Source organism: Symphodus melops (genome assembly GCF_947650265.1).
Source record: "Symphodus melops genome assembly, chromosome: 16".
Taxonomy (NCBI): Eukaryota; Metazoa; Chordata; class Actinopteri; order Labriformes; family Labridae; genus Symphodus; species Symphodus melops.
The window spans coordinates 3,523,445-3,667,623 of NC_136706.1; the positions used below are offsets into that span (position 1 = coordinate 3,523,445).

Consider the following 144,179-nt stretch of genomic DNA (forward strand, 5'->3'; position numbering starts at 1 on the left):
TATCGAGCGCACAGCCAGTGCTTTTTTTTTCTGCCTGGGGAAACACAAGGTGGATTCAGGGCCTCACTTTTTCTTTTCGTACTATTGACAGCTAAATCCCTCCCAAAAAAATCTGACGAGGGTTTCTGAACCAGAATACATGACCAAGTTGTGTTCCAAGGAAAACTTACCTGCACCTTAACAAAATAGCAACCGCACAGCAGAAGCAAAACTACAGAACTTGAAATGTGAGCACACATTTTGAAATTACAAATTTAAGACTGCCCAGAAGGAGCCGGGCCTTCTAAGCAACCTGCGTTAACCTGAAGAAGAAAAAATGGTCAGAGGCAAAGTTTCAGCTGCTATGCATTATAAACTTGTTATCACATTGAGAATACATCCATAGATATAATTCACTGAGGTTCTTTAATACAGCACAGAAGTGGAATTGTGTCTCCCTGGTGTCTAGTATCAGAGGAATCAGTGGGATATACCAAGATTAAATTTAAATCTTTATATAATGACCGGAGGAGGATAGGTTCCTCCTGATAGATACCCAAAAGCAATATCAGAATGTTTTTTGTTGCACTCATAAAATATTTGCTCAAATAAAATTAAACAAAAAAAATAATAATAATAACAACACCAAGAATTCGAGACAGCGATAAAAACTGAACCCTCATATTTTGGAATCTGAAGGTTAATTCTCACATTGCTATGTTGTCATGGCTTTTAAAACTGGTGAAATGTTCATAATTAGCACCAACACAGTATGTGGGCTATGAATTAAACATCACTTTAAAGCCAAGACACCAATTAAACTCCTACATGAACTGAAACGAGCAATGTTTTATAAATGTTCTGTTTGTTTTGATATCTATGGATTTAAGTCATCAAACTACCTTTGAGGGAAAAATATGCTTTATTATATGGGCTGATTGTAAGCTGACAACCTTGAGTAAAGTGGAGTTGAAATGACAGAGCTTTAAGTGAGTAGAATATCTTAAAGCAACATATGGACAATGAGTGTTGTAATTCATTCCCCATAGTTTTTCATTATTAAATGACATTATAGACAGGAAAACAATTCTGTTTCATTTCCTTGTATTGCTTGCTATGACATATTTATCACGAAATGACACACAATTCCTGTTTTTTAATAAAGCCTTCAGTCCAAAAGCATGGACTTAAAAAAAACATCTATACACAGCAGAATCTCACCAAGATGTACGGGGCAGAATAAAACTCTACATACCAGAATTGCAGTGATTGCCTAGCGTTTAGGTTGCACCACACATACTGTACTAAGGCTGTAGTTCTCCGGCGGCTGCTTTCCCGCATGCCAGTCCCAACTCTCTTTGCTAATTTCCTACTACTCTGTCCTCTGAGTTGTTATCAAAGAAAAGCAAAATCCTGAAAATAAATCTTTTACAAGATAACCTAAACTCCCCCATTTAGAGACCTACTCATTGGTTAAAATGTTTACAAACATACCCAATCCTCTTTAGTTCATATTAAGCACCATGGAGAGCAGCCAAAAGATTTGTACTACATGCTTGAGAGCCCAATATTTCTCTAGATGGATTGAGCACCATGGACAGCCACTTTTGAAACTCCACTTGTAACATTTCAGCACCATGGACAGCAACATGCAGGACCGACTTAGAATTGTACTTTTTCTGAACTTTACCCCTTTCAGCATCATGACTATAACTTAAGATGTTAAGACCATAGAAAGGATCATATTACAACGCTAACTGTTCTGCTTCAGCACCATGGAAGTCACAAACAGTATTTAATGTTAGGCAGAGTTCAACAGACTTTACGGAAGCTGGTCAGTGTTCTTTTTTATGCACGAGCTTCACTGCCAGTTTTCTTTTTTTCCCCTCAGCTTTACATTAGAAAAAGTCACGTTGTGCTTTATGCAAAGTAGGCAGCCTACACGTGGAACAGCGGGGCACCTTCTGTGCAACTCAACGCCTTCTCACTTTTTTGTAGTTGTTTTCTTGTCATGTCTCATACTTTAGAGTAATACGCCTCATATGCTCCTATGTAGAGATCGTATCCCCCTTTGGCACACAGGTCAAGCTTTCCATGACAATTACTCGATAGCCTTGGTGTAAATGTGAGGCTATCGGCAAAGAAAAGTCACGACACGGCTTCTTATCCTCATCCACCCTCACTTCCCTTTGCCTTCCGCCTCATCCAGTCCAGACCCACCCCTTTACTGTCTGCCATGACCGTCCTCTACAATATGAGACTGTATTCTTTGTACCTCCCCTTTCTCGCCCTCAGTCTGTGCATCCCTGCCTCCCCTTCCTAGAGATCCATCCCACACCTCTCCACCCGCGAACAGCTCGGTGAGAGGGAAAAAAAACCCGAGAGAACAGAACAGTTTCAAACACGTCGGCATAAAATCTCACATCCTGAGCTCCCTGATTTTTTTCTCCCCTCCTTCTCGCTCCTTGCCTGCAGACGGACTTCATGACTTTATTCCTTCTCTGCGCGCTAATGCCCGAGACCACACCGAAACGGAGGATTTGTTTCCCTTGAGCATGAAAAGGATTGCCAAATCATCCGCAATCCAAAATCACCGACTGAGCCACCAGCAGCATGAGCACTGGATACATATGCTCCAGCAGAAGTTGTTGGCTAGAGAACTAACAAACCTTGGAGCACAGATACAGCGAAGAGGAGAGAGTCAGTTTTAGGTGAGTATGGTTATCCCGGGTAGGACCTCTTAAACATCTTTACCTATATATTGTTTCTGTCTATCTCTGACCACGAGGCATTCATCGGGGTAGGCACGGGTATATTGAGGCTCGATTATGGCGATGTTGCGTGGTCAGCATGTTAGTGGGGTGGCCGGTGGTGTCCTTTTTCAGGATGGAGGCAATCTACCTTTTAGAAATAATCTACGTACAAGTGCGTAAAAGCTCCTCATGCTCCTATTTTTTTAACAGGGCGTCTTGTGGCTTTATAACTCATGATTAGTCTTTTAATCTCAATAACCCATGCACCTTAAACAAAACATTATGCAAATCATTTGTCTGGTCGATTATGTGCACTTGGCTTTATTCTCGTTGTGAGACAGCATCTTTCCCGGAGTGATACTGCAGAAGTGCGGTTGTAAAGGAAGAGAAAACACTTGGAGAAACACTCATTTTCAGAATTTGGACTTCTTATTTTACACACGAACCCTATTGCTGCTGCAGCAAATGTCAAAAGTGAAGGTGTATTTGCAGGCCTACAGATAGATCACTGTGCAGTCGACATCAATATTTGCATTCAAGCTAATTGCGTTTGCAGCCACGTTGATCAATTTATCCCGGAAACTGCATGATCCAATAACTGAAAGTGAGGCTCATGCCAGCTTGGATATTGGATGTGGAATGAGTTTCGGTCATGCTTCCTGTTGTTATTTCTCTAGATGCAATGGATGAATTTCTTCCTGTAATAAATTCTGTGAAAGCAGCCGGGTCTGTGTTTGTGCGCGCGTGCTCTATCATCTTCTTCAGCGTGTCTTTGTGCGCGCGTGGCAGCAATCACGTACATGCTTTTTTTTTTTTTTGGTGTATGCGTGCGTGCGTGCCTGTATCCGCGCGCGCGCGCGCGTGTGTGTGTGTCACACCAGTGAGGCAAAGTTGCCGTTCCGTGCCCCCCTCAAGTTGCTTTGATTGCTGTTCCTCTGTCTAACTGCGAGGGGAGCTCATGCTCTTTTACACTCGAGGTGTCATCACTGTGGCTAAAGGCGAGACAACTGTGTGTGATACTGATACCAACTCTATGAAATTAGAGGAGCAGCTTCTGTTTTGAAAATTAGTCAGGGAGCATTTATCTGCACTTCCATTACTGCCACTGCAATTCCTGTTTTGTTTGTCATTGTGTCTCGTCGGAAAGTTTGCCTTATCAGTCACATTCAAGCAGTTTTTAGACAAATAATTGGAAATAAATGCACTGTATGGAGACATGAATGTCAGCGTAGTGTGCAAAAAATCTAAAAAATATTGCTAGTAAGCTAACACTGTACCAGCTGTAGTGTTGCACCATACTGGTCCCACTATATAAAAAAAACATGAAATAAATATAAATAAATATAAAGTGCAGGATCCCAATATAGCTGAGGAAAGACATCATTCAAAGCGCGATTTGAGCAACGAGCTATGAATCACCAAGATGTAAACAATCCTGCATCTTGAACTAGATCTTCAAACTTAAATGTTTAGAAATATCATTGCACTGACAGCACATCAATACATCCTGCAGTACTGTTTCTGTCTTCTTCACCATATGTGCTGCACAGAAAATTGCACTGGCAGCGGAAATTGCAGAAAGAAAAGCCACCTCATTCAGTATGCCTCGTTCAATCTGGTGGCCTTTTCAATGGGCAAAAAAGAAAAACGCTGGCAACATGTAATCATTTTCAGAGAGGGGGGGGGGGGCGCATTCTACATCACGTTGCCAAAATGAAAATGCCAGCCGTAGCTTTAAGCCACATTTGTGTCATGGCTTTAGATGACCCCGCTGTTGATGATGATGTTTTCAAGGACCTGGAAAGCGAACATTCAGCAGCAGAAGGTCCCTGGCAGTGAGACACACTGAGAAATTGTCTGCAAACGCGCGTGGGTGTGATTCGTAAAAGGCGAGGAAATAAACACGCATAAACATAATTATGAGGAGAAGGGTGATAGGATTCATGCATTCACCTTTTGCATGCAGAGATGCTTAATGTGTAGCCTCGTGCTTCAAGATAAGGACATTATTTGCAAAGTGTCTTTGTGCTGCACAGAGAGAACACTGTTGTATTTATTGGCAGCACTCGCTTCCCCTCTCGCTCCCTCTCTTTTTTGTATTATTCACGCATTGGCACGCCATTGTTTTTTATGTGGGTGCTGGCTGCAGCTGTAGCGGCCAGAAGGCTGCCTCCCAAGAGGATTTTAGAAAAAAAGGAATCCGTTTTATTTATTGCAAACAAACAACAGGGTCATGTAATGACATGTGACAAAAATCTCACACTGATGCTCGGGAGCTAAGAATGTTTTTCAGAGAGGCAGCTGAATCATTTGACCTCCACTGGGGGCCGTCTGACCTGTGCACCGCTGCTATCAGTCACATGGAAACACATGCATGTAGCTGTGCTTGTACAATAACATGTTTAAAAAGAAAACTCACCCCTGTAGGCGCCTCATTAAAGGGTTAGTATAGCAGATTCCAAGTGCTAAATGACACCCATGACAGCCATTAAATTAAACCATGTTATACGCCTTAATTAATAACTACAGAACTGAGTTTGCTGTATATTTCTTTAACTATGGCCTTCACCAATTCTGTCAAAAAATAAACCACTGCCCCCACTTTCACAGCAGGAAAACTCTAGAAACATGTTGGGAACTCTTCTGAGAAAGTCAAAGGAAGATTTTGAAATTCATAGCTGGGTCTGCACCTCTTTTTTTCGTCCTTTCAGCCAAAGGAGGCACAAAATTCAGTCTGTGAAGCCTCAGGGGAGCTGAAAGCAGACTCAGGAAACCCTCATAACAGTCACAACTTCATTCTTTAAAAAATAAGAAAACAACTATTTAGACATTCAGTACACACAGTTCTTCTGAAAGCTGGGGCCTCGCTCTGATCTCGGTATCTCCCTCTTTCTCTTCGCAGCAGGAAACCTGAATGTTTTGGCCCAATTTTTGGACATAGTTCAGGAATAAATAGCACATCAAAAGTCAACAATCTATTATGTATTAGACAAATTAAAGCTCTTTGACTTCCTGAAAGTGGAGCCGGTGGTGGCCTGCTTTCTGACTGCTGATGGACCTGAATGTGACGTGTAAAAATCATTAAATATTCAGTTTATTTGCAGAAGCAGCTGCAGAGTTTTATCCTGGGATTACAAACATTGTGCACTATTTTTTTTTTGTGTCTTCACTGTGTTTTGGCCAAGTGGTAAAACAATATTAGCAGACTCTCTTGGTGATTTAGTATAATGAGTCTGTACTGACTGGTTGTTAGCATAATTCGATATCGTATCAGCAGGGGTTGCACATTTCTTTGAGGGCAGGACCATGCAAAAACAAAAAAAATCCTCTTTCAGTATTTTTTTGAAGATTTTTGCTCACAAATGTACAAAATAAAAGCCTTTAATTTAGGCTAGACTACTTTAGCTGTGATTGTTGAATTGTCCTGACTAGTAACAATTGAAAAAAATACTCAACTGGTGACTTCCTTTAAGGGTTTCTACTAATTGAAGTACATTTAAAGATCTTGTTGACTAGTGTGTCAGTGTTGTTTTGAATTGAAACAGTTCTCCTTCAATTCCTTATCTTAAGATTTCTGCGCTGTAACATTTAAAGTCAAAGAAGGCATACTAGTCATAATTTGACTTGTGAAGCCAGCACAGTGCATGTTTTGGTTCCAAAATGCATGAACCAGTTATTCATGTTGTGAATATTTATGCTTTCTAATTGTAAAATCAACCCCTGCACATTTGTTAATCCTAAAACTGGAATTTTTCAGTTTAAGCTGCTGAATATTTCAGAGTAAATCCATCTGAAGAAAGTCTCCAAAGGTCACATTTCTTAAGACTTTTGATTCGCAATTTTAAAATTCTGACCTTGCATATTTGGTATACTTTGACTGGCATCCTTGTATAATTGTTGTAAGGAATTCTGCTTTCAAATGTGCAAAAGCAGACGTTGCATATTTGGCTTCACACACACACACAATCCTCTGCAGACTTTGCATCTTGACCTTCTATTCGCTGGTTGCCAGGTCGGAGACACTACGCATAAAAAGTGATGCTAAATGTAGCTTCGGCAAACCTGACCCCCTGAGTCATTAAGCACCGCCAAGGAGCTCAGTTATTACTCCTTAAAAATACGATAACTGACAACACAGTAATAAAAGTGCTCATTTATCTTCCTTGACACTGCCTTGGTCTTGGGCTGGCGTGGGGATTTGTTACTGGGATGAGAGAGTTATTTTGATTCTCCATGGAGGTGGTCTCTCACATAACCAAACAGTAGACGCTTGCACTGGTTGGCGATTACGAATAGAACTCTTAATGTAATTTGTGTCAGTGTTGCCTCCCATGTTTCCTCCAGTAGTATAATTCGATCTGCTCCTGACTAGAAGTTGTGTCTGTGGATTTTAAAACACAATTTAGTCCTTTCACTTGTCAAATATAATAAAATCCCCATTTTTATAAAGACAAACTGAGGCTGTATCAGGAGTTTGGAAATGTTCAATTTAAACTGATTTTCTTTTTCGCTTTCATCTGTTGCGTTGGGTTTTTTTATATAGTCAAAGTAAAAGTACATTTCAGGGTCAATGTTAAAATGTGTGTATTGTTTTTTCTTTTGTTGTGTTATAGAGCCCAACAGTGTAGTTCCATCATTCTCCCCACAGCTGATTTAATTATTATCCATGATGTCTTAATCATCCAGTCTAGACTCATCACGAGCTTCTGCACTGTGAAACGATCGTTAATGCTCCTGTGGAAGACTCAAGTTTATGTGATATCAACCTTGTTTGCTAAACATAAACATGTTTGCTTATATCACTCTTACAGTATATGTCCCAATGGATAAACCATTAGTACGTTTTACATGAGTTTAACCTCCAGAGCTCCGCATCCTGTCATTGATTGGCTACAGATCCATGCACATTAGTGATCAATTGGACTTTGACATCAATATAAAATATACAATAAAGGTGAAAGTAGAAAGACGGTCTGTGTATGTTTTCAAAGAAGAACACTAAAGTAAACATTTGTTGCATTTCATTGGAATCACAACGGATTGTGGGATGCGTAGTTCCTTCACTTCTTGAATAAAATTACAGTACACTGCTGTACTTTTGCCTTTTTCTCCATTTCCAATCGCGCCAAATGATGTGTTTTCTAGTAACGATTTAAGTATTCAGATTAGCTGGTTGGCTCGGTTTTTAGATTAAACAATATTGATATAACGATTTTCATTGTCAATGGAAGATTTTAATTGGAAAATGTTCGGAACCAGAGCTGCTAAAAATGTGGGTGGCAACATTACCAAAATGCTCCCCCATTTGTTGGTACACACTACAACCTAAATGTTCCTCTGTGTAAAAGCCACAAAAGAAAAAATCTTGCCCAGCTCATACTGTAAAGTCCTGTCCATTCGGTAATAACTTCTACCTTCTTTCTACTTTCTAACTCATGATCAGACTTGTTCAACATTTAAACACCTTCTCTAATCACAATGAATCCACTTTAGGTCTGTGTGCAGATGATTTCCTCTCAGCCTCGTGCCTTCTGGCTCAGTTTTTTTTCTCGTGGTTTTCACAGCTTTCAAAGCTCTACAGTGTGGTTGCCACTTCAACAACCGTGTTTTCCTGGCTACACACTGATGTCTCTCGCAGAGCCATCAAAGATTTTTTTTTGGGGGGATAGTGACTCTCTACTCTAATAAAAAACAACAAAAAAAACCCTGCTGTATTCCAGAGGTGGATCAGTGGCATGTGCCATCTTCTTCTTCCTAGAATGTCTGAAAATAACTGAGAGAAGACAATCGCTTCGGTGAAGTTTGATCAAGTCAGAGGTGTTTTGTTTTGTATGTGACTGATGATTAGATGACAGATTTAGTCCAAACAAACCAATGAAAAGTGAAAGTAAGCGCTTAAGTTATTAGAACAAAAATAGGACCCCCTGCTGAGTGCAGCCTTTGGAGCAGAAAAAAAACAAAAAAACATAAAACTGAAAGCAACTAAAGAATGACACACTTTATCTGTACTGTCTTATAATTAGTTTGGGTCATTATTGTGGGACAAGACGGAGCTGGGGATTTCACATCTTAGGCAAATTAAGCCTGTCTTAGAAAGTACTTAGTTTGGGTTTGCAGTCAAATTTGTAGAAACGACTTTAGGTTGAGATCTTTAAGGAGAAAACAGGTTCAGACTTGAACGTGTATAACAAATAAAAGTACACATATTTTTAGCAATAACGCCTGAGGTGGAAATCTAACAAAAGGGCCACTGAGGGACCTTGAAGTCATTTCCAACTTTGTGGGAGATGTTCATGTTTTTATTAACAGTAAGTCATCTTAGAACGCCTACAAGAAGCCAGCTGTATACTGCGTTAAGTAAAAACAATCTTGCATATAAGACAAACATAACGCTTCACACAACAGGACCGGATGAAAAACTGTGTGGTTTCCTCTGACTCCTGATTCCCCGTCTGCATTCATCTGACTCCCTTTCCTCGCTGCTTGTGTCTGTTATTACAGCCTATGTCCAGGAGAGCAGGTGACCGGTGTTAGCATAAAATGTTGTATTCATTTCCATTTTGAAAGCAGTACTGTTATCAGTGCAGTATTCAGTTGTTCTCACATCCAAATGTAATCGTTTCGAAAAAATTAGTCACAACCCAAATGTTCAAGGTGAATTCTCATAGAAAGGGATAAAAAGAAAAAACCTTTCAAACTTCTTGTTAAAGTTTAGAACCAAAACTAAAATGTTAATTATTTCTGTGAGTCAGCTAATTGTCATCCATTGTTGTAAAAAAAAAAAGCTTCATTTTGAGTTGTGAACAATCATTGGATGTTAATCTCCCTCAATTAGGCCTCTTACAGAGCCTGTTTCTAATCTATCCCAATCTTCCTTGTGCTGACTTGCAAGCGTGGAAGCACTCCCTCCTACTGTTGAGAATTTTAAGGTACTCCTAATGTTTCCTCAAGAATAGAGACACATCTGCTGAAACATTTTCATACAATCTGGGATTTATCAAATAGAGCCTTGGAGGCAATACAAAGCCTCTATTTTCAGAACATCTCCATTTTTTAGACATTTGGGAGAGAGGAGGAGATTCATACACTGACCCATGAGCAATGTGATGCTGGTGAGTCAATGCACTCATGCCCGTGGCTCACAGCATCAGTGACCTATTTTGCAGCTCAGGGCAGCAGTGGCCTACAAAGCAGCCAAAGTCTGATCATATCTGAACATTCAAACTGAAGACGAATAAAATCACAAGGTGCAGTGAAAAAAAAAGCCTCTGCATGTTCTAACAACAAGATCCATGAACTCAACAATTTCAACTTTCTTACATAATCTCATAATAACCACAATTTGTGGCCTCACTTGTTATCTAATTGTACGAGTGTGCCAGTATGCTAATGAGTAGGTACCCTGACACTCTGATAACAAGCTACGGTCACAAATTATGTAAATGTTCTTCACTTCTGCCCAAGCTGGAAAAATTGCGACTGCTGTGAATACAGTTATTTAGATAAGTGTATAGAATCCCACAGACATACACTTGTTATGTCAGAGCAGTTTTATTTCACAGCTTCAGTTGTTTTCAAATGTCCTGAAATACCTAATGTTTACATTAAAGCAACGTTAAGTTGACTTCAAGATAGATAGATAAAATATCCACAGTGGTACAGTCTCTAAATATGGGATATAGCACACATAACGTTGGCTAAGGTACAGTGCATAAAGTTTCTCTAAATAGGTAATATTTAAACCCATTTTCTTTTGTTAAGTTATTTTTGCCAGAAACGTACAAATCCTTACTTTTGCAATTTCACATCATAATACAGATTTATTATTTATTTAAGAGTGACTCTGCAGTTTTTGAAGGTACAAACTTGTGTAGTTGTCAGTTGGAGAATCAAAAAGCTATCTATAAGAAAGATACTTCAAGTCTTCTGAGTCTTACGTCTGAGAAAAAGACCCAAAAACTACATTATGTTGATGTTTGTGTCTATGTTCTACGACTTGCCAGAAAAAAATGCTTGCTTTTACTATCTAAGAACGTATCAGATCCCAGAGGCAGAAAAAAAAAAAAAAACCTAAAGAAAAACTCAACACTTAGTTCTTGACCTCTCAAAATTCTCGAGTTGTATGACAGTACCAATCTGCGAAAATAGTATATATATTACAAACGTACAACGTCCTACTTAGTATTTTCTCTGATACCGGGGAAGAAAACATCATTCCAGCAGCAGCTCTTTCTCTTCAAATGTTCCTGCTGAAGCAAAACGGACATCATTTGTAGGAGATGCAGATGATTAGCACAGCATCCATTTTTTTTTTCCTGCAACAACTTCAGAGCTGTAAAAGACAAAGTGCTACCGAGTCCAGAAGTAGCCCATGAATGACCTGACACAGCACTTTCACAGAAGTACCAGCCTATACATTTTATGTACCTGACCTTGCCTGTGCCTGTATATACGTCTGTGTGTGTGTGTGTGTGTGTGTGAGGAAGTGCTCCCTGCACATCTTTTCAGTGGCGGTAGCTGAAAATGTGCTACGACAGCAGGCATGTATATTAATTAGGATGCTAAACATAGAGCCTTCATGTTCGCTTATGTCACTCCTGTATGTCCCAATAGATGAACCATTAGTACATTTGCATTCATAGTATGTGAGTTTTATGTGCCTGAGCTCTGCATCCTGTCACGCCACCCCAGGGACATTGACAGACAACAGAACCATGCACATTAGTGCTAGTGATTTACTTTGCCTTCAATGCTCTTTCTGTGTGAACTCTTGTAACCTTGTTTCACTTCTTCAACTGTGTTGTTTTTTTCTTTCCTTGGCTTGCTTAGAGCTTCCGTGAGAAAACTTTCAGTTTGTGTTGGTTTTGGCTCCCCCTGTGGACAAAGATTTTTTTGCGATGAGCTATTTATGTATTTTTAACAAGTGTTATTTTAATCAGTAGCATATAAATACACACCATATGACTGAAAGGCAAGCGGCTACCTCCGCTGTAAAAAAAAGATAAATTCTATGGAAGGTCTAAAAGAAGCGTCAGTTTTCATTTCATTCTGTTTTATAATCAGTTAAAAACTCCTCAGAGCATCTTCAGTGCCTTCTTAAAATTCAAACAACCATTATTTTATTCACTCAGTAGATGAATGATGAGAATAAAACTAATGTTTTTTTTTTATTATAATGAGCTGTGATTTCATCTGAGATGGATTTTTAGATGTTCTTGGTTTTTCATGTGTTTTGAAATCAAATTCAAGCCTGAAGGCTATACGATTGATCTGGACATTATTAAAAACACATTAAATTTACCTGAGAAAGGAGAATATAATTAAAGGTAATAAATAACATATAATATTATATTGCAAACTGGGGATGCATCGGTTCAACATCGGCACTAGCCGCATCTGCAAATGCTGTGGCATAAAGTCAGCAGCCAGTGTTAAGCTTGTATCTAGTATAGATCGGGAAGGAATGATACAGCATAGTATTGACTGGATTCCAAAAGTTAAATCCCAATATTAATATGGTTTGGTAATTACACACGCAGGTTTTTTTTCTAGTAAGTTTTGGAATATGTTAAAATAGGCTAGTGTTAGGGCCTTCCCCACCCAGAGTAATTGAAACAAAGATGGGTTGCTGTGGCCTGTGGTACGCGTGTCTGCGATTGTGTTTCCAGATCACTTGAGCTCATATTTAACCTGTTTCTCAGCTGTCAAGCAGTGACCTGGGATTAAAAGTCTAAAAATGAAAGCGAGAACTAAAGTCAACCCTGCCAAATCCCACATGTAATGTCCACTGAAGATGAAACAAGCAAGCAGATGTTTCTGAAAGGCATAAACAGATGGAGCTATGCATCATATCTAATGAAGAAATCTACTGAAAAGCTACAGTTTACAAAAATGAAGGCTTTGCTGAAAAACGCATGAATGCTTCTATTGCTTTGAGTAAAATATGATTCCTACTAAATATGTACAAACTTCAGAGAACCCACTTTATAAGAAAGAAAAATCCAATTGGCATTTTAGGGCATTTGACAGCACAGATATTATTGTCACTGATAAAGAAGGCCAGCTGTGTTATTATTATTTTAAAATTCTGGATGGAAAAGGTCAGTCTTCAAAAGCGCTCAGTATGCTGGAAGGAGGTCAGGTCAACTGTCATCATGCACTGCTTATTTTGAAATAGAAAGGGAGCTGTGGCCAGCAATTGAGTAAAAATAGACAAAATGCTGGATTTGATAAGTTTGAAACTTAGCAGGGCAAATTTATGAGACAGAAGGGAGACTTTTGCAAAAGACTGCAGTTACTCAAGTATTTTCTGAAGCTTTAATGACCCTTCATAACAGTTTATCTCTTCTGCCGACCATGAAAGTCTGCCATGATGATGGTCAAAGTGTTTATTGTGGAAATATAACATTTACGAGTGTTTCAAAGTTACCTTGTTATGCCTGCATTCTAAACTTAGAAGTCAATAAAACACAGCAAATATCTCTGAACGACACTTTTGTCTTGGATTAGTTCAACAATACTTAACTATATTTTTTGATCTTGTGGTTCGATCTCTACATAAATGGCAGTAGCATAGCTAGCAAAGCTTGCTAACCAGCTTCCTGATGTAGACTGATTGTAGAAGAGCGATTAATTAACTTCGAATGCAACTATACGAGTGGTTTAGCAAACAAAAAACCATTCCCCTTCCCCGAACTGACAATGGACTGATGTCAACACGCAGTCAAGCAACATGATCTAACAATTCAGCCAGACTAATAGACTAGACATACACGTTGGGGCTTCATTTAGATCATCCAAGATTAGGCTTTAGGCACAAATGTTTAACACTACACTAGCCTCAGTATTTCACAGAGTGACTGCTTGTGATTGCAGAGCCTCACTGCCATCTGGTTGCTTGCCGAGTCAACTGAACGTTTAAATTCTCTCATACTACTGGATGGAAAAGAAATGGTCTCCCTGCAGCAGAGGCTTTTATGTACTGTTGGAGTCCATTCACTTCTTTGGTTTCCATCAAGGCTGTTGGGATTACTAATAAACAATGGCAGTGGGTTGCCACCTGGCAACCTATAGCAATGGCCTGGCTAAGGGAGGAGACCCAACCAGCTGGCCGTTCATTTTTCCACATGTCCCAGATGCTATCCCTGACACTGCACATGTGATGTGGAGAGGGATGTTTGCTTTGATCTGCATTCATTTTTCTCCTTTGATTGTAACCATAGACTGTAGAAATAATGGAAAAATCCAGCATGATGGCGCTATATTGGTGTTTCCACACTTGTGTATGCCTCAAGTTGAGCATCCACGCCACCATGTTGGTTTTCAAAAGCCAGATTATGACCATATTTGGTGAAGAGAGTAGCTCTGGATTCTTGAAAAAGGTTGTCAAAAACTAAGTTACTACAGTTTATGTCCATGTTCTTAAGGAGGTGAATACGCTGGCTTAGCATAGTATTTCTCACTTAGTTTAATTCTAAACATGTTGGTAGATGACATACATTGGTATTGATTCTTCCAAAGAAGTTAAAAGAGCTTGTAGGATGTACTGGACTTGCACATTTTTCTCATCTGAATCGTGGTTAGGAGAGAGGAGCAGTTGAACAACATTATACCATGTAACTTAAATTAACCAGTATCTCTGAGTCCTCAGTGAACACACAATAAATGAATGAAAGGGAAACACTAATATGGTTAACAACCCAGATATGATGCGTTCAGGATACTAGCTAAATGGTGCAGACATATAAAGACATACTGTAGTGCTACACACCACACAGCAATCCATCATTTTTGTAATATTTGCATGAAAAGAAAATCTCCCAAAAGGCACCAACAACATAATAGCTGCCTGGAATGAATTGAGTGACTGAATTAGCAGAAGTTCACTTCACGAAAAGCGAGCAGCATCCACACAACTAGGTGGAGTTTGTAGTCTTTATACTTACTGCAAATTTTTATGAAACTTCAACCCCTCTACAGTTACAATGAATGGAAAATTAAGTGAAAGGTTGTGGAATAAGAAACCTCATTTGTGCTGTAAATTTGGGAATTTAAATGTGGTGGCTTTTTGGAGCCAGCCTCAAGTGGCAACTTGAAGAAGTGCAGTTTTGGTACTTCCAAGTTAGCTTTCAGACCAGAAGTTGTTGCCCATTTACAATATAACACTATGACTCAAAGCATGACTTGTACTGTATATTTATGAAAGCAGCTAAAGCTACAGAGTGTAGGGTGTATGGTTTACCTCGGTGCAGTGTAAGCTGGTGCCATTGTGCTCTGGCTGCAGCTGCTCTATGTAAACCTTGTACATTGAGTCCCACTTGAAAGAGGAGACGATTGGAGGGCAAATAAAAGCACCAAGTCAGTCAATTGGCCCTGAATTCCCCGAACTTAAATGCAATATCAGCAGAGAGAAAAAAAAGTGGCTGGCGTGGTCAACTTTTTTTTTTTTTTTTTTCATCGGCTTTCCTTGCTCAGCCCCTCACATTGACATCAGGGCCAGGTGGACGGGGAGGAAAGTGGAAGGAGAGGAGGCAGTGTGCTCGATTTATCAGTAATTATGGAGTGCTATTTTCTCCGTCTCCTATCTGTGTCTGCCCTGGGAAGCGGTAGCCATTCTTTAATCTTGACACCCGGTGATCATGTAACACGGGGAAGAAGTGCCTATTAGAGGTGGAGAGGAATTGGAGGGGGGGCTTCTCTCCTGATCCTCTTTAAGGAAGGGGTTGGGGTGACAGAGATGGTAAGTTCGGGGATACATGAGGGAGAAAAGGGTTGACAGGAGATGGAGGGTGAGGATGTGAGGACAATTATGGAACCGGTTTCCAAACCTCGAGAGGTTTTTTTTGATGGAGAGCGAGGTGAAAGGGAAAACCTAGGGTCTCTTCAGAAGAATTTTCTTCTGTTATATAAAAAAGAAAGACTTGCCAAAGGAAATTTAAATTAATTTGATTTTTGATGAACTAAAACAACTGTAATCATGGGAGATTTAGCTGTAAAGCAGAACGAGTTTTCAGACATGCTCCCCCTAGGCCTTTCTTTGCACTGTGTCAAACACAGTGGAAAAAATGTTGGCGTTAATTATTTCATGTTTCAAGCTGATTGTAGATCAGAAACTTAAATCAGCCAGATGCAAACAAGGCTAAAGGTTACTTTTCATGACTGTTCAAGATTATATCTGAAAGAAAAACATCTCCGTAAAAAAGATGAAAAAAGCCCCAGAAGGTGCCCCAGCTCTACCATGGAAACTCATTTAGAAGAAGCGTGTTGTTTAGCCTGTTGATCCATGACATTGGAATTACTTTTCATGGCGGAGGACATATAGACCCAACTCATTGCTATATTCTTGTCTCGAGCAGGACAGAAAGCAACCGCCTCACAGTGCCTCTGTGCTGGCGTTAGGCTAACCTCACTCGACAATAAGCCTTCAAAAAACTCAATGTCACGCAAAGTAAGTTCTTTTAAATCTTTCAAATGTCTGTTTTGAAAAGTAAGTAGATACACAATTACAATAGTAGTAGTGGTAATCCGTTACTAACAAACATGCTTATCCACAAAATCACTAAATTATACAATTAACCAAACACTAATTAATATGTAAAATGATCACCTTTTTGAACAACAAAAACGAATGTTATATAGTACAATCTTTCCATTGACCTGCTGCACCTTGACCCAAAGATCTGAACAGGCATAAGTCATTTTGCAATCATCAGTCTATCTGAATTGATAAAAAAAAGTGCATATTTGCGTCAAGTTCATATGCTCATGTGGTTAACATCAACATACTCCCAGTTTGATTCATTCTGAAGCACCACAGTAGATGACTCACTTGTTGCCTTCTATCAAAACAGAAGCATCATTTGAAATACACAATGATTGAGTCCCTTAACATGAATAATTTGCTTTTTCAGCTGAGTGAAGTGCCGCCAGCACGACGCCAACCTGGCACCTCACTCCATTAGCAGTACTCTTCTAAATTTGGAATAACAGGAAATCACAAGGTGCCAAGATTATCAGTCTTATATGTTGTTCTTTAAAGACAGACACAGACAGATCCTAAGCGCTTGAAGTACGAAGAAAGAATCACAAATCAGCCCCTCACTGGGTCTGTTTGCTACGCCGAAATGCTGTTGTAGCAGGAAAATACCCCCACGAAATCTGAAAAGCATGTCTGAGCCAGACAGGGAAGAGATTTGTGTTTCAGTCAGATTTGTGTTCGGATCAAACTGCTGACAGTGTGCTGACTGGAAGAGGATGCACAGTGTGTGTACTGTAAATTCACGAGCAGCTCATATATGATTGAATCTTTCGTATACTGTGATTAACTCTGAACTTATTCTGCTGTTTTGAATTCCCGTCAGATGAATAATGGATGCATTGTCTCAATAATGTGGATATTCCGCATTCTCTTGTGTTAGAGCTTTATCCTTGTTTATTAGGACGCTTGCTGGAGGTTTCTTGGGTGGTAAAAATATGTGTTGTTCTCTGATGGTTGTCTTTTTTGTGAAAAGCCCTAGTTTTAAATCTTAGACCTACTTCTATATTTGGAGTCATCCAAAAAAAAAAGAAGAAAAAAAAAGAGTCCAAGTATCCTCCAATTTCTATTAAATATGAGAGCAGTTTAAAATGTCCTTATCCAAGGAGCCACCTTAAAAGTGCATTGTACCTGAGTGTCCTAATAGTTGAACTAAATGTACGAGAGGATCTCTTTTCTACCGTGGCTACAGAAGTCATGCCATTGAAGACATATGGCATGTTTAGTCATGTGAAAAATATGAAACATTAGCCATGTGTATCTCATTGATTCATTCATTGATCCTATATTGTTGCTCTTTCAACCATACAATATATATACAGTAAAAACATCTATAGTACTGTATGTGCAATGTTTGCAAACAATATTGATTGAGTCTTATAGGACAAGGGCAGACACGCTGTTTCACATGCACACAGGACGCAAATGTCCAGAAAGCCCTCGCACACAGACATGCACCGTCCCCAAAGACCTCCGTGCTGCTGTGATGTTGGAGCTGGCGTTGTTAGTTTTAATGATGGAAAGGCCAGTCCAGGTGAGCAGTATCTTTTGCTGTGTTTTTGCAGACTCAGCACATCGACATGACACCGATGTAGGGCAGAGAAGAGGCAACATGGCAAGTCACAGTGGTAAGCAGAAATAAAAGTGCAATGGCAGTATTAGCCTTTGGCTGGGTAACAGTCTGGCTACATTCAAGGAACAGCAGTTCAGAAAACAGATCATGACACTGATAGTAACATCAAATTTTATTCTGCGAGTTCAGGAGGAATTCCACAAAAAGTGCTTCTACGTTTGTGAACTTATTCTCAGAACAGGAAACTGTAATGTAATCTAATCTGAAAACTAGAGTGTAGGCCTATCTCTTGATTGCTATTATTCTATTTTCTTTATTAACAAGCTTTTAAAAAGACCATAAATAGTGAAAACATGCCAATATTTCATGTTAAAGCAACATACAAAACTTACTGTTAGCATAAAACTGCTTCCTAGCTTACATTACACTGGTTGAAAAAAACCCATAATATTGCAACGTAATACTAGCTTCTAATTCTTTTCTAACATCTTTTCTATTGTCATTGCTTAGCTAATTTTGATATTGTCAGATCAGATTATTAGAGGAAAATAGATGCCGGATCACTAAACTTTGCTCATTGTTACCAGGCTTAAGGAGTGTTCAATAAGACTGCTTCATTTAAATTCTTTTACCCCTAGGCTACTTTTTCATAAGCCACACCTCTTGGCTCTGATCCCATCAGTCCTACCTCTCTCCATTGTTTTATCACTTTAAAATTCAAGTGGAACATCCTCTTAGTTCATCACCCACTCAAGTGTAAGCCTAAAAAAAATCACTCTTTCTCTCAAACCCTCATGGGAGCTAATCGCTTATCAGTGCGCTCTTTATTAACACATTCAGCTGGTGCTTTGGCCTTTACAAAAACAATCTTGCCACTTCCTGAACAAAAGTGTACTCGATGCACGTGTAAAAGCAATGATACCACCAAGTCATGGCCTTGTCTCGAAAGATGAGAAAAATCACCCAAGTTAATTTCCAGACCAAACAAAAAAAGGTCTTCCCAGTGGGAGTGTCACTTAGGCATAATTTCTCCAAAACATTAAAGTGTACCGATCCACATTTTTCTGCTCTCTTTAAAAGCCAAGCAGTCCTTCTTTGAACTGTGATGAGCCAACTCAAGAGAGATAAACTGCTGCTGAATATTTCCACATAAATGGAAGAAAAAGGGGGTGAACTCATACAGTGTGGACAAGACATGGCAAAGAAAGTCTTTACATCAGTAATGACTTTGTAAACAAGCAAAGCCGGATAAAACATGTAATCGCATTCATATATACAGCAAAAATTGTGAAACAAGATGGGAGATTTTCCACTAAGACTCTACATATTGGCAGAGGCCTGTTTCTATTATTCTAATGCAGTTAAATGATTTACATGTTTTCCTCTGAGCCTGGTAAATAAGCCTTTGAGGCATCTTGTTTGTCTTCTGTCTTCGTTGGGAACAGAATATGTCACAATGGAGGCATCATGTAACAACAAAACTATGTTTATTTCTGTATGTGTTATGACACAGGCTTGGCTAGGCTCACTTTAGAGTTATTTATTCTAAAAAAAGCTTGACCCTTCCAACTGGAGGACATTTAATCCTCAGCTCATCCTTGGTAGATCTGAAGTACAGGGACACATACGATGTTTGTGTATTTTTTTGGTTGACCTACGGTAAGCCAGTTGTGTCAAATCCTGCTTTACGCCATCCTCCCTTCTCATCCAAATAAATCTTTTTGTTTTTTTATTTTTTAGATTCACCATGCTTTTTCATGCTTTAATCATTTTAAAACTTTTTTTCTGGTAAAAGTACTTTGTAAACCTACTACCTGTATAAAGACTTGTGCATGAGTAAAATGTCCAAAAATTGTCTGGACGATTTTGTGTGTGAATGCAAAAAGCCACATTTCACAACCTGACTTTACGGAGATGTTTTTCATGCCAACCCACTAGTACTTAGACTTCCTCACTTGGGGCAAGCTAAGGATAGTGACAAAAGAACAAAGATCCCGGATGCAAGCAGCAAAAATAAGTTTCTTCCGATAAGCAGATGAAAATGGACGGATGGATGGATTGACCCCACTAGTAAAATATCTATGTGAAGCTCAGTTGAGAGCTCTGTGTGTTAATGCAGCAGGTAATATTCAGGAAGTACGTGGGAAGGAGAGATGACTTTTAAGTAATAAATCCACAAATTCACTGATACCATGTATATGCCAATTACGCAAAGCATTGATTGATATACTGTTTGCCATTTCCACGCAGCCTTTTCAATATCAGCAGATAAGTCCATCCGTAAGTGTAAGTGTCCCACTGTAAGCTGTAAGCGTGAGACCGGGCAAGTCAAGGAGATTTCATGGCCACCTGTCATGAAATTTGTACGCATGCATATGTGAACACAACAGAAGCGATTATGTTTTTATGTGCAGCCTCCGACTCTTTTACAGTACCATTCAGGGGCACCAAAGTGAGACATTGTCTGCTTCTACAGTAAATAACAGTGACTCTAATTTAATTTACGTTTGATGTACAGTAAGTGCTTTAAACCCCAGAGAAAAAGGAAGGATTACCTAGATTAACCAATTTAAATGTAAATTGTAAAGAGGCATTTATTGAGGCTTTATTGGAGCATAAACATTTCAAGAAGACCTAAGAAAATCACCCCTTTTCTTCTTTGGCCCACAGCACACATTTGGAAAAATTAGACTTTGAATTATTAAGCAGCTATAGGCTTTGTAAATGGTCTGCACTTACACAACAGCGTTCCAGTCTTGTGACCCCTTGGAGCGCATTACAATACATGCACTTCACCCCATTTACACACATTAATATACTGATGGCGAAGGCTCACACACACACACACACACACACACACACACACACACACACACACACACACACACACACACACACACACACACACACACACACTCATAGTTAGCAGAGCCTTTGGGGATAATTTGGGGTCCAGTAAGGATGCTTCAACGTTGGACAGGAGGATTGTTATTGGCTTCCTTGCACTGAGGTTTTCCTTGGTGCTTATAAGCACTGATATCTTGAAATGTCATGCGTTTTAGCTGGCTTATGACTCAGTTTACTTCCGTTTGAGCAGGGAAAGAAGCCAAAGAAATGGGAGAGCATGGGAAATGAAACTGCCAGCCTCATGGCAAAAGGCTCTGAGCTACAGTTTGGCATGAAAAGAGGACAGCTCGGGGGAGGAATAGAGCGACGGCGGAGGAATTTCAAAGGCGAGGGGGGGTCAAGAGCACTCTATTTTATATCCTGAGGTTGGGAATGGGTACAAGTTGGCTGCTTTAACCCCATATCTAGAGCATATTTTTGCAAATGATAACTTACCAAGAAGAGATGACACGAAATGTGCTGCAGAAAATAGAAGAAGAAGAAGAGAAAAAAAAAAGGCTTTTCTCAGCAAAAATTCACAATCCTTTTAGTCATATCAGGCATGAAAACGTCTGCTCAGGATGCCTTTGCACATGAGAATCTATGTACCTGTGTGTATTAAACAGCATCACCCCAAAGCAGTACCATTTTTCACTTCATTGCTCCACTTGAATACAAGGAAGCACTTTCATTTGGAAGAAAAAATCCACTAAAAGCTAAATATGACACATTTCCCTCATTAAACTTCTATGACCTCCATTTTCTTTCTACCACAATTGTACAGACATGTATCCTTCAGATGTAATGACTAATTGCATCTCCAATAAGACAGCCAGATCCTCTCACAAAACATCCACACGAGCTGTTTCCGACCGTTTCGTGACTTAATTGTCATTGTCCTTGGCACTGCAGGGTAATCACTAAAAATGCTCCCAGGGCTGAACAGCAGATGCATCCAATTCATCTCGAGACAAACAGCGAATAAAAGCAGCCAACCTTGACAGACTTCCTCTACCATATACGCTATAGGCTGCAACAATGTAGAGTGTGGTTTTGAATACAGAAAAAGCCAAATGTTGTTTTACGTTCCAAATGGTGTTCAATGCGTGTCACTGTGGGATGGAAGCTGAGATGTACATTAAGTGAATTGCACATGACAAACTGTAGGTTAATGCATGATACAGTATTGCGGTTGACACACAGTAAATTCATTGGAGCTATGAGGTAGATTGAGTCTGGCAGCGAACAAAACACCATTAGAATTTTGATATTCATGCACAGCACGGACACCAGGCATTACATAATACACACTAGAGTTTAGATTTGCGATGCTTAATCTGCAAAGAATTGAGACAAGAGCACTTTTTGTTTTTAACCATCTGCTGTGTGTCTCTGTAGATGCTGCTGATTTACAGCACCCACTGCTCCTAAATGTCTCTGAATTAGGAACAATAGAGGACAGGTGACCGTTGCCTTGAAACAGCCATTCCGAGAGCCCTTCATTTTGTCAGAGAGAAGGAAAGTCTTGCCGAAGTTTCAGATAAGCAATTGGCCAAATTGTGAAGGGGGGTGGGGGGCGAATGAGGTCAGTAAATTCAGAGAGTGTACAAGCAATTGGGGGTAGCAGTGTGAACAAAAATAACCCACTGCAGCTGGAGAAAAAGCTCTCTCCACATAATGCCAGTGGTCCGCTCTCCTGAGAGGGCAGCAGCTGTTATGTGTTTCTGTCAGAGAACCACCCCCCATGAAAGGGAAAAAAAAAAGTGTAAAAGTGGAAGGTTGTGTTGAAAAGGTTAGGTGAAACAGCATTAACACTCAGAAATGAACTGGCACAACATTTCCCCTATTTTTTTTTTTTTTTTTTTTTTTTTTGTCAGAGACTTTCAACTGTGATGTATAATCATCTCGGTGCAAAAAAATTGCTCAAGTATGACGGTCATTAGGCGTCCGAGTGTGAGAGCGAAACTCATTTTTCTGGCTCAGGCGTCATCGTGCACACATGCTGATAAAATCCAGGATGAGGAAAAACAAGAAAATATTCTTTCTCTGTACCTCAGATCCTGAACTGTTTTTTTTTTGTTTTTTTTTCAAATCACGCCCTCACCCTGATGAAATGATACTTTCCTCACATATGCCTCGAAAATAAAATGCAGCTCTGCAATCCAATTGCAGTCTCACAGTTGCCTCGCAACAACACTTCTTCACACCCAAGCCTGTAGCACCGATAGTGAGATTTGAATAAAATGTTTCAGACGTGAGAAATTATGACAGATCAGTCACAGAAGGGCGAAAAAGAGGAAGGAGGATCTGCTGCTTAATTCAGCTGGTAATTACACTGGGGAAAAAAAACATAATAATAATGTGGCCTGAGGTGAACTTTGCGGCAGCTTTGCTTTAATGCCAGTTACGGTTTGTTTGTTTGTTTGCTGACACACGTTGCATAGCTGCAAATGCATCAAAGAAAATAAAAGTGCATGCATTTGCACACAAGGTGCAGAGCACACCTGCTTTCTGCAAGATAAATGTGTCTTCTCCTTTTTTTCTTTGGTCTAGACGGTCATTGGAAACCAGATAACATCACCTGACATTTACATGCATGAGCAGGGAAGAGCTGCCGAGCGAAGAGTGTCGTTAACATCCTCCCGGCGAGTCTTTTCCACGCTCTTCTTTTTTTAATCTCTGGAGCTCTTCAGGGTGCGTTTTCAGTCTGACCAGCCAAAGGAGCAACATTCGCTCTGGCATTTTATTTTCTGCTTTTAATCTCGCATTGCTTTCAGTGGAACGTGAGAACAAGAGGTATGAGGCGAGCTGGATCTGTTATGGTTGGAGCAATTTGAAACCCATTTCAGTCCGAGAAAGGTGAAAGACATATTATAAACAACAACAAAAAAACGTGCCTGCGAGGTAAATCGAAGAAAAGCAGTCAGTGGTTTCTCATCAATAAAACCGCAGACTAATTGGAGAAAGCACTTGAAAGCCAATTTGCGAGTTGACGAATGATCAATCTTCATCTGTAACACATGTGACCACAGTAGCATAAAGCAGCAGTGGTGATATGAGGACAAATGACGGGCTCGTGCTAGCCATGTAGCTTCTCATTCTCCTTGGTTAGAGGTGGAATCCTTCCGTTTTCTTCCCACCCAATCAGCTTAAAACGCCAGGACCTTGAATGAGACAAATATAGCAGGGAATCAAAACTGCTATGCATTTTTTTTTTTTTACATTAAACATATTCCAGAGACACAGGAATTGTACTCTTACATCCAAACTGGCAATGGAAAGGTGAGCTCTGCTTATAAAAAAACACGTAAGGAAAATAAAATTCTAGTGCCAGTGTTTTTATTTCCCTTGCAGCAGGAGCCCTCGTGGAGCAAATTGATTGAATTGTTTTATTTCACACTTAATTTAATTGCCCTTTGGTAATCCATAGTGCTGGAATTATCTTAATCCCATGCCCAGAATGAGCCTTATACCTTTACCTTGCTCTGTGTTGACTCTGAGATCTTATTAATTAGTTTGCTTTATGACAGAGGCAGACCTTGTTTAGAACCAGCACATAAACCGCCCCCACATTGCTCGCTGTTCAACTGGGCAGCTATCAAATAAAAACCCTGCTGCACACTACTCCTCCTTGCACCGCTTCACATGACAGATGAGGCCGGCTCCCCTTCTCCGGCTCGCATTGATCCCCCTCTGAATAGATTTGGACACAATAATTCAGCAGCCAGGTAAATTGGAATAACTCCGACCATTAGTGAATTAGTTTGCTCTTTAAAATCAGCCATTGATCCCTGAGCTCTGAGCTGATTGGTTGCTGACCAACCAGAGAATTTAATTATCAAACAGAGTGTTTGCTTGCTCAGCCATGTATTCCTCTGAAGGTCACGGTGCCAATGCGGCCCTTTTTTCTTTTTTTCTTTTTAACAACACGACAGGAACAAGGAGGCGTGAGCTTCAGAGTAAGGGGGAGAAAGAACAAAAAAAAGAAAAAAAAGAAGAAGAATCCAGTACAAACAAAGTTATCCACGGACGGTTTTCCCATTCCTCTGTCGCTTCCCAGCAATTGCAAGTGGCAGACCATTACCACGCCTTTCCAGACATGGCTGTGAGCTGTGCAATAATGATTCCCTTACTGCACATGACACTGGTTTGGCATATTTAGAAGCAACCGTGCTCTCTGTCTCCTCATTCTGTCACTCCCTCCCATCACATAGCCTTTTAGTCCCATTGAGGTCATATTAATATGAAATGTCAACTTAAAATAACCCAGAGGAGTACAAAAATTCAGACAGCCATTAGTTTTAGTCAAAGGTTTTGCTTCTATTTGTGCATTTTGCCCATATCAGGGAAATGAATCACTCTGAGGGTTTGTGCAGATAACACTGCAGAGGAATCCATCTGTTTCCACCGACAAATTATTCAGGAAATAAATATTGCATGTCAGTGACCATGTGTCATTTGTAGTGCTGAAACACAGAATATCTGCTCTTATTCCCTTGAGTCTACCTGTCCCCCCCCCCCCCCTCGCAGAAGCCTTCATTCCGCCCTCATCTCTCTCCTCCTCGGGATTTAGAATCCAAATAGGGAGAACAAGCCTCCCCATTCTTATGAACTTTATAGAATAAAGAGGGACACTTAGGGCTCCACACAGGGGAGAGAGGGGGAGGAGGAGAAATTGATTGGAGAAGCCAGCGACGGGACCAGAATGGAGATTGAATCCCCTTGAATGAACCAGAATGGAGGGGGGTGGGGAGTCGCTCTATGAATAAGGCTGTTTAAAAGGAGGATGGAGAAAACAAGCCTCCCTTGTCCTGTCTTGTGATTTCCTGAAGCAGACATCCTCCCCCCCCCCACCCCACCACACTTTTTTTCTCCACCCTGCTTATTCAAGGGTAGCATGATCCACTCTGTCTATTCCTTCCTCAGTTTCACTAATCCACTCTGCAAATATCCATAATCTGCAAATATCTGAAGATAAAGGATGTTTTTTTTTTACATACCGCCGATGAAATCTGTGAAAGATAAGGCATCTCTTTCTGTTATGAAATCATGTTGTATCTGGATGCAACTAGCATGGAATATGAGTCTGAATGAATTGGTGTGTCTGTTAGGTTGACAGGATCGATTAGGGTTATTTATTTGCTGATATTTTTGAGTGCCGTAATCAAACAGTACACCTGAAATTTTGCACTTTGTTTTTGTTTGTTAGCACTATTGAATTTCAAGGGATTGATTAGCTCAGCCATGCTCATGGACACCCTTCATATCAGAAAAGTGTTTATTCAATACATTTTAATTAGTGCATATGGTTTCTGAGAGGTTGAGATGGTTTTATGATGAATTGTGCCGTTTTTATAATGTGAAGCTATATTAAAGTTACTTGGCAGAGATGGTGATATAGATTCCCCAGGAGTTGCTAATGGTTTATTCTGTAACCTCTATCTTAAAGCCTTTTCTTACAAGGCACTGTGTAATCAGTGTTATTATAGTGTTACTATAGTAACACTGAAGTAAGGATGACCTTAAAGTCCAACTGATATCATGCTAATACCTTTAGCCAAAAGGTTACAATGTACATAGCATATCATATTTTATTCAAAAGGAGACATTAGCACTTAGCTGTGGTCCACCTGAGACAATGACATTAACAGGAAGTATGTTGTTAGTGCTACTCATTATTAAGGACCACACCAGCAACTAACCCGACCTAACGTTTTCAGGTACGTTGACATGCTGTTTGAAGTGCTGCAGATGATCAGCTAATTAGCTGTCTTTCTGTCATTAGCATTGCATTTGGAAGTTAGGTAAGAGGGAGGCTGTAGCTAGTGTGCATGCGTTTACACAGACATGATAGTCAGTCAATAAACCAAACATGTCAGAGTGCTAAATATCATTGAGATAATAAGCTAGACATGTTGTAATATGGTAATGGCGAAAAATGCAATTCTTCTTTAAATGTTCAATCATTTTGCTAATAGTCACCGAACTTCAACGTTTGCTCTCAGCTATGTGCTCCCATTTAACCTCATTCACACACTGTATCTATCTATCTATCTATCTATCTATCTATCTATCTATCTATCTATCTATCTATCTATCTATCTATCTATCTATCTATCTATCTATCTATCTATCTATCTATCTATCTATCTATCTATCTATCTATCTATCTAATATTGCAATTTAATTTCACTTGGACTTAGAGCATTCCTCTCAAGAAACCCATTTACTCTTTGAGTACATTACATCCACTTCAATGGGGATCAGGGAGGAGCAGGACGCCTTTGTTCTTTTAACGCTGCACTGCTTTTCTCTCTCCAACTCACTCTGACCTTGATGTAGGTGTGACACCACCTACAGTTCTTCTTCTGCTGGAAAAAGAATGGGCGTATTGTTAACAAAACTTGAAAACAATGGAGTTCTTTATCATCTTTCTATTCAACAGTCTTTTCTTTGAAAAGCTTACAACATGAACAGATGCCAACATTTGCAGTTGAATGTGCGGCTCAGTACAACAACATATTACCATCAAAATCCAGTATCGACTGTCATTAACTTGTGTGCAGATTTTCACAAGGAAAAAAAAGACAAATTATTCACCCTTAGGCCCCTGGATTCCTCAAATTATCAACATCAAGGCTGATTAGAGATTTGTTGGAGCTATCAGTGTTTTTTAAATGCCAACCTTTTTACCCTTTAACAGGTTGAGCTTGCTTTGCAGACACAGTCACACCCTCAGCACCAGTGAGGACTTGGCTTTATTGGGTGGCACCCATCCAGTTTTTTATAACTGTCCCTGAGGTTCTTAGCCAAATGATTTGGGTGTCCCTGTGATGGCATTGAACTGTTTCCGACATCGGACAACAGTCCTCACAGGACCAGAGCAGCAATTATGAACCACATGTGTTATCTCCTCCCATGCTAATTCAACAGCACCCTGCCTCAGTGGCTTATTTACAGCGCTGCATACTCGCTCCTGATGAGTCAGCACTTCTTGCACGTCGAATTAAATTCTTAAAGGAAACTTTTCTGTGTGGTTTATGCTCCAGTCTGTTCTCTGTAGTCTCCATATTTAAACTGAAAGAGCAGCATGAAGTCTAGTTTGCAGCCGTTAGAGGGAAGAATGAAAGTGTATCTGATTCTTAATCTCGACTCATTTCCAGCTGTGCAACTGCTACACTGCACCACATGGCTTCAACCCCAAAAAAATCCCAAACTCTATTATCTCCGCCCATGTGGACAATGATTTATCTCCATGTTTCTTGATCATAGCCATGAAAAAATGGTTAGATTTTCAGTCAATACTCAGTAAAGTCATCCATTGGTTTTTCAGGCCAAATGGTGGCGTTCACCAAATTGAGAATACTTTCTCAACTTAACTTTTTTTTTTTTTTTAGATTTATTTTTGGCCTTTTTTTTTGCCTTTATTGTAGAGGGAGGACAGTGGATAGAGTCGGAAAGGGGGAGAGAGAGTGGGGAGAGACATGCGGGAAATGGCCACAGGCCGGACGCGAACCCGGGCCGCCCGCGCGCGAGGACTAAGCCTCAATACATGGGGTCGCGCGCACTGCAGCTGCGCCACCGGCGACCCCCTCAACTTAACTTTTGATCAATTCGGCAACATGCAAAGAGATTAAGCTTTTTAGGCCTCCCGGCAAAACAGCCACACATATATGTACAAGTGTGATTAACTCAATAATAGAATAACAATAGAATCAAGATGAATTTCAATGAAGAAATGAGCTATTGATACCAAATTTGTTTCCGAGCCAGGTTGTAACCATGTTGATTTCTCTTGTTAAAATGGGTGTGTCAAAAAGTGGGACCTTTTTGGGATTCCTTGACTTTTAGAAGAATCAGTCTGTTGGCCTTAGCAACAAAGATCAGTAAAAAGGAAGTGTGCTTGTGTACCACCATGCCTTCACCCACTGGTTAGTAAACCCCCCTCGTGCCTGTCACCGATTGATTGTTAGATGGAGGTAGCATTTCCAGTATCCATTGATAGGCTTCAAAGTTTCATGTTTACAAATCAGCAGTTGCTGTCTCCATAATTATTAGGTCAGTATTCAGTCCATACATACATCTATTTCAAAGCCAGTGGAGTCTCCCCCTGCTGGCCATTGGAAATAACACAGTTTTAAGGCACTTGCACATCAGCTACGCTTTATACCAGCACAGGTTTTCTTGCCAATCATCCTTTTCTCACTTAAATATTTAGTCCTCAGTAGATGTTATTTCAGTGTTAGACCTATTTTTATCCCCAAGAAAACAGGACCTTTAATTATTGAGAAAGTAATGGAGTAATGAAAAGGATGACATCATTCATAGCATCATAAAGGCTTAGTGGCCTCGATGAGTCATTCCTTTCAGTAATCCTCTGTATCACCAGGTGCTGTTTATTAACCAAGAGTCCTTTCAATCAGACAGTGCTTTTTGTTTTTTTGTTTTTGTAAGGTAAGACATTGTTTAGTTGCAAAACTCACAAAGCCAACAAGCAGAAAATCCAGCAAGAGATGAATATAATGTCACAGCAGTTAGAGATGGTGAATTTTCTCTCATGATGTGGCCGTGTGGATGTAAATGTACTCACTGCAGGGGGTGTAGGGATTCAGAAAATCTCGACTCCCCAGGAGGGGGAAATGAGTCAGCCTCTGGGTCCACTGCAGAAGTGCTTTTCATGAAGAGCAGACAGGAACTAACTTCGGGGTTAATGCTCATTTTCAAATTGTAAAAGTGAAGGCTCTGGTGTTTAGTAATGGGTTTATTAAGTGTGACATTTTCAAAAGCATGTAAAGGTAAGCTGTGTATTTGTTTGAATTAATAAAGTACAAATTGAGTCAGTAAGTTAAATGTACATTCGTGTTAGGATTCAGACATCCAGTTTTCTGCTCGCCTTATCCAAATTATTTAGCAATGTTATTTCATCATTGAACTTTCTGATCCTCAGATCAGGCTTGTCAATTTCACTTCCCCCTCACAGACTAATCAAAGTCAAGTTGGGGGGAGATTTCTGATATCAGCTTTGTCATAAACATTCGTGGTAGTGAAGCTAATCTTGACGTCTTTTTAAGGTTACAATTTCTAGATCTGGAGTTGCTGCCAAAGCCATGACACGATACTTTTACAAATGTGCAGTCATTCGCTAAACAATTGGAGCAGGTGAAAGATAGAAAACATTGACTTTTCTCATAATCGGGCCCATTGTAGACAAGCTAGGGACACTTAGTGTCAGAAAAACATGGTAAAGTGTATCTTGTAGTTCATATGTGACATTTAAAATAAAATGCAGAATCCTCTGACAATAGTTGAAATGTCAATACAAGAAGTTTTAGGGATGGTATCGCGAGATAATTAAACAAGCTTCACAAGCAGGATGCCATTATTCTCATAATCTCAGACTGTCCCTATACCTTTGTTAAGTAGTTCAAGCTGTGTTTAAACAAGAAAGTAACCCAAAAAAAAAAAAAATCAGAAGCTGTCACTTAATTGAACCTAATGTGACAAAAAAAAAATCCTTTAAGTATCCCACTGTGATATCTTTAACGTCTGCAATCAAGCAGCTCATCATCTATTAAACACAAAGAGATTAGACCCATTAAATTTCCCCTGCTCTTTATGATATTTTATTGTCTAATAAACCATGAAAGAGGGGAGGAATATTTTGCATACAGTAGCAGATGATAGCACACTGTTGGGTGCTCCACGGCCAGGGGCCAAAGTTCTTTAACGCAATTACTGATGGAAATCGTTTCCTTATCAGTAACTAGGAGACATAATTCCACCGCCAAGTGGATGATAATGTTCTCAGTCGATGCACAGTGAGGATATGTGTCATATTAAGGGTCGTCTGGAATGGTTAAATGTTTCCAATACTTTATTTGAAACACTTCTCCATTAAGCTGTGTAAAGATGTCAAACGTGCTGTTTTTGCAGACTAATGCAGCTTTTTTTTCTTGAAGATTATTGCGGCTTTAATGTGTTAATACATAGAAACATCAGGAATACACCATAATCCTTGCTGATCTGTGTTTCCAGTCGTATTTAAAAGCAGTGTCTCCAAACTACTTATTGAATTCCAGCTCTGATTTACGATTAAAGCGGCACCGTAGGAATTTAAGGGCAAGAGTATAATAGTAATACCCACCTCAAGCAGCTCATATTAGCTTTTCATTTAGTATTTGATGAAAGAGGTAACATTTTGCACCACATTATTTTTAACAATTCATGAACTCCAAAGTCAATAGTTGAAAGTTTCCTTCAGCAATAATTGACACCACTGCGTAAAGGGAGATGGTGTTCCTCCACATTAGCGGCTGGGTGTCATAACATATCATAAAACCAGTCCTCTAACCTTGTCAGAATTTATCATGACACCAATTAGCTTTATAAAAAAAAAGAAAGCGGGGAGACAGCCACGCAGCTGTAAGTGTTCTTCATGCTCATCTCCAAAAAGGGTATCAGTCCTCGTGCGGAGAGACCCGGTCTGTGTGGCTTTCTAAAAAAAACAAACTCCAGGGAGGCATGAAGGGTGAACGATCTTAGCAAGAGCAGCGAATGAATACACATCATGTCATAGTAAAGCGACGATGACAAGGGCACTAGCTTATTTGTGCGGTACAACACAATTAACCTAACTGTATGACATCTTCTTGTACAGCTAAAATAGACTTTGTCATGTAACAGCTCTCTTCTTCTTCTTGTGTCCCCCCCCCCCCCCCCCCCTTCTTCCTCTTCTCTCTCCCATCAGGTCTCCACATAATGGAGCGAGAATGAACAGAGAGCGGCTTAAGAAAAAGCATGAACTGGAGGTTTATTGAGGTCATCTGCTTCCTGTTTATATGGGACCATATAACAGTTCAGTCTTCCCGCCAGGACCCGTTGGCTACTGAGCAACATGTCACCAAGCAGTATGACTGGCTCATCTCTGACCGAGGACCTTTCCACCACTCTCGGAGTTATCTGTCCTTTGTGGAAAGATTCCGCCAAGGATTTACGACCAGATATAAAATTTATAGGTGAGTTCACTTTCCGCCTGTGTACTGATGCCACGCAGGCTTTTTAAGAGTCCTTTCCATTTTAATGTTTTTTCTATTTTGAGTTTTCTTCTTGCAAAAAGCTGCACTCTGTACATTTTTAACCTATTAAGAGTGTACTTTTTATGTTCACTAGCAGCTGCTCTCAGCACTGTGAACTTTCTACTTTGCAAGGACTTTTTCTCTCTCTTGCAAAGTTCCAAGTCTGCCAGGGACTAACTTATTTCCCACATACATATTTCTATCTTTGAAAAAAGGCAAAAACAAGCAAATCTATCAGGTGAAGGTTCTTTAAATGAAAAGCACTGCTCTAATGATGACAACTGAAAATAGAACAATTAAAGGTGAGCTTAGTTGTGGATGTAAATTACATATTATATAAACAATGGGAATTGTCTCAGTGACTTCACCCATGTGTTTCTTCATAATCATTTTGACTCCATGTGATGTCAGTAGCCATGATGGAAATCAATTTATTTAGATACAGGCAGAGAGCTGGAACTTAGACCGGCCTTAAACCTCCTGGTGTAGAGCTACAACACGTCCTCAGTCAGGTAACGCAGACACAGCCAAATTCATATATTTCTGCTCCTGTCCTTCATAGAATCAAAATAGATAAGCTATACATTTGTTTAACCTGATAGGAATAAACAAATGAGCCAATGAGAGCAAAATCATTTTTCCACCATGATTATTTCTCCTGTTAAAATGGGCATTTTCATTTGGGACCTAGCTGTAGTTCCATGGCTTTTACAGCTGAAGCCTCAAGTGGACACTAAAGAAATTACAGTATTTTAAACATTTGTGTTGGCTTCATTTTTCTTACAATTAAGGTTGCTGCTTGATTAAAGCCACAAATGAAGGAGTCTTCACTTCATTTAATGCTATGAAAGTATGTTTGTCACACAGAGTCTAAATCTCCAAGCCTAAGCAAAGGAACCCTGATGAAACCAGCAGGGTTAGCCATTCTGCCTTTGTAGAAACACAATCTGAAGAGATAAAAAACAACAGGAGCTACTGGTGGTAAGACAGTTAAGACAACACTTAATTCACCAGTTATATAAAACCCATTTTAATTGGTGCTTTAAGGTCAAACAGCAGTATTCTCATTGCCACATTATAAACCCCTGACAACTTTACCAGTCTATTAAAGAACCAAGGATCTTGCACATTTTTTGGCATAACACAATGTGTGTATTAATCACTACCAAAGAATAATAAGGTTTGTATGACCCTTAAGGTGTTTATCTTCTCACACTTACATTCAAGAGGTGATTTCATAAATTCAAATACCTGGTTTTCAATTCTTTACATATAACTAGAAGTAAATATCAACATCATATACTGGGAGTTTTTAATGCTTTATGTTACCCAAGCGCCCTGTATTTGCATTAGGGTAGTTATAAATAATTTTGTCTTTCAACACTTTTAGTCACGTTTCATGTCACTTGTCACCTTCCCTCTACACCTGTGCTCCAGTAATACAGTTTGACATTAAATAAATTCAACGGCATAATATTTATTACTCTATTCTTGCTTTGTGTCTAGCACATTTCCTTATACTGTATGTCACTCGGGTAGATGAGGATAGAGAGATTTGATTGCCTCTTTCTCACAATGGAGTGCTTTGATTTCTTTGCATCCCTCTGCAGTCTACTAACTCAGAAACCACAGAGCGACTGTGTTGGAGAGTCATTTGGCACGTTCCTTTGGCAGTTATTTCACAGAGTTTGTTCTTCATCCCTTTCCTCCGTCTCTCTTGGTACCTTGCCACAGCCCCCATGGTCCCCACTGGCTTTCATGCCTTGATATTGTCACATGAACAGTAAACAATGTATTTGCATAATGTGTAACTTGACAGAGCGGGATGTTGCACAGAGACATGAATCTCAGCGGCAGAACTTCTGAAGCCACTTTTTACACACACTCACACAATGTGCAGCCGTCGAGCGCTGTCTGTGATGCCGCAGTGATTTATTAAAACAGAGTGTGTGTTTGCATGTCGGGATGCTGCTGAGAACGATAGCGGGCCCAGGTGGCTTTTGTTGTTTCTCCCTCTTAACAAACCATTAGTGGCATCAAATTCTGCCAGCAGTGCTAGATATCCCTTTCCTCACAACAGGGAAATTAAGTCTTGTAATGAGAGTCTTCCTTTTTTGGGTTAAACCTTTATTGACGTGCATCGTCACCCACATCTCACACAGATCTGCAGACCAGAGGAGGATTAAACAGATTCCATTTACTATAGTTCCTATTTTTGAAAGGATTTTCCTTGTATGTTGACATCAAATCATATAATATCACATATGTCATCCAAACTACCAAGAGCCCCCTTTTTTTTGACAATTTGAAGACGCTGATTAAAAGTTCACACCAGAAAAAAAACAATGCTATGAGTTGATATCTGCTTGCTTGACAAAATTCGTCTTGCTGAAGATGCACTGATCCAACTTTTCGCGTTCCAATAACAATCTGTGAGATGGCTTTGAGTACCTGCCAATACAGAGTTTCGATCCAATACCAGTGTTAATTTAATAGCCTGTATTTCCCAACTGTGATGATGACACTGAAAAAAGTGTTTGTGTAAAGAAGCATGAATTTTTGTTCAACTTTTTAAATCATTTTTTTTACTAAACAAACATTTAGGATTTCCTCAATAGTTACAATCTGCCGCACAATGTGTGCACAGTACCACTTGCAATGGCATCACTCACCTACTGCTGTCACAGTGAAGACTCATTGAGCGGGCATTGTATGTGCACCTCTTTGTTTTCCATTGCTTTTTCATAGCTCCAGGTAACCCAGGTGAAGTCTTTACATCCATTAACTCTGCTGAAAAGGGTTCCATAGAGTTCTTGTCAGGGCAGGCAGGGCTCTCTCCCAACTTTTTTTTAACTTGATGACACTCTGGTTTTTCAAAGTGTTTAGTCGCTCGGCTCCACCTTGCAAAATGCAAACCTTACCAGTGCACTGATGACAGGCATGTAGTACAACATGCGTGTGTTTGCCATAATCAGATCACAGATTAACATAAACCTCAAGTAAGTTGATGGGCCTGCTGGATTGGTCCCTTGGATTGGCCCATCACTGATACTTGATCTAGCTGTTTGAGTGACCAGCATCATACCGGTGCATCCTTAATCCTAACACATTGAAAACGCATAGAATTGTCACATTACAGCTCACTGCATACAACCCCCACATTTCTTCAAAATGAGCAACAACATCAACAGCTAGCAGAGACTTACGTCTACAGTGCCAATAATTATAATATGTTAATAAATATGTGTAGAATTAGTAGTAATGGCAAAGTAATGATAATAGACTGTTTATCATATTTGAACAGTAGAAGTCAACAGCTCTGATATTAGCATTTACCATTATGATGATGACAAAAACAGGGAAGGGCTAATCACATCACATCATAATGGCAGATGGAGTTGAGCAGCTCTTAGATTAACATGAATAATAATGATAATAGACATCAGACTGATATGAATAGTTGTGCCTCTTGGAGTTAGTCAGATCCACAGCAGCAGGCCATCAATCCAGAGAAACCCACGACACCAGGAAGCTCAACAACTTACTGGGAAATCTATGGTTATTAAAATTGATGGGGCATGTCCAGGTCTGTGTTTATGGAGATTTTCCCAAGCCTGACTGAATAGTTTTTTTGCTGAAACTGAATGGGTTTGTTTTAGTAACTAGATATTTCCAGACTACAGTGGTGTCACTTGTGTTTCTTGTAAACTTCCTTCTACTTTTGTTGCATTTAAAAAACGGATAAAATGTTAATTATTTATAACTTGCTTTAATTTAGTCGCTCCAGACACTTTTAGCTGATTTATTATGCTCATTTAATTTTGATGCCTTACACATGCAAACTGAGACGAGAACACCATTTTTAGACTTGGCCACTGACCATGGATGCTTTTATTGGACGAGCTGGGAGTAACAACCTTCAGCATTAGCAGGCTAAATGAGCAATTCTTAGGACGTGCATTTCACATCTAGTGAATAATCATATGCATTATTTGAAGCAAGGGTTTGAAAGATTCCCCGCGAGGTCACAAGTGTTTTCCAAGAACTCATCCCAACATGGACCACCAGTTAATTCCAGTGATTAGCACATCCTCCAGCAGGGATGGGGGGGAGGAAATCAGTGACATCAGCTGGTGTAGTGTTTGCTTGGAGTGAAATCATACATGCCCTCGGCCCTCTTCGGCACATGATTGCCCAGCCGTGCTCTGCTCTAACCAGCAATGAGAACTGAATCGCTTTGTAAATTTCCCCGGGGGCTTTCTCTGCCTCTGCGATTTAGTGGTGGAAAGTGTTTGAATCAGATTTGCGGCAGGACAAAGCATCCATTCCTTTCTGGGGTGCTCTTATCAAGGGAGATTAGGCTGCATGGACAATGCCAACCTGATCAGCAACAAACAAATCTGCCCCATCTTTAATAACATGGGCTGTGCGCCTAATTTGAAGGATAAACACAGATTTAAGGGAGCGCCAGCCTCTTGTCTAGTGCTCAGAACAGGTCACAATCGCTTGAAGGGGAATGATAGAGCATGAGGAAGCAATTATCCCCTTCCTTTAGATGTATGTCTTTTAAGGAAATGACTGCAGTATGTTTAGTGGATGTACTCGTCTCAACTGTGTCATCTCTGATTGCAATCTCCGAACTGAAATCCCCTTTCTCCCTCCTGTAATTGTATGTGCAGGTGTACATTTCCTATAACGTGTTCATCAGTCACAAGAGGGACCTTTCACTGCTCTTATATCCGACCGGCGGCTGAATAATGAATATCACTGTGTGCTCCAGTCAGTGCTGAAATCCAATGGCCTGTTTTGCTCACACAAGCATCACTCGTTCAGTTGCTTGTACTCTATTATGGGGTCCAATGTGTTTCAGATGATGCGCATGCTCTTCCTTTGGTCTTTTTCGTCACGGAGCTCTATCTCAGGTTCTCCTGTCCCCGTGTGAAAAACCAATATAAATGCAAATCTGGTCGCCATTAATGCATTTTAAAGGCCCCAAATCAGCATTGCGCTGTAATCAAAGCAGGGAGATGTGGGTTGTTATTTAGAATAAAAAAATATTTATGAAAATGAATAGCTCAAATGAATAGCTCTGATTGATCTCTCTTTGAAAAGCCATGCTGACGGGAATGAATGGCGAGACTTTGAAGAGCCGCTCGTGTCGCTCGACCGGAGCTCATCAAGACCTCAAAATGTTTCCAATGTTTGCAACAAAACCCTGAAATGGCCTGTGGAAAATCTAATACTTGGAAATGAAGTTCAGATGAATATGTTGTCCAAGTTCATAACTAAAAGCAGATCTGATTTTAGACGTAAATAAAAAAAAAAAAAAAGAAAGAAAGAAAGAAAAAACGATGAATGAAATACGCTGTTGTTGGAGGTGCCGGTGGCCATGGGGTTCGTGAGCAAGCTCCATGTACAGAGGCTTTAGTCCTCTAAGCGCACAGCCCGGGTTAGATTCTGACCTGTGACTTCATTTTTCACCTTGTCCCTGGCTTTACCACCACAAAACACATATTTCTGTCAAAGCCAATATCTGCCTATATTAAATATATATGCAATGTATTTACAAAAGTTACCTATGTCCTTTGGCTTGCTTCAGACCTACATCAAAGCAGAGTTTAATACACTGTTAAAAGGCTTTAACAAGTTCCAACTTATTGTAAGCTCTTTATGCATTTCTTCAACCGAACATTTCCTTCATGATGTTAATTATTCCCTAACTATAATCACTTCACAGGCAACCACTCGATCAGCATTAAACCTTGAATGCATAATCTGCAGCTTTAATTTGCATTTGCAAACAACTTCTTTCATTCAGCCTCTAAATTAAAGTGTTCATCAAACAGATAGGCCCGCACCCCGGGACTCATTTCAACTTTTATTTTTGCATTTTTATCCAAAATTGGTCTTTTAATTTGTGATGAGCTTAACATCGTTTGCTTCAGTGATTCTTTAACGAACAACTGGCATCAGCATAAACACACTGAGTCCCCTCATGTGTTCGGTGTGGATGTGACTGTCAGTGCTGATCAAGCCTCCATTTGTTTTTAACAGAAACAAGGTGTAACATTTGTCCGACTCAGGTCCCGAATTAGTTTGGATGAGCCATCTGTAATTGGATAGAGTGAGAGAAGGCGGATTTGATGTGGTCGGCAGATCTGCTGCGAGAGGCTTCAGAGATGTTTAATTCAGCAGCTTGTAGCCAAAGGAAGTGAAGGAGAGAGGGGAGCAGGAAGTCAGGAGGGATAAAACAGACTGTAGAAAGAGGACGGAGACATGAAGGGGGGCGGAGATGCCATTAGGCGGTGCCACAGGAAGGTGCCACAGGAAGGTGCTTAAAGAGTGCAATCAAGGAAATGTATATAAGTTCTCAAGGCTCAGAAGTGGGTCCGAGGAGTTCAGCATCAAAACAAGGACAAGGGGAGCAGACGGGTACGCCGGCACTGAAGGCAGAGACAAGGTTAGGAAGAGCTGCCTCATGGAGGAATTGGAGTGGCTCGGATGACTCACGAAAATCATGTACTCAGGTGCAGCTCCGTCTCATAAACAAAAAAAATAAAATAGCAAAGGCCATCTATTATTAAAGTCTGCTCTGCATCTCATCATCGCAGTGCTCAGAAGCCACATGTTTATCATCCATCAGAGGGATTTTACAAATATACCGTGCTTTGGAAAGCATTCTGGGCACCACAGGACATTTGTATGTTTTACTGTTTTTGTCCTCTATGTTCTTGTTCCAGTAGTCATTGGCAGGCTCAAAACCATTTCATTTATTTATAACATTTTCTGCAGGAGGTTGACAGAGAGAGACCCTCCAGGACAAATGTTGTGGTGTAACCAGGATACATAGTGGCAATGTTGACAGAGCAGTAACAATTACACTTCAATGATCAATCTATTTATTTATTATGACATGTTGGAGGGGGCTACCTGAATAAACAACGTTACAAAACATTAATGCTATTTCATTCTTTTTAAATCTATCATTTCAATACTCTAAGTTGCTAAAGGTTTATTTTTAACTTCAGGCGTTTTCAGACAACAGGAACTTATAGTTCTCGGAACTGTTGGAACCATCCCAATTTTTTTTATTGATGCTTCACCACAGGATCAATGAACTATTTTAAACCTTTTAAGTTCCTGTGTCAGAGTAGGTACCATGGTGGTGCGACTGCAGACAAAAGTCTCAGTGTTGGTGTATAGTTCTCAGGGAACTCTCTAGTCGATGGTTCCTCTTAAAAAAGGCCCCAGAACCATTTGGTCCAAAAATTCCTATTTTTGTCAAGCAAAATGTTCCATCTGTCATCTGTTTGTCTTCAGTTCTATTGTTTTCTTATTTGATTAGGTGTCACTCAACACAAAGAGTTCAACTAGAGGAAAGAGCACAACGACGGCCAAAAGGTTTAATCCTGTTTAATAATGCGAATAACGCTGATGAGGTCTTTCAGTCAGAATATACAAGCAGGTTACGTCATATGTTTTGCACTTTTTAGCCTTCAACTTGGAGTCTTGGAGACTTGAAGAGTTTTCCAGTTGTGACGTTTTGAATGCAACCCTTATAGTTACAAAACCCACCAAAACAAACCTTCCTCCGCTTTCTCTAAAAAATAAATCGTCCTATTTTCATTTTCTAGATGATAATCTTATGGAGGTAATTATGAACATTTAGTTTCGATGACTCATGAGCATTCTGTCACCAAAGAGGGTGTTGGCTGTCGTCTCGTTCTCTGGCATCGGACCTGACTCCCCATTTGCTGACTGAAGCAGGAACCACTTCCAAAGGTTGGAATTTGAGCACTCCCTTTAGCCAATCAGGCAGGCTGAAATAACTGTGCAGCCTGTCTCTTCTTGTGCTCCAATTGTTTTCTTCTTTTGAAATATATTTCACACTTTAGGTATTTAAACGAGGCACTACAGACATGATGAACCGTACACATATAAACAAAAACAAAACAAACTTTACTAATTGAGTGAACATTTTCCATTGCAGCCAATATACTCAGCAGTGAGTTGGAATTTGAGTTCTACATCTTTGTCTTTGATACACATGGACACACACAAAACATGTTGTTATCCAGGGTCTACACTGCAATTACAATCACTGAAGCAGTGCCGATACTAGGTGTTGATCTGCATTTCTCGCCTGTCTAAGTTCGGGTGGAATCAACAGGGGCTGATCTTGGGAGGGAGTCCATGCCACTTGCTTTTGCTTCCTGTTGGTAAAAAGCCCCCGCTGTGGGACGACTTAATTACTGGCAAGGAAGAGATGGTAATTAGAGGAGGAACAGGAGGCTAGAAGAAACTGTCAGGGTTAAGTACTGACTAATTCAATGCGTGGGACGTCTGTGCCACTCTCCCTCGAGACTGGATATACAACACCACCACAGAACAGGAAGCTGTGAGGAGGAGATGATGGAGAAGCCATCTCTAATTTATATCAAGCAGCTAAATAACACCAAATATTCCACGAAAGTCAGCCCTCTATAGGAAATAAATCAGACTGTAAAACGAATGCTTTTAGACAGCAGGCTGTTGGTCATAAAATTGATGGCGAACGGGGACTTTTGATTGACTTGACTTTGGCTTAATTTTAGTCAACCACCTGATTAGACCTTCAGGTTACAGTGAAACAGACTAAAGGTCCCCAGACCTCATATATTCAACAAAATCAAAGCTGTTACTTGTGTTTTCCTAAAAGGTACAACACAGTCAACATAGAGGGTCAGGGAGATGTCAGTCAAGCATGAAGTGTACAAACACTTCAAAGGTCTGTTCAGGTACACTGAAAATACCTGTTTGGGATTTCAGTGCTTGAGGCTTTTAGAGAGAAAAACTCTTAGAAACAGCAGTATAATAGCTCCAGAATAGCAACAAATAATAATATCAATTAGCCTTCATATTTTCAAAGTCTCTGGATATGTGGCTTGAAAAAGCTTTAAAAAAAAGATTTTATAATTTAATTTGTGTGATGATGGAAAAAAAAAAAAACGAAGAAAATGTGATTTTTTAAAAATAATAACCCTTACTAACCTTCCACGAGTCAAACCCTTAATAGTATATTGGAATACAGTATGAAGGGAATTCATGGTAAATGGACTTCGATGGCTCTTTTATGCTGTTCCCCGCAAAGCTGCTCTTACATGTCATTAATCCCATTCATACACGTTCACATGATGCTGCTGGTGTCGCAAAGGGAGCAACTTGAGGTTCAGTGACACTTAAATCTCTAACCTACCGGTCGAGAGACAACTGACTCAACCACTGAGCCACAAAACACCCATTTCAACATCAGTAATATGTATTTTTTGATATAATATTTCAAGTTTCCGCAGCAACATGACATGAAACACAAAGACACAGTTACTGTGTGTACTGAGTTACATCTTCATAGGTTGAGACCTTGACCGATACGACCGTCACTCAACATACTCCAGTTTTATATGTCAAGGTCAGTCAAGTTGACCCCGTGGAGCTATCATGTTTAACACACGTTTAACAGGTGCAGCTGCATATGCGCTCAAAACAAATGAATTGCTCTCTGTGTGTGTGTGTGTATGTGTGTGTGTGTGTGTGTGTGTGTGTTTTTATTAAGGATAGAGAGAATTAAATTTGATCTAAGTTGAAACCAACCTCCCACACTGCTGTGTGCATGAAGAGTCTTTTCAGGAGGAAACCGTGGAGTAGGGTGCAGAGCAGAAGGTGGAACTGCACATGGGCAAAAAAGCAACGGTGAACGTTGCTCGGTTGCGGAAACAATAGTCGGAAAAATAGCCACTTATGATTTCAAAGTATGTTTGTGTCTGCCCGCTATTCAGTTCAAAGCCCCGATCTATTATCTGCTGATGAGGAGGAGGAGGAGGAGGAGACGAGCAGCACAGAAGGAGAGGGTGTGTGTGTTCCGTAAATCTTCAGGGCACGACCGTACTTGAGGACGCATCGGCTCATCCAGGAGCTGCAGCTCTATAACGAGTGCTTCATAAGCACGCCGAGCAACACATAGACAGCGTATGTGTCTGAAAGGCCCTTTAAGAAGCCTGATTTCCAGGTTGGTTCTCCTGAACTCTTGACACTCACACAGCAAAGGCCTGATAACTGATAAGTGGGTTTTACAAGTAATACGTTTCTCGTTTGAAGCAGTGGAGCAGCAGAACTAGACATTACCACTGACGTGTCCAGACGTTCTTCAACTGAAGTAGGATTTCAGAGAAATAAAAAAAAAAAATGCTGTATACACACTGACAAGTTACGAATCTAAAGCATCTGTTCCAGGCTAAAAACAAAAACTACAATACTTTGAGAATATTTACCACTAATAATAATAATTGTACAAATTAATTTTCTTGAATTCACAAAAAAAGCTATAGAATCGTTTTCATCCTGCTGAAGTTTTGGTGTGTTAGAATTCACAAGCAGGACCCTTGCATCCATTTTTTTTTAGAAGGGATGCTTTTAAAGAAACTTCCCCTGAATTAAATTACCTTTTTTTTTTTTCACTTGCAGGCAAAGGTTTCTTATCGCTGTCCAAGGTGCTGAAATCTATTCAAAACATTCTCTTTAACCTCAGCTCTTTCAAATTGCGAAATCAGTTTTCCTTGAATGGCATTGTGATCACAAGAAAATAAAAAAGAAGAAGTTGCACACAATTGCTCTGTGGCTGAGATGAAATGATAACAAAAAAAGATCAGAAATTGCCATGCTCTGGATGGCTACGGTTAGACATACAGCAATTTTGTGGACAGGATATGCAATCTTTTTTTTGTTTACAAAGTGATGCTTTCCAAAGCTTGTAAAGAATGCCCCCCAACCCCCCCCCCCCCCCCAAAAAAAAAAAAAAAGAAAAGAAAAGAAAATACAAAAAAACAACAAAAAAACCAAACACTTTTTATCTTTCCTGAATCGGACTTACACAAAGTTTTCCTATTGTGAGGAAGCTGTCGCTGTCCAAGGTGAAATGTTTTATTTCTTTTTTTACCTCTGTACTGTTTTTTTTTTCTTCTTTTTTTTCTTTTGCTGAAATCCTTGTCTAAATGACAGGTTTCAGAAGCCAATTCTTACCAATTCATGTGACTGCCAGAAAACATTACAAGGTTTCCGCTGTCAAATTTGATCTCGCGGGTGTAAAGTGTGCAAGAGAAAACAGCTCTCTCTTCAGCAGGTAAATGATGAAAAGATTCCTGAAGTTTTTATCTCTCTCTGTGTACCAGTATCACGCACAGCGAGTAGAACATCGTCAACATAATGCTGTTTTATTTGGCTGATGACTGACAGTTACTGTGGAGCAAATTGAGTTCAGCAGAGAATGGATGGGTCACAATAAGCCGCATCGGAGACGCAGACAATAGCAGTCGTTTCTTTTTACTGCATGGATGCCTTGACCTTGGTCGGGTTTTTCTTTTGTTATATGTGCGCCAGGAGAGCTTTGTTCTGGATTTCATTACAGGACACAGAAGGTGATGAGGTGTTTCATCAGCTGTAAACAGAAAACTGCATACAGGAAGACTTATCATGAGAGATTGGAACCATACGGAGAAAAGATGAAATAATCTTCGTGCTTTCGTGGATGTAATATAAACAACAATATTTTCAAGGTGATCACTCAGCCATATGTTTGTCGGTCTGATGAAAAAAAAAAAAAAAGGTAGTGAGAGTTTTACTTGAATGCAACTCCAGTCTTCCCCATCCTATTATTTGTTGTGATGGCTCCTAATGATTTCCATGCAGCCTTTTTGCCCACACAGTCAAGACTAGTTCATCAGCACAACTTCTCACATTACACAGTTAATTAGATCCAAACACACGCTCGTGACGCTCACCCATGCATTCGCTTCCGGCACCATGTCCCATCAAATTCTTGAGATTAAAGTGAATTAAGAGATTGTTTTTGATTAGATCCATTTTCGTTTCATTGCCTCATGACAATTACAGAGTGCACTAACAAAGCCATTATGCCGGCAATCATATTCCATTTAGGCAATTGTGTCCCCCGTTTAGTGATGTGCTTCGATTAATGGTTAAAAGCTGAGATGCTTACGTTTAACTCTGGAGGTTTTTCTAATCATTTTAGGTTTTGTGTTGCAGAAATCTAATTACGTTTGAGGATAAAGTTGAGAAATAATGGGGCGCCGGTAGCAGAGTGCGCCCCATGGTCAGAGGCCTCCAGGCAGGCGGCCCAGTTTGGAATCCGACCTGGAGCTCCTTTCCCGCATGTCATTCCTCACTTTCTCTCTCTGCCTGATTCCCGACTCTGTCCGCTGTCCTATTAAGGCCCAAAAAGAAATTAGTTGAGAACTTATGAATACCCAAAAAATAGAAACTTTGATATTTTGTGCTATGTAAATGCCGACCAGACTTTATTGCATCAGCTGCATCATGATGGTAGTTAGCTAATTGGTTTAATGCTGTTTATTTTCTCTCCGCCCTCACTTGAGCCTATTTATAAATTAGCTTGGGGTTAGTTCATTTTCTGCAGATGCAAAATTAAAGATATTGATGATCCAACCAAAAGATCCACCCAATGATCAGGGTAGGCACTGATAAAGGCCAGTAAGGCTGTAACATGTTGCTATGTTTTATTTATATGCAGACCTAATGGATTTAAGGCTTTTTGTGCATACCTCTCTGAGTTCCTCAGACCTCTTCAGTAGCTTCTTGTTGGATCCCCACACTGAGGAGCATCAGAGGGACACATTCTGTTCAACCATTTTCAAAACATTTGTCAACACTCCATGCATTCGCTTTTTCACTCATAGAGTAATGTCTGAACTTGGGACGGACTCTGTACTCCATTCTCTCCACCTTTTACGTCTGTTTCAAACTTAAACTGGAGTTAACAAGAGTGAACACAGCAGCATGCACAAAAGCTGATCTTCTACTTAAACTGTGACCCCCGGCAAAATTGTTCCAACTCAACAGATTTTCTCCTTCCTGTCTCTCTGTCTATCCGTCCTTCCCTTCCGATGGCCCTGACAACAGAACGGTCATTATCGGCCCAATGCCACCATTTTCCACAGATGGACTCTGCAGGCATCGGGGCATGTTGCATGATGTCACGACTTGAAAAGATGTTGTCGAAAATTTGCGGAACAAAAAAACAAAAAAGGTTAAGATACCAATCAGCATTTGTTCTTTCATGGTTCGGGAAAACAACTGTGCAACATAAAAATAACCATCATCCCGCTAGAATTGGCGACAATATAATAACAAACAGTCGAGTCCATCAAACACAAACGGTGCATACATTAATCTACACGATGATACTTATCTTACCTGTCATAGAAGATGTCATCTTAAGACCTTAATGTCTGCAAGAAAAGTGCGTATGACACTTTTGGAGTGCCAGTTGTCACTAAATAAAACATTCAAAACCCTCCCCCGCCTTGAACAGTGCGTACAGTATCATCATTAATTTGACAGACGTGAGAACATTGACAGTGAGTCGATGGCGATTTACTGTTAACGCGCATCTAATTTTATCTAAACCCATTAGCTTGGAATAGTCACTTGGATATTTTTACATGGCCTCGCCACTGCACGTATCTCCTTCTTTTCCTTTTTAGCAGCACTTTAACAGAATTTCAAAACAGCCTCTTCCAATTTCCTGCACTATTTACTCTGCTGTGTTTCCGAAAATCTCACCCAGACCAGGATTGAAGTGAGAATAAATAAAACAAGGACAAGCAAACAGTTTCAAGCCAACCACAATCACATCCATCCTCCCTAGCCGTGCACTGACGCATGGGATTAAGATTCCTTCTTTCATATTTTTCAGTGGTATTTGGTGGTTGAGCTTTCTACTTGACTTCAATTGTATCTCTGTCTTTTTGATTTATTACTGGGCTTTGCCTCCTTATTACCATGAAAGGCCGGAATTTTTCCCTTTTTTTGTTCAATCTGGCGGCTGCATTATAACATGGAAAAACACGAACAGGGTTTTTTTAGGACTACAATTATGGGGGCCTCCCCCTACGGCATACTGTAACTGTTGATACTGCAACCATGCAAGGGATAACAAGATGCTAATCCACTGTATGTTATGCATTAAAGAACATTAGAGTACCGTGTTGCATCTGTTGTTTCAACAAATTCAAATCAGAGTTAAGGAACAATTTGTCAACCGTGGTTCTTGTTAAGTACATTTATGGTATTGCTTCCTTTTTTTTCCCATATTGGCTCAGAACAGTCTCCTGGCTGAGCACTGCCCTGTGACCTGTAACATATGCTGGGGTGGAAAATGCTAGCCTAGCTCCAGAGGTATGAGTCATGGCCAACATCTCGTATTTAACAAAAAAATCATACCATTTCCTTTGCCCCCCGTCTACATGTACGCTCACAATGCCAGACTGAATGAATAACATCAAAGGTTAGGAAAAAAAGAATATCAATTTAAACATGTAACAAATGCCCCAGTCTCTTCTATTTACTACTTTCCACTATTTGTTAATGATACAAGCAGTATTTTCTATACAGTATCAGGAGTACAGTAGGCCAGGATAAATAGTTAAATTAGGTCTGACTCACCAGTTGTTTGTCCTCAAGGCCTCAGTCTTACCTGGTTAGTCATAAAATGGACAAATGTGAAAGCGACTTGAGATAGGAATCCTGGAAGCCCCGCGTTGATTGCTTTGACAAGCTGTTCCTAGCAGGAGACAGCCTCCGAAACCAAGACGCATATGAATGTACATAATCCCTGCTGGGCCAAATGGTGGCTTTAATGTAATAACATTTATCCTACATCCCTGGAAATGTATCATACCCAATAGATGAGATGATGCGGCACTGCTTCTGTGTGGGAACACCATGTACAGAATGAAAGAGAATAAGTCAATACTGTGTGGGAAGACAAAATCGCTTCACAAAGTCATTCATGGGGGAATTACCATTATTGGATCAAAGTCTCCCCCATTCCTTGCTGCCTGCCAGCATTTTCTGTGGAGGCCCTCACGGTGCATCGCTATCAGTCAGCTGAGCCTGGCTCCATAAAGAACTGTGTGGCAAAGATTCAATCAGGGATGTCTATGAAATATATAATAGTCTTTTGTAAATAATTCAGGGTGCTGTAATGTAAAATCTCCATTAGTTGGATCATTTGCTAATTATTTTTAATAGGAAAGTATTACAGCCAAAGTGAAATGATATCATGATGAGGGAGATGATTCCCCTGTTCCCCCCACACTCCTATTTGGTCCATATGTGCCATGCTGTTATTAAGTTGTTCCAATCATCACTTTAGATTTATTTTTAGTGAATTGTTTCAGGCTGAGACAACACAAGCATCTCCAGCATGCCACACGTCTTCACCTCTCTTTCACCATATAATGGTGAATGGACTATAGCGCCTTTTCTAATCTTTTGAATACTCAAAATTCTTTTACAGCAGCTCTGGATCAAACCTCCAACTTTTCAGTTTAGAGACAACCAACTCTAGCAACTGAACCACAACCATCCCCAAAGTGATGTATCGGAGACCCACCATGTAAATACAACACAGAGGGCGATACGATTCATCTGCTCCCCTGTAAACTAATCCCATGCTTTTATTTAGCATCGAATGACCCTTGTCCAAGTTTGCTTTAACTGAGAGCAGATCTAAGAGTCCAGGGCTTTTGTCATTGTTGTTCGTTTTATATGCTATTTTTAAAGGGTCATCATGTGTAGGCTAATCAGAACAGACAATCATTAGCATTCAGTATGTGTTGTCTCCGTGTCACAATGTGTTGTGTATGTTTGAACTGTTTCATAAATGGAACGATTGTAAACATTGAGTTGTGAGCAAGCATGTGCCTGATTGTTGTTGGATTTTTTTCAATCCTTTCCAAGCAATATTTTTACAGCGTCAAATCACAGTAAGACTTTTATTTCACTTGTACATAAAAGGCATGTCTTGACAATGGCAACTTGGCAGCAAAAATAAACTTCCTTTTTACAGACACAGCGGTTCTAGAGTCTTGTGAGGCGCCAGGCAAAAATCCTTTGGGGGCCCTCAAACCAGCATTCGTCACTATTATGTCTGCCAGTGCCTCACTCTTCTTCCTCTTTGTTCCTGTTTCTTTTTCCTATAGACGTATAATTCCTACTTTACTTTTATTGACAAACGTTGCTTGTCCTTGCAATAATACAACGCTTCGAAAGGCAATGAGTCTGAGTGCGGTCAGAAGGGGCCCCTTAAGGGAGGTTTCCTGCTGTCATTGCATAAGTTACATGTTTTAAGCCACTGGTTTGATTAAGGTTTGTGAGCCCTCAGGAGCCCCCATACTGGTCTGGGACCCCAACCAGTTGCCTCACCATGCGTGTTGCATAGAAGTGCCTCTGTACGGACAGAAACCTCACGTAGAACAAGACTCATTGATGGACCGCCATCTGCCCTTAACCCCTCTGGACAAGAAAGTGAAATGAGGGAGAGACAAAAAGAGGGAAAATGGATGCATGTAAATGGGCAGACAAACAGGGAGTTATACGGACTGAACTGAAAATAACAACAAAAAGAGGCTGACGCTGTCAATGACAATAGGGCACATAAATCCATGGCCTGTTAGCATGAAGCCGCCATGCAAACACATTTGGGCTCAGCTGGAGCTGATTTAAACTTTTAGAGCAAGGATCAAATAGACAGCCATTCCTGTCGCAGCTCCTTTGATTTGTTGTAGGAAATGGCCCGTTACCCTCGGGAGTATTTTGTTATGTGACAATAAATTTGTCTAAAGTAGATAGTTCAAAACGCTGTTGTTGTGTTGTATCCTTTTCAACCAGCAATTGACGTATTAGTCAAGTCATCCCCGACAAACAAGTAGTGGAACAAATGACTAAAAATGAAAGGTTCATCGTTCATCAGAGCATGAAAGAGGATGCTGTCTTTTCCCTTCTCACATAAGGAGGAGCAGACAAATCACCAAAACCACATCAGTGGCACCAGGACACACACGGAGCTTTTTTCCGTGAAGTGTTGCGTTCACAGGCACTTTGAAAACAAGTTCAATCTTGTCGGAGGAAACGAAATATTCTTCCTAGATTTTTAAGTGATATTTTTGGACCTCTTTACCTTTGCGGGATAGAGCTGCTTTAGAGAGACAGGAAGTGATGGGAGTAAAGAGCGGAGGATGACATGCAGCGAAGGGTTGAGGGCAGATTTGAACCTACAGACGCTGCGATGAGGACTATGTACATGCAACATGTAACATAAACACTCGATCAAATGCTGCTGCTTTTTCTTAGATTTTAACAACATTTGGTGCCATTAATGGCTTTGTATTAGCAGACACAATCCCTTCCATGATACTTTATAGTAAGGTTTAGAGCCCGACTGATATTAGCTTCAGTGACTATCGGTATCGCATATATACACAGATATTACTATATTTTTCCAACAATTTTTTTATCCTTTACACAAGTGTTTGATAATTGCGCTCAACACATTACATGTGTATGTCTGTATTAGTCTATCTCTACAGATTGAACATATATCTAAGACATATTTGGCTGATATATTGGTGTGGGATATTTTTTTTTCCTCCTAAATCTCAATATCGGTATCGGCCCCAAAAACGGTAATATCAATTTGGCCCTAGCAAAGGTTTCATGTTCATGCATCCCATCTAATCCTGTGCAAATTCAAATATGCCTCATGGGAATATGAGCAAGAATAGCAAAACCGACTGACTCACCAGGTATGAAACATGTATGGTGTGAAAGGTGATATGAAGAATCTGGACGCCTGCGGAATGAATTTGAAGGAACTGCTGTGTCTGGTTTGCCCCATGGCTGTGGAGGCTTACAAAATAATGTAGCTCTGAATTAAACATTTGGTGTGACTTCAGCAGGATGAATATTGTATCCTTGTATACAGTGAGACTCTCAGCTCGATGAATATTGCATCTTTATCTATAAATTAAAACCTTGGGGCTAAAAATAAAGGACGGTTCATTCGGGGTATTTCTTTTGCACAACAATTTTTTTTTAAATGTTTTAAAATTGTATGCCTTTAACACGTGTAGCTTCTATGAGTCACACTCATCTATAAATAATCAAATGGGAATGCGACTTGTTTTCTAACACCTCTTGATTTACATTTTATTTGGTCAGCTTCGCTATTGATTACAGCTCTGATAATTAAATGTCACACCCAGATAATCAATCAGTGATGTTTGTTGAACGAGCTCCAAACAGATGCTGAAATTCTTCCTCTATTTTTGGAAATGTCAGTGAACAGATGTGACTCCTTCGAACTAACAAGTGAGCTGAGATCTCTCTTCTCAGTATGAAACCTGTATTGCTGTTTAATTACAGCATCAACGCTGTCCAAATATTACATATTCATTATTGCCAGCATTTTTAATTTCCAATACGTACTTATTTCATTTGTGTGTGATAGACAGGCTTACTATATAAAAAAACCCTCCTGCTCCTGCTGGGGAGTGATGTAACTCAGCACAACATAAACTGCAGCTGCAGGAATTACAACAGTGTTGAATCATCGACTCTCTGACAGCGTCTCTGTAAAAGAAGAAATGATTATGAGCAGAATGTATACAGAACACGAGTGGTGAATTCCCCTTCTCCTTGTTCTTTTATATGTCATACAAGTGAGCTTAACATGCACTGTACTCTTCAGAAGTACTGTAGATGAAGGTTCATTCTGAATTAGTTGTCAGCAATTTACGATTTGGCAATATTGCATGATTTCAGTAACTTAATTTACACAAGTCATAACTACCAACTTGGCCTTAAAGTCCTTAAAGGAAGAATGTGCTTTTTCATCCAGTAGATGTCGCCCTTTAGCACCAGCATTAAACCAAAATAAATTGCTGTTTGGCAACACCCTTTGATCTCCTCCAGCGGCAGACCTCCAACCCCTCTCCACTCATGTTCACAAGTTGAGTTATAAATTACAACACTTCATGATAAACTATCATTAAGCACAAACAATGGGCATCATTTTCCTCTGCTTGAGCTGCAATTGCCTGTGGCCTGCATTGTTGTGTTAGCAGGCTAATTTTAGTTACAAAGTTAATTAATTATAGTAATAATACATTTTGTTTCAAGGTCACCATACAAAGCAAAGATAAAAACAACAATGTGACAATGCATTGATAAAGTTAACATTAAAAAGAAACATTTACAGAATGTAGAGGATTTATGAGACAAGATATAGAATGAGCAGTGTCTGTTTCATCTTGTTTTAGTTTTCATTCTTTCCTTAGTGTTCTGTTTATGTTTCCTAGTCTTGATTGTTTCTCTTGTGTGTTTAAATGTTTCCTCGTCTTCTGTTTACTTTAGTCTTCAGCGTGTTTCCCTGTGTCCTCCTATGTTGCCTGTAAGTTCATTTCCTGTGTTGTGTTTTAAGGTTCCTAATTTAGTGTTTTAAGTCTTGTCTTTAGTGTTTCCTGTTTTATTTTGTAATATCTTGTTTAGGTTTTCAGTGTCTGGTTTTACTTTGTACTTGTCCTCAGTGTTCTGGTCTTGTGTTCTGTGTTCCTTGTGTTTCCCACCTTGTTGATTACCCTAATTAGTCTCACCTGTGTCTGATTACCCCATATCTATTAAGTCGCTTTCTTTGTTACCCTCAGTGTCAGTTCATTGTAGCTTGTTGCTTGTCATGAGTGTCAGTCTGAGACCGTCATTTGTTCCCTCTGCTCCCTGGATTTACTTCGTTTTTTCATTTTGGATTTCCGGACTTATTTGAGTAAGTTTTTGTTTTTCCTTTTTGTTCAAATAAACCTTTGATTTGTACCTGCAGTTGGGTCCTACTCCCCTGTTTTCTGCCCGTAAACCCGTGAGGGGTTTCGAGTGATTCAAAAGAGTCAGTATTAGGGATGTATGGTGAGAGGGAGTTCTAGAGGGGCTTCATATTGTATGTAAATGGACACAGAGTGACAGTGATCTCAACACAATTTTGTAACGTTCAAATAAGCAATGAGTATTTATCTATTTGTTGACTAAAACAGCTTTTATACAGCAGGGGAGGAGCCGGCTGTCCCCGCCCATTTAAACATGATGTAAACACAGCTCCGACAACAATACAGCTGGCGGGACTCAAGCTTCTCACACACTGTGGACAGTCATGACTAAGAGAGACATTTACAGATGACGGGTGACAAGCTGCTTTAGTTATAGTGTCCTGATGTATTGTTAAACACTATGTGCTAAGTGTCTGCTCTGCATCCACTCAAAGAAATGAACAGAAAAAAAAAAGACAAAGAAATATCTGATTAATTTTGGCCCGCTTTGTTGCTGCTTTGTGTGTTTCTAAGAAGAAGCCTCCTTTAAATCTTCTTGTGATTCACAGCGTGCCACACTGCTGCCCTTTGTGACAACGCCTCGTCTGCTTCAAATGAAGCCGGCTGTTTTGAGAGCACTCATGTTTTATAGCTAGGTGTTACGTTTTTGTCTGCTTTGTTTCATCATAAATGGTTGAAGGCTTTTTTTTCTTTTCTTTTTTTTGTTTTCAGATATTCATGTTTGTTTGTTTTTTGTAACCACAGATTGACAAAAGGTCAAGACGTACCTGTTGTATTTGACTGTTCAGACATTTGAGGAGGAAAGAGGAAAACACAAAGCCTAGTATGACAAGTTCTGTGGACCGTCACTCCTGCTTTTATTGTCTCTCGATGTCATCTGTGAGGCGCCCACCAACATGTTTTCCCACTCAATTAATCAGACATTGTCTTCCAACATGCTGTGCCTCCCTTCCCTCTTTGCGGCCACACTTCCTCTCTGAATGTCTGTCATGCTCGCTCAAGGTTTTTTTTTAAACCTCCGCTCCAATGCCAGGATCAACAGTGTGCCTGTGGTGACACACTGTATGATGGTCGTTTCCTGCCCCTGTCAGATCTTAGGGGAATATTCGCTGAATGTCAATACAGAGCCTGGCTCTAATTGAAGCAGACTACATGCTGGCTGGGAGGCGTTGTGACGTGCCATAGCTATACATGAAAAAAAAATTATGGCACCTTTCAAACTTTGCAAAATGAGAAGTTATGGCTGTCAAAGTAATGAAAAAATTAGATTAACTCACCATTATGACAATGTCTGTCGACACATTCAAACATATTTTCTATAATATCTGTATCAATTGAAAGATTTAAAAGCAGTGTTTCCTGCAGTGCTGTAAAAATTAGTTAAGATGGCCACCTTCACAACACGCCCTCCGCCTTAACGACTGCAGAAAACGCATCGATTGAAATCCTCCTGCCTCTCACGTGAGATCCTTGATTCGTATGGATCAGACTCACACATGTAACCACCATTTTTGAAATGGATCTTCAGTAATGTACAGTAACAGTCTGCTTTAGTCTGGAGCTGCAAACTTAAACTCTGTTTCAGAGCCATGTGTGGTTAAAAACAACAGCTCCCAGAATTCTTAGAGGCAGAAAACCCTCCTTTGGCAGCTGCCCTGTCATCACAGTTTCCATGTAGTTAGCATTAACACAGGTAACAATAAGAGGCTTTTACTGTGTCACTCTCACTTTATTTCACAATAAGAGCCTGCTTGTAATTCCCAGTTGAATGCTTTTAATGTGAAACAGTGTCAGTGGGAATTAACAGTTACATAAACATAATGCAGCTGGTTACATCATTAGGTGGGTAAAGATAGAGGCTGATATCAGCGAGATGAAATAGTAGCACTGGATTACAGCCATACCATGAGTCATGATGCCACATCATGTCAATGAGTACATCATGTGAACTGAAGAATTTCAGCATGAAAACCACCGAGATGTTATTCAGTGAATCTGAACACGCTGATTGGATACTACAGGGGAGAAAACAACTAATCACATTCACACACAAGTTTATGTCCTCTAACCTGAAGGTGAGCTTGCAGGTATACGACCCTGCCAGGCCCCGACTCAGTGTGTGGGTGGCCAAACAGAGTCCCATTTCTGCAGATTAAATAATCCAACCTCGCACACGTTCATCTCAATGATTTCTTCCACATTTTTGATTGTTGGAGGATTCATCTCACTCACTTTTAGGGTCTGCTCGGGCCCTGGGCATTTATTGGGTGCCCCTCCAACCAGCGTCAACTTATTATTTTCACAGCAATAATTCACCAGTAGCGTGGTGTGCATGGAGGCTGTCGTCCTCCAGCCGGCGACCCAGGCTCGACTCTGACCTGTGACTCTTTCCTGCTTGTCATTCCCCACTCTCTCTCTCTCTCCCTGATTCCCAACTAGTTTCACTAGCTTATCTCCACAATGAAGGCACAGAAAGCCCCAAAAATAAATCTTACCAAAAAAGAAAAAAAAAAAAAAGATTGAGCCAGTTGAATTGGGATGATTTACAGTGGATGCGCTGGTGCGGTGAATGAATCGTCACGCCCCTTGTAAACATCAATTAATCCAAGAATCATAAAATCCTGACATGGGCAGAAATGTGTGAATGCAGTCTGTTAAATTTTTAATTTGTTTTCGTTCTGCCATCTAACTTTCATGTCGCATTTTTGCATCCTCAAAAGATGACTTTCAAGTGTGTTCATAGGCGTTCTCTGCAATTTGTGTCGAACTGGGACAGAGCGTATCACAGACACTGTACTCGCTTCATGTCAGCCTTTCCGAAGCGAATGAAAGCAGCGCTGGCTTTCTTTGTTACTCGGGTGTTGACTTTGACAGACTTACCTTGAGTTTCTCAGAGCTGTCTTTTTGTAGACATTTTGATATTGATTTTACATTTCCTCTGAAACGAGCTACTCGGAAAGCTAAATGTGGAAAAGGAATATTTCATCATCCATGTCCTCAAACATCATTTTTAAAATACAGTGTTGGATAGACGAGCTCGTGCTTTAGCCAAAGGTACATTCATTAGTTCAAATTATCTGTGATGAAAAACTGTCTCGTTCTAATTTATATTCAACATGGATGCTGGCTGTTTGACTGGAACAATAAATTTCTTAGCAACGACTGCCTATAGTAGTTTGTATGTACTGTATGTCAGACATCAATCAGAACCCAATCTTCGATCAGGTAACTTGCGCATGAATTGACTTAAAAGGATAATTGAAACATGAATTCATGTTTTAGAGACAAATGAGTGCACATGTTCCCTGCACAAGCACTCATTCTGTCATATAAGCGGTTCAAGGCTCCATCTTTGGCAGGGGAAGTGCAGGTGCTGCAGAGTCCCCTTCAATCAGATATCACCTTTATGTATGATCCCTTTATTTATTTTGTCTCTTGTTTGTTTCCTGCTGAGTGATACAGCAGTGCATGTTGCAACAGGGCAGACTTTCCATCAGTGCACACACACTGTGGCGTTTTGGAGGTTTAAGTAATCAAAGACATCTCATCATCCTGTCAGAACGAGCGGCATAGCTAAATATTACCCGAGAATTTTGAGTTTTAGGTAATCGAGAAAAAGAGAGAGAGAGAGAGAGCTCATACAGTTGGCTCTATTTTTAAGAAAAGTATTCATAAGCCTTAATTAACTAATCTGTAACCTCTATATCATGTGTCATGTATTGTCTATTGGTCACAGACACACTTTCCACAAAGGCAGTTTTAATGCACCGGCCCTCCCACACCAGTTACTTGAACACCATAAAGCAATAATCACCTACGCTCCCATTTCCCTCCTTTGCTGCTGCAATGCCATTTATCTCCTCTTAACTTCTTCTGATAGGTCATTAAACTGGTCTTGGAGCTACAGAGTATAGCACTGAATCATGTCGCAGGTTCCATCTGCTGGCATGCTTAATCTGGGGCACGAGGGCCCGAGTACATATGGCCGCCATATAAAGTTTTATACAATAATTGGCAGTGACGGAGCCAAGGGGAGAATTCAGTGGAAGTGATTTGATTTCGAAGAGAGGGGCTTTTTTTTCTTCTTTTTGCTGGGAAAAGCATGAAAAGGGAGATGTTTTCTGGTACATGGCTGCAAATCTAAAAGCCCCTTGCAAGCTCTCCTGGCTTGAATGTTTGCTCTAGATTTCAGAAATAACAGCAAAGTGTTCCACCTTGTATGGGAGCTGAATCATCATGTTCTAGATCAGGCAGCAAGCCCCGACCCACGAGATAAGTACCTGTGTCTTTGCAGAATTTAGAAATTGCAAAGTTCACAAAAGAAAGAGTCTGCAAATCTGACATGAAACATTTATTGGAAATCTGTCTGGAAAGAAAAAGATGCTGTTTGTGATCAGATAGGGAATCGAAAAAGATGGCCCTCCCAGTCAGTTGTAAAATCCTATACAGCTATTATATAAGCACTCTGAAACGACATGTTCACTTCTCGCTGCTCTTTGATTGTGCTCGATAACCTCTTCTTTGAGTCGTCAAGACATTACCTCTGAGATGTTGCCGATTACGCGAGTGTGCTCCGGCAGAAAGAAAATTCAACTTTAAATGTTAATTTAGAGCGCTGAATGGAGCATTAAAAAGTGCTGCCGTCAAGCAGCGCTCAGGCAGACTGACACATCACTGACTACGTGTCAGAGAATTCAAAAGAAGTAACCGGGGATCAATTTGAGGGGACCCACCTATTCATGACTAAATCATTATGAGGAGCCCTGGAGGGCTGTAGAGGGAAAGACTTAAGTGGATGAAGCTGTTATAAAGGCACTAAGCTGCTGCAGCTTTTATCTGCATTGCTTACTTTTTCAATGAAATAACCACTTCACAAAGTTGTGATAAAACAATCTCTTAAACAAACCTCTACAAAGTTAAGTGTTATCTAGTGCACTTTCAATGAACTCAAGAAAAAAAACAATTGCATGTAGCTATTTGTGGGTGAACCAGTTCCTTTATAAATGCTTTAAACATACTGTATTTATAACGTTTCATGGTATGAAGCAGAGATCAAAGTACAAAAAAGTGTCCGCGATGACGGAGAAAAGTACAGAATTGAAGATGGCATTTATAACAAAATCATGGGGAGGGATATGACGGTGATGAAAGAAAGACGAACGGAAGAAAATACAAACAGACTTTGACAGACATGGGGCAGATAAAAAAAAAAAGCCGTAAAACTACAGGGAATATCATTCATTTGGAAAAGAGCGGCAGTGACGTCAGCAGCGCCTTCTTGGAAAGTTGAAAGATTTTCAACTTGAGGGACAAGAAAGGGCTGTGAGAGGGAAAAAAAAAAGATGCTGGGCTCTGCACCTCTTCTCCAGGTGGCTCCTGGCTGCTGTGAATGCTCTCTGCTCATTGAAAACAAGCTTAAAAAGACGCTGGCGCTCAGAGAAATAAAAAACCTGCTTGGTGGACACGGCGCCTGATATAACTGCATTTTTATTTTGCATTTGTTCATCGGCTTCAGTTTTTTAGCAGCTCTGGCAGCTGCTTGGTTAATTGCAGGCTAAACGTACTCGTTCATTTAACTCTGTCAATCGTTTTATCAGACAGGAAGAAGTAAAACTGCTACACTGTGTTCGTTTTCTTTCTGTTACTTTTTGCTCACGACTGCTTCAAGATGCACGTCAAAGCCACATCCAAGAAACTGAAGACGCATCTTAAAGGAAGCAAGAGAATGGCTCATTTGATTTCCCGAGTATGTGTGTGGTTGATATTTACTTTTGAATTTCAGCGAGTCTATCCAAGAGAAAAAAAAAATCCTATTTCAATTACAACAGGCTTTAGAATATCGAGCCTTTTGTTTCCTGCTTCATCAATGGAGCTTTTGTTTCTCTAAAAGTCGAACACTTACTATAATTGGTCTCATCATTTATATATCCCAAAGTCTGCATCAATCATATATCTTAATTCAATCTAAATCCAATTCTGAGTGAATGCTTTACGACCATCAGTCAGCAATTAGGAAATAACATCATCCCCCCCCCCCCCACCACACACACACACACACACACACAAACGCACGTCTATAGACGGAACAGTCGGAGCTCTTCTCAGCAGTGAATATCTGTCAGCATTTGCACCATCTGTATGTACGTACGTATGTATGCAAACTCACAGTAGCACATCCAGTTCTGAGGGGGGATCAACAAACACCTATATACACAAATGTGATATGTGTGTTTGAGAATGTGCTCAATCAATATGGATAGAAGCACGTCTATCGGACAGAGAGAACAGATGACGACGGGAGCGTTTCTTTCTCAGAAAAACACAAATACGCTGAATTTTCTTTCTACTTTGAATACAATCAATGGACTGAATTTACAACATTTTATTAGCATGCATCTCCGTACAGAAGACGCCCCAGTATATGCTAGTTGGATTCCAGACGTCTGTTTTTAGCCTCGGGCAGGGTTACTTGTTTTTTGTTTTTTTGTTTTTTTTTATCCTGCAGCCTTCAGAGTAGCAGAACAGCAGCAGTAATGTCTGTCTGTAGAAATATACTCTGAATATGTGCCTCAGCAGGTGCTAAAGCAAACATCATGAACGCCTAACACATTTTTTTGCTGCATGTTTTAAACATTAAGGTATCAGGTGTATATATATTTTTTTTACTGCAAACCAAATGAAACAGAGTGATGTGGGGGCAGTTATGAAATGTGTTTGCACAATCCCTATGTTGGGTTTTTGTACTTATTGTGTCTTTGTAGGAGCAATTGGGACTTGGTTAATTAAATTTGAAACACACTCACATAATCAAAGATGCTCAATGCAAGACAGGAAAGTGAAATCTGTTTGTTAGATGGATAAATAGGCACAATAGAAAACTTTTGATGCACATCTGAATCCTCAGACTGCATGAATTTGCTTTGCTGAAAACTTAACATCAATTTTCAAATCTGGGAGCATCATTAATTATTCTAATCTTCCAGTCTTAATTATTTGACATATAAGACCATATACTGCATGACTACATGTGCACTGATTCTCTGCACAAGCATGAAGTTGGGCTAATAAAAATGGAACCAAACATGAATTTGTTCTTGTTTTACTTTAGTCAGTGAAAGTTTTTGCCTGCTTGATCTTTCAGGGAATTTGCACGTTGGAAGGTGAGGAACACGGCGATCGAGAGAAGGGACCTGATCCGAAACCCGGTCCCGCTCATGCCAGAGTTCCAGCGCAGCGTCCGCTTGCTTGGCCGAAGACCGACGACTCAGCAGTTCATCGACACCATCATCAAGAAATATGGAACCCACATTCTCATCTCCGCCACCCTGGGAGGTAGGGACTGGTTTCATTTGACTAATTTCCATGACTGAGTTTTAGGGGCTAGTTGAAATGTTTCCAACACAGATTGTAGTTTCCATTTATGCTACAGTGAACGAGTACTACATTTTTATAAGTTAGTGTGCTGCAATATGCCTTTATCAGAGAGATGGGTAAGGGGATTGAATCAGACACCAGGGAATGACATGCAGGAAAAGACCCTCTGCTCGGAATTGAACCCATACCACCAACATCTAGCACTGTAGCCACAAACCGACCATAACCACGAGGCAACTGGCGCCCCCGAAGTGTTTATTTCTTTCATTAAGCTCTGGTCCTATCCACTTCTAATTGTCAAATGTCAAACTCATTAAGAATCTTTTTCATGGGAAAAAAGGCTGTTTGGCAGTTAATCACTTTGTCTGACACCTACCCCACCGCAGTGATTGCAGGCATTAAAAATGACAATATAGAATTTTTTTGTTGTTCTCGCTAATTATCTTGTTTTCTTTTGTTTGTCATAAAGACACAACAGTATTAATTTCAGTCTTTTTCATAACCATTTGAAAACACCCTACAGGAGCTTTAAAATCCCCCAGAAATGAAACTTTGAGAGTATCTGACAGCCGTGCCGTGATGTATTTCCTACTGAAGCAAAATACAAACAATCACAAGAGAGAAGGTGGGACATAATGTTGGGATCCATTTATTCTTAGCTTCCACAAATCTTTTAAATTGGTAAAAATGCCCCAGAGTGCAAGATAAGTTATCAGACATTTGAAATGTTTTACAGGAATACTCACATAATACTTAATTAAAATATACAAGACCTGATACATGCAGATGCTGGAATAAACCCAAAAATGATCATCCCAGAAAATCTATGCAACAAAGCAGACACCAAAAAAAACACACAAAAAAAACAACTAAATTCATGCAATATGCCCCTGACTGTTAAACAGATAAATGTCACTTTCAATGACTCTCCCTATGATATACTTTGAAACTGCAACACCATCGTGTCTGGGATTATTCATCCCTCTGTTTGCAACAATGTCAAAACAGCTCAGTGAAGCAGTTTGGGGTCAAGTTGTTCTCCAGGGTGTTGAAAAAAAAAAAAAAATCCTCCCGACAGCAAAAGGCTGCAGCTACTGTACAAGAGGGCAGAACAAAGCAGACAGGAGAACTGTTCACAAACCAAATGACTTTCCTCTGAAGCAAGATTATGCTGACTTAAAATGACCACGTTGAAAGACAAGTAGACGTAATAAACCATTTTAATGAGACATATTAGCGCCAGATAAACACTTGTGTCCTCAGACAAAGCGGCCGTAGTACAGCCTGAAAGCATGAGCAGCGTGCTAATGTTTGGCCTTTGGTTACACAGCCCATAGATTTACTTTAGAAGTCCAAAGCTCCTTCATAAACTAGATTGTAATTGGATAATTACTTTGGTTAGGGTGTTATATGAGGAGTTAATGTAAAGCAAACGTTTAAATTTACTGCAAAAGCTTTTTACAGGTTTGTGAAGTCATCAGTTTTTTGTGAATTAAAAAGGTCGAGTCCAAACTGACCAAACAGAAGTACCACTCGATACTAAAAAGAGGTTTTACATCCCCTCTATCCAAGTGCACTTGGAGTTAACCTAAGTGTAAATCAGATTTAGCACGTCTGCTCTTGATGCTGGTCAAATGTTAAGCTCAAACTGGCGTGTTCAGAGGGGTAGCGAGGCACTATCTTAACTACTCTAAAGTCACCAAGCATTACTGCCAATGAACATAATTATGCATGATTATAATTATGGCACAATAATGTTTTTTAAAGGAGTGTCAGCGGTGAACTGAGCCTACGTTAATTTGCATATGATTTAGTAAAGTCATTCAGTATGAGTCATTTCTGTTAAAAAAATAAGTAATGCTTTCGATTTATCACAACAGTGAGTATCTTTTCCTGTTCTAAATGTGTAGGTAGATAGATAGATAGATAGATAGATAGATAGATAGATAGATAGATTTTTTTTAGATGTGAAACAACTGAGAAACAACATTCAGTTTTTACTAGTGTTATAAGTCATCTTTATCATCTTATAAGTCACTTCCTCGACATTTCAATTCATAGTCAAATAAATTACAGCCATACGACCTCCACATACATAACCCGAACCCTAACCCAAGTGAAGACAGTAGCAAACATAGATTGTGTCATTAGGAGTTTTATTATTCAGATTCCAATGTTCTTTTTCAATTGGTAAATGTGTTGTAGTCGTGACCAAACTAACTGAGACCAATACTTAACCGAGACCAGAGCACTCCGAGGCAAGACCAAGTCTTTTAGGGGTCAATACTGAGTCAAGGACGAGACCCAGAAAAGACCAAAACCATAAATATCAATGACAATTCATCAATCTTATGTGAACTTAGACCGCAACCCTGGGAAGGTTGCATCCGTAACCAGGGGTTAAAAAAGTTTACATGAATAGAAGTTAATTGTTCTTTTAGAAAGAAGCCTTTTCCTTCTAATCACATTAACGATGTGAAAAAATAGCCGGTCAATGGTACTCTTGTCACTAGGACTGACTTTGAATACAACAACACAAGGTAAATAACACAAATTAGACTGCAACATGCAGGTTGCAGCAAACCTGGAAACAAATTCATCTTCGGAATCAGCCACCTACATGCAAAAACACTTCTTCAACTTCATTCACACAACACCCCAGAACCATTACAGTCATACATATGGTAATTGCACTTTAACGTACATGCTGAATATAACCTGAAGATAATGTTCTTCATAAGTACTTGCACTCGTGGACCTTTCAGGGAAACATGGGGGAGGAGGATTATCATATGTATTGCTCAGATTCATCAACAGGCACTGAGTTATTACAGAACACAGAATAGAACACTTAGCATGTCGAGCGCTTGTAGAAAATAGTGGCCACACAAATGCTATTTCCATCATCCATCATCAACATGTTTTTTTTCACGAAGCATTTTTTAAGTTTGCCCAAACACAACAATTTAACAATCCTGCAATTGTAGGCAAAGGCTTTTCTGAATCACATTTAGTTTCCATTTCCCAAAAGGTCTCCAAATGAAGAGGAATAAACTGAGGGATTTTGAATGTTCTTCCCAAAATAAAAGTTAAGCATCCCGGATGTCCGTGTCTAAATATAAATGGCTTCTCCCTCGATTCACTTATCTTATCTCAAACTCTGAGGGACGCATGTAGGCAGCTAGCAATGATTACTTTTCCAATTGCATTTCAAATATAATTGCTAAGATAATCCCAAACCCTGTATTATACAACTGTCTAAATGAAACACTTCTAGTAGTTGCTCTAGTTGTGACGGTTATCCCTTTGTAATCTCAAAATCAAATTGCTTTAGATAATTAGTCACGCTACTGTGCTCATGTTTTTCCTCTCATTAATATAACACTGCACAGACATACTTGGATCATGTAACTTCACACATGCTAATCGGTATAAAAGCTCCTGCAGACATCAATTAGTTTTTGTTTTTTTTCTGATCTTGTTCTGTATATTCACTGGGTCATCCCAGCAGGTTATGCATCGACATGCATATGTTAAATATGGTAACACATTGCAATGACAGCCTGCACTCATTTTTAAACTTAAATTACTGCCTTACTGAATTTTGGCAGCCTGCATTGTATTGCATAGTTTGCTTTAGTAGATTACAATGAGGCATTATTATTAATTTCAGTTTGGTTAATAAACAGTTTTAAAACTTCTAATGAGAGCTTTAATAGAGACATATTGTTTGAATGCTCAGTCTTCTGAAATGAGTTGAACCTGTATTGTGACCTTTTGTCTTCAGGAAAGAGGAAGAGCAGAGAAAGTCTGCTAAGTCCAGTCCTTATTTCTTTTTCAGACTTTCAACTCAAACCACAAAGAGTTTGCAGAAAAAGAAAAAAAAAGATCAGGCGAGAGACACTTTTTTCTCCAGAATATTGCAGTCCACTTAATGTCAAACACCAAGCTTTAATAATTTAGCCAAACTGTGCAAAAGGGATATCAGGTGTGAAGGGTTAGTGGTGCAATATCGCACACTCCATTCTGCAAGACGGTTCATGCTGAGACTCTCATTTTGGAAATTGGAAATACAATATTGGGCTGAAATGTAATATAAAGGGTGAATGTAATTAAGTGTGGCTAAGCTAGGAAGACCGCCACTGCCACAGATGCACCATGTGGCTCAAATTGGAGAACAGATCACAGTATCATTTTCAACCACGGCATCCTTCCTAATATCATCGTATTACACCAACGTTTAATTTTCCCTTTTTATTTTTTTAATTTCTTACCTCTCTCTGGCTGCTCTTCTCCATGTCTGAGTTATCACCTTATTATCTTTAACCTTGAGGCCATTTTGTTTGAAGTTATGGGTCAGTGCCTTCTTATTTCAATCTTGGGATTGCCCATTACAGACACTGTGATATGAACCAATAAATGTGCACGATGGACTAGTGATAAAGTGCAAAGGAGAGGCTAATTCTCTCTTTAGCTACCTACATTTTCTGGTTAGGAGAGTCATGATCATCCTGAGAGAGTAAATCCTGCTTCTTACCACCATATAGAGATGAGGTGTCAAGTGGAAAAAGCCCCATTAGGGACCCCCTCATCTTAACTAAATAGAATTGGTTACAAAGGAAGACCCGCCTCAGCTCTAACTCTTTGCCTGTTACTAGATTAAGTCAAAATTGGATGGAGATAGCATTGTCAGTGAATTTGTTATTGCATTTCCACAGATGTATAAGAAGCTGAATATATTTGTATATCATTAATTTATATTATGACTTTCAGTATTGGAACATGCTAATTGAAGTTCTTGGAGTAAGTAAATGTGTGGAAATGCTGTATTGTAGTAATGCCAGGGTTGGCTTCATTCTGAAATGATTGAACAGAGGAAGATTGTCAGTTACTTTCTCTGTTAACACAAACTGACTGACAGCATCTGCAAAAGATGTTTTGGGACACAAGCCTCAATTACATGCTGCCTCTCTGCTGTCAGAACATTTTAACTACCGCATACAACCTGGAGCCGACTTTATGTGGATGCTTTAAACAGGAATCCAGCATGTGTATTTTTGAAGTGCAAGCATATGACCCGACTGCTTCCTGGGTGCACACAGCGCATGGGAGACTTGAAGTTAAAAGAGAACAAACACATCTCAGACTTCCCCAACAAAAGACACCGCAGCTGTGAGTCGACACTCCAGACTTTAACTCGAGTTCTAAAGCCGATGCTGGAAAACACATCAAAATGAGTTGACACAGATGCTTAACATCTTTTGTTTGCCTGCAGCCAGGGAGAACAATACTGTAGGTGTGGTGTGTTTATTTACAGTACAATCAAAACCTCTCTTTGTGTCCGGGGCTACAGAATGAGGACTGAGAACAGCACAGGCAAGGTTGGTATGTAAATGCAAGGGAGAGGGAAAGAGAGAGAGAGAGGGATGTTGCAATCAATCAGAAAGAGTGTGAAGGACAGATTTGCATTCTGCTAAAGCTGTGAGGGACATACTTTACCACATCTGTCATTGCCGCCAATATCTCATATGTTTGAATCCTGGTGTTTGTACAGAGGGGTACACAGCATTTAAATTAACAGCTACAAATGAAGAATATGCTCAAAAAAGTGTGAGCTGCAAATATGCAATTGGTTGCACTTTATCTGTTATTGTTTTAATTGTTAAGGATGCCATTGTCCCACAAATTGTTATCTAAGACTATAGCTCTAGTTTAACAGTAAAGTTGTTTTATAGTACTTACCCACAGAGCGATGTCTTGGTTTTTTTTTTTTTTTTTTACATGAGCTATGGAATAAGACTTTCATTTGGGAGCGACTGTATCTCAGCCCTGAAGATTTTCCCTCCTACTCTCAAGTGAATACTCAACCTATATGATGGGATTAGAGGCCTTTGCAGTGCAACAGTCTTATGCACTCAGCTCCAGAGAGGAAGAAGTACTTTATCGAATTGACTCGTGGTCACTGAAGCCTGAGGCTAGAGTTCATATGCAGAGCGCCGGCTGTGCTCTGGGCCGTGAGCAGAAGACTACTCACATAAAAACCTCACAGAATAACCTTTGCCTCATCATACTTGAAACTTTTTGTTGAGTTAGGCGCAGTTGTTCTGCTTCCAACATGTGAAGTTCAAGGCATAATTGAGACATAATAAATTGAGCTTGTCAGAGTCTCAGCCACACTTTCATAATATCTTTTGCATTAAGCAGGAATCAAGTAATAGTTGTGCACAATTGAGTTTGATTTATTCATGTTGTTTTTTGAATATTTATTGTATGTGCAGGGTTTTTTTCTTATCTTATGAGGTCTCTTGTGCTGGGATCTTCTTGTGTAAATATAAGATAAAATCATCTGCATAACACACTATTTTATTCTTCATCCTATTCAAAAGGGGGTATTCTGCTGTCACATGGTTTACATCTTAATGATAAATATGTTCTTGACATATTGATACAATGTTAAATATTCTTTATCAGAATATTCTTTACCCATTTTAAAATGAGTAGTTGAATATTGCTGTACATCCCTCTGTCTTCAAAGCTCAGTCTGCAGGCTGCTCAGGTTTCAGACTGTTTCAGATAGTTTTTTTCTACTCTGGAGATTTTATGACATCTCCAAGTCTCACATAACTTTTTATATGGCCCACATATCCCAGACACAGCAGACTAAGGACACATGCAATTTTTCAGGGTTCCAGAGAACTAGCCAGTCAGACAAAGTTAGGCTCGTAGTGAAGGGAGAGCGAGTACCTGAAATCGCCTGTGTCAGACAGAGGCTGAACAGAGGGTTTTGACCAACTACAAAATCGAAGTCAATGTGGAAGTGCAAAAACCTACAAACATTTGAGTGTCCACCTGAGGCTTGCCCCAAAATCCAAGGAATCCCAAATGAAATGATGAAAAGGCAGTTTATCTTTGACACTGTTACTTTGCTAAATGTTGATATTTTGCCATGTGTCTTTAAATATCATCTGCTGTCATCTGCCAGTAAAGATTGATTTATTGATTTGCAAGTTTTGGCTTTTCATCTCTTTTCTTTTCTTGTTTTTTTTTTCTTTTTTTTCTTTTTCTGTTGGAGGAATATGTTGCATAGTAGTTCAGAAAAATCTCATTATTACATTTGTTAGAATAAAAAATGTTTTTATGACACAGCAATTGATTATTGATGATGTAAAGCACTTTGTGATGCATTTTTGTATGAAAAGTGTTATACAAATAAAGTTTTCTTCATTATTTTCTCAAATGTTCCTTAAAAACACATAGAATGCTTGAAAGTAAGGCATAATAAACTGTGCTATGTATTGGGGTTCATCTGTTTGCATACTTGCATTCTGCATACTGGTTTATGAAAATCATTTGAAAAACAGAAAACTCAACAATTACATCCATTTTCTTCTTTCCTCTGTTCAGTACAAAGCAATAGTGCTTAATGTTCTCCATAAAATGACCCACATTTGTGCCATAACCACCAAATGGAGCACTCCCAGCCATTCCATTACTTTAAAACCCTCCTCGCACTCCTAACCCTCATTGACATCCATATACATGCACACACACATGCACAAAGGGAAAAAAAAATGCATATGCAGTGGAAGCCTTTGCACACTTGCACGCACACCCTTGATTTTGTGATTTTGAGGTGAAACAGTACATAGTTTTTAAATACCTCTCAGCTGTAAACACATAAGCTCTGCATGAGCTGATTAATTCTGGCAGCGTGCCAGTGTGGTGCCTTGTAATAATGTTACACAATGTATTACTTACAGGAAGGTGCACACAGATGAATTTTTTAAAGCCTCCGGGTAATGATTTTGCCTGACCAGCAGCAATAACCACAAAATATTTATGCGCAGACGACCTCCTTTATGCCACACTAAGTTGCAATAGGAATAAAAAAAAAAAGGCCAGATCAGGGGCTTAATGTGGGACCATTATTCTTGTGCAGTAGTGTAAGTCAAGTGTGTGTAAGTAACTTTGCTAACCCCCGAGGGTGCGAGAGCATGGCAGCGTCGGAGAATGGAGGCCCTCACCCGTTCAGTGCCTGTACTCTAACCAGGCATGAGACATTGGCCCTGACTGTTACCCACCCCTGGTCACGGTCACCACAAGTTAAGTGACCAACTCGCTATCCATCACTCGGGGCCAAATAAACATTCACATCACTGGAAACCTGAACATATGTGACATGCTCTTGAACCAGTTCCAGGCATATGGCGTGCCTTTTGAGCAATAATCTTCGAAAGGCATGTTCTGAGCTCGTGGAATATGAATTGCTGTTTGCTTGTTTGCTGTATGTGCGTCTGTTTCTGCTCGTAGGAACGAGGGATGGGGAAATATGATGCATATCGCAGAAGAAGCAGCTCAGCCCTTTTATTGTGTGTCAACAAACAAACATATGAGATGCAAATCAGAGAGATTGTCTGGTGTTCTGTAAATATTTGGCCTGGTTTCTGCTTTGGAGCGCTCACATTCTTCCCCTTTGTCATGTTCTCATGCTGCCTTAAAGGTCAGTGGTGTCGTTTAAATACGAATCCCCCGCATTTTTCCTGTGGACATATAAACTTGACGTGCAGAACATACATTACTGGACACACATCCGGAGAGGGTGAAGGCTTTTTCTGATATTTTTTATTCATAGGGCAGACTTTATGGAGAGGGATGAGAGACATGCTGTTTTTGTGTGCATAATAAGATATATATTCAAAGCAGTTTTGACCTCATACCAGAAAAAGTGATTTTAAAATTCACATCACACTTAAGGTCTTAAATGTAATCAGCTTATGAGAAGTATTATGGATGCACATTAGAACCTAAGACAAAGCCAACATCAACTAGTAATCACCCTTCAGAATGATTTGGCTTAGTTCTTACAAACAGACATCACCAACTGGACTGCAACCAGTTTGATTAAGTTAAGTTAACCGGTTTGTTAAGAAGGGGTGCTGGAGCGCCGTCATTCAGAGAAGAGAGTATACTAAATATGTTAAACTTTAATTAGTTAATGCAAACTATGCAGTTGGTAGTCGTTTAACTCCTGTCAGCTTTCATAGAAAGAATGGAAGTTCGAAGGTTGATCCCCAGCTCCTGCAGCCACATGTCCAATGTGTCCTTGGGCAAGACACTCAAACCCAAGTTGGGTTTTTGTCTGTGGTGTGTGAATGGATGAGTTAATACTGATGGACACTTTACAAACCTGTAACCTCTGCCATCAATGTGTGAATGTGTAGGTGTGACCTGGAGTATAAAAGCGCTTTGAGTAGTTAGAAGACGACAAAAGGGCTGTCCAAGGTTTTTCTCACATTTACAGGGCTCAGCTTTCTGCGCCCTCGACACTTTGTTTTTCATCTAAAGCAAATAAGAGTCCCAATTGCAGTGACTGACATAGACTTGCCATAGCTATTGGCTTATTATGAAAGCAGATCCACTCGAGTTTAAAATGGAAAAGCAAGAAAGGCATAGCTTTGTCTCTCTCCAGGCGGTGTGAGTATCACTACACAGAGTCATACGATGGATCGAAACGTAAAGATGAGTAAATTTATTAAGACGTCCAGATTGAAAAAGAAATAAAGTGTTGGAACTGTGGTTATCGAGTAACATGTCAGGCAATGCCACAGTAAAGATAAACAGGTACAATACTCCTCAGGAGGATCTGCATGGTTATAAAAGCAGCTGCAGCGGCTCCTGTTCTCAACCCCATTTTTTCAAATTATCTTGGCACTAATTAAATCTCTGCAATCTGAATTGTTCTTCCATATCTGCATGTTTGTATTTAATTTTACTCTCCCCTTCCTGAGGTAGCGGGAGAGAAGAAAGATACCGGATGTGATATATTTGTTCTCTACAGGATAAAACTATTGTGGTTTTTTTTTTTTTGGGGGGGGGGGGGAATATCATATCACTAGACCTCTCATGGAAATAATTCTATCCCAATAGGGGTAAAACCGGGGACAATTCTGGGGATGGTGCCAGGTGGGGATAAAGCAGGAAATATTGAGTCTGTTCCTGGAAAACTGGGGCATCCGGTTTCTCAAACTGAAGCTGCTGGCATGGTATTTAGACCTCTGACTTATCTCTACTTTTAGGAGCTCAATTTGCAGTGGAGATAATCCTGGATGGGACAGTTCTCACAAACTAGATCCAAACTTCAACCATGCTATTTATGAAATTCATAGAAATGTTGGTAATTATTGAAATGTAACCCTAAGTACTTGTCTTGCTCTTGTGCATCAACCCCTCTAAGTTCACCCCAGGACTTCCAGGGCATGAAGTTAGTATTATCCTGACCATTTTCCATTCCCTTGTGCTTCCTGTAGGAGAGGAGGCGCTGACGATGTATCTGGCCAAGAACAAGCTGGACAGGAAGCTTGTCAACGCTTCTCAGAACGTGGAAGCCCTTCATCAGCTGGCCTCGTCGTACTTCATTGACCGTGATGGAACGATGAGGAAGCTGCATGAGATCCAAATCTCCACCAATGCCATCAAGGTTGGTGCATACACCTGAAAACTTACAAAAATGTGCATATATTTATTGAGACGTTTCAATTTCTGGGGACAGTGGATAGAGTTAGGAACAATGGAGGGAGAGAGTTGTTAACATTGGAAACATGGGGTTGTCCCCAGTCTATGTGCAAGTAGCGTGCACTGTAACCTCTAGGCTACCAACGCCCCGGGTTCAGTGTTTTGCCAAAAGATACTTCATCTTGACGACTGAAGGAAGTTAAAGCTCAAAAAGTGTTACCGGTTTTTTTTTGTTTTTTGAAAATACAAATGCAAAAAAAAACCATAAAAGCAGAAAAATATTTAAAAAAAAATATTCCTCAAGCACAACAAAACAACAAATATTACAACATATTTTCAAAGTGATGATGTGAGGCTGTTTTGCAGTGGGAAACATAGACCAGGCTGACAGGGCAACTTTCTCACAGCTTTTCTCCCTCCCGAGGTCATTATCATGCATTTGAAGAAAACACACACACATGCTGTTAGGTAAATGAACTTTGAGTGCTGGTTTGATTAAACAGATTCTTTAATTAAAGACAAAAAGTGACCAGTGGAGAGGGGTAGCGTGACATGTGGGCTGTAAATAAGTACACGAGATGATCTGATGCATACAGTAAAAAAAAACATTTAATAAGTACTGCATTCAGTTTTTGGCAGAATGCTGATCTCTGATTAGATTTCATACATTTTAGCCAAATCAGTGCACACTACGAGGCGGTTTCTGAAAGAAAAGAAAATCAGATTGAACACATGCTAATTCCATCAGCGGGACTAAGGAGAGGAGGCTAGGGAAAGCAGTTGTAAAATATAAATAACATCACATTAAATCAAAGTGGCTTGAGTTTTGGGATAGCCATCCCGTATGACCATGTCCCAGAAATTAGGCCAAATGCTCATCGCCGTCTCAGAAGATGGTGCCTGTATCAACACAAATACACAGAAAAGATACAGTTACAGCTGTTGAGAGATTACAAATCATACTGAATAACTCCTCCTCTTAATTATGCAATGTGTATGTTATCGCAAGCTGAAAACATTTGCGTCTACTATTGAGCTCCAGTCACTTCACCTGCCCCTAACCATTCCCATCTCTGATAGTCTTGTTTGCTATGATTGGTCATAAAGATGCATCATTATTCATTTCAGTCTTTTTTTAGAAGCACAAACTTCTCACACAAGCTTGAACCAACTAATTTCGAGAAAAACCATTTAAAGCACAAACTTTAACAGCCTCAGATCCTGCAAAGAGCGTTTGTTTGTTAAGGACTCAGAGTGAGAGCACACCAACAAAGCTGCAGGTAGATTTGTGTCACCTGTCACAGTCAAATTTAATCGACACAGAGTGAGTTAGCTGGTGTTAATTTCAAGCCCAGGTGATCATAATTATTTCGACCTGTCTGCTTTTCCCGGCTGCAAGCAGCCAATTTTTAGCAGAAAGCAGATTGCAGATCTGAAAATAGTCTACACCCGAGAGAAATTGGAATGTCAGCCGTTGGTATAGACTTTTATCCTGAAACGCTGCATCCCTTCCTGCAAATATCAATGAGAATCTACTTCAGAGCTCCAGTCTAACTTCAGACTTAGAGATACTGTAATTAGGGCTTAGGAGCCATTTTTTCAATAACAAATGTTGGTAAAGGAGTCGTGGGCAACATTGTAGAAAATAGCAAGACTGAGCCAGATATGGAAATTAGTTGACTGAAAAAAACATCAAATACATCTCCAATATATATAAAAAAAAACACTCTTAGACAGACTAACTAAATGCTATAGACAGCCACCAATTAACATGATTTTTTTCTGTCACATCATTTCATTTCTTGATTTATCAGAATGTTCTGTAATTGCCTACAGAGTTCTTTCTTTTAAGAAAGGTTCATTATTGAGCTGTCATACCTTCAGATAGGACAGGGGCAAGAGTCAGAAATTGAAGCAAGGGACATTGGGGAAAGAAGTGTGAAAGGAGCCATAGGTCGGAGTTGAACCCGGGCCGCTTGGAGGACTATAGACTTCGTATATGGGTTGTGCACTAACGACACCCTGTGAAACTGATTTATTTAAGAGATGAATCCCACAGCTGGAAGCAAAAAGTAGGGATTGATATTTTTGCAAGAGTAAAGTTAAAGATACCATTATGCAGTAGCTCATTGGTTCGGGTGTGCCCCATGGGGATAGTCCTCCAAGATGGCAGAATATGATCCAGTCCAGCCTGTGGCTTCTTTCCCGCCAGTCATTACCCACTCTATCCCTGATTTCCTTCTCTATCCACAGTACTATCAAATAAAGGCAAACATTTTTTTGTGAAACTATCAATTCACCTAAAGGTCACATGCTGTACGAAATGCACTTCACATTGTTTTTCTAACAGTAATATCTGGCCCTACAAATCTCTGTCTACAAATCCCCAAATTACGAGAAAAGTTCCTCCTGTCTGGCTTTTGCCTGATCCACCTTTCAGAAAGTGCGACGCAGAAACAACCTGTTTTGAAAAGTGCTGAAATAGAGGGGTTTACAGGCATGATCAAATACAGGATCAGAGTGGATTTAGAACAGGCAACTTCACGGACGTGTTGGGGAGCTCTGAGACTTCTTTACAGTTGTTGAATTCGGAGGATTATATGTGACCTTTTGAGTTCCTTTTGTTAAAATGCTTCAATTGATGCTAATTCTGTGTGCAATTTGCATTACGTTCTAGCATCAAGCACACAAACTAAAATATATATCCCCGTTCATCTGTGCGCAGATGAACGACTGTCAAATATCCCTAAAACATTAAACTGCTTGGTTATCATAGCTGATGTAACCAACCTTTTAGTTTGGCAATGCAGAAGGACTGCAGGCTTTCTTAAGGCACGTTGGCCAGACAAACTACACAGATCCATTCATTGGTTGATATAAACACAAAAAGTTGCCTTACAGTTAAGATTTTATGACATTTTGTTTTTCTCAGCAAAGTCCCTGAATAGTATGAAACTTTTCTATAAGTCTGAAAGTCCCACAGCTGCTGCCACGCACCTGTGCCTGCATACCTGCACACAAAAAAACCCCAACAACCTCCAATCCATCTCTCCTTATACACCCACCCATGCTCCACCTCCCTGTCTCCATTCAAGGAGCACCTTCCCTCGCTTTTTGTTTTCATGAGTGACAAGTGGATTAAGGGGCTCTGGCAGATGAGACTCTAGGTAGCAGGAAGTCAAGCATGACAAAATTAAGCGGACCTGACAGAGGCTGCTGAGTCAGGAGGGCAGGATGTGTGGAGAGTGTCCACACACACACACACACACACACACACACACACACACACACACACACACACACACACACACACACACATAGACACAGACACATTAAAGTTGTTGTAAAGCTGAGTGGACTTCATGTCTGCTCTGCTGATCAAGGCTGATGGAGCTGTAGCGTATGTCAAGAGGTGAGGCTCTGTCTAAATGTGGAAAATGGCAAGGAATGGATTGTTGATTGAGCGAGTTTGTTTGTGAGTTAATGGGAAATGTTGACATGCCAGATAGCTCGTCGTTGACCTATCAGGTAATGCTTCCTCTGAAAGTTAGTAATGACTTGTTAGAAACTCAATGGATGCTTCTTGAACCTTGAAAGATCAAATAGACTTCACTGTGCTCACTCCGGGTGCAGAGTTAGTTATTTTTGGTTTTTTTTGTTACAATTTCCCTTTAGACCAAATGATACTGGTAGAAATTAATCTCCCATTTCATCATATTTCTTCTTTAAATTTATAAAAAGAGTATTTTCACATCAGGCATGAATGTTTCATACCGTGCACGACCATGATTCCTCCCCCGCTTTTCCTCTCCTCTGCCCGTCCGTGTTCACATCTTCCTCGCTTGAACACGGTTGCCTCTAATCTCCCACTGACCGCACTCGAGTACTCATTAAACGTGCCTGAGAACACCTCTTCGAGGGGACTCAGGCACGGTGCCCGGGACTGTACGAGTATGTTATGCGTGTGTTCACACTGATCAAATGAACCAGACTTTGGGGTCAAGGGTATTCAGATCTGAGCCTATAGGTCACTAGTGTGAAACATATAAGGCTGAATTTCTTTCTAATTTCTTACAAATTGATCTGACAGAACACACCGTATGCTCTTTAATAAATAAATATTGAAATCATTTAAGCCCAGTCAGTTATTTTAATTTAAAATAACAAACTCTGAATACCTGCTTAAACACAGCATGCAAAGCGATAAGTATCTGTTTGGATTTGCACAAAAGACGATGGAGGTATTCTGCACAGGCTGGTACCTTCAAATTTTTTGTTATTTTAAATACTTGAAAATGTCGTAGAAAGCATAATCAAAACTCGCGTGAAAGCTGAACTTGCATTCTGGTATCTCGGGACTATAAATAAGTGGAGTCCAAATTGCAGTTCTCCGGTCACGTCGCCAGCAGACAGACTGTGATCAGAATGTGCAGAGGAAGCAAAGTCCAGCAGAAGGCACGGATCTATAAACAGAGAGAACAAGGGCTTTGCTCCTCCAATATTGATTCAGCACGGCTGCGAGGACCTGCTTTGGAGTGCAAACTTACAATCAGGATGAAAAACATGTGTCAATACTGCAGAAATGTTCGAGACATTTCCTGGCTGCAAGTAAGCAGGTTCAAAGGCAAGTTCACTATGTTGGAACCGCATTTTTCTTTTTGGACGACACTTGTCTTTGGCCTCCGAAGGATTCGACATCACATTTCAACTTGCTCATCATTTGTTCCTATTAAGCTCCTTTATTTGCAGTATTTTGCATAAATAGAACCACCAGTTTCGATTCTGCTCATCATTTTGTTTTAAGAATAACATGCTTGTTTTATTCATAATAACTATGATAAATGCATGCACAGTGATCAAATAATAATACCAAGAATTCTTTATTATACAGTCGATCTGTAATTCCAGGACTTGTTAAGCAAATGTATGCACATGGCATAATGTTAAACTGCAGATGCAATGAATAAAACTGCTGATTATCTGATCTATTCCCTCTTTGACACTAAATACGTTGAAATATGTATGTTCTCTTTTATGAGATATCATTTTCCTGCAGTGATAATTATGAGCCTGAAGCGAACATCAGGGTATAGATGATAGAGATGGCAGGGGTGTAAGAAGCAACCAGATCTTCACTCCAACAAACTGCGAGGTTTTAACTGAAAACTCGTCATGACCTGCTGATGCTAAACAAACCACCAGCTCGCTGTTTTTTTTCTTTTTTTAATGCCCGTTACAACTACCAGGCTTCCCTCTGATGTTGTCTTATTCTGCATGCAGACTGCAAGAGCTTCCATTTACACTGTCTGCTGCAAACATTCACAGGGAGTGGTGCATGAATAAAAAAAAAAGGATGAGATTTACCCTCAGAGAGTTCTTTATACGTGCATGTGCAGGACAGGTCAAGCAAAAAAGGCAACACTTTGTCCCCCAGGGCCACAAAACTGACCCAAAACGTGATGTCACGTAGGCGTTCTTAGATCACGGTCATTCCATTTCAATTTATATGCAAAGTGAAGCTACAAGCTAACTAACTAAAGTGTGCTAACATTATCCTGCTAACACAACAATGCAGCCCAAGCACAAGTTTGTCCGCCACTTGCGCTAAACTCCTTTGTGCGAATTGGAGTAGAGGCGGTGTTGGAGGTGCGTTGCTGGAGGAGAGCGGAGTTTTGGTCGTTGTTTTGGTTTCATGCTTGTGCTCAAGAGCGACATCTACTGCGTCTAAAACTTGCACATTGCTCCTTTCATTTTAGTACGTTTTTTGAGAGTCTTTTAAATACACTTTTTTACAAGAATGAACTTGTGAAATCTTGAATGTTTTACAGTCCAACAATGTTTTCAGTGAGGTGAACGCAAAGATTGAAGTTGTCATGTGAAAAAAAAAGAGGTCCTTTCAATGTGTCAAGTGAGAAAATATGTTCTTTTTTTATCAGCAACGAATGCAGCATAGAGCTTTTTATTAATGTAAGACTGAGCCGATTTAATATTCTTTTTCATAACACGGTGTAAATAAGTTCTATATGGCTATTAAGATCACAAACCAGTAATGTAACACTGAAACAACCCACACAGCTTCAAATCAAAACCTATATCTATATATATCTGCTAATGAAGATCATTAACATTGGGCGCACACCTTTGTTAATCAAGAGACTTTTCATTTTCTCACATTAAGTGCCTGTCTGTTGGGTTGTGTTGCTATTAGGAAGTCTCCTTTGAAGCCTCCTTCATGAAGAAAAACGAAAGCCCTTTGTGAAGTACTGTTAAATTAGAGAGTGAGGAGGTAATATTCTCTCATTTGGAAACGGCTACATATTGTGCAGATGTCAGGGACAAGCTGCTGGAAGGCTGATCGCTTCAACAAAATGTCCCAAATGGCTCGCTGCCAACTTGTGTCTGGCTCTTCGCCCTGGTATCACGGAAGTGTTTTCCCGTGATGGATGGAAGTTATCTTTGTAACAAGAAGTTATTATTCTCCTCGAAGGAATTCTTACCTGAAAGTGTGTATTTAAAAATCCATTGTGTAAATACAACTGAAATCGACGTGTTGTATTTTCAATGAATGGTTTAAGTTACTCTAAAGCAGAGACATTTGAGTGAGCTTCTGGGTGGGTGGGTCCTTGAAAGAGCTGCACATTTGCCTCATGCTTTGCTCTGATTGGTCAGCAGAACTTAAAATCAGGCTCTGGCCAAGCCTCAAGAAGTTCTCGTAACGTCTCGTTCAAAGCAGCAAAAAACCACGCCCAAGGATTAAGCCGAAAACTGTACTGACGTTATATTTAAACATCAGCATAATAGATCTCCTTTGAATAAATGCAAAGATAGGTGATACCACCGTGAACCATTTAGTTGCAGAATAAATGAAAAGCTAATAATTGCGTTTTTGTAATATATCCAAACAAAATCCATGCGGTGCAATTTTTGCTCCTCTATTTGATTAACAGTGTCATTATCAGACTACTAATGAGATGGCAGAACAGCACGCAAACATCAGGGCAGCCAGCAGGACGTGTACGCATCAATCATTGATGACATCAGACATCTGTGCCGGCACCAATGCAAGGCTTCCTCATTAGAGACTCCCTTTATCAGTGAGAAATGCAAACAACTGTTTGATTGTTATTGGACTCCTACAGGATATACACACTGTGCAAGCTGCAGTTGTTGGAACACTGAACAGACATTATAAAATGATATTAGGGTAAAATGTGTCCATAAGGAGCACTCGTTTTATTGTTATGATGATAAAGAATATAACGTTTTTATGCTTTAAACAGCCAGGAACATCTCTCTGAAAGGCTGCGTGTCCTTTGTGTTGCCTGAACCCAATTCCTTGCTGCTAAATGTGTGGACTGATAGACTACGTGCATAGTGGCTGGCTGAATTTATCAACCCTTTTCATCCCTGATACCCTGCTCCATCTCGCTGAGCCTTTGCACTGCTTAAGAGGTCTTGGCTACACGTGAGCGTTAATCAAAAACCAACACATATCCCCACTGTGCTGCTGGCGCCTGTAGAAGCAAAAATCTTTGCCTTGTTATTTACCTATGACTCACATATCTAGAAATACATCAGCTGAAACTAATGCTCTCTGTCCGCTTTTCATCCCTTACGCATTAAAAAGTAAACAGCAACCACTGCTGTGTAATGAATAACACATAGAAGTTTAAGTGAGAGGAAAGAAGCCTTAAAAACTTTTCTTTGGATCAAATATGCAAACTAAGGAAGCAAAATGTCAACATATAAGGACCCAATCCCAATCTCTAAAGTACAGATAAAGAGAGAGCACTGTTTAAATTCCACACACGTTTTTAGCATGGTTTTCTCACAAAAGAATTCATTTTAGGCTTTTAACCTTTTTTTGACAGCACAGTGAACAGAGCAGGAAATTGGGAGAGAGAGAGGAATGTAATGCGGGACAGTAGTCATGGGTTGGACTCAAACCTCGGCCGCCTGCTTGGAGGACTACACTATACCTCCTGTTTGATCCCTAGCTCCTGCAGCTACATGTCCGATGTGTCCTTGGGCAAGACGCTTGAATGTGTTGAGTTGCCATCAGCGTGTGGATGGACGTGAATGTGTTGGTGTGACATGTGGTGTAAAAATGCTTTGACTCGTCAAAAGACTAGAACAGGTATAGAAGCTCAATATAACGCTTTACAAGCTGAACTCTATTTATCATTTACCAAATGAGGATGTAATATGATCACACAGCATTGAGACTCCTCCCAAACATAATTTATCTCCACTGATATTTTTTAAACGGAGATGCATTTCCAAGGACTCATCATTCATCATGTGTCCATCTAATATTGTGCTCAGATCTTTGTGAATTGTCGTTTTACTTCCTTCTAAGCTGCACTGAGCTGCACAGATTTCATATCATTCCACTCTTGTACAAATTCTTCAGCACACTCTCATTTAGTAACTCTGAAAAAAATTAAAATATATAACTCATTTAATTCCATGCATGTGAAATATTGTCTTTTAATTTAGTAAACCAGCAGGGTTTTTGAGTGCAAAAACAAAGTCAATACAAACAGTGTCCTCCTCCCACTGTTAACAGTATCATACCTTGCTGATCGAAGTAAGTGACATGTGGTTTTTTTGTCTTTGTTTGGATAGACCTGATTTGCTGCAAGCGTAGACACCAGTGGGGAGGGAGGGTCATTTCGAATTGAAAATAAGACACCCAGTGGAGTGGTTTAATGGAAAGAAAATGTCAGTTTTATGAGTTCGCATTGACTGTGTGTAAACGTGCCTGCATGCTAACAGAGTGTGTTTGTGGTCTAGCGTCTGACTGTGGCGTGTGTGCTGCATCTGAATGCCTGCATGTATATACTCCTGCAGGGGAGTGTGCATACTTCACCCCTCACAAGGTCACATATCCATACAGTCACTCTGGTCTGATTTACACCAGCGTTACATCTGCATAAGTCCACATGATTCTGCAGTGCTTTTAGCAGAAAGTGTAGCAACACCAGCCGCACCATACGTTATCCTCAGATCACATTCCATTCATGTGAGCCTTCTGGCAGGTGAGGGAAACGCGTATACATAATGACCTAGATTGTTTTTTGCTGAGGCCAAGTACATCTAATTTGCATTCGCCACGAGCAAGCATGACAGATTTATATGCAGTGTTGCTTGAGTTAAGCACGTGAGGGTGCCATGGCTATAATTGGAAATGCTCCAAAGTTGATCATTCCAAACAAAATAGTTACTTCATAAACTGCTTTCTATAATTACATGACAAAGAATGCCTCATAAAAAACACAATAACTATTTATCAACACTATAGAGCACTTCAGGAAGTGGCAAAATGTCTGAAGGACGTCAAGAAAAAGCCGTAAACGTTATTCTTGTTGGATTCATATTATAAGTTTGGCTGTATTCAAACTAACCTACTACTCATGATACATTTCACCACACTGTGAATTCATCAATTCTGTAGTGCCGTCTGTTTTTGTTTTACAGGTACAATATGTAAATTCCACTGCAAGGCGGCTCTCAATGAATGAAATAACTAAAGAGGTCGTTGAGGCTGGCGGGGAATCATGGGAATTCTCTCTGCTACTCCATCACGAGCATCGACGAGAACAAACTCAGAGTATAACTTAAAGGACTTTGCACAGCAACAATAGAGCAGCTTTCAGCGGCAGTTACCGCGTCCTTATGAAGCAGATTTTGACGTAACATCTGGTGTTTCCACGGCAACAATAAACATGTAATGGCGGCAACCACGACAAGACATGAACTCTTACGACTATAAAAATACGAATTTCTTTGGCTTTGATAACTGTTGGAAATATTTGACGTGATTACTTTGTACTGAACAACAAAAAATATATAACATAGGTTTAGTCTTTTTTTTTTATTAATTGAAACATTTTAGTGTGAAAATGTAAATAAATTCTACATTGAAAGCACCATGTTTTAACTGGTTTTAAAACTACTTCATGAAATGTGTTGAAAGCTCAGCTTGTGTTAAAAGTGCTGCAAAAGAAAATGATCAGATTTTCTCATGGACGTTCGTGGGTTAAATACAGAAGAAAAATGTCGAGGATATCTTTAGAAATGTGCTTTAACGTGCTGTCCCTTTAATGTGACATACAGTAACTCTGTCGCCACTTGTAAAATGATTTCAACAAGGCAAAAAAAAAGAAAAAAGTCCTCTGAGATCTTCAACAGCCAGGCAGGGAGAATTACTGAGGAGCTTGTCTCTTCATTTCTATGTTTCCAGAAATAGCAAGTCATTAAGAGAATAGCAGGTGATGGGCATATTAGAAAGGCTCAGCAGAGGCGACGCGTAATGAATACAGTTCAACCTTACAGTGTTCTTCCCCCTTGTGCGACTCACCCATCTTTTTAACTTCAAAACCTTGTTTTCCTTGTCTCAGAAAGCTTCAAAACCAGCGTTGTTATTCTCCCCGGGTCTTTCAAGTTGAAAAGGATCTTGGGGACACAGTATAATGTGAGGTTTGCTCTCTGAGAAATGAACTCCTCTCAGTGTGGTTTCGGAGTGAGAAGTGAGAAGAACACACCGCTCCCATGACAAGTTAAAGGAATTAGAGGAATAATGAGAGCTCCGTGTGCTGTGATAATTTTAATGAACTTGCTGAAAATGGGCTTTTATTGCACAAGTGAAGCTGTCAATACATATCCAAGGGTGGTATCCGATTTATGTGATTTCTCCTCCGACACACACAGGATTGTTGCTGCTGCTGAATGTACAGCTGTCATTCATCAAGTTTATAACGATGTGAAGTTTACTTTGCTTTCTTTCATTATAGCTCAAAATGAATTAAAAATGAGCTAAGTGTGAATGTTTACTGTAAAATGAATATTCATATCAGTATATTTATTTTATTGTGTCTCGTCTTCTATGCTGTGAGCTCAACGCCACTGCAAATGAGGGTCTCTCGAGTTGAAATAAAGGCTTTCAAGTGATAATACCATTCAGATGATGTTAAGACGTATTGATTGGACAATATTTGTTAAATAAATTGATCATCATTGACCTCATTTGCAGTTACTGTAATTAGGCATGAGTCTTGGGACATTAATCCGACAATTGTTATTGTTAGAGGCCCTCAGCTGTCTCAGTTCTCAATACCCCATCACAAAGCAGTGGGAGCAATTTGGGGTGAAATGTCTTGCCGAAGGACACAACGGAAATGTTGCCACAGGAGCTGGGTATCGACAACTGACTCCCAACTGACCCATGGCCGCCCCAAAAATACATGTTGCATTTTGCAATTACCCTTTAAGAACATTTGCATGTGTACAAATATTGGCATGCATTTTTTTGTCCTTTCCCTCTCACGTTGAGTCTTCAATATTTCAACCTTTGTATTAAAGAAACAATCCGAGAGACATTTTCAAACTCCGAGCTCCTAATGAGGTTTTTAATTGGTGCTTTGTTAAAGGCAAGGTGCATTAGAAAGGTCAGCTAGTGAAGTGAGTTAGCCTTTGTTTGCTAAATGCATGTGGCTATTCCTGACACGAGTTGTGAGATTAATATGCTAAACAGATTTAATGCCGGTGCCTAATTAGAGTGGCTTAACTACAGTATGTCACCTCAAATCTCAAATATGTGGCATGTGACGGGGTATGTAGCATGTGCGTGGTCACAATCTAGTTAGCTCACATAGACAGAGCCTGGGCGTGTTTATGTGAGACAGAGTGTTGGTTGTGTTGGCAACAAAAGGCCGTGTGGTAGGTTATGCAACTTCTCAGTCAGGCATAAGACGGATAATTGGGATGAGGGGCTTCGTCTCTGAGCGCTTATCCTCTCCTTAAGGCACAAATATCTTGTGTTTATTTCAAATTCAAATGTCAGAAGACTTTTGTGTATTTCATTCTCCAGCTGCTTTAAGGGTTAAGCTAATATGCTCGAGGTCAAATGTTTGGTTGGTTCTTTGGCAGCTGATTGTGCATGTAGCAGACAGTCAGAGGGCCCATATGAGAATCATTATAACAGGGAAACAAAGAAGCAGTATTGAGGAAGACACAGATAGAAGTACTTCCACACGCATGCACACACACACACACACCTAGAATATTACACTTATTCGCCTACACACACCTGATGTACCTCCGCTGCACCGCTTCCATCCCACTAGGAGGAATTTTGCACTTTGAAAAACAATGAAGTTTGCACAGACGAGAGAAAACTTTGCTTTCCAACATTTGGAGCTTTGGGAATAGTATGTTTGGTCGCCAACAGAGTAAGAAAACAGGAACAGAGGAAACTTAGGATCTCAAGTGCATCATCTCTTATTTACTTGGTTAGATGCTTTTCTTGATGACAGATGACAATTAGAGAGGATGTTCCAGACTTGTGGTTTCTGACTGTGGGCTGTGATATAGTCTTTGCCCAGTGGGATTCCACTGTTGTGTTCTGCTTAATAATCCAAATCCTCTAAGTCCCCCTCGGCCCACTTCAGCCTTTTGATTGCTCCTTGTATTTTTATTACGTTATACTCCATTTTCATAATCTGGTGCGCAGCGCTGTGTGCACGAGAGAAAAGAAAAGAGAGAGAGAGGAACAAGTGCTGCGTACTACTTTCCTAAAGTCATTCAGATTACAAGGGTCAGTCTCTAATCCAGAAAGCTGCATATGTCTGCTTCTAGTCCAACTTCTAATAATTCTTGGAGGAATATGACTATATGCTTAACTGGATGATACAAGCTGCGCTCCTGTTTATGCACAGGCCCCTGGAAAGTGTATGTGTGCGCTAGCTGCTCTGCCACCAGGGAACATGTCCGTTGGAGACAGAGGACAGATTTTCACTTTGCTCAGTCTCCATGGATCATGCAACACAACCTTTTTGAGGGAAGTAATTCATTTGGCGACAACAAAACAGGAAGAATAGAGCTGCGTCAGCAGCCATCAGGATGGTAGAGTGTGATAGGCGAGTGCAGCCCTGTAATCAATCTGTGTGTGCAGGGCCATGAGGTGCATATTCAAAGAATATTGCAGCCAAAGTGAATGAAAATAGAAATATGCGAGTCAGATGAAAATGCAGTGATATGATCATTGGTCAACAGTTTCAGCATTTCAACACGTCATGACTGTTTGACCATTTTACTACAAATGGGAAAACACATAATTATATTTTGTTTTGGGGTTATGCTGTTTTGACTTGGGCTTCTAGTCTTAAATGGAAAAGTAAGGCTGGTGGAGTAAGGCCTGCCCGAAGAGATGGCTGGGTCCCTGAAAGGTCCAGTGACATTTAACAATATCAGCATGTGCACATTGGACCTTGTAAGCCTTATCGATAGCCTTCTGGCGAACGCCCCCTTCCTTGGCCAGGCTCCGATCAGCTGTTGGAGCTGACTGAAATAAAGTTTGTTGAAGGTCCTGGCATGGCGAAGCACAGTTTGACATTATTGGACTGAGAATTGCAGTTCAGTGGGCCCACCCACAACACATTAACATTTAAGAGAAAAGGCGTTTTCCACTTTAAGAAGAAGGGTTTTACATTTTAGGACATGCTACAAACAATTAAATGTGTCTGTTTGTTGCTTGATTAAGTAAAGACGAGTAGCTTTAAATGGTTTGAAAGCTGAAATACAAAATAGACTATGTCCTTACTTGTGTCCCTGGGCTCTATCCTCCGTTTTTTCATCAGAATCTGGAGGGCAGCTATCTCCACCTTTACTACATGGAGCTGTGCTTTCCTGCCGACTGAGTCTTATATTGTCATTATAACGATGATGGAGAAAAGGGGAAACTTCACTCAAATAGAAAAGAAAAAAAAATCCTCTATAAAACCATTTGTTTCAAATTTTGACCTGTTCTATGTAACCTACTACATGTAATCTGCCCTCTACTGGATTATCATTGCAATGCAGGCAGTAAAGGGCTTCTTTTTTCACCTTTTCAAAATGGCTGTAGTCATGAACTCATGCACAGACTTTTAGCGGGAAAATCTTTGATCATTTTCAAGAGGTAAGAATATGGATCAGCTTTATTGATCCCTCAATGGGGGAGATGTATTTGTTACAGCAGCTCAAATAACATGAAACAGGAGATATAATTCCAAAAAAGTGAAAAAAAAAAAAACATAAAATACAAGAAAATAAATACAATTGACGGTCAGAATAATTTTTATATTGTTGCTCATTCTTTAAAACATGTATGTTCTGTATTGAAACAACACATCATTACTTAATAATTCTTTCTGTATGTTACCAAATGTGTTAACGCCAATGTTATCAAATGATACTTCGGGTATAAGGTGCTTTATGCCTGAACAGTCATGTCACATTTCTGTAATGTGATCTACATTATGTCTACCTCAATACCAACACACACCATTTTGATGAATTAATTAATGAGTGAAATGCCACCTCAAAATACATTTTGGGAAATTTCACATTAACTATTCCTTTAAAATCCTTGCCAGAAATTCCCAATGCGCTTCAAAAATACCTAAATGATATGGCCCAAAAAAATAATTAGGATTTCATGACGAGGTTTAATAAACATCTCTGTTCCAAAAAAATTATAATTTTCTGGATATTTTTTAAGCCGGAAACCAATCAAAAAAGCGTTGGCAATTTGGAGCGAAAAGAAAAAATCGTTTCCAGACCTGTCATCTATCAATCGCAAAACAAAACAGTCTCCTTCAGAAACACTCAAATCCTTGTCATGCATGACAGATTCACACCACTAAACATGTGCGAATGAAGCGTTGAGCTGCTGACAGGCCCCAGATTTATTTATTCATATTTATATTAGTTATAACAATTTTTTCAAAGACATTTTTTACAGATTATGTGTGCTTTAGTCATACATCAAAGAAGGACGATTGTCTCCTGTTCACTGAAAGTTTGTGTTTGACTTTTCTTAGAAATACTTGAACGCAGCTACCACCTGGTGTTTGTGAATGAGACATTTGGTGCAATAAGGCTGAATTGTTTAAAATGGGTTAATAATTCCCTCCAAATAAATGCATTCGACTCTGGGATAACATTCTGTATCCAAGTGAAAGTAAAATAAACAGAATTGGTTAAAACCAAAATCCTTTAATAGTTGGATTGTATAGTCCTCCTGCATGCTCTGTCCCTGTCTGTCTCCCCGTGATTCTGCCCCCCCCCCCCCTCCTCCTACAGCCTGATGCCAAGGCTAAGATATACATCTGTCTAATTTCTTGCTTGTCAGCCCACCATCTGCTGCAGGATCAACATTAAAGACAGGAAATATGGCATCAAACTGTCAATCTCAAACCAAACACACACACTGGCACTTCCACCAACATGGAGGCTGCACAAGTTACTACGGTTGCAGACAAATAGTTATTCTGATTTTTATATCACTATGATGCTTTTGTTGCGTTTTATCCCATTTCTTCAGACCCCAGTTCAGACGGGAGCACAACTCAGTGATAGGTTTCAATCACTGTCAATAAAGCCATTGAATGTTTCTTGTTTTTATGGTTTCAGAAATAGTGAATGCACCAGCAGTACAAAAGGTTACACTAAGCTCAATATTGAAAACTCAGCTGTCTGCATCCAAATTTGCCCCAATCTGAATCCAACTGCATCTTAACCCCCTGATCTTATTAGAATGATGGTAATTTTCTATGCAAAGCATTGGCCTTCTAATCTCATAAGTACAAGTGTGTTTCCTACACAAACTTTTTTTTTTCTTTTTTAAACAATTTCATTATGAATTGCATTAGAGATGGGACGCATATAATCCAATATCATTATCGGATACAGGATTTACGGCGACAATCCACGTCACACTGTGCAATTCTCAGCTCACACACATTCAGACTGAACTGTTCTACGTGTCCACAAACCATCTCAGTGACGACGTTGAGACGAGATGGATCCTTCTACCTGTATATGATAAAAGGAAAATTCTTACACATCACTTCAAAATATTTAATTTGAAAACCTCACAGTTGTTTCTGCTTTGTGTGTACAAACAAAGTTCAGTTAAATTTCTTTAGAATGATTTTATTTTTTTCTTTGTGTAACCTTATACACCGAATAAGGTTACACCGAAGCATCAGACTGAGGCTCTAAGGACAAACGTTGCCTTTATGTTCATGCCCTGTGAGTTTAACACGTTAACGATATCAACAAAAGACACAGTATAACTGAACTTATAATGAAGCTGTTTTATTAAATGCATGGAGTATACATTGGTGGCATACATGGTCATGCACCAGTCACAAGGCTGTAACTGTCACCAGCCCCCTCCCATGCTCTTGTGTTGAAATTTACTGAATGTTTCCTGCTGCGTTTTGAATTCACATCACCTGTGACTTCATGTAGAAAATGTGCTTGTGGTCCGGCGGGAAAAATGCATCTGTTTGCATTTACACATGCCGCTCACCTTAAACATTTCAGGGCGTTTTCAGGACTTTAGTGCATGTGTGAAAGTACCATCACTGTTTCATTGTCTATCTGCAAATTATAGATCCATTGCTAGGCATAGCCTTTCTTTTATTTTTGTGCAGTAGAACAAAGAGTTACAAGATTTTTTTTCCCACAAGATTCATCTAATCTCCCCTTTAATCTCTTTTGTTGAGTAAAAACTCATTTGTCATCTTGAAGCCTTGTAAAAGTGCTAAAAGAACTATTAGAGGCTGCAGGAGCAACTTAATGAGCTAAGGTAACTGAAAAGAGGAGAGATTTCGCTCCTTTCTTTCTTTCTTTCCAACAGAAACCTCTTCAAGGTCTCAAATGTGAAGGCTGTATATTTTAAAGCAGCCCTTTTCACATCTCAATAGCACCATTATGTCTTTTGACAGGGGTTTTGGGTGGGCAAGAAGAGCCACTGCTATTCTCTCAGCTCTATTTTTCCCATTGGCACAAGGACACGGTTCAAGAAAAAAAACAAAAAAAAAACGGCCATTAATGTTTCTCCCTGAGAAAAGCTTCTGCATCCTTGCAGCAAGTTGGACATGTCACCAGCTGCTGCATTATGCAAAGCTGTTGTTAAAAATGCATTTCAGCCTTCTTTTGAACATTGACTCAATTAGTCCTCACATTATGGCGCGAGGAGGGAAAAATTGGTACGATTATAAAACACGTTTCACGTGTCAGAAACTGTCACGATACATCCTGTTAAATCATAATCTTACTTTGTCTGCGGGCCAGAAGGTGTGAACAGGGTTCAATTAGCACATGTGAGTCGAAGTCGATCAAAGAAAGAAAGTTGTCTAATGACTGTGACATTATCCACTGACAGCGGTAATGAACAGGTGTTAACATCCCTCTGCTTGCTGACAGTCTTAATAGCTCGTGTGGCTTGTGATGCCGAACTTGTGTTGTGTTGAAAGCATTAACAGGCGTGTGGAAAAGAGCTCTTGCCTTGACTCCTTCTGAAATGTGTCTTCATTATTTTGCAGGTGACGGAGACTCGGACGGGCCCACTTGGATGCAGTAGCTATGACAATCTGGACTCGGTCAGCTCAATCCTTCTGCAGAGCCCTGAGAGCAAGATTCATCTGCAAGGTACACCACCGCCCAGATTGTCTGTATTTTTCACATGGGTCATTTATGGCCTCCATAATTAGGGGCAATCTATAGTTGCACAAGCAATGTTATTGAGTTGATGTGGCAAACAGTTGGTGTCCTCTTAAGAATTGAATGTCAGTGTGTTTTTTTTAATTGGGACCTGGATAGATTTGCTCTGCAGAACCCTCTGGGGACAGAAATACGATTCTCTGTCTGCTCGTGTTCTAATGTGACTGCGTTCTTCAGTGTCTCTTAAAACTTGTTCATAGACGTACCTGCATTCAAAACAGTCGCATGAACTATGCAAACTGCTCCGAAACTGGAGCAAAGAGTAGTCTCTCCACGCAGCCATTGTGTATTACGAGACAATTAGAGGATTCTGCAGGTTTAGCTGTACTTATAAATATCAGAGTTGAACTTTGGTGTATTTATAGTCCACAGGAATGTTTCCGACGTGAGTATTCAACACATAAATGAATCACTTCCCTTACTCAATATATATATAAAAAAAATAGGCTTCACTCACAGATCATTTGTCAGTGGTTGCAAATAGCAACTTTCGCCCATTAGTGGTTCTGTTCTTTAAAGCAAGATTTTCTCTTTCTTAAACATTGACACAGCCAATAATTAGCAGAAGAGAAGAATTCCTTGCTGTGACAGTCACCCTGGGGAAAAGGAATGATGAAACGCTGTGTAACTGTGGTCAAGTGTTTGAATAGCGTGATTGGTTCTTTGATTTATTCGAGTTTATGCAGGTTATTAAAAAAGCGGTTTGAGAATCACAGAAGCTGCTTTTTCAATCCCCTCCCCTCCCCTCCCCCCCTTTTTTTTGGTTCCCATCTGAAGGGATCATTACTCGTCCTCAAAAATCAGAGAACTAAGTGGTTTGTCAAAGAAACACTTTTAAGTTCTCGACTGCCACTTATTCAAAGGACTCCATAGGTTTTTGGAAAAGCTTTATTGTCATGCATCAAATGCATTAGCCTTGCACTTTGAAGACTGTTTTGCTACACGATTGATAGATGACAGGCTTGGGAAAGATTCTTTCTTTGGGCTCCAAAAGAATGCCAAAGCTTTTTTGATTGGTTTCTGGCTTAGGGTTTTATATGAGGCCAAATAATGTGTGTTGCATTTTGTGTGTAGGTAAAGGGTGAGGTAAGTGTTAAGTGACGTCCCAAAAATGCTTTCTTTTAAGAGCAATTATCGGCACTGCCTTTAATTAGGAAGACAGCTGAGGGTGTAACTTCTTCAGCAGTCATAGTACGCTTCAAAGTGATAGCACTTCACACAGCCCGTGGAGAGGCGTGCAGTCATTGGAGAGCTTTTAAGGTCTATTGCGCTTAAATATATTCATAATCACTTAATTCAGCGTGCTGTTCTCTCTCATTAACACTTATGTATGGGTAACAATTAGTCGTATATTTAATCCCTTAGTGAACCATATTTTTCTCTAAAGTCAAGCCTGCAGTTTGCATTCATACAAAACAAACACACAAACTACATTGGCATAGGTTAAATATTTTTCCTTTATTTGGGTCAAATGTTTTTGTCTGCATTGACTCCCATGATGGTTCAAACAGCTTTAAAATAGTGTTTTTTTTTCCTGCTATACTGAGAGACTGCAAAATAATACTTATTATTCTGGATCACAAGGGTTCTCTCTTTTATTCTTTAAAGATATGCACTAATATCAAAAAAACATGAGGCTGTGTCCAAAGGCCATCTTTTCCTTTGTGTCAACAAACACAAGCAGAGATGATAGAGAAACACAGAGATGGTCGATACTTTGATATGTTTATCAGTACACTGAGAAACTCACAACTCCAAAACCACATACAGTTCAAAGATCCCCGAAAGAAAACACTGGTGGGTGTACATGCGGTGGTAGTGGATTGATTTTCAAAATTACTTAATAGTGTAATCCATTTTTAAATGCAGAGCACAGCAATAAAGGAATCCAGGTGGATGATTAATAGCGATGACTCCTCCCACAGTCTAAAGACATGCTTGTTAGGTTAATCGATAACTCTTAATGGCACGTAAGTGTGAATGTGTGTGTGGCTGGTTGTCTGTTTCAATATGTTAGCCCTTTAATTGGCAAACAATCCAGATTGTACCATGCCTCTCGCCTAATGTCAGCTGGGTTTGGCTCCCAGCCCTGTAACCCCGAATGGGAAAATGCAGTCTTGGTAATGGATGGTGGTCAAGCTTTGTCTTTGGGCTGTTTTAGTGTATTTTAGTACTTGTATGAACTGCTTAAAATTGCTCCCGAATTTGAAGGTAATATATAGTTACTGAGTGATGTTTGAAAAAAAAAAAAAAAAAAGATACACTCAACAGAAGAGATGTAAAGCAAGACCACCGCCACGTGTTCAGTCGTTATTGCTCCCGTTTGGCTCGGATGCTCTTAGAGTAATTGAATATGTAAAAAAAAAATCGCAAAGGTTTTATTTTAGACAATTGGAACAACTAGTGAATGTCACAGCAGTTCCAAAAGCAGCTTGATCTCCATTTATGAGTACAAAAGGCAGTTAGATTTCTTGACAGATTCACTGTGTCCCTTGGCTGGTCTTACAGTGAATGCCCGAAAAACAAAAGCTTTGACAGCATTGTCCTCTTCTTTGACAACCAGCCATAAATGAACTTCACAAAGTATCCCTTGAGGAGAAAGACATTGGCTGTGCCCAGAACTGCTTTTATGTGCACTAGTAGCTCTCAGCACAGCTAATGAACACCCACGATGTGTCTCATTTTCCGATACCGAGTGACCTTTTACCAGGCAATTAACTAAATCGCAAACTTTTGGCATTTAAACGGTGGGGAGGAGTCGAACCCGGTCAATGTGGAAGATCACGGATCACTAACGGCACTTTATGTGATGCAAAATGTGCACAACGCAATATTTTAGATCAAATTGTTATTAGATTTTACACCGATCACTGAACATAATCTTTAAAGCGCCCATTTATGTTAAACCTGATAGGAAAACTGAGAATATACTATCAAAATGAACAACCTGCACATGTTGCTATTTGAGATGTTTATGGTGGGTATTGTGTATTTACTCAATCCACCATGGGCTTGATTTGATCAGATGGAGCAGGAAAGACTTTTGGGACAAAGGACGAGGTTCAAACAGAACCGCTAAACCTGTGTTGCAAGACTCTACAGGGCTTAAGAGCATGACTATTTTAAATGTTTGGTGAGATCAATCAATAAAGAACTGAAGGGGAATGCATACCTATTCTCATGCGGTAATGGATCACAGGTAGACATCACATCAAAGACAGACAGGGAGAGCTGAACTCTTTAAACTCTGATGCAATCTTTTCTTTTTTTTTTGTTATCCTCTGAGTCACACAGCTATTGCAAGCAAGGGCATTAGTTTGGTTGGCTTGCTCTCAAAATCTTATGAAAGCCAAAATTGTACTTGAAAATTAAGTTTGCTTCTATTGATGAGGTAATGTGTATCTCTGATTGAATCTGTCATTGAATAACACATGAAGCGTTGATGTGGTTAGCTGCTTTCACACATGTATTTCTGAAAAATTCCCAAACATTTCAGGACAGCCCGCTCCTTTAATTTTCCAAAGTTTTTATTTACACCTGTCCCTTTCATTGTGAGACGTTCCAGGTGTTGTGCATTTGCAAAGACAGCAGTATAGTCCTGTTTGAACAGGATATGTAGATTGTTCTTTCAATATCCAAATGAAAACCCAAAAATGGAAAGTTTAGTCACTTCACGCACAATGTGTTTTTAAACTATTCACTGCAGATCATTTCTCATCACTGATTGACCCACAAAGAGAAGATGTAAATCCTTTCCCATAATGAATTACAATAAGTGGAGTGCTTTTCATTGAGGTGCACACAATGGTTTTCATGTTTTTTTTTTTCTTTGTCACCTGCACTGGGTCACACAAATGTCAAGTTTAATATAACATTGAAACTAAATTAGGTCCTTGACCATTTTTTTTTATTTCCCCTTTTTAATCCATCTTTATTTCATTTTCCAATTTTATATACTTAGTTGAATTTTTAAAGACTGAATAAACGTGCCTCTTTGCTGTCTTTGCTTCGCTGTTCTAACCAAACCATTTGTGATGTAAAGTAGATAAGATTGTCTGCGCTTTTCATTGTTGGTCCAAAGATTCCATTGTATGTTTTTCATCTCCTATACCAGCACATGGGAAAATGCTGCCAAATGTTTCAGCTTCCAACCTAAGGCATTCCTACCTTAAACTGAAAAAGGGCCTCCAGCCACTTTGTCAACTCAATCTACGTAAATACATACTGGCATACAAATATGCAGAGATGTCAGCACTACACTGCCTGGATGAGAATAACCAAGAATGAAGCGTAGGCTGAGTGACTGCTGACTGACTTCATTGACCTAATTTGACGGTGTTATGAATGCAGTCTGGGCCATGGGGAAAATGACTTAACACATTTTCATTCCATTTTTTTTTTCAGGTTTTCTTTAGCATTTCCATGAAGCCCCTTGTCTAGACGGGGGCTTCTCTCTGCTGTCTGTGAGGGTAGATAATAAAGACTTTGGTTTTATTTGAGAAAGCTGTCCAAATAGCTACCAGTTGGGGAAGAAAAAAAGGTTTTGAATAAGTTTAGAATTTACTTTTAGAAGGCATACATTTAGAATGACAGTGTTTAACATCCCCTTTTTTATGTTTGCCAGACTCAGATGAGATGTCAGATTTGCGTATGTGACCTCTCGTCCTTACTCAAGCACTGTCTGGGGAGCAATAACAACAGACGACAACTGCATTTTGCCAGCTTTTGCAAAGAAACTTTCTTGCACAATTTGAGTCTTTCTTTCTTTTCTGGAAACTTACACAACCGTACTTTGTCTACCCACTAAATAGAGCTTGTGTTTTGCCTTTTTAGCCTTCTGACTACTCAAAGCTGCTTTTTACATAGCATGTCACATTGACCCATTCACACTGCATTTACCACACTAATGGCAGAGGCTGCTATGTAAAGTGTCAATCAGTATTAACTAATCCCATTCACATCCATGCACACGCCGCCAGTCTCAGAACCCTTCGCCAATTATCATCTATCACAGTCTGACAGATGATATGTGCCTCTGAAAATGGAGGATGTTAGTTCCCCTGGGATTTAAGTGAAAGCCAACGTTAAGCGCCGAGCGGCCTCTCGGCAAGACTTCCTAATGTAAACACAATCCTTTTTTTGGTCGATGACATCATCATGGAGTAGCAAGCGTTCATCTGTTGAGTCACAGCAGCTTCACATTGATATGATTAAGTCGAATGCAGGACCTTCCGGTTGAGAGACGAACGTCTCTACCACAAAGCCACAGCAGTTAAAACTCAATCCACTTGACAATTTCTGACCATCTACAACGTTTAAACAACAGTCTTCATCAATCCAAACTCTTATATATCTAGCTATTGATTGTCATTTTTCTTTCATGCTTTACAGGAGACATATGAAAAATCCACTGTGCCAGTGTTTTTGAACATTTATTTTGGTAACCTGAGTGTCTATCAACCCACAAAATTTGAAATAAATCCATCCAGTCTTTTGTTTGTGATCTGCTTAAGTCTTACCACATGAAGAAAAATGCTCCAAATCCAAGTTGGAAAGAAAAGTTCTGGAAAGAAAATCCCCTCCCCTCCCCCGGTATCTCCACCCGTGGACTCCACCTCCAGCCTAGAGCAAAACTTTTGCACAGGTCTGCCATTTTTATTGTCTCTGCAGAGTAGTGATGTCTGCTAGGAAAACTCAGGGGGTCTCATGGCAGTTTAAGAGACACACACCAAAATGAAGCGTTCTGAGAGAGCAGGTTTATACAGGGACACGAACCTCCTCTGGTGCTTGAGTCATGTTATATTTTGACCAAAGCAAAGGGGACTATTTAAAAAAGGTGGAAAATGGGTATAATATGTCCTCTATAATGTTTTTTGGTTGACTTCTACACATTTTCAGTATTTAAAGTTGTTCACTAACACTACAGTAGTGCTACAGATGGATTCTGTACATCTGAACTTTTTCTTTATTCTCTCTGACCAACTTTTAACCATTCAACACAAGAGCTTTCCTCTGTAGCCTTTAGAATGAATAAATATAAAAATCCTAATCTAGACCAGCTATAGAAATTGCTTATGAATTAAATAAGAGGGGATCATATTAGTATGCAGCACCATGTGAGTTACAACAAGGATGCAGTAATAGAAAACCCACTCCATTTAGCTCTTCTAATTAAACTTTTAATCATGTCGTTTTCCTTCTTACCCACTTTTTTTTTTTTTTTTTTTTGTCCCGCCGAATCTCAGCAGTTTATAGACCTTGAGGCGCAAATGTAACTGCAAAAAGACTTGGATGGAAAATACACACAAGAAAATGATTACAGACCTGTACAGACCAAACTTTTGAAACGCTTCCTGAATGATTGAACGTGGCACAATTGGTTTTTGGAAAGGCCTGGGATGGCATTCGGGTGGAAATTAAAATGCAAAAAAAAAAAAGCTTTTTAGTCGTGGTCAGACTTCTCCTGCAGCCACTTTAAAGTGTCTTCTCAAAATAACAGAGTTTTCAAAAAAAGAGGAATGTTTTCCGCCTCATCCCTGTGGTCTGCTCTCTGTGAGCCAGTGGTGCTGCGAGCAACAGATAACACAATGCGGCAACACGACGCTCCCTGGATATTCCCCCTCTGCTTTCACTTCGATTAAGATTAGAATGCTGTGTTGGACTCGGACATCAAGGCAAGCTACCTATCAAAGTTTCAACTCTGTTCCTCTTCTCTCTCACTGTTTGGCTTTGTAAAATGTTTGGCAAATTAAGCAACACCTTTTTTTTTTTTCGCTTTTGCCCCGACAATCATCAGAATTAGGGATGGCACTGGAACAAATGTTTCACATCAGATTTCATGCATTGCTCTGCAAAGCTTTGATCTCACAAACAGGAAACGTTGTATTGCTTGGAAATAAGATCTGGAGAGGTATTATTTTCGCATTTTGACAAGTTAAGGGACCGTGTGCATTCTACCAATAGACAGCTTTATTGGCAGTTAGATAAAGTAAAATAGGGGATTAGCATTTTTTATTAGGACGGGCTATTTGAGGACACGCAAGAGGAACTCATTGATCCTTCTCTGTCACCCATTATGAATTTCAGCAAACTCTTGCACACACCGATGTCTCTGAAAATGATATAATTGACCTTTTTGTGTTTCTAATTAACATCTGTGCAAAGAATATTCTGCATATGAAGCAAAAGCTATAAAAGGGGAGTCTGCAACTCACAGAAAAAGAGCCAGTTTTTGACTGAATCCCAGTTTGTTTTGTCCCTCAAGTTTAATCAGAGTGAAATATCCACACTATTTAGCTTTTATTACAATTGGGACTTAAATACAGTTTTGTTCCGTACACATTAATTTGTTCTTTGTTTGTTTGTTTGTCCTCTCTCCAGGCTAAAGCTTAGAAACCCGATGATATTGGTTTTGGCTGGATTCTCACTTCATGCCTCCACTGGGAGAGAGAAGTAAAAATAGCTTATTGAGGGGTGTAAAGTGAATGGAGACGGGAATTATCAAGTAGTAGTTAAACAGCAAGGATTTTCATTAGACTGAGAACCTTATTTTAAAATGCGTTACAAGTGGTGTTGGGACAAACTAGTCCTATTTGATTTCATTTAGAGCACACTCACTCCAGAGAATCCGTACAGTGCCCAAGCACACTTCACCACTAAAGTCCAGTTTGTTTGAGTAGTGTGACTCTCCGATCCATGTTCAAGCACGGCCACTACATTGAGAGGTGTGCTTCGTGATGGTACAGTTCATGCTCGAGCGTAGCATGGACACCCTTTCATTATTGAGAATTGGCTGTATTTGACTTAAAGGTCCCATATTGTCCCATTTTGGGCGGTTCATATCTATTTCATGTGTCTCATAAAGTACACTCGCAATTGCTTACATACAAAAAAAGGGTACTGCCACTCTCTGCAGGCTCTGCATTTATTTCTAATGTTCAAAATCCCCCACCAAGAAAAAAAATTAAATCCAGCAAGGTCCCCATGTGTGCCAAGTCTGATCTGATTGGTCGCTCAATCTGCTCTCTCTTAATTGGTCAGTGGTTCGGCTTTGTTCTCGATATGTCCCGCCCCTTTTACCATATTGGGAATGCTGCAGTCAGTCCGTGGGGACCTTGTACTTGTTACATGAGCCAATAGACTTGAATCACTTTTTAGATGAGGGGAGCGAGGATCAAGCGTTTCATGCGGCTATTGCTACTGCTAACAGGAGGAGGTTGGAGAAGCTTTGCGTTTTTGGCAAATAGATGTGCCTTAACATGCACAAGACACCTGGAAAAAAACACCAAAAAGCATCTAAAAGCAGAATGGAACATTTAAATTATTAAAAAGAGGTGTGTGTTTGTGTTGTTCCCAGATGTACATACCAAGACGCAGCCCTTTTATTTTTTTTTATTTTTTTTTTCATGTCCTCTGCCTGTCTTGTAAACTAAGCACACTTCATGATCACGTAAAGACATGCAGGTGTTATGATGTTCTGATACGAGGTACCTGTGGTCAAGCAGTTTGAGTGCAGGCCAGCGGGGAATGGGGAGGGCGGGGCAATCATGCTTTAGCACGGTTGCTTTAGCATGAGACAACTGAAAGTAGTGCGCCCTAAGTGCGCCCTAAATCTCCAACTATCTTTTTGTTGATTTCCTTATTTGGATTTGCGGCCTTTTTGAAATAGCAATTTCAGCGAAGGGCTTTTAGTGTATTGGGTAGAAAATTTGAATATTCTTGGTGTAATTTGATTTAGAACACACACATAGAAAACACTGGGGGTTGAAAATGGCAAATTGGTGACTTATGCTGGGCCAAAGAAAGATAAAAGACCCTGGAACCTCCTCAAGCCATTACCTTCCAAGGGCCCAATCACCTCCAATATGGCTGTCATAAATTAGCTCCACAACAAAAGCAAACTAATTTGCTTCTTTCAATCTCTACCAAGCGGTTCCTCTCTTTTCTTCTTCCTCCAGTTTCCTCAACAGCCCGTCTTGGAGGAGCCATGAGCCTATCTGGGAAGATTTATGAATATGTTAGAATAGCCTGAGCCAACAGTTTTCAAAGTGGTGAAGTGAAAATAAATTAAAGCGGCGCTGTAGGCGAGTCGTGCGGAGAGTGATGAATGAGATACTCATTGCTCGGTCGCTCGATGCCTGTCCCTCCTTTTTTTTTTTGCGAGTGAAAAGCCTGCAAACATTATGGGGGAAGACAAACAAACATACAAATCAATTAAGTTGTTTTTGATGACTGACGGGTTTGAAAAATTGATTTGGAGACTAAAGTATATCAGTAAACACAACGTCCTGGGTTTACTAGAGAATCATTTACTGAGGGGAAATCTTCAGCGGTGAGCAAATGTTGGACGAGCACAACAATAAACAGATGGAGGCGTTTTTGTCTCGTTCTCTTCCTCTGCCACTCAGTTGCGCTCTGTGTTTTTTTTTTCTTTTCTTCCTCTGCATCTTTCTCCACATCCTTCTCTAAACACAAACGTGCGACATTGTTCAGACTCTCTGAAACCGGCACTTTGAAAAATAGAACGCTGGATGAACTAAAACGTCTTTTTAGCTCGACACAAACTCATTGATTTCCTGTTTTTATTTCACACAAAACCCTTCAAAAATCCCGGACAGACTTGTCACCACGCTGTCAGTCATGGGATTGGTTAAGGCTGAGAAGGAAAAAAAAGAAATCTACCGTATTTAATGATGTCTCATCTTTGCGAGCCTTTCTTGTTCTTTTTTTTTTTTTTTTTTTAAATTTCGATGTCTTAAGTGTTTAAAAAAAAGATTTTTAAAAGTGTGACACAGTCGAGGCTTGTGTTTGTGTTACTTTACTGAACTCTGACTAGGATTGAACATGTTCTTTGGCCTGAATATTTGTTACAACAATTGCTATGATTTCAAAGTCACCGTCTGTATTTCAAAATGAAATTCAAAAGAAAAAAAAAAGTTTTCCGTGAATGTATCAAATATTGATTATTTCAATTTGTCCTCAAGAAGACAAATAGGTCTCACTTTAAATAAAGGTCACAATACTCACCGGTTAACCAAAGAGAAAGATCTGCACGCTGTTACTAATGAGCATCATTATTTTTAAAACGGGGCAACGTTTCCATCAAAAGGACTTTTCTGCATTTAATACAGTTCACTGTCTTGCACCTTGAACGTGCGCACACTTGTTTCCCTTTACCAGTTTACCAGCCAATCAGATGCCATCTCGGATCTTCTGTCTGCGTGTTTGAACATATCGCTTCTTATTGTGGGTAATTGAACGGATACTTTAATGTCTTTAAAGGCACAAAAAAAAATCTTCAGCTCAAACATGAAACTGAAAGCGTTCACTCGTAATGAACTCATCATGATATTCATCTGGTGGAAAAACAAATAAATATGCATATATGTTTTTAGTTGGCAATAAGGCAGACTAGAATTAATACTGATGCCTTATTATGACCTGTGAAAGTGATTTTTCATAGCATGTTTTCTGTATTGTTTCTTGTAATGCCTGAAATCAGTGCCATGGGGTGGGTGTCAGATTAGGTGTTTAAAGCCAAGCTGCAATAGCAGCCTGTTTTTCATTTCCCCCGGGCAAACATTCACAGTGAGTGGTATGTTCAGCTGTTGAAAGAGAGCAGGAGAATATTTTTAATCAGAAAATCCTACTTTTACATGAAAAGGACGAGAGCAGCAAAGAGATAACGCCTGCTGCTTCGTCAACATGGGTCACCGAAATCAAGACAAACTCAGGCTAAATGGAATTGTTTTCATTTTTTTTTAACACAGAAGCAAATAAAACTGTTTTTACAAGATACCAAGTTGAGTTTGTCTCCCCCCCCCCACTGAAGAAACTCTGGGCTAACTTGGGCTATGTGTCACAGTTTGTCACAGTAGCAGTGAAGTATTGAAGCGCCGCCTGGACAGGCCGAGGCATTGGACCGAGGCACAGTTTCTTTTTATGAAACATGCGTCATATCGCCCAGAGAACTGATAAAGCAGGATAATATCCATCAAGATAGATGGCTGCACACATTTCTTCACTTTTACCGAACACGCTGAAAACCCCTGCTACCTGATGAAATCTTTCCACGTTGACCTGAAGGTCAGCTTTCAATTGGAAGTGGTCAATCAAGAGCGAGTTTCCATTTGGGCTAGCATGACCATAAATCTCCCCTCCTCTCCTCTCCTCTCCTTCCTTCCTCCCCTTCCCCTTCCCCTTCCCAATCCGGCTGCAGGCTGCCATTTCAGCAAGGGCCACGGTTTTTCACTCAGTGTTTTTTCTTTCTCACAGAAGAGTGTCGTCAGTTAAAGGGAGAGGGGGAGGGGCTTCCTTTACGTTATTTTAAAGGCCACTGAAGAATAGAGATGTTCTGTGTATCATGTATGCATAAAGGTGTTACTCTCCAATTAAAAACACTGGTAACTAATTATTCCTACAGTATGTAAAGCCTACTGAAAGGGCATTGCATTCGATTTTCAAAACCGTGGCCGTGAGTCTCGGGCATTACCTATGCAGCGTTTTTATTCCACTTTCACTGTACAGCAGCCTGCTTATTTCACAGCTGCTTACTGAAGCTCTGATTGGTTCGAAGCAGCAGTGTGATTGAAATTGAATGTAATGATTGATGCTTTTTTTTTTCTGCATAAGAAAACAGTCTCTTAGCTGGCATGCTAAGAAGGGCTCAGCAACTCTTAATTCTTTAGCCTTCTTAAACAATCTGCCGAGTGTTTATAATCCACGTTTAGCCGATCCTGTGCGTTGATGGTGAAGCAAGACAAAGTGAACAGGAGGGCAGGAATCAGTGCTGCAACATCATTGAGATTTTCTGCCTTTTAAACGCTTTTGTGTCCTGGGAAGTGTTCACTTCACATGCACACATTTTTCAAATTCATTATCCTTCATCTTTCAGGGTTGGTCATTTCTCAAAAGCTAGCAAGATTTAGAGATTTTGCCAAAAAGTGTGATCTACTTTTTTGTAGATTGGCTACTGAAATTTTACTTTTCATACCTAAATAATTAACTAACCCAAATGGAGCCTATAAAATATCTTGTTTTTGTACTTCTCAGTGTGAGGTTTCTGTCCAACAGTTTCCTTATGACTAATAAGATTTTTGGCTTCTGAGCAGCATGCTTTGCATCAGCAACCGTGTTCCTTCCCGGTTCAGAGAGATGGGCATTATTTCAGTTTGTATGGATGTTTGACGCAATTTCTCTGATTAATCTGCGCTTTAGATCTGACATGTGTATACAGCACATCTTGACACTTTGAGGGCAATTGTGTCTTTTATAGCTGGAATAGAAATGTCAGCTCTTGTCATACGTCTCTGGATCCTCCCCCTCCCCCCTCTCTCTGGGATCCTTGTAAAACATGTGATTTCTGCAAGAGCCTGCACAGGGTGTGAACCAAAGCACGCATTCGTCTTTGCATTTCTGTGTGTGTGTGTGCACATAAGCGTGTCACAGTAGCACAATCTCTCACCAGCTGAAGCCCTACTGCTACTGCTGTGCGGGGGACACAACGGAACAGCTTGAAGAGTGCAGCTGAAGTGCACAAGCAGCCAACAGCAACTGCACTTCATATTTTGAAACATAGCGACGATTAACTTGTGTGATGAGAGCCTATTTTTTGCTAATGCATAACAAAATTACTGTACTCAAGTTGCAGAGGCAGACACTTTGATAGGCTATTCCCCATAAAAATAAACGCATCACATTTGTGCCAGTGTGATCTCGCACACAGGGAAATAAGAAGAAAGTCATCACAGACTTTTTTTTTTTTTTTCTTGTTTGTCTGTGTCCAGCGCAACTGGCAGTTATTCAGCACCACGGAGAGCTCATCTTCCTCTCCAGACTGCCTGCCCTCCTCAATCCGGCAATTGCTTCAACATGCAATTTCAGCAATGTTCCTTTTTTTGGCGGGAAAAAAAAAAAAAGAGGAAGGAGCAGGAAGCTATGAATGCCAAGACCACTTTCATATGTAATTTATGCTTTCACTGTGATTACTGCACCTGTATCCTTTCTTGCTTTTTTTGAGTGAACAATAAGAACGAGTGGTTCCCTTTCAGAGATAGCGGTTTATGGAGATATTGTACTGCACAATGCATTCTGCTTCCCTTTGTGTTCTGCAAAGATAGAGAGGTGTGTTGTTCTTATGCATACGCAGACACTTGCAAGTTCTATGAAATTGGATTTGCCTCTTTTTTTTTTTGTTGTCTTTTGTTTTAAAAAATGCATGCCTAAATATTTTCGCACCATAGATCCCCACCTCTGAAAGAAAAAAAGCCCCAGCAGAGCCTCACAGGATGGTTGTTGTTTTTTTGTTTTTTGTTTTTTTTTCCCGCTCCACTTTGAGTGTGAAGTTTGGGTTGGAAATATTGATTGAAATGTCCCAAACAATTATTCCCCACACACACAAATTGAGATTGCAAAACACATTTCAGAGTCCCGTCTGATAGCACAGGCTGCTGCCTTCCAGAGTGCCGAGAACACTTATGATAATCTGCGATAATCTACTCAGCGCAGACACAGCAACACATTATCCTTTTTGAATGCTAAGTACGCCTCGTTGAGAACTTTAAAAAATGCTAACATATTCTGAGCGCTGAGAATAGCTGCGGTGGAACATGTTATCCTCCGTCAGGCCCAACACACACGCTGTCAGAGACCTAAAGCTCTTTCTGTAAAGGGATGGAAAGTGGATAAATAGCTACTTTTGCTGCACCTTTACCTCTTTAGTTGTGGTAGAGTAGCCCGTGTGTGAAATGGGCATACGCAGCAAATCTTAAAACTATGTATTTGAAGTGTCTAGGGATCAGCAGGGAGCAGTGGGCAGGCATGGACTTGCAGAGGAAAAAAAAAAAAAAACAGGTAATCTTCCAGTTCAGGGGTCTTTGGTTTTGTATCACGGCTGCAACGATCGCCTCAGATGGTAATTTAATGCCCCCCATTGAAGTAACACACTTTAGTGCACCAGTGGATTAAGTAATGATTATTTTGCGAAATTGCGGCCACACAATGGTCAATTAATCTTTAATGAAACTGTAACTTATGAGGCGGAGCGTGGCATTGCACTAAGCAAGGCAACTGCTTGCCAAGGCAGTTACAAGGCTCGGTTTGCGGCCTGCACTCCTGATTCATCTATCAGTGTGCAGAAATGGAGCATGCGGCGACCAGACATAATGAAAAGGTAAAGTCACAGGAGCATTTTCTTTGGCTTTCACGGAATGTTTGTGAACCAATACGTGAAGGAAATATATCAGCACCTGATGTATGCAATGAGATTAACTGCCATTTTGAGGTGCTATTTATTTAGAGCGAGCAAAGGAATAAGGGTTGCAGGGAATTATGTGCACTGACAGAGCATGAAGTTGGAGGTTATCAAACGGCTGCACAGGAATTCCAATATGCCCAATACGCACCTATTTATTTCTTCGGCAGCTCTTTTAATGATTGTAAGTGCAACTCCTTACTTCAATACTCAATGTTTTCCTCAGTGTACTCCTGCCTCAGAGCGGAATAAACCTCAGCTTTATGGCCAAATCATTCCACGTGTTTGTGCACTTTCACAACAAAGCCACAAAGATGAATGTTTTTACTCTGATTAGTCCCACTACTTTGGCCAGAGGGGCTTCACATTCTCTCACTCTTTCCCCTCACTGCATTACCGAATGTTGATGGATTCACTTTTTAGTGCATGACATCATCCCTACAGCGGGAGTGGGAGGACAAGACATGAAATGTCCAATGCTTGAAAACGTGCACGGTGCGAGCAGAGGAGGTGCGAAAAAAGCGAGCTGAGAGTGATTGATGGAGTGAACGAGAGCCAGAGGAAGAGGACGGGGACGAGTCAAGAGGCATGTGCATGAGTCTTAGGGTAGCAGGAGAGAGAGTAATGAGGTAAGACAGCAGAGATGTGTACAGAGGGGGAGAAAGGAAAAGAAAAGGAGAAAGAGTGGAAAAACAAGAGATCCCGGGAGTGATAGTGCTGAGCTGGATGTCAGCAGCATCCCGAACGATTTCTTCTGCAATCTCTCGGTAGCCACACGTTGATGTAAAAAAAAAACGTGCGTGTCTGTGTGTATTGAAGGAAACTCGGGGGTATGATGTACTGATGAAGATGAAGGCAAAGAGAGAGGGAGGGCTGAGGCACTCGGCCTTATTGTGCACCCGGCCTCTGGCACCAGCACTGTCAGTGAGCAGCGTTGATCCGTGAACTTGCCATCTGGATTCTCCCACAAATCACATTAAAGTTTCAAGCCCAGGAATACATCAAGCTAAATGAATATTGGATCCAGGGGCCCGCAGACAGGCCTGATGGAGAGAAAGCCCAGTGCTACCCAACTCTTTTGTGGTCAGACATGATCCATCCATCCACCCACTTTCTACTCCCTCCTGCCATCCCTTCCCTTCGTCTGGTGCCTTTATGAGTGATGGGCAGCAGATCTGATGAGGGAACCTTCTGATATCCTCAAAGAGCAGTCGTGTGGTTTTAAGTGGAGGAGGCTACTTGCCTAATTTAGGAGGTTATGTTTCGAAACAAATATTACCACAACTTCTCTGTCCATCCAGGAGGTTGCACTAATGCTTCGTAATCCATCCTCAAGCTCCCATCGATTTTCTTCAAACCAATCACTCAGTCATCTCGTCAGTTAAAGACCTTACTCATTGTTGAGTTAGAAAGGAAAAATGGGATACGATGGAGAAAGAATTTCCCCTTTTTATTCCTCTCATTCCTGTTGTCCACTCTTCCTTGCCGCTGAGGTGGAGGTCGGAGTAGGCCGTGCATGAATGAGGACGCCAGTGTTTGTGGGGACGACACAGTCCGATGGTGGTGGCTGGGCGTCGGGGACGTCGGGTTTTAGTTGTACCCGATCGTCTCTCTGTGCAGGTTGGGGGAGCTCCGTCTACTCGAGAAGACGGCTTCAGTGTCCTCTAGAGATGATTAATGGATGTTGAAAACTGTAAGCAGCCCACTCTGCTCTCCTGCGATGCCCTTTGTATTTCCTTAACGAGGCATGCTAGTGAGATAGCACCCTGTTCTTTTTCCAGTGGTTAACTCCAAGCACACAAGCTGAAATGAAGGATAACAGCTTTAATGTGATTGGAACAGCATTGATCTTTCTTCTTCAGCCAATTTTGTCATTGTTGCTGTTGCATTTTTTTTTTGTCAGATTGTTGACCAACCACTGGGGAAAACTGTATGAATCAGCCTACAATAAAACCTGTTATTGTTGGCTGACAGTATTGTGACCTTTGACCTTTGACATACTCTGAGCAGTTAATATCAACTATCACCAGTCAAATCTAAAAAAAAACAGGGTTCTACGTTTTAATGAGGTCGTCCTGAAACAAGTCAAGTCAACTTTATTTATATAGCACATTTGTAACAGCCAAGGTGGACCAAAGTGCTGCACATTAAGTTACACAAAATACATTTCATAAAAACGTCATAAAAGAGTAAGAAAGTCAATTTAAAAATAAGTTAAAACGTTAAACAATAGTGAAAGTTTTATTGGACACTGCTGTTGGGATAAAAAACATAATTAGAGATAAAAAGCCAAGTAAAATAAATGAGTTTTTAAAAAGGACTGAAACGGTTCAGTTGTGGCAGCAGATCTTATATTAAAAGGTAGTTTATTCCAAAGTGTTGCCATAGAAAAGGCTCGGTCGCCCGTTGTTTTAAACCGGGCTTTGGGCACGTCCAGGAGCAGCTGGTTGTAGGACCCTAGTGCTCTGGATGGAGCATGAGCATGAATAAGATCACTTAGGCAGTGAGGTGCTGAGCCCACACACAAGCTATCCTTTATACACCACACCACACCAGATCAAAGTTTGTCTAAGGCCTGTGTCACATCTGTACACAAGCACTTTTTCTATCTAACACTAAAGGATATTTTGTTATCACTCTTTGTAATCCAAAGCATTTTTTAGAAAGCTTTCCAAGAACAAACCTACAAAGATAAAAGGCTCTGAGGCGGCTGTGGCTCAGAGGAGGAGTGGGTTTGATCCCCAGCTTCCCCTCCTTCTCTGCATGTCAAAGTATCACTGGGGCAAGATACTGAACCCACACTTCATATGAAGACTTATAACGTGCTATACAAGGTGCAGTCCATTTACCATTCATGAGTAAATAACGAAGTGACAAGAGCTGCTGGACACAAGGCCCAAGAAATCCTGTAGTGACTGACTATTACTATCGAGTACTGATCCATAGAAATAAGTATTTCTATATAAACAGTTTATGCTATTTTTCATCAAAGGCTGTTGCCATGACGATAAATGTGTACGTGAATCTATATTTCAGAGTCGATTCTTGGCGTATATTAAGACCTTAATTTGCTTCTCAATTAGCCACATTTTTTTCAGTTTAGTCACTGCTGTGGGTGGAAGTAAGCGGCATTAATTACCAGATATACATAACGTGAGATACCATTGGATTACATGACACCACCCTGAAAATGATTCATGTGCACAATATGGAATGATATGCTTACTTTCCCTTTCATTTCAGATGCATTATGTTGCTTTTGCATAAATGGATTCTTTTCTCAAGCCGAAGGTGAAAATAATGCAATCGTTCATCATTCAATAACATGTTATGTTCTGGTTCCTGGTTGCATATTTTCTGCTGAAGCACTGTTTGTGCCCAAGTAAAACCTATTAAGGAAAATATTGCCTCACCAAGATGCTGTTTCATATGAGAAGGAAAAAATCTATTTAGTTTCTTTTCCAATCCAGTGGCTTGCAGAGCGGGGGATTTATTTTCCCCCGGCCTGGAGTGAAGAGAAAGCCTTTACTGTTAGCTGTCCAGGCTTCAATTCGATGAGATCCCAAGGGTGAGATATGGATTGGCTCCGGGTCTAAAAATTATAAATACCTTGTCAGAGTGAGACTGAAGTGGCACTTTAGCTTTAGCCCCAAATTGGCCCCTGGATTACAAATTCAGCCATTGCCATTAGTGTATAATTAGTAGAATGCTGCCAAGCAGAGTATGAAATCCACAAGCAATCACAAATGCTAACACTTAGACTAAAGCGCGTGCAAAACACAACAAAATGCACACAAAAGGAAGGAGCTAAATGAAACATCACAACACAAGGCAGACAGCAGGCACCAATCACTGTTATACAGCATCACATCATGGTTGACCTGCAGCAGTTCTAGCTGAACGCAGTCAAGCTTTTTAGCAAATCCTTTGGAAAATAAACGAGTGTTCATAACAGAAAAACCATCTCTGAAGGTTCAATCAGCCATTTCACCACCACTCTCCGATAATGGTAACTTTTTCTCATTTACAAGATGTAACTCAGTTTTTACTCCTCGTGTTTTTTTGTTGTTGTTGCTGATGAAAATGGAAAAAAAAGATATTCTCTTCACTTTGGCTTCCTCATTGTTCAGTGCACGAAGGCTGCACATCTTCAATTCCATTTTGCCACTTTTTTAAAACACACAGGATTTAAACGTGTTTATTTTATCTTGACTTGCACTTTATGCGATACAAAATGTCCTATAAATAAATCATGCTGACACACATGTGGGACTAAAACTTTCCATTCCTCTCTGTTCTAGGTCTCCAGGTCATTTTCCCAGAATACCTGCAGGAGAAATTTGTCCAGTCAGCTCTGAGTTACATCATGTGCAACGGAGAGGGGGAGTACGTGTGCCATGACAACCAGTGCATCTGTCAGTGCGCCAACGAGTATCCCCAGTGCAACTGTCCCATCACCGACATCCAGATCATGGAGAACACGCTGCTAGGCATGACTGAGTCCTGGGTCTCCTCTTACAAGGACTTTGAGAATTCTGGTGAGCTAGAAAGTCACTCAAACTTATTCTCGAGCTCATTTTCTTATAGTGAAACATACATGCAAGTTATTAAAAACAAATATGATTATATTTCTTTATATTTATGCTAAGAGATATGTATTTGCATATTTGGGGGTGTGGTTTATTTGACTGACAGGTGGGTGCATTGAAGCTGTTTGTCAGGAGGCTTCAGGTCCTCTTTGCCTGTTACAAGATTCATTGAGAGTTAGGTGGAGCTAGCCTTTCCAACATGGCGACCGCCATCGATGGGCATTTCTCAACCTATAAAAAGCTGATTAGAAAACTCTGATGTTGTCTTTGGAAGGCAATAAGGCTCTTACATTCTTCTACTTATCCAACTTGATGTTTTCAGAGAACGATGACATAAAACAAAAAGTGTCCTGTGTTAAATGCTTTAAGGTCATGGCCATTAATATCCTCTCCCATACTGAATCCTCCCTATCTCTTTGAATTCCACAACAGTTGCCAGTAAAATATTGGACACAGTGAAGGGGAAAATATCACATCTACTGGCCGGTTGTTGCATGGCAAGGCCCTACATTTATCTATTATTGATACCATATAAAAGTGTCCCAATAAAAACCTGCCAGCAACAGATAAATATATTTATGTGCCATAGAAGAAAGTTACAGTGAGTCATGGAGGTCGCTGAGTGCAGTACAGCTGTGAAGAGGTGCTTGAAAATAAAAGTACCGAATAAAGGGATGAGACCAAAAAGTGCAGTTTACACCCTCCAAACGAAAAAAAGAAGTAAAGGGAATCAATGATATCTCAGAGAGGATTTTATCACACGTTTCCAAACACTGATTGAAGAAGAGGGGCGTCGCCATATTCATGATAACTATATTTAAAGCATCCACAAGGGGTTTTCTTCTGGTTATGAAACAGGCTGAAATGAATATTGATGCCTCCCTAAAAGCTGCAAAAGCAAACAAAACCAACCAGCAGAGGAATGGTTCTTCTGTACGGTTATTTTTAATGCTTCTAACCGCTGATGCAGAGTAGGTACCTGATGATGTGAACAACTGCTCGCTGATGAAACAGCCTTTATTCACATTTTCCACAACAAAGATTCCTAATGAGTGACACATAAAGACAAAAAGAGGAAAGAGAAAAAAAAAAACACTACTCACACCTGTGAAGGACAAAAACGAAAGCAAAGAGATCAGAGTCCATGGGGGGGCGCCATAATCGATACAAAGTTCCTCACATAATCTAAGGCAGAAGATAAATACTAAAACATAAATACAAATCATACTGACAGATGTTAATGATGTATTTGCAGTACCAAAAAAAAATCTATATTTTAGTAGATGCTAAGAACAATCTGTGAACTCCTGTGTTGAACAATAAAGCAGAAGAAGGCAGAAGTGCCAGAACGTGCAGTTTCTCCAGTGTCCACTTGAGGCTGGCTCCAAAAACAAGGAAGCCCAATTATTACCCATGATAGAATACACACTTTTACAGCAGATTAAAGGATGTTTACAGCCTGGGTAAACAAGGTTTTATTTGCTCATTTGTGTATTCAGACACATGTATACACAAGGGTAATTAAAAAGGGATTATATATATTGATGCTAAGAGGTATATATTTGCATAATTTGCGGCGTGGTCTATTGGACTGACAGGTGTAGCTGTTTGTCAGGAGGCTTACGTTTGGCCTGAGCTGGGTGAAAGTTTGGTGGAGATGGCATTTCCAATATGGCGACCGCCATCAATGGGCTTCAGAATCCCTCTTGATGTCACTGGCACTACACTGGCACTGTTTTATAATATAGTCTTATGATTTATACGCGAGTCAAACAAAACAAAGTCGCAACTAGTTTTATATTTTTTATGTATTCTTCTTAGCACCTTTCAATCAAAGCAAAAAGTGCTCTTCATGAACAGTGCAAAACAACACACATATAAGCAGATAACGGTAAAATACCTAAAGTTACATTAAGAAATAAAAAGAAAATGAGATGCATAATTTAGTGATTAAACCAGCTGCATAGAATAAAAATAACTTGATGTGGTCGCTACAGAGACTGTGGCTGTAAATTTACCACACTGACATTTTAAGTGTGTCTGCGTAGTGAATATTTATCAAAGCCCTGATTTTTTTTCTTTCACCTTTAACTATTTAGTATTCTACTAAGACCAACCTAAAATGGGGAGAAAATGAGTTATATTCTGTCAAAACACTTTTATTCTGTCATAACAATTATGCACAGAACCTCCTCCACGAAGACTCCTGATCCCTCCGGGGAGAGACTTTTTATGGCCATGTCAGATGCGATATGAGAGTTGACTTGATTTTTCACAACTGATATCCACCCCCACAGATAATGTACATTTCACTTCATGTATAATATATACTATTTTTCGCCATGGGCTGAGTTCATGTCTCGGAAGATTTTCTTCCACATGTGCAATATTGATTTTACTGGCCATTCTGACAATAATGTGAGAAAATGTCGTACTACAAGAGATCCAGTTGCGTAGTTGATTGAATTGCATGCCCACTCGTTTGCCAAATTCTGTGTAGCATGAATTATTTAAATGCATCATTTTGCTCAGTACAAGTACAACAAGAATCTCAATGCTGCCTAAAAGCTTTGGAAACATTAGATATGATGAAATATTTGTGATTATATGTCCAGAAGCCAACACATTAACATGGAGTGGGACAGGAGGAAAAGTGGGGTTAAACGGTTAGAGCTGGAATCTGTTGAAGAGATGGAGGTTTATTGGAGTTAAGAGTTCAGGGGACTATTTGCAATCATCAGAAGCTTGGATTCCTGATGGTGTTGCACCTTGAGAGGAACAAATTGACATATATATTGACCTTGTATGTGAGACAGCATCTTCTGTGGAGGAAATCAGACAAACATTGCGCCTCCTCTACCTTTTTTCCAGGAAAAGAGCAAGAGAGGTTCTTGACATCCTTGAAAACTGGGAGGAGATAATACATGGCAAGTTGAAAACATGGATAGAAGGGATGTGGCGTCTTTGAAGAAAAGGGCAGGGGGAAGGGAGCTGTGGCGTGCCTGGGAGGAGAGTGGAGAGAAGAAATTTCTGACATTTGTCGGCTGTTGTTGGAAAAGAGCTGTCGACTCTGTGGTTAATGCTGTTAACGTGTCTTGGACAGGTCTTTAGGGGTGAAGGAGTGGCTTACTGTGCAGGTCTTTTTCTTGGATGCAGGGATCTGCTCTTTTAAGATTTGACTGTTGAAGAAGCTCGAGTTCTCTCGCCCAACATCTTTGTTGTCTTTTCCTACACATATATGTTGTTTAGCGCTGCTATGTCATGCAGATGCTCCATTAGATTGTGTCTAAACTTCAGATGAAAGAGTACAGAAGGTTATCTTTGGGTGACTACTTTTGCACCGTCTTCAAATTGGCTGCTGACGTAGGTATGGAGACATTTTTAGCCTTAAATTGTTCACTCTATTATTTATAATGATGTGCTTGAATTTATCTCTGGAGATAATAATTAGCAACTCTGAGTTCTTTGACTCAGTGTTTTCGAAATTAGAACATTAGAACAAAAGGAAAGAAGAGGGGTTCTTTTTTTTGGTCACCTCTTTATAACCATTGCAGCTAAAAAAGAAGCAGAAGTCTTGGAGTTGTTGAAAATAAGGGTGAGAGAGCTGGACTCACCGAGTGTTTTGGGAGACAAGCAGGAGTAACATAAGGACAATCATCACCACTGCTGGGAGCAAATGTGTTGAGGCGGCGCTCCTTAGCGAGAGTGTGAGAGCGCAGAGTGAGAGGGTGTTTACTGCTCCCAGGGACTCAATTCGCTGCAAATACTCCCAGCACAAGCAATCCAAGAAGGTAAACCAAAGACATCCAAAAGTGTTAACTTAAAAGAAGACAGGACCGAAGTCGGGTTGCTCACTGACCACTGCGACATTTGAAATAAAACACTGTCGGCCTTCTCGAAATATCTTTTTTTTTTGTAAATAGAGCGTTGACTAAATGAGGATCCTTTTTAAGAATGTCACATGTAATATGCTCAATTTTAATCTAAAGAATATAACTTTTCCACCTCAAAGGAGCAATCGATAACAAAATGAGTACTGGAGTCCCGATCCAATCCGGACCAAATGGAAACTTAGAAGGACGACATACTGGCTGCTGCATTATTGTCTGGGAATCGTATGATTTTATTCAGTACATATCTTTCATATTGATCATTGAAAACAGAAGTTACAAAGGTTGATTTCACAGCATCATAAGATGGGCTCTCTCACATGTCCACAGCATTTTCGCATGGAGGCCGAGGTCAACTCACTAGAAGTGCACACGGCTTCACGGCACGAGTTCACACACAAGCCTTTAGTCATAAAAGAAGTAAGAGTTAGCACTTCTCTGTTCAGTTTGAGACAACAGCTGAGGATACGAGATGGAAGAGGAAGTGAGGCAGAGAGTGACCGAGCCATGAGCAGAGTGTTTAGATGTGTTAAGATAACTGGAAATTGTATCACATGTTATAAAAACATATCTTTGGGCAGTATTTTCTTACTAATTCAGTTTAGTCGGGGCAGGTGCACGCTCAGCCCGTGGCTTAACTGTTTATTCGATTTGCTTCAAAGTTTCAGGGTAAATATGAAGTGCTCGACTTTTTGTTCGAACATGTTCTGTTCTGGTGATATTGAAGAGATCTTATTTAATCAACACAGCTTTAAGTAAGGAATGCTAAATCTTTGCATATTCTCCCTGACACAAAACCCCTTCCCAAGAATCCTTGTCAGTAAAATAATCCGACTCTCTTTTTCTCTTTTTTTGGAATCTGCCTGTCACATCACCACTTCTCCCTCCACTTCTCATGTCCCTGTATGGCCATCTGCTCTCTCTCTCTCTCTTACTCACCCTATCCCTCTTCTGTCATCCAGATGAGTTCAAGTCCTTCCTGAAGAGGCTGCCGTCCACTCACTTCCTGCCCATCAGCAGCGTGCATCTCCTCTGGGGCAGCGACTGGGACCTTCAGGCTCGCTATCGGCTCCTTCAGAGCTCCCTGGAGATCCAGCGGCTCAAGATCCAGCGCACCGCCCGCAAGCTCTTTGGCCTCAGCATCCGTTGTCATCACAACCCCAACCACCAGATGCCTAGGGAGAGGTGGGTAAACACAACCTGATGATGTGGGTTTTGTCTGAAAGTCAAGCATTGGGGCTGCTTTTTGACGTTGATAATTTTGGATACTTCCTTTACGCTTGCTGCCAAACTAGGCATGTACAGTAAAAGTGTTCCACAGTGGAGTGACATCTTTCAAGGAAACTTCTCATCTGAGAGGATTTTATTTTGATTGTTGCTTCCTGAAGCATGCTTCGTAAGCTTGTCATCTATTATATATTTCTACTTATGGTTCTGTTGTTTCTGTCCATCAAGTCGACTTAGTGCCAAGGCTTGCACATGCCCAAAGCACTCTTGCTCACTCTTGTATTTCACATTGCAAGTTGAATAGGAAATGTAGCTGTGGGACTTTTCTTGATAGGTCATTGCACACATCTGTCACCACCTACTGCTGCGAAAAGCTTAAGAGCATCGCCGCCAATGTGCTATGGTGTCGCGTCGCCGGAAATACTACAAATTTCCCCATTTACTTTATCAAATATCAGAAAACACTATGCAACGTTTCCAATCTCCACTTCAAACAGCACTAAATCTGTTCTGTGTAGGGGATGTCACCTTATAAATGGAAACAGAAACTGTAAAATATTCATGTAAGTGGTCTGAAAATGAGCAGCTGTCAACCGTCGCTGACAGAAAAAAAAAAGGAGCACACCCATATTTGTGTGTGCGAGAGTTGGCAAAAGGTTTGTTCTGAAGTGTTATCAAAGAGCCGCAGTGTGCGCTTCCTCTTCCATGGAGTATGCATCAAGGGTGCCTGATGGCACTGGAAATAAGAGCAGCGTGTTTATTTGCTTGCTCGTGTGAGACAGCTTTGCATCAGATGGAGGACTTGTTTGTTTTCATCACCTCTGTATGTTGGTGAGTGTGTGTGCCTTGCATATAGGCATGAGTGCCACATTTCTATACTATAATAATTACCATTATGTCATTTTTTATGTAAATATTTAATAATTATCCAGGAAACGAGTTTTATTCCATTCCAAGTCTCGCCAACTGAACTATTTTTATGGTAGATAACGTTGAATAAAATGCCCAGTATGATGAATTAATGGACGACATGGAGGCCAGACTTGTCTGATATGGAGCAGAGGAGGGTTGCAACCATATACTTTATACATTTTTCGTAACGGAAACCTAAAAGGGCATTATCCTTTTTATATCATGGTCACATGCTAAAGAACTTGAGACCTTGTCATTATGCTTTAATGCTTTCTGCAACCAAATATGTAGCTTTGAAAAGGCTCTCGCTCTATACCTTGTCCTTCCCCAGGTTTTGTTACCTGAAGAATAAAAGTATGTACCTCCCCATAAGTTTTTGACATTATACCCTGGAAACCCTGTCTACTACTCTAGTAAATACTGTACGACAGGCCCTAGCTGTGATTTAGCAAATGGTTCAAAGTCTTGTCTTCTCAGCTCATCAAAGCTCTTAGTATAGCAAAGAAGCTAACGCTATTATTTATATGTATATATTTATATGTATATATATATATATATATATATATATATATATATATATATATATATATATATATATATATATATATAACCTTTCTAGCTAGCTAGCTACTCATCTATGTATTTGTCCCAAACCCCCTGCAAAAAAATACCTTTGGGTTTTTGAGGGAAAGGAGTCAGATAGGTTGGGCTCAATCCAGCCAACCCGCTTCAGGGATGAAACCGTCTGTCAATGGGTTGGGCGAATTTACCGCTAGGCCAACCATAGCCCCTAATGTTGTCACTATTTACTGTATCATCATTCAAAGTCGATGTTTTTTGGAATATTTAGAAATTTGCTGAACACACTACATTTATCAGGTTCCAATGAGACCTCTGCCTCTCTTCCTTTATCCCAGATTTTTTTTTTTTTTTTTTTTTTTCAAATGGTGCCATATACCACAACAGGGGGACTTAAATCCTCACTTATCCTCTGGGCAGCCTGATCAGAGGATGAGGGAATTGATGCACGGCCGAATACCCATAAAGCATCAGCCCAAGTGTTTTCAAAGTGTTTGCCAACAACTCGAGGGGGGCCTTCCAGCACGTCTTCAACCTGTCAGTGAGACCACAGAGGGGGCTGATGATGATGTGAAAAACATCTTGCCTGGCCCCACTGGCCAAGCACAGGAACACCGGGGCTCTAAATGACAGCAGGCCAGATCCCCTGTGAGAGAGTGTTTAGATCCCCTCTAGTTCATACATTAGTCCACAATGGGGAGGAGGACACTGTCATCCACCTGCTACTCTGTGCTCGGTCCCACTTGGAGAGGCACTGCAAGAATCATGCTCATTGCCTTCTGGAGTGGTTTTAACACCATCCAGGCTCATCTGCTGAGAGAATTACCCTGAGCAATGAATGAGAAATCACAGATTACTCCATCGAAAGCTCCGTTTTCAACACCTCCAAATCTCCGGCAGATCAAGAAGAGAAGACAGTTGCTGCGATGGGAGATGTGCATGCCTGCTTTTAAACTGTTACATCTTAGGCTTTCATGTTTGACAATGTGAAAGTGGAGTGCATGTGTAAAAGGAAATACGGAGACATGACATAGGGTCTCATAGGGGAGTCAAGTCTAACAGATCACCAGTGACTCAAGGTTAGCAAGATAACAAAGAGGATTAAATACCAATACGAGGGGGACTCATCCCCCAGACTGAACAACAGTTTAGAAATAGACCATGTATTTTTATTTTTTTTTCTAGATTAAAAACAGGCTCCTAGCTTTTAGGCTGATAGAAAACCGTAGTAACAGATCAGCATTTGACATGATCCTGTAAAAATAGATTTTCAACATAAACATTAATGCCTGTCGATGAACCTGTTTTTTTTTATCTCATCATACGTTTGTTGATCTCATTATCAGTGTAGCATGTGCTGTAAAATGTGACTTAAATGTGCAGCAACAGAAGAGTAAGGATCTGAATGTGGAAGAAAGTTGGCATGTTAGAGACTATAACAGCTGGAGTAAAGATTTATAACATAAATAGCTAAAGTTATTGAGAGTTTAATGATGTTAAGAAGTTATATTTAGGGGAGGGAATTTTTGGATTCTCTGTTAGCAGAATGAATCTGTTTAAAGAAGGCTGTGGTCATATCATAGTGCTGCTGCTGCTGCTGCTGCTACTGCAACAAGTTGGAAAGGGAAAACATATGTAACCAAAATATATGCTTTGTTACCAAGGCAACCTCGTTAACAAAGTTAGTTAAGTCATGGAAACTGAGTTGGAGTCACAGTTGCTTTTAAATGTATTTCCCATGGGTGAAGCTCTCAGCTCTTTTAATAAGCTGTTCATCGTACACAAACTGTATGTGCAACAGATATAATAGGAGCTGGTGCATTCACAATGCACCAGCTCCTATTCACTTTCATCTATCTCATAATTCTTACATGTAGCCTTTAAGCATCTGCATTATGTCAATCCTTGTAGGCTTTCAGATTAATTAAATTATGTAAGCAAAACAGGGCATGCTGGAGTCACTTATTACTAATTGCAATTATCATAATGCAAAGTTAAGTTGTCAAGTTAGACTTATGTAAGGTTTTTAATTAACATAGTCCCTCCTCTGTTGCTTATTAAATCAGGTCAGTCAATAAACATATTGACATCAGCTAATGGAAGACGAGCTGCCGGTCCATTGTTAGTTTGCCATAATCAAGATTGCATGTCGCCAACTTATATATTTTTTTGGTTTACCTCACCACATGGCAGCCATTTATTACAAGCATCATAAATTGCTCCTGTGAACCCGAACAGCAATAACTGTGTGGAAACTTTATAGCCGGACTATATTGGATTTGCTATTGCATTTCCTGTAATGAGTGCAGCGGCTTGCTTCGAGTAGAATGAACACAGCAGTTTGTCTTTGGTATAAATGATTAATAGTGACAGATATGAAGTAGCATCACTCCCAGCCAAATCATTTGAATCCTGGCTATGCATTGGCTTCAATTATTCATGTTAGAAGTCAAGCATATTTACAAATAGGAAGGCACTCTCCACATAATTCATTACCATGCACTAATTTATATGGATTTGGTCATGCCAACATTTTTTTTTTGAAGTATATTCTGTTGCATGTTTTTAGTTTTGAACTTCAAATATTACCAATCATCAAGAATACTTTACTCTCTTTCCCAGAAAGGTCATGGTGGGAATTACAGTACTCACAGTCGTAAATGAGTTTTACTTGATATCCCATCTGATCCACAGAGACACTTTATGTGTCGTTCCATTCTACTTTCAGGTTGTGAACTTTTTTAATACTTTTTGACAGGATCTTCTTTAAAAACTAATACAATCTCCACTATATTAATGATTGATTGTGTAGACAGTTACTAAACCTTCAATTGAAGTTATAGTTTTAACCAAAAGGTGCTGCATGCTAAAAGGAGAGAGAAAGAGATCTGTCTATCTAGGTTGCAGAAATCTGTACCTTTTATGATATTCATCAGCGAACATCCTGATCTACATCTTTACTGCTTAAACTTGGATTTTTCTGAGAAGATGGTTGAATTTGACTTTTTCAGATCTAAGACATTATACAGTCAGTCGATTGGAGAAGCCAAAGGAGTATGCATTGTTTAAAGATTCACAAATTGCATTTAAACCATCATCAAACGAACAAAGTGTTGACACTTTAAATACAGACGTGTAATGTATTTACCTTACAAAGATTCCTGTTTTCATAACCATTCAATTTTGTATCTTATGATGTCATCTCTAAATTTGACAAGAAGGCGTCGAAGGTTTCACTTGGGAGAAAAAAAAAAAACAAACACACAATGTGTGTGATCTGGAGACTGTAAGTTTATTTTGTGTCAGCTGTCTGAAATTCGTGCTTGCCCTCTTTCTATTTCTATATCTATTCAAGTCAAAAACTAACCATTCTTCAATATGTAAACTAGCTAATCTAAACATAGCAAGTGCAGTAACCACCATAGTATCTTGAAAGAACCAGCTCACTGGCACATCTTTGCTTGTTAGTTTCTCTTATATTCTTACTGGAATGGTCTGCAAACAGAAGCTGGAAGAGGCAAACACAATATGGCCATCGTTGCACATCAGACTGCAATACCAGAGAAAGGGAAATAGAAAGTCATGAAACAACACAAAAACTGTGCCTGCATCAGAAGATTAATACATTCCATCTCCCGGTAAGAGGCAGGAGCAGGCATCAGCACACTGGAGCACTTACAAAATTGCTGCTCCTCACAAGTCACATACCAAGCCTGCAACAGGAAAAATGAATGGGGAAACAGTTGATTGACATCATCAAGTGTGTTGCAGCTTTGTAAAGACAACATGACATGAGTTCATCAACAGCTTAAAAAGATGCAACAGTCAGGAGATTGAAGTTTAAAGTAAATCAGAGATCACTATTGTCTATTGCTGAGTTTTAAACTCTTACATGTTGTCTCAGACTGAATGTCCTCATGCTGCTATGCCAGGTTGCAAACAGATATCTTCCAAACAAGAACCTAATAAACAACCAAGACATGATACTCTCTATCAGATTAAATACTTGCCGAGAAGATTAAATGCCATAAATCAACAAAGAGCAGTAATACTCAGAGGACCTGCAAAGCATTTATTTAGAGACATATTTATCTGACACAGAACTTTGATCAAGACAGTCCTTAAATATATCTAATAGACAAAATAATGAAATGAAATTAGACATATCCAGTTCCTTCTTCATCACATCATAGAGAAACAGAATACATCTTCTCCAGGCTGGATCCAATCTACGTCTATCCATGGAGAAAAGCATTGTGTCAGAGGGAGAGTTGGTAAAACTAAAACATAGACAAGCTAATAAATTGCTGTATATAAGTGAATGTTGTAATCTTGAAAATCCATTTATTTTAGCTAATTGTCATCAGTTTTATTCCTCATTTTTCCTTATATCAGTTATCTACTTTTCCTGTGCCATTAACCTACTTGCAATTTACAATTGAGTAAAGTCAGTGCAGAAAGACATATGAAGTTAGACTGCATGCTGATGACATAATATTTTACATTTTGTATTCTGACTTTGCAATGTCATTTATTTTCTGCTCAACATCTCAAAGAGTGCATATAGCTTCAAATGTGCTGTCAGCATAGACAGTGTACATTCTATTCTTTGAACAATGTTAAACCATTTTAAAGGTCACATTATTAGTTTGATAACTAATTTCATGGGCAGTTAAATTGTCATTTAAATCCAGTCAGCAAGGTTAGCACTGTGAGGCTTCAGTCCTCTCTAGTTAACACCCACATGTCCTAGTAAAAGGACGTCGGAACAGTCAAATAACCTTACAGAGAAAAGGAATTTAATGATTTGAATTAGGAAAAATACATGTTTAACACAGTCACAATTTTCCTTTAACTGTTGTAAAATCTGAGTATTTAGTGAAATGCATATACACAAAGTCATCATGGAAATGGTAGGACATTCTGTATTTACTTGATCTAATCCTGTTCTTGAAGCAAAAGTTAGTTGAAACAATGTGCTCCCATTGTCCTCTATAGGTGATCTGTTCTGGGCTCATTTTGGGTATGGCTAGGGGGCTTTCAGCTCTGCTGAGAATGCAATGTCATCCATCATGGTTAATGCTTAGGTTCATTAACATGTCAAGCTAACCTTGACCAGCCCTTCTCTCTTGAAATCAGGATTCAGAATTCACCTCCTATAGTCAGAGAAGAAGTTCCAGTACTGTCAAGATGACAAGGAAAGATGCCTGAGGGGAAGAATGAGACGAGATAAGAATAGCAAGTGATGCCTCCCACCTAAGGGAGATAGCACAACTCCTTCCTCATGAAGGGGATAAAAATCTTATTCACTAACTATCCTAACATTCTCATGTAGACAATTCTATCTAACATTCAACATAACCACTTCCCCTTGTTTTATACCTTAGTCCATTTCAGTGTGAGTCGTTAAGTTAACATTCGTACACATTAAGCTAACTTGAAGTGTGGCGAGTTATTCACCCAAGAAAGCTTAATGATTGGTTTAGTTTTTTTGTCAGTTTGTGTTTAAGAAGTTGATATTCACTTACAGAGATACTAAAAGCCAAACGTGCAAGACAAAACCGAAGTATTCAATGTAATGGACATTTGCTTGTGCATTTGTCAGAAAATAATGGATTATATCAGTCTTCAACTTTGCATTCAACCATTGCTAATGCATTTCTTTGTTGATTTCTTTTTATTTTCTTTAGGTCTGTGATGCAGTGGCTCAACAGGGTTCAGTCCTTCCTCTACTGCAATGAGAACGGATTCTGGGGGACATTCCTGGAGAGCCAAAGGACATGCGTATGCCACACCGGCGTCACTCTATGCCAGAGACCAATCCCATGTGTCATTGGTGGTAACAACAGCTGTGCCATGTGCAGCCTGGCCAACATCTCACAATGTGGCTCCTGCAACAAGGGCTACAAGTTGTACCGTGGTCGCTGTGAGCCTCAGAATGTGGACTCGGAACGGAGTGAGCAGTTCATCAGCTTCGAAACTGATCTGGACTTTCAGGACCTGGAACTCAAATACCTGTTACAGAAAATGGATTCCCGATTGTACATTCACACTACTTTTATCAGTAATGAGATCCGTCTAGAGACCTTCTTTGATCCCCGATGGCGTAAGCGTATGTCCCTGACTCTCAAAAGTAACAAGAACCGGATGGACTACCTCCACATGATAATTGGTCTATCAATGAAGATCTGCCAGATGCGAAATAGCAGTATTGATCCCATGTTCTTTGTATATGTCAACCCATTCAGTGGAAGTCACTCAGAAGGTTGGAGCATGCCCTTTGGGGAACATGGTTACCCACGTTGGGAAAAGGTACGACTGCAAAACTCCCAATGCTTCAACTGGACTCTTCTGCTTGGCAATCGGTGGAAGACCTTCTTTGAGACGGTGCACATCTACCTGCGTAGCCGTGCCAAGATACCAACTGGCCTACGCAATGACACAGGACAGGGTCCAGTGGATCTCGCAGACCCTAGCAAGCGTCAGATCTACATCAAAATATCAGATATTCAAGTGTTTGGCTACAGCCTTCGATTTAATGCTGATCTGCTCCGTAGTGCCGTGCAGCAGGTTAACCAGTCATATACACAAGGAACTCAGTTTTACTCATCCTCATCCGTAATGCTCCTGCTACTGGACATTCGGGATCGGATTAACCGCCTTGCCCCTCCGTCTGCCCCTGGAAAACCCCAGCTGGACCTGTTCTCTTGTATGCTTAAGCATAGGCTCAAGCTCAACAACAGCGAGATGATTCGAGTGAATCATGCCTTGGACATGTACAGCACAGAGATACTAAAACAATCAGATCACCTGACTGCTAAACTCTGCTGAAAACAGCAACATAAACATAAGGACAAGCAAAGAGAAACACCCAACAAATGAACTAAGAGGGGATAATGATCCTCATTTTGTTTTCTCTTTTTTGATTTTTGGACCTTTTCTGCCTTTTGATGTAATATTAACTTTGTAAGTATAATTCTTAAAGACAAAAAAAGGAAAAAAAAGCAGTGATGAAAAGCATTTGAGGCAGATAAAGACGAAAAATGGAATCACTTTAAGGACTGTATCATATTTGTCCCAGCATGTCTCATTCCCTAAATGAACTAAAAAAAAAAAAAGAGAGAGTGGAAAAAAAAAAAGAAATATTAAATATATTTACTGGTGAAAAAGAGGCCTTGATTTTACTCTGAGGGATCAAAGGTTTTATCTGAAACTGCCATTCTTTATCAAGAAAAAAAAAATACATTTTTAAGGGAATAATGACACAACAAAAGGGCAGACCAGATATCGTTTTATTTCAGCTAATGTGCAAAATATTTCAGACATAATGCAGAGTTTAATATTCAGAATGTTTATACATTGTAAGGAGTAAATAGCCCTAGCTACTACATAGTCAACACATTACTTATAGACTCTTTATTACATTTCAAACCCACAACAAATCTGCATTACTCTTTGTGAGTTATGAGGCAATCTGTCATTGTTCTGACACGTAAGGCACACAGCAGGGCAGTAATGGATAGTCATGTCAAATAACAAAAGCCAGCTGTTTATATATACATATATATGTGGGTGAATGTGTATGTGTGCGTGCGCAAGTGTGCGTATCCCTTTCTTTTGGCTTGATGCTTATTGCTGTTTGTTTATTGAATGTGTCATTTGAGATTGACTCCAGTCTAAGCTAAAAACTTGCATTTGGAGCGCTTCTTCCCGTGTTTGAAATTCAAGCTGTGTTTTTTCACAAGGCAGTACCTCCTGGTGCGTGAGTGCAATATTGTGGTCTGAAGATTTAACAATCAATGCTATTTTGTACAGCTTTGCAAAATGTACATGTCGTGACTGCTGATTTGTGGAGCTTTTCAGCACCAAGAGCAAAATGTAAACATTCATTGTTCAGGCACATTCGCGAGACAACTTAAAGCCATACACTCCCCTCGAGGTAGACATACGGTAAGACATTAAGTTCATCGCTGTTTGACAAAGTACGTATTTCATTACATGTGGGGGAAAAAAAACAAACAAAAAAAAAACAGCTCCATTTGTACGTTTTTTTATTTCGCCATCACAGTTTGAAGATAAGAGCACAGCAAAGAGACAGGTGACAGAGGCGGCTGGCTTATTATGTTAGATAAGAATCGTGTAGTAAAGCCATTGAATTGCTCTGTTGTGTCACAGGGGAGAAAAGAAAGGTTATATTAAAGCTTCAAATACATTTTTGGCAGTGTTAAATCTATACGCTTTTTTTTTTTTTTTTAACAATTGCAATTTTTCATTCCAGATATATTTAACCTTTTTTTTTGCATGTTGCTGAAAAAATCAACAAAGTTTCAAATTGTTTTTAACACTCTCAATCATCAAACTAAAATCTGACACACTACCTATGAATTTGATGATCACATTTTATTTGGGTAATCCGATGCTGAAGCATTTTTTGCTGATTTGGAGGTCCAGACCATGACCAGCATAATTGCTTACCTCAACAAAGGCAAGGTCGCTAGTGTCATAAAGACAAGTTTCAACCTCTGACTATGTACAAAAAAGGGACAACAAATCTCCATCTCATTTTGTTTTACAAGATTGAAGCTAAAATACCCTGAATTGACATCATGCTCCTTCGGCTAACCACAGCACACATTTAAATTACCCATAAAGCAGCATAAATTCAGCCTGTAGCCAAAAAGAAGCAGACACTTAAGGAAATGTCTTTGACTCTTAGGTTACTTTTCCTCTCATTGTTCCTCCTGTACTCTGCTAATCCAGTAGAGAGTGTTGCAGGATCCACATTTGTCAACAAAGCTGCCAATCATGACGAAACATCTGCTTTTTTTGCATTAAAAAAACCCCTTAAGTTCTCAGAAACATAATCACATAGAAACACAGTGTATGTGTAGAGTTTGCCACATGTCCCATTTGTTCACATGGAGGATGCAGAGTTTATGATACATAGCTGTGAGAACGTACATTGTGTGGCTTCATTATCAGAGGGATATTTGTTTGGTCCACCTTTTTATACAGTCTATGGTTTGGACTAAAAAAAAGTTGCTGTTTTTGCAACCAGCATCAATCCCCCAACCCTCTTATTGGGAAAAAGGCTGCCAACCAGGCTGCAAGCTTTTAGAAATACATCTAAAGACTAGTATGTTTTTAAAGTGTTTGTTACTATTTTTTAAATGTGTGTGATTTGGATTGTAGTTGTAATTTAATTGCCTTGTTGTTTTGTGCTTTTTAAGTTCTTATTCTCCTTCACAATGTGTGTTCTTGTTCTCTAGGATCAGCAGTAAGCAGGGCTATATAATATACAGCAACCATGATGAGTTTTGCATTGCATGTGGGAAAGAACAACACTGATCTCAAACAATCAGGTTAAGGATTCTTTGACCTTCAAAACAGTTTTTTAAGTCAGGAAAAAAAAATCCAGTATTTAGCTTTGTTTACTGCAGATTCACTACATCTCCAATTACAACTGTACTAGTTGTATCTATGTGTGCATTCCTGGCTTCATGTGACTTCATGTGACTTCTCTTTTATTCTAATTTTTTTCAATATTTTATTAACGACTTTTAATTGGTGCTTCATTGACAACAATACACCAGTAATTCAAGGAATTCTAATCTTCTCTTACAAATCTAATAATGCCAGCTGATTCAGAAGTCCAGTTGAATGACTTCTTTTGTGTTATTTAGCATGTGTGTTCATGGCAAATAAGGCTCACATTGTCAGGCTCAGGGCTAAATTGTCCAATTAACCTGACAAGAACAAAAATATGTTCATAAGTTTATATCTTTGTCAGGTTTATAGCTTGATATCCATAAAGGTGCTTTCAATGAGTGTGCACTTACATTAGTAGTGTTTCACGCCTGCAAAGGATCCTAGCAAGTAAAGTGACTGCAACTGGACAGAATGGTTTCTAAGTCAAATATAGTATTAAGCCAGTATGTCAGCTTTGAGTTATGTGGTAACTGCTGAATCTCAAAGCGCCATGGTATTGCACCTTTGGCTCGTTTACAGCGTTTTACCTCATTAGCATGCTAATGTCAACATGGTAGACTTTGCTTTTTTTGAAAACATGTAAGCACCAGTAGCATTACCATTGTACAGAAGCACGTAGGCATATATCCATAGATTTTATATTTACTCTGTTTTCCAATTAACTCATATCATCTTTAGTTGTTTTCACAAGATCTTCGTTATCTTGAAATTCAAACTCAAGCTTTCCCTTGTTAAAGCCCTGACACACCAAGCAGACAGCGTTCCGTTGTTATGATATGAGAAGATCATTTTCCCACCACTATCATGCACCACTCATATTATAGGTAGCCTAATAATCGAGAATAATGTCTGATAAAAAGAAAATGTAACTGGCGAAATTAGTCCTTGGTCTTTTTAGTGGAAAAGATAAGAGAAGAAGAGGCAGAGACGACAAATAAGGAGAAACAGCACTAATGGTTGAAAGCATGGATACTACCAAACTACTACTAAAAAGGCCAACGGGGGCCGATGGTGGGACACAACAACCGCTGACTGACAGTCCGACCAGGACCGACGGCCGACGATCTCCTTGTGTATCGGGTTCTTTAAAAAGTTTAATTCTGGAGATCTTGACTTAAATGTATCTGTCGTCACCAACATTGTGATCCCATAATAAGCAAGCTAAATAAGGAGAGATCTAAAGAAAAAAAAGACAACATTTGAAGTCATTATAAGAGGAAAACAGAGCAAAATAAAATGTGTGGATGCACGTCCTCTAGGAATTTACCATTGGAAAGACTTGCATACAAGCCGTATTCTTTGACATATTCCCCTTTTGACATCGAAAAAAAAGCAAGGTTTAAACGGCAACAAGCCTGCATCGAAAATAAAAGCAGTAAATTGGGGAGGTAATTGCTCAGCATCAACACTGGACTATCCAAATGAATTGTTACCATTTTATTATTATTATAACTATTATTATTATTATTATTATTAAGTGCCTGTTATCTATCCCTTTAACACATTTAGAGCTGGAGGATGCGTTTAATTGCTACACAAAAGACTGACACTCGATTAGCTTCAGAATTTAGGACCATAAATGTAGATCAAACACTCTCTTCATCTCCTCCTGAGAACTACGCCTTTAAGGGGGAGGGGGAGGGGTTTGTGCATGCGGGGGGGAAATCAACCACCAGGCTGAGACTAAAAGGATGACTTGGAGTACCGGTGGATATTTTATTTTCCGTCCCCTCTTGTACAGTAAATGTGTAAATATTAACTATGTTACAGTAACACTGCTCTGCTACAGTAACAATATTATAAAAAAAATATAACAGTATTGAAAGGGAATACAAAGACTTCTTCATCTAAGCCCTCCATTTGAGTACATTGGCACAAATTAAAGGGCACCCATGTCTTATGGAACTAATTCGATTCATGACAATTTATGACTGTTTTGATATTGTTGAAACATGCTGTACGTTACAATTTAGTTTTCTTTTTTTCTCTTTTACCACCGCAAGGTCCATACAACAAGCACATTTACTCGTACGGCATTATGCTACCACGGTGTTGCTTACATGTACCAATGATATGTCTGGAGATTTTTACACCTAATACCTTGCCTATGTACCTTTTTCTTTTCAGCTGTTCTGTTGAGATCATTATATCAGCTTATTTCAAAATGAATGTTTCATATAATAATCTATTTCTCATTAAAAGGCTATATTTAATAAGAAGAGCAAGGCTTGTTTGTACACTTTCCCTTCCCTACTACTATTTTGCTCATAAAACTGCAGCATGTTCTCTGAAATATTTATCAAATCCTGACAGCCAGCTTATTTTAGTTGTACCAGCATGGTCAAAGCATCGGCAAAATACGTTCTCGAGACTACAGCCTTTGGTCCCTAAAAAAAGTCTCAGCACCAGCGTTATCCTGTCTCTGAAGTTTGCTGATAACAGAGATTTCTTCCTTAGCACACCAATTCTTTATCTGGCTTCATGTTATATTGTTTGCTGAATGCAGGGAAAGAAAAAAAAAAAGGGGAAAAAAACTCAGGGATTCAAATCCAGTGAGGCAGTGGCATTCATCACGAGCACATTCTGTATTTATTTCCCTATCATGCAGACACAACAGTCCTATACTTCTATTTACCCCGTTAATCATTGCCCTGCTTCTGTCTTTGCAGCACTCTGATAGTTGAAGGCAGTGCTGGTACATGCATCTAAGCAGCACATTTTTTTCAATCCAACTATGCGTTCAGTGAAATTCTTCCCTATGATGACACGTGAGAGGGAAGTTAGCCAATGCTGCATGAAATATGCTGTAAAAAAATAATAATTTTGGGCCACAGATGGCTCAGCAGTTAGGTTGCGCCCCCACTTACAGAGGTCCTCCAAGCAAGGTGTGCAGGTTCGAGTCCGCCCCGTGGCTCCTTTCCTGCATGTCCGAATATTGACCTCAAGGCAACTGGTCCTCTTGAAGACATTTCACCTCTTCTCTGAAAGGTGAACTAAATAAGCCTTGTGATATGTATATGATGTGTTATGTAATGAGGGTATTTAAACAAGTCAAAAAGTATATGTTTACTCTTAAAACTTAGATAACTCTTTTTCCTCGCATGTGGAGTCAGCTCACTCTGCCAGCCTTTCTGTATGCTGACTATATTCTACAAGACTAAACCACTGGAAATGCATGTCGGCTAATTAAACCCTGGTGTATTGGACTTGCAACAGCACAAGACTGTTTCTGTAGAATCAACTGATCGAGGAAGCAAGTTGCACAAACAAACAAATATCCTGAGTTAAACCCAGCAGCTGCTGGCTATCAAACATCCCTTCATACTTAGACAATTAAAATGTTGTCAATCAAACAAGGAAGAGGATTGTGTAGTTGTGCACTTTAGCAATTCTGTGAAATAATACAAGCTACAGCCAAACTGCTCCAATTTTCCTCTACATTCCTTAATTCTTTTTTTTTTTTTTTTTACAGAAATTATTATTATTATTTATTTGGTTCCAATCCTCAGCCAGAACGCTGAGTGCCAACACCTGGACATGCTCTCTCACTGGCTCCCCATCTGCCTTCTCGGCCAGTTGTGATGGTGGAAATACCTGGTGAAGCCCAAGGAATCTGTGCCAGGAATTAAACCTGCAGGTGTCTGCCACGGTGGGCCACCAGGATCCTCTTCTGCCATTTTTTCAGGATTATAAAATGCATGTTTATGTTTTTGTATCGTTAGTAAAGCAACCTTTTGTGCTGATCAAAAATGCACGTAAAATGTAAGTCTTACCAAATGTTTAACTTCCTAAATATATAAACAATTAAAGGTACAATATGTAAGATATCTACTGAACACAATCATAAAATGGCCTTACTGTATCATCAGACAGTAAGGAAACACGCTATGTTGAAGTGCTGGATGTTTTAAATTTCAAATGCAGTGCCCATTTCAAATGCCAGGTGTCAGAGTTACATATCTCTCCTTCAATAAAAGCCAGATTCTTAGATCCAGATAAACACGCAGTTTCTAGCTTTTACCTGCAACAAAACAAGGCCTGAGGTGTTCCTCATGGATATGACTTAAATGAAATAAATATGTCACATTTGTCCAGAAATTAGACAAATACACTTACTAAGGTTTGAGTATTTGCTGTGAGAAAACATATATATAAATCAGCAGTGGCATATATGATTTCATTTTGATTTCATTTTGCAGCATTTTCATTAGTATCTATTTACATAAAATATTAGCACCAGGATTTAAAATCTTGAGTGTTGGAAAGTTATTACATTTATGTCTTGTAAACATTGTAATTATTGAAATTAACATTTAATGCTTCATGCAACAAAAAGCTATCTTAAAATATCCACTTTAGTAGAACATGCGATTCATTGAATGGACATAAATGATCCCATCTTTTCTCATCATCCCAGGCTGTTATTTGAGTTAAAAGAAGAGTTTTTGGTTTTTTTTTAAATAAACCGAGGGAAAGCTTTTAGGATCATTTGACTGAAATGCAACAGAAGCAAAGACGCTTTTCAAATAATGACCTGACATACTGAAATATCCCTGGCTGCCGTATGGGTAAATGCATTTGAGACAAAGCAACCAAGATTGTAAAGCACTGAAGGAAGCCTCAAGCCTGGTTCACATTATCTGAGAAAACTAATGACTAGCAATAACTGCAGAGGATGTCTTTGTTTTTAATCCCATTTGGAGGTACCATGTCACCAATTCATAGAGTAAAAATTACAAGCCAAATTACTCTCCATATTTCAGAACACTGATAATAGTAATCCAGACCAAATCATCTCAGTAACTTTGAGTGGCATGTTTTGTTCAGGTCTATGCAGTGTTTATTGGCACTGTTTTCAGGTTAAAAAAAAAAAGTTAATACAGAATATATTAACTTTCCTTCAATCACCTGACAAGTCTACTTATGCTTGGCCATCAGACTCCACCCCGTTTGTCTCAGTTTTTGGAAAACCCACCCTCTTTTCCCTTCTCCTTATCCATTCACCCTCCTTCCCTTTCTCTTAGCCACCCCTGATGTATTTGTGCTTCATCTCCTACTTATTTTTGGATTGGTCGCCAAACCATTTACATTTGCTTCACTTCCTTTCAGATTTTAAAATATGTCAGTAATGATTCTGTTATCATAACAGGCGATCTGTGTGGTTAAGGATTTTGGGATATTGTTATTGTCCCAACACTGCAAAATGACGAGTGCAGAACAAAATTAGTTCTCAAAACAAGAAAACAAACCGGATAGCTGAAGGCATGCATCTCATAAAAAACACAAAAGGCTTAGAAAACCTTGGTGTCTCGAAAATTGGAGTACAACTCTAAAGTCTCCACTTGAGGCTTGCTGCTAAACCTACAATATGCATAATTTGTGACATGGCTGAGTTGATGCATTGTAGCTGAAGGCCCGCCTTAGCACCTCTTGGCCTGTTTCTCGATTGTTTGAAAGTTATATTGAGTTAGCGTTTCCAAACTGGCTACCACCACCGCTGTTATGTTAACTCCAGAAACCATTGGGTTACGCCACTGAGACTCTTTTTTATTACTTTACCGAAAATTCACGCAAGGAATGAAGGTCGGTTTATCGCACCAATGGAGGATCAACCAAAGATTAGTGTGATTACCACAAAACCAAGCTCAGACAAGCAAGGGATCACTGAAGAGCAACTCTTAGCGTAGGAATCTGCATTAAAGAAAAAGAAACCCAAACAAAAACACAGGCAACACAGTCATGCTGAATCAGTTGTTTTGGGAAGCAAATCACAAGTCTTTGCATTTCACATTGTAGCTCACTGTCATATGTTGGAACAGTATCAGTTTGGGTTGCATTTCTTTTATTCTGTTGGTTTTTGATTTCTTTGTGCTGCAACAAGCAAAATGAATCCCATAATCCCACTCACAAAAGCGTTGCTTCTAAATCGACGCACTTAAATAATGCTATTCAAGCTGCGAATTCTGTTTCATCACATCCCCTGAAGTCATGTTTATTCACCTTGTGCCTCTCAGTACTGTCTGACTAGTTTCAGCATGGGGGTGTGTTCTGAACACACGAGAGAAAGTGAAAGATTGCTCACTATCAGACATGAATTCTCCATTTATAAATCCAAAATATAATCCGTGGCAAGACGGAGAGATGAAGCCGGATGAATTTATTTATTAAAAAATAATTCTTCACAGAGCGCTGGGTAGCCTTGTGGTTATGTCGGGCGCTCCAATTGATGAGGCTATGTCCTCGTCCTTTAGCAGTCCGATCTAATGAAGGCAAAAATGGCACAAAAATTCTCTTTACAAATAAACATATTTCTTCACATACATCAATGTATTGGAACAGGTTTCCACGATATTCTCTCTTTGAAAGATGGAAACTTTGTTCTGGTCTAAATTCTCTCCAAGTCCTTAGAATCCGATTTTTTAAATAGATTTTCAACCAAAGCTTGGAGGAGAATCGAACTGCGTAAAGAATTGTGGACATGGCAGTTTCAGATGTACAAAAATATCCACTTTTGTCTAACAACAGAATCTGTGTGCAAGTTATGCAACATCATATTTGTTACATTTTTTATGTCACAATCTTTTCCTCCTAATTTCCTATCGTGAATAAAATGTTGCATGATTGGCACAGGAACAAACCAAGGTATATATAAAAAATGACACACACACACACACACACACAAAGTGCTTTGATGCTAAAACAGAATTTCAGCAGCCTTTGTTAGAGGACCTCACATGTCCTCTACGACCTCTCCGTTGTATTATCTGAGATTTCAATTCTCATACAAATATTGCGTCTGACCCCTTGGGTGAGATCTCTTGTCACATGATTTGCTTTGTACATGAAAAGAGCCATTGTTAGAGAATCACTCTGGATTGGGTACTCGCTCTGAGTATCACTGTTTCTGATGTAACACGTTTGCCTCAGCAGTTGTTTCTGATCCTTTTGACGTGAATTCTAATTGGAACTGCTGTACCGATACACTAACCTGGGAGACACTTACAGCACCAACACTCAAGTATCTGCTTGAAGCTTCCTAAAATGGATTTAAAAAGCAATATTGCAATCTCATTGAATTAACTAACCTTTACTTCTTTGTTTGACAAAGCTTTATCCAAGACCACCTCTTGTCCACCAATGTTTGCTCCAAATGGCTCATCTTTATGCAATGACACATCTGATTTCTTAATGTTCTTCAATCACAAATAGTTGATCTAATCATAAATGACATTGGTTTGTTTAATGAGGTGTCTGTTCTTTCTAAGAATAAACTTTTGCAGCTTTAATGCCTGCCAGCTTGTTCTCTCAGTGAATGACAGACTTAGAAGGCACATTGGTCATTCGTTGACGCTGCTAAACAAACGTATACCTGCTCAGCCCACGCTCTGACAAAGTCAGTTAACATCTTAAATATGTGTTAGGATCTCTAATGCAGGTTGGAGCTGAACCAATGAATACACTTGATCACACATGGCTAAATCATACATTAAGCCCGATTGCAATCAAGGTGTACTGTAAGATTTGTCCTGAGCCAGAAGAACCAGCCAAAAGAATAATCATGACAGTATCCACACCTCAATCCAAGTGACGGTAATGTTCCCAAATGTTTAACGCTATGAAACAGCAAATAAAAAAAAAACAGTAATGATTCTGCGTAGCAAGAAAACGTGTCTGCTTCTTTAAATAGGTGGTGTGACCGCGACATCCGCTGAAACCATCTGCCTCCCACACCCATGACGGAGAGCCGGCAGGGAGGAAGGAGGCGACTGTAAAGAACTTTGATACTTTGTTGCTTCAACTTATCACAGTTTACAATAGATAGGCACAATAGATAATAAAAGAAGTAAATTCAGCATTTAAAAGATTTATAATATCAGTGCAACTAAAACTACAACTTCAGTATTCTGTAGGCTAAACACAACTGCCTAAAATATGCTTTAATGTGATATACAAAATATCGCTGTATGGATGTCTTCTTAACTCTAAAGATTAGAGAAGCTGTTTATACACACTGTAAAGGTTTTTCTGCAGTCATAGTGCCGCAAATATGATTATAGTGTTGACAATTGCAATAGATTAATAGCAATTGTTTACAGTGTATTTTATAACATGTCTGATGTTTCTTATGCAGCACCTGGTAAAAAGGAACAAAGACGTCATACATTTGGAGTTTAGCAAACATATTTTTATCGTAGGAACATTGAATGTCATAGTTCATTCAAATTTAAATTGGAATGGGATGTCCGATTTTTCTTCCGAAGTTGAACAAATTTCATTTCACTTACTCGATTGGTTTAAGGTAATTCTTTTAGAAATTTTTTTTACAAGAACAAAATGGAGCCTCGCGATAGCAGGAAAGAAGACCAAAATGTTTAAAAGTCGGCTATGAAAACGAAACATACACAACCAGCCAAAGATAAGTAAATGTCAACTAAATACAGCCTATAACACTGGGCCATATAAAGTTACTGTTGGTTGTGCTTACCTCTGGGCAAAAAAACAGCTGACAGGAATAAACACACTTGTTAGTGTACACTCTCGACTTGCAAGGAATTAGACACAACCTGGCAGGTAGCTCTCCTGATAATTGAAGACACTACACCGTAAACACCTCAAGGCTGTTGTTATTCTAGAATCTTGTTAACAGCTGTGGATGACAGGAATGTATGAGTGCCAATGTTGAGGGCATTCTGCAGAATGAATTTCGTGACAAGACCAAAAAAACACCTGTATAAAGCATTGCGCAGGTGCAATTATGACAAAAATGTTGTCATGGCCAAGTTCGCTGCACAACAAACAAAGTTATGTTGTCATGAGTGTATTTAAAACCAGGCCGCTGTGAGTATCTGTGTTGATGTTTTGGGTTCAGCTATGGTGTAATTTATGACGGCCTTCAGGTGCAAAGCAGAAATTTGGAAAGAAAACATGAAATAATGAGTCAGGCAGAGCCTCAAGGCAGACAAACGCATAGCAACACAATAAATCAGTCTGACACAGCACTTTTGGAAGTATAAGAAAGAGACAGAACTTCAGAAGGTTGCACACAAATCTATTATTTGGCAAAATTACGTTTAATTATCCAATACCAGTGTGTGAGAATTTAAGCTTTTCAAAGTCTACAGGTCTCTTCGTCCTCATCAAACCTAACAGGTGTTTTAATATCACACATGATTAATGCTAACAATGTATGCTTTGGGCTAAACAACAAATACAATTATTGTCACTTCTGTCACGCTAGTAGGCCCAGAGCACATGTCTGTCTAATATCTCAAACCACATTGCAGAAAAATAGTCTTTATGTTAAAGTCACCATTAATTATTTTCCCAGTTCAAGCCTAAATAAACTTGAATTCGCGATTTGGCCTAAATCTTTAGCATGCTAGCTGGCCTTATCTACCGCATCAGCAGTTCTCTGCTTTATGCCAACGTCCATATAGTTTAAGTCAGCACAAGTAGCCAACATTCATTAACAAACAAGAAACAGATTAACCATTCTTTGAATGTACATCATGATGAACTTTTTCTGCCAGTGTCTTTGCTATGAATGTGGGGGGTTTTTTCTGTCATGCCAGCTAGCCTTGTTCCACAAGCGAAAGCTTTGGTTAATGCAAACTCTAGAACTCTGTGAGCCAAAGTCGGTGTTCGTCAAAGAAAAACATTGTTTATTCTAAATGATTAACACTGTATTTCTTTATGTCTTTAAGCAATAAAGTTGGCTGTTGTGCAAGCCAGCCCAGGTCTGCAACTTTCTGCTGTTTATTCTATCGCTCAGTGAAGTTGTGGTTAGCTAAGTCATAAAACCTGACTGACTATTTTAAGGTACTGTTTTTTTTGGTTCCTCTGAGAGTCACTAAATAAAATGCTCTACTTTTATACCTTCACTAATTTTTAAATTTGTCGTGGTTTGTTGAGAGACAATGCCACTCTGCTAGATTCAAGCATCAGATTTTCAGAATGAGGATTCAATTGCAAGAACAGCCAGATGTTTACCTGCCAGAACTTCAGACATTTTTTGCAGAGGAGTAATTCGTTATACTTACTCAACTCCTCCTGAGTGTTTAAGCCATCCTTTTAATCAAAGATTTTAGGCTTCTCTCATTTGGACGTAGCTTCAAGAAACAAAATCCCAAGCATGAGAGAATCCTGTACTCAAAAGCTGCCAGCTGATAATGAGGGCTAATTATTAAGGCTTCAGCAAAAAGATCATGTGTACAGTTGTGGCTCTGTTGAGCAAACTACAGCAAGGATTGCACTCAGTATGGAAAACTGGATTTATTTTGCATTTCAACCAGCTTAGAGTACATCACGGTTAGATTACTCATGTCTGCCATGACCCACCTCTTTTCAGGATGTTTGTCCCTGCATAACAAACCAATTGACAAGTGAAAGGTACATCTTTAAATTTGTGTCCTTTGCTGAGGAATCTGCTGTTTCACTGCCCTTAATTCTGAAGCATTCTGTCCATTATTTGATCTCCTAAAGCTCAAGCCCTCCGGACATGGGTTTTTCTTCTAGAGACCTGCAGAATTTGGACCTTTTTTTTTGTTGTTGTCTGCCAGGACATATATTCATGTATTCAAACTGAGAGTTGAAGTTGATCCCGGATTTCCTTTTCTTGACCAACTTTCCTCTACTCTCTTGTCAAAATACATTTCTTACATTTTCCAAGATATTCCTCTGGTCCTCCTTCACAGCTTGAAAATACATTTGCTGTAGATTATTGGACCAGTTTGTACAATTATTTTATCTTGAACATATTTCTGATACAACTTCTGTAGTTATAACCTTTCAAACCATATGGTCAAATAAATCAGATTTGTAAGGTGGCAGGAGCCAAACATTGCACAGCAGGAACATGAAGAGAAATGGTGGTAATGGGATTTGAAACCTTAGATTTTATTGGAAGAGAACACTGTCCCCCTTGTTAAATTGAACTCAGAGGTTTGATCCATTACCAGCTCAGCAGTGGTAAAGAAACAGAGACGTGGGTGACATTTTGAGTATAACCGGAATAAGGTATTCTTTGGTATGCTACCTCATAAAAGTCTAAGTTCTAAGTCCGAAAATGACTTTTTTTCTATTCATGCATATGCTTTAACCATTCAGCTTGTTTAAAGGTAAGAAAGTACTCACAATAGAGCACAATTTATTAACCAGCATAAAGCACAGCATCTGCAGTTAAATGATGTGAAATTGGTTCAATAGATGTGGCTAAGGTTAGCAATGCAGTAATGTCAGCCCTTGACGTAAACATAAGAAATACTTTCAGAATTCCCTTTGCTCAGGTCCAATAGTTAAATGCCAGTTTAACCTCACACAGTCTACCTGCAAGGACGACTGATGGCTGGTGTTGTTAGCAACGCTAACGTTTGCCATACTCCATCCAGATGTGCCAAATTCAACCCACAATGCACTGTGTTTTGGTTCTCTTTCCTGGTTTGGTCCAGAATTCGTTCTCACCTGCAGCAAACCAAACAATAAATTACAGCATCAACTTAAAGTACAGTTACCATAATTATTACCACAGTTTGGAAATAAGTTTCAGGGTCCAACTTCAGGTCCTTTATATGTTGCTACTCCCCAATGTTTATGTGCCTGCAAACAGTCCTGAGGGGCTGTTCATTAACTCAACTTTCCCTGCCCTACTTTCACTCCCTGATTGACAGAATGGGGCAATTTATTTACATACTGATGACCGACAGTGTCACCTTTACCACTTAGTTGTGTGCGTGATTCTGCTGGCAGCTGTTTTGTCTCGGAGGCGTCAGAGAAGTGCAGCGTACAGCACACTGATCCTTTGTGAACACTAACAAACTAGCTCTCCAGCCTGCTTGATCCAGACAGGCACTGGTGAGATTGATGGCTGTGACTTGAAAGCTGTATTTCAGAAACTGCCTACTCTCCCCTGACAATATTCTATAAACTGCTTCCTCTGGTAAATTCGGTGGCTCCCACTCCATCTGTCTCTGTCATGGAGCAGAAAACACACACACACACACACACACACACACACACACACACACACACACACACACAATGATAACAGTTTCAAAACACAAGCCATGAACACCTCTCAAGCCTTACTTTCTAGGGACTGCAGTAGTATGGAATAAGAGTATGTGGACACAGCATATGCGTCCATTTATCTGTATCAGGATGGTTGAGGTCAATGACAAGAAACCAGCTATTGTCTACAGGAGGGGTCAGTGTGCTACTTTTATTAAGGACCTGCTTCTGTTTTAGGGACAGGCTCCTCCTGGGTGTTCAGGGGGAGCTCTGAGAGCTAAATGCCCAATTAACCTTGCCTGGCCCAGGCACATTTTTACAAATTTAAATGGTTCCCAAATGGCTAAAGGTAATTAATTAATTTTAATGGGACGGCATGCTCACCTCATTGTTGCAAGGTGCTGAGTTCATACGACACTAATCAATGGGATTACCTCTGGCCTTATTTTGCATGCTACTGAGAGGAATCTTGGGCCAAACAAATTATGATTTGTAGGACAAGTAATTAGTCTATGCTGATACTACTTTAGTCAGCCTTACTGAGATGAGAAAACATTTAATTTTTACATGATATATTTAAAGAATGTCTGCAGGTATGCACATTTTTTCTGTTATTTTGTTGTTTTTTTAATCTAAAGAGATTTAAAAGGGCATTTATATGTTCTAAAATATAGGATTACATTTTATAAAATCAATCTGTTCTAACTCCCACAACAAAGAGAAGTTTTTCTTTTCTCCTCTAGCTCTCAAGGAAGGCGGACGCGAGACGTGGGAGAAGAAACCAGTGTCGGCGCGCAGTCGCTGCGGATCGGTCTTGACATGGCCGCAGGAAGTTGGGGTGCTGGGGGTGCTGCAGCACCCCCTAGTGGCGAGGGGGAGATTTTAAAAAATGTAATATATAATAATATAATAAATATTTTTGCACAATTTATGAATTGCTTATGAATCTTCGGGGAAAAGATTTTGACACATGTAGGCTATTACATGTATTTCTTGATTTTGATTTAATTATTTTTAGGCCTAATCAACACAAGTTGACGGAAGTTACGTTGTCTACGTCAGGCATGCTCGTGGTTGCAGACGCCGAGTGAAGTAAAAATGTTCCCCGTTTGCTCCATGCTCGGTCTACGAGTGGCACAGTTCAAGATGTAGCATCATGTTGGACTAAGCTCCAGTAACAAACAAGAGCCATGTTTTCAGAGACAGAAACACTGATTGAGTTACGTCTGTGCCTGCCCGTCTCTGTGGCCTCATCTGAGCGCACGTTCTTGCGTCTTTTGGAGACATGGGTACGCAGACCCAGAAAAGACTCACAAACTTTTCACTGATGCATGCCCACACAAGACATCATGAACTCTCTGGACATTCGTCCCCTCATTAGAGACTTTATTTCCACGACCCCAGAGCGCACCTGGACATTTGGACACCTGTAACCAGGGCACCCTGTCTGCAGCTCAAAGTAAGCTCATGGTGCCGCCGCGCACCTTTAAACCTCTGCAGTGTAACGTCACGCTATGGTATTTTTGCAATGTGGTATGGATTGAGAGTGTTATTTTGATCGTTTGTTCTGTGCGTAATGGATTTGGAGAACTGTTTAATAACTTGTAAATGGTTTGGATTGTTTCCTTGTGGTTTGCGTAAAAAGGTTGGAGATGGAGAAAAAAGTGTGATGTTGTGCGTATGTTTGCGTAATGGATGTGGAGAGCTATTCAATAACGTGCTTAGATTGTCTGAGGTTATTTCTTTGTGATGTGTGTAAAAGGATTGTGGAGTATAGAGTTGCGTGTCACAGGTGCAGTGACTCAGGTTGATGCCAGCTGATCAAACCTGTTGCATTGTTAAAGCGTTATTGTGAAGTTTAAGTAACATATATACCTCTGAGAACTGATGGTGTGTGTGTGTGTGTGTCTATTTATTATTGATGTTTAAACATTTAAATGTATATATTATAAATGTATTCTAAATAGGCTCAGAGGTTTTTTGTCCAAAAAAGAACAAAAGATTTTCACAGCAGCCCATGTTCAAACTAACTTCCAGCGGCCCTGGGTCTTGACCTCTCTCGTTGTACTTGTACCTGTTACAATGACGATAAAGATTCATTGATTCAAGTTTTTCTTTTAATGCTAATTATTAGCTGTAGGCAAATTGTGTTTTTGAGCAACACAAATCATTACATGTTCAGGTCCCCTAAGCTGTCTCTTTTCTCCTGCAACTGCTCAATTTGATGGGTTGAAAATTATTTAATCTTCGTTTATGCATGAAAACGTACACAGCAATGCAATGGATAATAGCCAGACTAAAGTACAGAATAATTAAGTGCAAAGAAAATTGCAATTAAATTCGATCCCCATAAAGTGTTTCAGGTTGGGCATCAACCACAAAGGCGCTGTAATGGCTTAACAGTTTCAGTAATTATGTAGCGCCTGTGGTCCTAACCTGATTGAATAGATAAGATACTAACATCAATCTAGGTCCTAAAAGAATATGAACCTTAAATGACTTAAATGAGGAGTTGGTGTTGGTTTGAACAGTTGACACTCTTTAATGCCTTCTTAGCATAAAAACCATTTACAGTGATGATGTGTGCGAACACATAGGAAAAATAAAGTTCTGTGAAAATAAAACCAAACCAAAAGAAAACGTCCTTTCGAGTTGGACTCGAATTCTGCTCTATAAAGAGGAATTATGAGGAAAAATTCAACACGCAAAAGAGTTCAGCTTTGGGGAAAAATTCCAGAGGTGTGTGTTCAATGTCAATGTCTACTACTACTACCAGTCGGTAGGTTAATACCAAGAGTGTACATGTCTTATCTGGGATAAAAAGAATGAATGACTCAAGCAATCCGACGTCCTGCAGCTGGCCACACTGCGTTATCGACCTCCTCACTCACGGGCTGTTCTCTCCATCAAGTTGATCTCTTTCTGGTACTTCAAACTAAACCAAAAAAAAAACCTACACAAATAGTGCAGAACTGTAAATTATCTAGTCCTTATGCTGTCTCTAACATGAGACCTCAACTTCTACTTCAATCAGTGTTTTTCAGTGTATCACCAACATCTAAGAAAATACCTCTAATACATTCAAAATAGATTGTTGTGTATCACAACAATTAACTTTTAACAACAAAAAGAGTGTCTTTCAATGAATCACCATATGTCATAGTAATTTAGCAGTAAATGAATTATTTATCTTTTTAAACCTTTTTACTCTTATTACTTACACATACACGCATAAATAACCCTGAAAAACAAATGTTAAATAAAATCAAAGCCAAATCCAGTCATCACATCAGAAGTGCCTTAGGCCTGCAGGGGGCGTTACACAGAGGGCGGTAAAAGGACAGATACAGCCAGAGCTGAGGGTTCGAGGGCCATGTATCACTGATTATAAATATAGCATGATATGTAGCACTTAAAGCTCCTCTCAGGGCATTTGTGTTTGTTGGTTTTGTAATCCCCTGTGTACACAATTTACACATATGTGTAGTTTCAGTTTCTCTTTAAAAACACCATTATGCTATCTTTTTGCTAACAGTTAAATGTATCTCTGATCAAGAATATTTGCCATAGAAAATGTCAACAAAGGCTCTTTTGGCGGCACATTATTTTGCATTTTGTCTCACACCTATCCTGTGGCTTTGGTTTTGGCCATTTAAAATTGTGTTGCTGATGGTTTTGTCTGCTTTTGAGAGGTATCAGTATGAAATTAAGTCCTTTGATAATTATCTGAAACCTCCGTACTGAAGCTTCAAATTTTTATTTGTGGAATCTGAGTAAAATGTTTATGTTTTTTTTTTTTTTTGGAAAGATAGCCGTGTCGCTTCTCAGTGTAGCTTGTTGGTCATTATTATTATTTGCTCGTGTATCTCAGTTGGTTGTGACGCTTGTGGTATCAACATCAAACTCTGACTGTGTGAGGGAAGTTGTGTACTCCTCTAACATAAAGGAGCTTCAGGTGGCTGGAAGGGAAGACGTTGTCTGTTTTGAGGGCTGAACTTTTTGTATTTCACTTTTGCAGTTGTGTTACAGAAGTGCCAGTTTTGGACTCTACATCATTAATGACTGAGCAATGCGCTTGCTGAAAGAGTCTGCTGTTTTGCGATGGAGTTCGCTATGGAGGTGTGTCGCCGGAGGAAAAGCGGAGGCTTCAGAATGGTGGAGGTGTCGCCAAACAACAGTTTGTTTTGGTTTCATGCTGGTACTCAAGGGCAACATCTACTGGCCTATCAAAAAGACACACCATAACAACTGTGTTTTATGGATGACTTTACCCCGACAAGGAGGTAGGTGTAAGATAGAAGTGATTACCTAAGCCTACATTGGCAGTATCTTAGCTGGTGCAACACTTCAAATGTCAGAAGAGTGTTAAGTAAATGCTGTAAAGCAGAACTTATGCTGTAACTAGACTATGTTTGAACTCACACATCGCTGATGCAACCTGGTGCACGTTTTTGAATTACAACGCACAGCTGTTTCCTATTTTTGAAATAGTTTCCGACAATGCAGGGGTGCAACTGCCCTTGAGTAAGTGTAATGCAGTTTCTTTGACACAGGGAAATGCATTTTCCCCCAACTGAATCAGAACAAGTGCACACTTGTTCTTGATGATAAGACAGTATCCAACACATGTTATGTAAACTGCAGCATGTGTTGGACACAGAACTTTATGTTACCCTTTCCCTTCTTTTTTTCCCTTCCAAAATATGTTCACAAATTACTTAAACACAGAGCATGCAATGCCATTCATGTTGTTGTGTTTGGTTCACTCGCATTGCAGTAAACAAACTGCAATACTTTCATCATCTCCTCTAGACTGTTGCAGTTATTAAAGCTCTCTAGCTAAAGCACACTGTTGGATTATAGTTACCTTCACGCTGAACACCATAGTTAACAGGCTTGTTGCTTAGCAACCTCAGCCATGTGCATTTGTTTGGAGCTATTTCTTTGGGTTATTTGCATTATTTACAAGGCCCTCTTGGTTTCTGTTATATCAAAACTAAAACTACCACATGAAGCTCTTCATTTACAACGCATAAAGAAAAGACTTGGTTGGGCCAGAAGGACTTTCAAGGGTAATCTACAACACATTAATGTGATACAATATTGACATTATTTAAATGACTGTAAAGGATTCTTTTCAAAAGTTTTCCCTTGTTCCAGCAGATTCAATAGTGTCATTGATAATACATTTCCTTCAATACTAAGATCCCCTCAGGCACCCTTGAAGCTTCTTTCAACTAAACAATTCCTCACATTTAAAAAAAACAATAACACAAAACAAATAAACCATATTGAATTGTGTCCCGTGGCATAAATACACAATTCTTGGACAGTGAGAAACGGCACAATATTTCATATTTCAAAGCAAATAAAGTGCCAACTTTATTGCTAACCCTCGTCACAGTGGCAAAGAGAGGCCAGCTGGCTGCCACCCCATGGGAGAGCACACAGTTTTGCCATCTGCCACCAAAATTTAGCAGGTCTAATATGCGCCTCTTGCCGCTGCAGTAACAGCCAGGAGCCACTACTGCTGCCAATCAATGATAGGATGAAATATGAGACTGCTGACAAACACAGCAGAGGTGACAGACCATGCTGCATTTTTATGTGCGAGTAATAACAGACCTCTGTATGCTCCATGTTGTGTTAAAATGGATAATGTTAAAAGGTTTCTTTGTGCATGTGAATGTTTGCAGAGAACATATATCGCTCAAACTACAATACTTGTTGCCCTCTGTTGTTGAGCCCAAGCAGCTCTCAACATTTCACCCTTAAAGTCTCTGAGCTGAGTACGTATGTGTGGTCTTTACCTTTCAGCATAGACGAGGCGAGACAATGTCTAACCAAAAGAAAAAGACTAGAATTGAAGAATTCATTTGACATGCTGCCTATCAGGGGAATCAACTGAAAGGTAGACAAATGTTAAAATTGAGGCTATTTCTAGTTCATTTAGACATCATCATTTACATAGATCTCCATTTAAAGAATACGAGAAAACGTTTTTTGGATTGGACTCGCGACTCGAGCCATACACAATAATGGAGACTGGCAAATTTCATGCAATGCTGTCATGGCTGATGAGTTAAGTAGGGCAGAGATTCATCTAAATTTACATCAGATTTATACCCATACAAAGATTAGCTTGACTGATTCACTGTTCAAATTGATGAGATGATTGCACAACCCATGTCAGCCACCCCAGGACAGGAAGAGCATTACAGTGACCTTTTTCATCTCAATATGACAACAATGATCTGATGAATAGCACTGAATATTTCAACATTTTAATCCTCCCTCTTTGAGTCACCCTCTGTCAGCCCCGTGCTCCATCTCCTACTTTTTACACACTGTTCTTCCATCGCTCCCATCTATCTCCAGTTTTTTAAATCTTTTGCTCAACTCGTCCTCACTGCGCATTCAACCCCCTCTCAATCTGTTTTGATCCAATTCTTAACAGCCGTGTGCACTTCTGTAAGTAAGAGTGAATCACCCAGGGGGGCTCTCATCAAAGAGCTGCCAGGAAGACAAAGCGGCCGGGCAGCCTTGCACTAACTGCCAATGTCCTTAAAGGGGACTTGCTGGCAATGCCACCTTTGATCAGTCCGCCATGACTGTATCTCCCACAGCTCTGGGACAGCTTCTGTGTCATGCTGTAGCATTCAAATAAACACAGTCGGTATAAGAATCCTCTTATCAAAACACCTCATATCTACTGTTGTTTGTGCTCTCTATTGCTTGGTTTTCAGAAGCATTAATCAGACTAATTAGGCTTTGGATTTTGTACAAGAGAAAAAGAGTGAGAAAGGGGGGGGGGTCGTCTTTATCCAATGCAGTAGCTCATCCAGGGGTGGTCTTGGGTGGCATCTGCCCCCCATGAAATGCAATCATCACAAGGTACTAAACATAAATTCATGATTCCATAGATTGCAATAAATCTGTGGTTGTCAAAGATATTATGCTAGCTAACTGGGAAAGGCGCTAAATATCACTCAGAAGTGGATATAGTTAAATGGTCTTTAACCATGAAAGTACAGAGTTTCTGTTTCTTTGGGAGTGAGGACAGTTTGACTATTTCACTTAGCTGTTGGCATGGCATTGCTCTGTGTTTAGAGTGTGGATAAAGAAGTAAAAGAAAGGCTTTGCCTTATTGTGCTATGTTGCAACCTCCTACTATAGCTTTAAAGACGCTTCTATCCAGGACATTTTTTTTTTTTTTCGTACCTCACTGTTTCTTTTGGAAATACATCTTTTAAGCTTGAACTTTTGAGCCCTTTCGATATTTGAAGTGTAATGTTCCAATACACTGTCTTGTTTCTTTTTTTTAATTTGAAGAAACCAAGTCATTGGATTGCAACATATGTAAGGTGCTGTTATGTTAATTAAAGGCGGTACAAGAGGAAACAGAATGGTGCAAGACAAAAAAAAAAAGAGCTTTTCTGACATGTGACCCCCCCCGCACCCCTAAACTGCAAAATTTGATGCCCCAGTTAGGGCACCCCATTCAAAAAATGTTTTTGATATGCCTCTGATGGACTACAGAGAATTTTCTTTCTAGTTTGTAAATGTCAGCGATTTAAAAAGAGTGTTAACTTAACAGTTTTTAATACACTCAACATGCTGCATATCATCTTTAGTCGACTTGGAAACTTTTTACCCCGCTGTGATTTAAAATGTCCTATGATGCATACTGGCATTGACATCTTTGGCGGGTGGGGGGGGGGATTATACAGGGGTTGGAGTGAGGGTCCTCCTGCTTCATGCAGAGTCGTAGGCGTCAGTGTTGATGTGGCAAGGGCGGGCCACAGTTTAGGCCACCTGCTGCCAAAGCACAAGGACAAGGGCAGCCTTGCAGAGCTGAGCCAGTGCAGTGTCAGTCAAGCTGTGCACCAACGCAACTGCTATCCCCTTCCTTTTCTTCCCCATACCCATAACTTCCTCCGTGCTGCCCCTCCACAGAGGACGAGCGGAGGGTGGGAATGGTGCTTCGTCCCTCCCCTCCATCTGGTGCTGCATGCCTCTGTCAGGCTGTCAGCCGGCACATAGTAATGAAGGGTGTCATCAAGGTTACTGCAGGCTGGAATGTTGCCTGCTCCTCCTCTTTATTCTCCTCCTCCTCCTCCTCCTCCTCCTCTTGCTTTCACTTCTCCCCCGTTTTCCTCAGCCTCGTCTCTTGCAGGACATATCGTCTACCTGACGTTGGTGATAGTTTCAGTCAGAAGCTTAGACAGAGCCCTAAAAGCTAGTAAGAGGCCCTTTAATGATACCTTTCAATGTGAGTGCAGTAATTGCCAATTAATGGCTAATTTTTCTCCAAAAAAAAATCATGAAATATTGATGTGAGAGGTGCGATTAGAAGGACGGTAAACATGCAGTATTTATAGAGGAGATGACAAACTGCAGTAAAATACAAGGGCCTGCCATGCAGTTTAAATTGATTTCAAAGTAAAAGTGATGTCATCACAGTTTGGACAGTGAGTGACTTCCCAAACACAGTAAAAGACACTGCACCGGAGATCTGTTTCAAACACTTATTTGAACCAGCTCATTCAGATGGAGGATGGATAAACGGACGCCTCACTTCATTACAAAATCAACAAATTAATCAATGCAAGACCTTAAATATCAATGTTGCAAAGTCAACCGTGGTATTAAACATTTCCTCTCGCCTTCATTCTCGTCCGCCATGATGTCCAACGAGACCTTGGATTCGATCTTAATCCAAGTATTGCAATGATCATTAACTAAACATTAACTTTTAATCACTTCATCATGTTTGTGACCCTTCAGCTAACATGATGAATTGTTTCTCCCTGAGACTGATCTATAATGTGTTATTAATGATAGTATAATTAAATTCGGAGCCTCTCAGCGAGAACAGCTCATCTTATCACACCAGTTACTCTCAAACACAATATTCCTCATGTGAAGAATACAGAGTTTGTTCTTAAGATAGCACCATCTTTACGATACAGTTAACGGCTTTAAAGAGAACTCTTTGATTGGATTCTAATGTATTGCAAGGATTCAGATTCGAGAGGCTGAGAAACTGAGTACAGCATGGTATTAACTATTGTTTAATACTATATCTGTGGCACACAATGCGTTGTGGAGGATAAATGCAGCTGATCTCTAATGTGTCCAGCCACTGAACAAGATGCCATCAGTGGCATTGCTGGGCTCTGGATCTCTGTGACATCAATTTTCCGGTGTCAGCGCTGATGTATGGGGCTCCTGCATGAACATGGGTAGGGAGGCCATGCTAACCTTGCGGGAAATTGTTAGGGGTCAAACCTTACCCGTCTCAGAATCAGTTAGGAAAGTGTGCAAAATTGACATTTTTACAACGACACAGTGGCAGTTTTACAAGCTTCACAGCCATAGGGTAAGAAGTTTAAGGTTGTCAACGCCTGGGTACTTTCAGACCTAAATTACATTTCTGTTCTCCACTTTCTCTCACAAAACAAATGCTGTATTGGTCTCATTACACGACTATTCATCTTTTTCAAGACAAATCTTTTTTAAATATCTTTTGAATAATAAACTGAATTTAATTTACATTTATTCATTCAATCCCTTTTAGTAGACTCCCCAATCACTGATTTATCCTGTCTTTCATGTACAGTGACAGACGTTGGCATATCAAAAAATATTTCTATACAGGTGTAAGGGCTTTGAATGGGATTTTCATTTTGAATTGGAAGTTCTAACATTCAATCGAACCTGGTGAGAGAGTCCACTCATACAAAAATGAGCCGTTCAAATTCAAAATATTCTGTCAATCTGTGCACCGGGACGTCTGAAGTAGATTGCAGTTTGATCCAGCAGAGGGCGCTCTCACTGTAACTTGGCCATTGCGTGCGCGATGGACTTAAATGAAGACAGTAATGTTGTGACAAAAGCAACAGGCCGGGTTGAACTTCTGGAGGTGCAAACTTACATAATAATAATTTTCTAATTTATACTTTATTAATCCCACGAGGAGAAATTTGGTTTTACACTCTGTCTAATGAACCTGAACACAAACAGGATCTTAGTGACATGCGTTAATGGAGAGGTCTCAGAGTGAGAGGGCTGCCCACAGCGAGCGCTCCAGACCAGTTTTGGGGTTCGGTGGCTTGCTCAAGGGCAGATAGGTTCGCTACAAACCCTCAAATATTTGTCTTTGTACCCATCTGCTTCAACACTGCCCCAAACAGGTTTGTGCATGCTGCATCTCACTGTGTTGAGTTAATTTGCTCAGGTGTGTACACCCATGATGTCAAAC

At 39.8% G+C, this 144,179-nt stretch overlaps 1 protein-coding gene across 1 annotated transcript; it reads left to right on the forward strand.

Annotated features, from left to right (window-relative positions):
• The first annotated feature begins 2,269 nt into the window (after positions 1-2,269).
• brinp1 (bone morphogenetic protein/retinoic acid inducible neural-specific 1) lies at positions 2,270-119,563 on the forward strand. The gene is made up of 8 exons (XM_079363595.1): positions 2,270-2,690; positions 31,473-31,740; positions 58,672-58,862; positions 69,212-69,381; positions 86,795-86,900; positions 105,525-105,761; positions 110,665-110,887; positions 118,111-119,563. Exons 2-8 carry the CDS (start codon positions 31,523-31,525, stop codon positions 119,249-119,251), a joined length of 2,286 nt encoding a protein of 761 aa, XP_079219721.1. The 5' UTR covers positions 2,270-2,690; positions 31,473-31,522; the 3' UTR covers positions 119,252-119,563.
• The last annotated feature ends 24,616 nt before the right edge of the window (positions 119,564-144,179 follow it).

Coding starts and splice junctions, on each gene's coding strand:
- brinp1 (XM_079363595.1), top strand. CDS start 31,523: ATGAACTGGAGGTTTATTGAGGTCATCTGCTTCCTGTTTATATGGGAC. Junction 31,741..58,671: donor ACCAGATATAAAATTTATAG/GTGAGTTCACTT, acceptor TTGATCTTTCAG/GGAATTTGCACGTTGGAAGG. Junction 58,863..69,211: donor CATCTCCGCCACCCTGGGAG/GTAGGGACTGGT, acceptor TGCTTCCTGTAG/GAGAGGAGGCGCTGACGATG.